At 36.1% G+C, this 128,263-nt stretch overlaps 9 protein-coding genes and 1 long non-coding RNA gene across 18 annotated transcripts; 4 read left to right on the forward strand and 6 right to left on the reverse strand.

Moving 5' to 3' along the window:
* Positions 1-10,398: 10,398 nt before the first annotated feature.
* On the reverse strand, positions 10,399-11,624 carry LOC138935979 (uncharacterized). The gene is made up of 3 exons (XM_070300987.1): positions 11,589-11,624; positions 11,030-11,097; positions 10,399-10,864 (listed from the first exon to the last, which is right to left on the reverse strand). Exons 1-3 carry the CDS (start codon positions 11,622-11,624, stop codon positions 10,399-10,401), a joined length of 570 nt encoding a protein of 189 aa, XP_070157088.1.
* Positions 11,625-19,191: 7,567 nt separating this feature from the next.
* On the forward strand, positions 19,192-23,288 carry LOC138936433 (uncharacterized). The gene is made up of 4 exons (XM_070301855.1): positions 19,192-19,203; positions 20,709-20,758; positions 21,744-22,049; positions 22,502-23,288. Exons 1-4 carry the CDS (start codon positions 19,192-19,194, stop codon positions 23,286-23,288), a joined length of 1,155 nt encoding a protein of 384 aa, XP_070157956.1.
* Positions 23,289-30,910: 7,622 nt separating this feature from the next.
* LOC138936434 (uncharacterized) lies at positions 30,911-33,873 on the forward strand. Its single transcript, XM_070301856.1, has 5 exons — positions 30,911-30,928; positions 31,330-31,391; positions 31,798-32,093; positions 32,783-33,584; positions 33,741-33,873. The coding sequence occupies exons 1-5, from the start codon at positions 30,911-30,913 to the stop codon at positions 33,871-33,873; spliced, it is 1,311 nt and encodes a 436-aa protein (XP_070157957.1).
* A 5,802-nt stretch (positions 33,874-39,675) lies between these two features.
* Positions 39,676-41,486, reverse strand: LOC138936435 (uncharacterized). The gene is made up of 4 exons (XM_070301857.1): positions 41,417-41,486; positions 40,648-40,709; positions 40,297-40,468; positions 39,676-39,693 (listed from the first exon to the last, which is right to left on the reverse strand). The coding sequence occupies exons 1-4, from the start codon at positions 41,435-41,437 to the stop codon at positions 39,676-39,678; spliced, it is 273 nt and encodes a 90-aa protein (XP_070157958.1). The 5' UTR covers positions 41,438-41,486.
* A 2,303-nt stretch (positions 41,487-43,789) lies between these two features.
* Positions 43,790-45,777, reverse strand: Spase12 (Signal peptidase complex subunit Spase12). The gene is made up of 3 exons (XM_070301183.1): positions 45,628-45,777; positions 45,260-45,319; positions 43,790-45,171 (listed from the first exon to the last, which is right to left on the reverse strand). The coding sequence occupies exons 1-3, from the start codon at positions 45,670-45,672 to the stop codon at positions 44,989-44,991; spliced, it is 288 nt and encodes a 95-aa protein (XP_070157284.1). The 5' UTR covers positions 45,673-45,777; the 3' UTR covers positions 43,790-44,988.
* A 2,113-nt stretch (positions 45,778-47,890) lies between these two features.
* Positions 47,891-96,161, forward strand: LOC138936021 (uncharacterized). 2 transcript variants are annotated; one of them, XR_011447323.1, is made up of 3 exons: positions 47,891-48,209; positions 49,121-49,287; positions 95,899-96,161. It is a non-coding gene; the product is annotated as an uncharacterized lncRNA (long non-coding RNA). The 2 variants fall into 2 exon arrangements; XR_011447322.1 differs by lacking the exon at positions 95,899-96,161 and adding an exon at positions 68,501-68,727.
* On the reverse strand, positions 53,603-66,955 carry LOC138936049 (prestin). Of its 4 annotated transcripts, none has more exons than XM_070301095.1 (15): positions 66,640-66,955; positions 65,910-65,937; positions 60,868-60,981; positions 60,140-60,301; positions 59,486-59,596; positions 59,094-59,269; positions 58,290-58,457; positions 57,045-57,149; positions 56,796-56,929; positions 56,427-56,589; positions 56,007-56,183; positions 55,611-55,883; positions 55,088-55,261; positions 54,814-54,940; positions 53,603-54,552 (listed from the first exon to the last, which is right to left on the reverse strand). In XM_070301095.1, the coding sequence occupies exons 1-15, from the start codon at positions 66,679-66,681 to the stop codon at positions 54,374-54,376; spliced, it is 2,133 nt and encodes a 710-aa protein (XP_070157196.1). In that variant the 5' UTR covers positions 66,682-66,955; the 3' UTR covers positions 53,603-54,373. The 4 variants fall into 4 exon arrangements, with proteins under 4 accessions (XP_070157196.1, XP_070157195.1, XP_070157198.1 ...); XM_070301094.1 differs by having other exon boundaries at positions 60,868-60,984; XM_070301097.1 differs by lacking the exons at positions 65,910-65,937; positions 66,640-66,955 and adding an exon at positions 63,377-63,715 and having other exon boundaries at positions 60,868-60,984.
* On the reverse strand, positions 88,560-98,067 carry Scrt (scratch). 3 transcript variants are annotated; one of them, XM_070301052.1, is made up of 5 exons: positions 96,654-98,067; positions 94,176-94,232; positions 89,797-90,580; positions 89,445-89,710; positions 89,074-89,380 (listed from the first exon to the last, which is right to left on the reverse strand). In XM_070301052.1, the coding sequence occupies exons 1-5, from the start codon at positions 96,991-96,993 to the stop codon at positions 89,169-89,171; spliced, it is 1,659 nt and encodes a 552-aa protein (XP_070157153.1). In that variant the 5' UTR covers positions 96,994-98,067; the 3' UTR covers positions 89,074-89,168. The 3 variants fall into 3 exon arrangements, with proteins under 3 accessions (XP_070157151.1, XP_070157152.1, XP_070157153.1); XM_070301050.1 differs by having other exon boundaries at positions 88,560-89,710; XM_070301051.1 differs by lacking the exon at positions 94,176-94,232 and having other exon boundaries at positions 88,560-89,710.
* A 13,932-nt stretch (positions 98,068-111,999) lies between these two features.
* On the reverse strand, positions 112,000-112,419 carry LOC138936436 (merozoite surface protein 2-like). Its single transcript, XM_070301859.1, has one exon. The coding sequence runs from the start codon at positions 112,417-112,419 to the stop codon at positions 112,000-112,002; it is 420 nt and encodes a 139-aa protein (XP_070157960.1).
* Positions 112,420-112,690: 271 nt separating this feature from the next.
* Positions 112,691-122,332, forward strand: LOC138936019 (uncharacterized). Of its 3 annotated transcripts, XM_070301048.1 has the most exons (5): positions 112,691-114,035; positions 114,359-115,113; positions 117,011-118,459; positions 119,019-119,511; positions 120,606-122,332. In XM_070301048.1, exons 2-4 carry the CDS (start codon positions 114,948-114,950, stop codon positions 119,459-119,461), a joined length of 2,058 nt encoding a protein of 685 aa, XP_070157149.1. In that variant the 5' UTR covers positions 112,691-114,035; positions 114,359-114,947; the 3' UTR covers positions 119,462-119,511; positions 120,606-122,332. The 3 variants fall into 3 exon arrangements, with proteins under 3 accessions (XP_070157149.1, XP_070157148.1, XP_070157147.1); XM_070301047.1 differs by having other exon boundaries at positions 112,691-115,113; positions 120,587-122,332; XM_070301046.1 differs by having other exon boundaries at positions 112,691-115,113.
* Positions 122,333-128,263: the final 5,931 nt, after the last annotated feature.

Genomic DNA, 128,263 nt, shown 5'->3' on the forward strand with positions numbered 1-128,263 from the left:
TAACCTAACCTAACCTAACCTAACCTAACCTAACCTAACCTAACCTAACCTAACCTAACCTAACCTAACCTAACCTAACCTAACCTAACCTAACCTAACCTAACCTAACCTAACCTAACCTAACCTAACCTAACCTAACCTAACCTAACCTAACCTAACCTAACCTAACCTAACCTAACCTAACCTAACCTAACCTAACCTAACCTAACCTAACCTAACCTAACCTAACCTAACCTAACCTAACCTAACCTAACCTAACCTAACCTAACCTAACCTAACCTAACCTAACCTAACCTAACCTAACCTAACCTAACCTAACCTAACCTAACCTAACCTAACCTAACCTAACCTAACCTAACCTAACCTAACCTAACCTAACCTAACCTAACCTAACCTAACCTAACCTAACCTAACCTAACCTAACCTAACCTAACCTAACCTAACCTAACCTAACCTAACCTAACCTAACCTAACCTAACCTAACCTAACCTAACCTAACCTAACCTAACCTAACCTAACCTAACCTAACCTAACCTAACCTAACCTAACCTAACCTAACCTAACCTAACCTAACCTAACCTAACCTAACCTAACCTAACCTAACCTAACCTAACCTAACCTAACCTAACCTAACCTAACCTAACCTAACCTAACCTAACCTAACCTAACCTAACCTAACCTAACCTAACCTAACCTAACCTAACCTAACCTAACCTAACCTAACCTAACCTAACCTAACCTAACCTAACCTAACCTAACCTAACCTAACCTAACCTAACCTAACCTAACCTAACCTAACCTAACCTAACCTAACCTAACCTAACCTAACCTAACCTAACCTAACCTAACCTAACCTAACCTAACCTAACCTAACCTAACCTAACCTAACCTAACCTAACCTAACCTAACCTAACCTAACCTAACCTAACCTAACCTAACCTAACCTAACCTAACCTAACCTAACCTAACCTAACCTAACCTAACCTAACCTAACCTAACCTAACCTAACCTAACCTAACCTAACCTAACCTAACCTAACCTAACCTAACCTAACCTAACCTAACCTAACCTAACCTAACCTAACCTAACCTAACCTAACCTAACCTAACCTAACCTAACCTAACCTAACCTAACCTAACCTAACCTAACCTAACCTAACCTAACCTAACCTAACCTAACCTAACCTAACCTAACCTAACCTAACCTAACCTAACCTAACCTAACCTAACCTAACCTAACCTAACCTAACCTAACCTAACCTAACCTAACCTAACCTAACCTAACCTAACCTAACCTAACCTAACCTAACCTAACCTAACCTAACCTAACCTAACCTAACCTAACCTAACCTAACCTAACCTAACCTAACCTAACCTAACCTAACCTAACCTAACCTAACCTAACCTAACCTAACCTAACCTAACCTAACCTAACCTAACCTAACCTAACCTAACCTAACCTAACCTAACCTAACCTAACCTAACCTAACCTAACCTAACCTAACCTAACCTAACCTAACCTAACCTAACCTAACCTAACCTAACCTAACCTAACCTAACCTAACCTAACCTAACCTAACCTAACCTAACCTAACCTAACCTAACCTAACCTAACCTAACCTAACCTAACCTAACCTAACCTAACCTAACCTAACCTAACCTAACCTAACCTAACCTAACCTAACCTAACCTAACCTAACCTAACCTAACCTAACCTAACCTAACCTAACCTAACCTAACCTAACCTAACCTAACCTAACCTAACCTAACCTAACCTAACCTAACCTAACCTAACCTAACCTAACCTAACCTAACCTAACCTAACCTAACCTAACCTAACCTAACCTAACCTAACCTAACCTAACCTAACCTAACCTAACCTAACCTAACCTAACCTAACCTAACCTAACCTAACCTAACCTAACCTAACCTAACCTAACCTAACCTAACCTAACCTAACCTAACCTAACCTAACCTAACCTAACCTAACCTAACCTAACCTAACCTAACCTAACCTAACCTAACCTAACCTAACCTAACCTAACCTAACCTAACCTAACCTAACCTAACCTAACCTAACCTAACCTAACCTAACCTAACCTAACCTAACCTAACCTAACCTAACCTAACCTAACCTAACCTAACCTAACCTAACCTAACCTAACCTAACCTAACCTAACCTAACCTAACCTAACCTAACCTAACCTAACCTAACCTAACCTAACCTAACCTAACCTAACCTAACCTAACCTAACCTAACCTAACCTAACCTAACCTAACCTAACCTAACCTAACCTAACCTAACCTAACCTAACCTAACCTAACCTAACCTAACCTAACCTAACCTAACCTAACCTAACCTAACCTAACCTAACCTAACCTAACCTAACCTAACCTAACCTAACCTAACCTAACCTAACCTAACCTAACCTAACCTAACCTAACCTAACCTAACCTAACCTAACCTAACCTAACCTAACCTAACCTAACCTAACCTAACCTAACCTAACCTAACCTAACCTAACCTAACCTAACCTAACCTAACCTAACCTAACCTAACCTAACCTAACCTAACCTAACCTAACCTAACCTAACCTAACCTAACCTAACCTAACCTAACCTAACCTAACCTAACCTAACCTAACCTAACCTAACCTAACCTAACCTAACCTAACCTAACCTAACCTAACCTAACCTAACCTAACCTAACCTAACCTAACCTAACCTAACCTAACCTAACCTAACCTAACCTAACCTAACCTAACCTAACCTAACCTAACCTAACCTAACCTAACCTAACCTAACCTAACCTAACCTAACCTAACCTAACCTAACCTAACCTAACCTAACCTAACCTAACCTAACCTAACCTAACCTAACCTAACCTAACCTAACCTAACCTAACCTAACCTAACCTAACCTAACCTAACCTAACCTAACCTAACCTAACCTAACCTAACCTAACCTAACCTAACCTAACCTAACCTAACCTAACCTAACCTAACCTAACCTAACCTAACCTAACCTAACCTAACCTAACCTAACCTAACCTAACCTAACCTAACCTAACCTAACCTAACCTAACCTAACCTAACCTAACCTAACCTAACCTAACCTAACCTAACCTAACCTAACCTAACCTAACCTAACCTAACCTAACCTAACCTAACCTAACCTAACCTAACCTAACCTAACCTAACCTAACCTAACCTAACCTAACCTAACCTAACCTAACCTAACCTAACCTAACCTAACCTAACCTAACCTAACCTAACCTAACCTAACCTAACCTAACCTAACCTAACCTAACCTAACCTAACCTAACCTAACCTAACCTAACCTAACCTAACCTAACCTAACCTAACCTAACCTAACCTAACCTAACCTAACCTAACCTAACCTAACCTAACCTAACCTAACCTAACCTAACCTAACCTAACCTAACCTAACCTAACCTAACCTAACCTAACCTAACCTAACCTAACCTAACCTAACCTAACCTAACCTAACCTAACCTAACCTAACCTAACCTAACCTAACCTAACCTAACCTAACCTAACCTAACCTAACCTAACCTAACCTAACCTAACCTAACCTAACCTAACCTAACCTAACCTAACCTAACCTAACCTAACCTAACCTAACCTAACCTAACCTAACCTAACCTAACCTAACCTAACCTAACCTAACCTAACCTAACCTAACCTAACCTAACCTAACCTAACCTAACCTAACCTAACCTAACCTAACCTAACCTAACCTAACCTAACCTAACCTAACCTAACCTAACCTAACCTAACCTAACCTAACCTAACCTAACCTAACCTAACCTAACCTAACCTAACCTAACCTAACCTAACCTAACCTAACCTAACCTAACCTAACCTAACCTAACCTAACCTAACCTAACCTAACCTAACCTAACCTAACCTAACCTAACCTAACCTAACCTAACCTAACCTAACCTAACCTAACCTAACCTAACCTAACCTAACCTAACCTAACCTAACCTAACCTAACCTAACCTAACCTAACCTAACCTAACCTAACCTAACCTAACCTAACCTAACCTAACCTAACCTAACCTAACCTAACCTAACCTAACCTAACCTAACCTAACCTAACCTAACCTAACCTAACCTAACCTAACCTAACCTAACCTAACCTAACCTAACCTAACCTAACCTAACCTAACCTAACCTAACCTAACCTAACCTAACCTAACCTAACCTAACCTAACCTAACCTAACCTAACCTAACCTAACCTAACCTAACCTAACCTAACCTAACCTAACCTAACCTAACCTAACCTAACCTAACCTAACCTAACCTAACCTAACCTAACCTAACCTAACCTAACCTAACCTAACCTAACCTAACCTAACCTAACCTAACCTAACCTAACCTAACCTAACCTAACCTAACCTAACCTAACCTAACCTAACCTAACCTAACCTAACCTAACCTAACCTAACCTAACCTAACCTAACCTAACCTAACCTAACCTAACCTAACCTAACCTAACCTAACCTAACCTAACCTAACCTAACCTAACCTAACCTAACCTAACCTAACCTAACCTAACCTAACCTAACCTAACCTAACCTAACCTAACCTAACCTAACCTAACCTAACCTAACCTAACCTAACCTAACCTAACCTAACCTAACCTAACCTAACCTAACCTAACCTAACCTAACCTAACCTAACCTAACCTAACCTAACCTAACCTAACCTAACCTAACCTAACCTAACCTAACCTAACCTAACCTAACCTAACCTAACCTAACCTAACCTAACCTAACCTAACCTAACCTAACCTAACCTAACCTAACCTAACCTAACCTAACCTAACCTAACCTAACCTAACCTAACCTAACCTAACCTAACCTAACCTAACCTAACCTAACCTAACCTAACCTAACCTAACCTAACCTAACCTAACCTAACCTAACCTAACCTAACCTAACCTAACCTAACCTAACCTAACCTAACCTAACCTAACCTAACCTAACCTAACCTAACCTAACCTAACCTAACCTAACCTAACCTAACCTAACCTAACCTAACCTAACCTAACCTAACCTAACCTAACCTAACCTAACCTAACCTAACCTAACCTAACCTAACCTAACCTAACCTAACCTAACCTAACCTAACCTAACCTAACCTAACCTAACCTAACCTAACCTAACCTAACCTAACCTAACCTAACCTAACCTAACCTAACCTAACCTAACCTAACCTAACCTAACCTAACCTAACCTAACCTAACCTAACCTAACCTAACCTAACCTAACCTAACCTAACCTAACCTAACCTAACCTAACCTAACCTAACCTAACCTAACCTAACCTAACCTAACCTAACCTAACCTAACCTAACCTAACCTAACCTAACCTAACCTAACCTAACCTAACCTAACCTAACCTAACCTAACCTAACCTAACCTAACCTAACCTAACCTAACCTAACCTAACCTAACCTAACCTAACCTAACCTAACCTAACCTAACCTAACCTAACCTAACCTAACCTAACCTAACCTAACCTAACCTAACCTAACCTAACCTAACCTAACCTAACCTAACCTAACCTAACCTAACCTAACCTAACCTAACCTAACCTAACCTAACCTAACCTAACCTAACCTAACCTAACCTAACCTAACCTAACCTAACCTAACCTAACCTAACCTAACCTAACCTAACCTAACCTAACCTAACCTAACCTAACCTAACCTAACCTAACCTAACCTAACCTAACCTAACCTAACCTAACCTAACCTAACCTAACCTAACCTAACCTAACCTAACCTAACCTAACCTAACCTAACCTAACCTAACCTAACCTAACCTAACCTAACCTAACCTAACCTAACCTAACCTAACCTAACCTAACCTAACCTAACCTAACCTAACCTAACCTAACCTAACCTAACCTAACCTAACCTAACCTAACCTAACCTAACCTAACCTAACCTAACCTAACCTAACCTAACCTAACCTAACCTAACCTAACCTAACCTAACCTAACCTAACCTAACCTAACCTAACCTAACCTAACCTAACCTAACCTAACCTAACCTAACCTAACCTAACCTAACCTAACCTAACCTAACCTAACCTAACCTAACCTAACCTAACCTAACCTAACCTAACCTAACCTAACCTAACCTAACCTAACCTAACCTAACCTAACCTAACCTAACCTAACCTAACCTAACCTAACCTAACCTAACCTAACCTAACCTAACCTAACCTAACCTAACCTAACCTAACCTAACCTAACCTAACCTAACCTAACCTAACCTAACCTAACCTAACCTAACCTAACCTAACCTAACCTAACCTAACCTAACCTAACCTAACCTAACCTAACCTAACCTAACCTAACCTAACCTAACCTAACCTAACCTAACCTAACCTAACCTAACCTAACCTAACCTAACCTAACCTAACCTAACCTAACCTAACCTAACCTAACCTAACCTAACCTAACCTAACCTAACCTAACCTAACCTAACCTAACCTAACCTAACCTAACCTAACCTAACCTAACCTAACCTAACCTAACCTAACCTAACCTAACCTAACCTAACCTAACCTAACCTAACCTAACCTAACCTAACCTAACCTAACCTAACCTAACCTAACCTAACCTAACCTAACCTAACCTAACCTAACCTAACCTAACCTAACCTAACCTAACCTAACCTAACCTAACCTAACCTAACCTAACCTAACCTAACCTAACCTAACCTAACCTAACCTAACCTAACCTAACCTAACCTAACCTAACCTAACCTAACCTAACCTAACCTAACCTAACCTAACCTAACCTAACCTAACCTAACCTAACCTAACCTAACCTAACCTAACCTAACCTAACCTAACCTAACCTAACCTAACCTAACCTAACCTAACCTAACCTAACCTAACCTAACCTAACCTAACCTAACCTAACCTAACCTAACCTAACCTAACCTAACCTAACCTAACCTAACCTAACCTAACCTAACCTAACCTAACCTAACCTAACCTAACCTAACCTAACCTAACCTAACCTAACCTAACCTAACCTAACCTAACCTAACCTAACCTAACCTAACCTAACCTAACCTAACCTAACCTAACCTAACCTAACCTAACCTAACCTAACCTAACCTAACCTAACCTAACCTAACCTAACCTAACCTAACCTAACCTAACCTAACCTAACCTAACCTAACCTAACCTAACCTAACCTAACCTAACCTAACCTAACCTAACCTAACCTAACCTAACCTAACCTAACCTAACCTAACCTAACCTAACCTAACCTAACCTAACCTAACCTAACCTAACCTAACCTAACCTAACCTAACCTAACCTAACCTAACCTAACCTAACCTAACCTAACCTAACCTAACCTAACCTAACCTAACCTAACCTAACCTAACCTAACCTAACCTAACCTAACCTAACCTAACCTAACCTAACCTAACCTAACCTAACCTAACCTAACCTAACCTAACCTAACCTAACCTAACCTAACCTAACCTAACCTAACCTAACCTAACCTAACCTAACCTAACCTAACCTAACCTAACCTAACCTAACCTAACCTAACCTAACCTAACCTAACCTAACCTAACCTAACCTAACCTAACCTAACCTAACCTAACCTAACCTAACCTAACCTAACCTAACCTAACCTAACCTAACCTAACCTAACCTAACCTAACCTAACCTAACCTAACCTAACCTAACCTAACCTAACCTAACCTAACCTAACCTAACCTAACCTAACCTAACCTAACCTAACCTAACCTAACCTAACCTAACCTAACCTAACCTAACCTAACCTAACCTAACCTAACCTAACCTAACCTAACCTAACCTAACCTAACCTAACCTAACCTAACCTAACCTAACCTAACCTAACCTAACCTAACCTAACCTAACCTAACCTAACCTAACCTAACCTAACCTAACCTAACCTAACCTAACCTAACCTAACCTAACCTAACCTAACCTAACCTAACCTAACCTAACCTAACCTAACCTAACCTAACCTAACCTAACCTAACCTAACCTAACCTAACCTAACCTAACCTAACCTAACCTAACCTAACCTAACCTAACCTAACCTAACCTAACCTAACCTAACCTAACCTAACCTAACCTAACCTAACCTAACCTAACCTAACCTAACCTAACCTAACCTAACCTAACCTAACCTAACCTAACCTAACCTAACCTAACCTAACCTAACCTAACCTAACCTAACCTAACCTAACCTAACCTAACCTAACCTAACCTAACCTAACCTAACCTAACCTAACCTAACCTAACCTAACCTAACCTAACCTAACCTAACCTAACCTAACCTAACCTAACCTAACCTAACCTAACCTAACCTAACCTCAGCCTAACCTCAGCCTAACCTCAGCCTAACCTCAGCCTAACCTCAGCCTAACCTCAGCCTAACCTCAGCCTAACCTCAGCCTAACCTCAGCCTAACCTCAGCCTAACCTCAGCCTAACCTCAGCCTAACCTCAGCCTAACCTCAGCCTAACCTCAGCCTAACCTCAGCCTAACCTCAGCCTAACCTCAGCCTAACCTCAGCCTAACCTCAGCCTAACCTCAGCCTAACCTCAGCCTAACCTCAGCCTAACCTCAGCCTAACCTCAGCCTAACCTCAGCCTAACCTCAGCCTAACCTCAGCCTAACCTCAGCCTAACCTCAGCCTAACCTCAGCCTAACCTCAGCCTAACCTCAGCCTAACCTCAGCCTAACCTCAGCCTAACCTCAGCCTAACCTCAGCCTAACCTCAGCCTAACCTCAGCCTAACCTCAGCCTAACCTCAGCCTAACCTCAGCCTAACCTCAGCCTAACCTCAGCCTAACCTCAGCCTAACCTCAGCCTAACCTCAGCCTAACCTCAGCCTAACCTCAGCCTAACCTCAGCCTAACCTCAGCCTAACCTCAGCCTAACCTCAGCCTAACCTCAGCCTAACCTCAGCCTAACCTCACCCGTCTTCACCCGATCAGACCAGACCAAACATACAATACGTAGCGTAACGTACACACACGCGTACATAACTTAAAAAAAAAAAAAAAAAAAAAAAAAAAAAAAAAATGCATTTTCGTTTCAATAAACCAGGAAATGCTTTGTCCTGAAAATTAAAAATTAAAATCAGATTATTCGGCAATTTTTTTTTTTTTTTTTTTTTTTTTTTTTTTTTTTACGGTAATAAAGATATTACATATGTATATAATCGAGTATTTATATTTTCGTATTTTCTAAATGTATGAATTTAGAGATAAGATTTATATAGATTATTTTCTGTTGTATTTTTTTTTTTTTTTTTTTTTTACATTATATAAATTGTTATAAAAGATAAATCGCCGCCTACGCATGTTGAAAGCCCTTAACGAACTGCGAGAAACAGGTGAAACACATTATTGACTAAGTATCCTTAAGTGTGTATACCTATCTCGTAAATGTAAACAAACACTTTTTCCACATCTGCTCTACACAAATATAATGTAAACAAGTTTTATTTTTCTTTATTTGATATAAGATACTTTATTTTTCTTTATTTGGTATAAGATATAGAAAGAATTAGTTATACGTATTTAATTTTTAAAATATTTTTGGAATATAAGATTTGCGCAATCAGGTACATATGCGATTAATTAAAATGAAAAATACGCGCCATAAAAACATATATAATTTATTTATTATGTTTAACAAAAAAAAACACTATAGATATAAAAACGATATTATAATAACATAATACAAAGATAACACAAGAAGTAATGATATTATAATATGTACAAATTATGCTGAAAGGATGTGTCGAAGATTTAACGAGAGTGACTCAGACTAGAGATATAAAAGAAGAAAAAATATTTGGATTTTTTTTTTTTTTTTTAAATCGGAAGCTTAATCAGCACTCAACGAAATTCCCGATTTTACATTATCATGAATACTTGCATTGTAAAAACATGAAATCAAATCATTACCGATACATGCAAGAATATCAAGCCTAAAAACGTATTAATTCCACGAAGTATTTTTCACGAATGTTAACTTTCCGCTCAAAGATTTGAAATTTCATTTCAAATCTTCTCATTGAAATGAAAGTGCGTCGCAAATACATCATAAATGTACAGTGTACGTTATAACGCCATTTTACATTATCGTTAACCTTATGTATCGATAATCAGGGGACATATCACTCTATATGTAACAGATTCGATATACAGCTCGTTATGTTATCAGGGAGATAACGAGCATATGTAGAACATTCCGTAAATTTCAAAGGATTATCATATCGATTACGTCAAATATAATTTTAGTTTTTTTTTTTTTTTTTTTTTTCAAAAGTAACAATAATATGAAAGAATCCTCTTAACGACTTGACCAGCCTTCATGACCTCCGCCTCCGAATCCACCGCCACCTCCGAAATCGTGACCGCCACCTCCTAAATCTTGTCCGATGCTTCCGATGCTACCGCTGAAATCGTGTCCTCCGCCGAAATCGTGGCCACCACCTCCAAAACCGCCGCCGCCGCCACCGCCTTCGTGACCTCCGCCGAAATCGTGGCCACCACCCCCGAAACCGCCGCCGCCGCCGCCGCCGCCACCACCTTCGTGACCTCCGCCGAAATCGTAGCCACCACCTCCGAAACCGCCGCCGCCGCCGCCACCGCCGCCTCCGCCTTCGTGACCCCCGAGCTCATTTGGATGACCCACAGTATATCCGAGTACTTCGTACTTGTCTTCTCCGCCACCGCCATGGTGTATGTGCTTCGTAATTGTATGCGTGTGCTTGATGGTCTTGATATGGTATGGTACGTGAATTATCACGTGCTTACTATAAATAGTAGGGAAAATATTGAAGATTCTAATTGTTCGAGAAGATATAGAAACTACGTGATTAGTTTACTCTTTACTCGTTGCGCGATGAAAGATTGTATATTTTTATTCATTCTATTTTTTGAGATTATTTTCACTGATATGAAGCTTAATTAATACTTACTGTCCGCCACCGTGTCCACCGGCATTGGTCAAATTAATTAGTGAAACGAGAACTAAGAGAAGATTCAACTGAAAATAATAAAGATCGTTAATAAAGCTATATACATTTAATCCATCCGTATTACTATTGACAAAAAAAAAAAAAAAAAAAAAACAGTCGTTTACAACGATCGATTGCAACAGTATGCAATGAAAATTATAGTATCTAGTGTCAAATAATATAACAATATTATAATAAAATATCTTGTATATCACGAGTAACCATAATTAGAAAATTTTCAGTTTGTATTAACAAAAAAAAAATGTTAAAACTGTTACATTTCATAAAAACATATTTTAAAATTTTTCCCAAATATGTATAATTTAGATATTGTTCAAAAATTAATTTATCTAAGATTTCTACTTTCGATATAGTCTCAATAGCATTTCTTTGATTCTATCAACATCGCAAGTTGCGAAACGAATAATCCAAATATCATTATTTTCTTTGATCAAGCGTGAAAATAAAATTACACGTCGCGTCCAATCGTAAATGCACTATAATCTATCGGAAATCTTACCAAGAGATACGGTACCATCTCGCGTTGTCTTCCCATTGTTCCGAAATAGAACCAAAGGGGAGAGAAGGATGTCACTTCCGCAGGGCTATAAAGAAGAAAAAACGGCGAGGACGAAAAGAACTGCGATGAGTAATCCAACGGGGAAACGAATCGTTCGCGTCCGCACAGTTTCAATCTGACGACTACCGTGAATACGCGTGCCGCTTTTATACACCTACGTGATAGTAGCTATGGATAAGAGAATGAAAGGGAGTCTTTTGCCACTTGCCACATGGTGCTCGTGAAAGGAGTCGCTTAATGGCCGCAAAGTCGGTGGCAAAAAGAGTCACCGCACCGCGGAAGGGAGAGCGTTAACGCGCCTTCCTCCCCCGCCGCTCGCTTCCTTTATGCACTTCCTCTCTTTCGATTAGATCCAGATTGTTCCTCCTCTTAATGAAAGACATACGTCCGGTGAACGGCCAAGATCAAGATCAACAATTATACCACGCGAATCGACAGGCTATACCATTAGTTTATTCATTTCAATAATACTTCGCGCCTTCGCACGAAAACAGGAAGAATCGCACGGCGTGTTCTTCCTGTTGACTTGAAATTGAAAAATTTGCATTTATATTATAGTTTTATCTTTTATTACTTTTATTAAAATCAATTTCTATTATATTAATTTTATCGTGAGACAAACGATCGAAGGAGATACGAGGAATCTAAATATCGTATTTATAATATAAGGAATATTAAATATTATATATTTGAATAATTTTAATATATGAAAATTCGGAGATATAATATATTTTTTATTTAAAGATAATTTACATATTTAAATTATCTAATAATTCTAATAATGATATTAAGTGAGAAAATTAATGAATTTAGAGAACCGAGGTGTGGTAATTAGAAATTAAATAATAAAAAAATTTGCGCTCTAATTATTGTATTTCGGCTCTTATTTGCCAATTTCTTCATTTACAGTTAGTATCGTTATTATTCTGAGCATATCTTTATTATTAATTCTAATAATTTTTGAATAATTCATTATTAAAATATTTAAATTATCGAATATTCGAGTATATTTAGAGATAATTAAGAAGTGAGAATTTCCATGTTCATAATGTAAAATCACGATGAAAAAATCAAGAATTATAATATCGAATGCTGATATGTTATTTGACAGTGCTTTTCTCCCTTTCCTTCTACTTCTGTATTTGAAATATAATAAATTTAAAATTTAAACGTTACTTTGACGTGGCTAATATTTATGAAGAGATAGATAAGATAGTACTCTGTTTATATGTCTGCTTCACTATGTTCTACTTGAAAGTTCAGTAATTGCTGCCATCTATCAACAAGCTGCTAACGAACACAACATTTATAACATGCATTATAATCATATACCAGAATTACATTTATCCCAATTTTTATATCAAAGTTACAATATTTTGTATCTCATACTTTATCCTTGAGAAAAAAATAGCGTTGTGTATTAGAACATATGATTTATGGCATAGAAATTTTAAAAATACAAGAGCGATTATTCTCGATAGCTATCACATAATAATTAAATAATTAATAAATAATTTAGATCAATAAATGTCATAAAACATGATTTATGATATGAAGGCGAGCATTTTTGTGTGCGAAACAGTTTTACATAGAGGAAATGTAACTGTATAGATTATTATCTCCATATATAATAATATTAATAATATTAATAATTTCACATCGAAAACCGAGTAATTAACTTGGATATGCTAAATTAAATATGATATATGAAATGTATCAGCGAAAGTTTTATATACAATATATGTTTTTAACATGAGCTTAATAAAAAATGCATTTTTAAATACATTTTTTCTCTTTCAATTTGTCAAATGAGAAATTAATTTTTCGCTCACTCTTGAATAATGCATAGTGCTCCAAAATTATTAATATTTTCTAGACAGATATCCTTTTTTAAGTCTGTCTCATTATTTAGAAAACGAGTTATCAAATGTTGAGTGCTATAGAATTTTTTTAAAATTATTAAATCTCCAAAAGTATAAATAGATAATAAAATTTTGTTTTTTAGACAATTTGGAATACTTTTTAACAGAATATATATGAGATTAAAATAATAATATTTAATTGCACAGATTTAAAATTTACAAAAATGACAAATCATATATTTATTAAAGGAATGGTAGCGTTAATATAAATGAAGGATATAAATCGAATTTTAGATTGTAAAGTCGCTTATTCTGTTTTATTCTTAGTAGCTTCTCTCCTGAATGCTAGGAAGTATTTAGATCCAATCACGGACTTTCTCTGGGGAACGCGGTTTCTTAATTTACTTTTTCACATTGTGTTCTCGCATTTTTATTAAATTGCTTCAAGAAATTGTCACAATGGCTTGTGGCAATGGAAAGAAATCTTCCTCAGCATACAATTATGTGTTACGAGAAGTATATCATTATTTTATAGTACATATGTATTTTGGCATAAGATGTGAATTTTAAATTATATTATAATGAAAAGTAGGAAGCAAATATTATAGAGTTCTAAAATACAGGATTAGAATTACAAAATTTTATTTCTTCAAATATGTGCAAGTTCCCTATATTGTTATTAAAATTGAAAACAGTAAATTATAAAATTAAAAATAATCATAAAGTTAAAAAAAAAATAAATAAATAAATATAATTCATATAAAAAATCTTAAACTCATAAAAACGTATTGTTAAAATATAGATGGTAAGAAGATATATTGTTAGAATACATGTGTATATATGCGAAAATCGCTATCGAAAATGTGCACTGTCTGATCATCGATAGATTGCGGAAGCGAGAGGAATTCGTTTCCCCTTCCTGAAGGAGCGATGCCGATAACGCGTAGACACAGAAACTACGAGGCGATGACCGGGTAGAACCGTTCACTTTCCGAGATTTGCACGAAACCTTCGAAAACGCGCTCGAGAGAAAGGGAAACTGATCCTGGCGTCGCGTCTCTGTCTCGTAAAAGAGTACAAATTATACGCCACACCGGTACTCAAGCGAAAACAAAAACGAATAACATATACGCAGTCTTATCCTTTTCCTTACCACGACTCTCTCGCGAGACCGTGACAGTGAATTCTCTATTGAAGGAATCCAACCCGGCCAGGGTCGCGGTGAATGTATATGGAGGGGTATGTATAGGAGGTATTACGTTTCCAGTCCATCAACAGCGTCCTGGGAAAATGCGAGACCTAAAATGTTTAGACGAATATATCGAATGGTGCCATTCGGAGTTGGATTGATTTCACCAAAGCATAGCATTGTATTATCTTTGATCGCAACTCAAGATAAAAGCAATTAAGAAGAAATGGAAAATCAATTAAAAATTGGTAAAGATAATTTCTTTTAACAGTGAAACTAGTACTGAATGTTTCAGTAATTATTCCTATAATTTTTGTATGAAATCATAATTATTGTCATAATTATCATAATTATTATATGTATATTATCATAATTATTATCATAAGACAATGATACAAAATATTGGAAATTGTCATTTTAATCGTTTGTATGATTCATTGAAAAATATTCAGCATTGTGAAATTAAATTTATTGTAAAATACATTTAATTGTAAAATCAGTTTTTGCCATATATTCTTGTATAACAATAACTCTGGATTCTTTTATAACGTATTCATTCGTCATGAAAATGCTAGACAATTTTTTTATACTTCTACACGCAAGAGTATAGTTATAATATTAATAATAAAAAACATTTGTTTAATAGAGTTTCAATGCGAGGTGATTAAAACATCACATTAAGGGAAAATATAAAGCCTAAAGTATACGATGTTTCGGATCATATACTCTCTCTTCATAGAGTATAGAGCATTTTACACGACCTCGTAATAGACCAATTTATCGATCGTTGTTTGCTGTAATTTTCTGCTTTAAAGTTTTGAAGACGGAAGATATTACGATTTTCTTATTCCGCAGTGAAATTTTTTCCGGCATATTAGATTTTATTCCGCCATTTATGTGAATTTTGATAGATTTTCTGTTCAATATATGTAATAGCGATTACTGATTATACAATATATCTTAGAAAATATTTCTTCTCCAGTCTATTTAAAGAAATTTATAGAATGTATATCAAAACCGTAAAAATTATCATAAAATTATCGGCGGATATATTTTTGTCCAAAGATAGCAAAAAGAATTCATTTAAGTATGATGAAAAGAAATTTTATACAGGGTGTCCCATTTTTAAAAAACGCACCTGGATAATATTCTTCAACGAAGCGTTTTCAGCAAAAAAATGTTTTAGACAAAAGTTGTATGGTTCAGAGAGGGACACATGATGGAAATATAAACTTGATCTTCAGCCAAGTCAATGTGATTGATATTTTCTTAAATGGAACCCCTCATTTTTATTGCATATTCTTGTAACTTATCTCGAGAGCTTTTCAAAATAGTATAATAAATTATTTTTTCATTAAGTACTTTTTGAGTTATTTTATATTTTAATCTGTATATTTTATTTTGATATAAAAAATAAAATATTTCATAAAATACTTAGTTTTCGATCATTTTACCGTAATACTTTTATGTAGAGAATAATGAGACACATCAATTAGTATAAAAAAAATAATTGTTTTTAAGAAAAAGTATGTAATTATTTATAATATATTTTTTTAAACGATTATTTGTTTTTTTCTTTACACTAATTGATTTAAGATATAAAATAATTCAAAAAGTAATTAATGAAAGAATACTTTATTATAATGTCTTGAGAAAACACTCGAGATAAGCTACAAGAATATGCAATAAAAAATGGGGGGGTTTCATTTAAGAAAACATCGATCACATTGACTTGGTCTTGAAAAGGTCACTCAAGATCAAGTCCATATTTTCATCATGTGTCCCCTTCTGAACCATACAACTTTTGTCTAAAACATTTTTGCTGAAAATGCTTCGTTGAAGAATTATCGAGGTGCGTTTTTTCAAAATAGGACAACCCTGTATATGCATAAAAATATAAAAATTTTATATATGTGTAAAAGATTATAATAAAAGATTATATATAAAAAAAGACCGTAATAAAAATACTTAAATACTCTATATCGACAAAAAAAAGTTGAAAGTATTTTGTACTCATATTTAAGAGATTGCAACGTTTCTAAGGAGTATGAAAAATGTAAGTCTTTAGATAATTACCAAATCGTTTAGTCGAAAGCGTGACTAAGAGCGGCTAAAAAAATAGCAAGCTATACATGGCTATTAATTTTCAAGCCCGCAAACGCACTGACTCGTAGAACTGTTGTGTATGAAGAATTGTAGTCACGAAATGTTGCACTTAATTGTAATCTCTCTCAACAATGTTGTATCTATTACGCAAAAATTCACACCATGCGTTATTCTGAAATTATTAGTGTTTGCGTTGTAACTAATTTTTGCGGAAATCCTTCTTGAGGAACCTGAGCCAAAGAATTTCCGCAAGTATTTATTACTACATCTTTCGCGTTTTCTCTTGCACCTTCTTTTAATGATTTTTCAGCAAATTTATTACAAGTTTAATCTGAACAAATTTGACTGTACTACGTATCTTTTTTTAGATTCGATAAAATATGCATATCTCATGTAGTGGTAAAAAATTGTTAATATTTTTAATTTATTATTTTTAAAGTAGAATTAAAATTCTCGTGTCATAATTAAGATAGAGATAGTACGCTGTTAAGGAACAGGATGCTATCTTTGTCCGTTGAAAAAGGCATGAGGTTAGAAACTCGACCTTGAATTCGATGCAAGAAAGTATATCGCGTGAATGAGCTAATTGACGCCATCGTCGGTATCCTGGTGGCGCGCCGAGAAAGAACTTGTACAATATATGTGGACCGTAACGGCAACAATATGAAAACGCGCGAAATATTTTTCTCAGTGAAATTTTTATGTCAAAATGATAAAAAAATATAGCGATAGAATTACGAGAATCGTTGTTATCGGGAGAGAAAATATCATTATGTATCCGTGATCTCATCTTTTTTCGAGATAGTTTGCGAAGAGACAGTTTGTGCCAAAGATAATCGCAAATTAATTTTAACTTTCGATCGCGTTCACAATTTGCAATTAAATCGTAATGATCTTCCCCTTCGTTCGTTGTTTGATATCATTCCGTGAGTAATTAGTCAGAAGAAAGTTTACTTATATATCGTATTATCGTATCAAGAGCTGATGATACAACTATTTACTATCAATAATACATAAAAGTTTTAATAAGTACTTTCTTCCTTCTTCACGACTTACTTAGATTGCTTATATAACATATAGTATTTTTACTTATATATACATATATTATATATGAACAACACGAATTTATTAAAATTTGTATCCGTATTATAAATATTATAATTTTATTATACAAAAGTTCATTTTATTTCAGTGTGAGGAAAAACGAAGGAATCGGATATGAAATCAAGCGGATCAATCGCAAGTATCTGCGGGAAATGTAGAACACTTTCCGTGCGATCGTATTGCCGGAGCACTTACATTCTCTTGTTATTCGCATTTTGGAAAGCAAACGTTGGGTGTGGCTTATAGATGCGTCAATACATTCTCGCGCGTTCGCGTAGGATAGTGACTAATAATAAGGAATAATTTAATTTGACCCAAGATTTGATTAATCCAGATTATTTTAGTTATCTTGCTGTATACATTCAACTTGATACATAATAATATGTAATTTTTACATAATTAATTAATAAGTATTAATTATAAAATTTATAATTTAATTTATCAGTTAAAATTAATTTATTGATGTATTTATTAATATTAATATATTTCTTAATTAAAATTAATACATTGGCCTTTATCAAAATTAATACGTTGTCCTTTATTTCGCACACATGCCTCCTTCTTCGTGCATTATTTTTTATTTCCTTTTTATTTCCTTTTCATTCAACTATGTAGTGATTAATTAATATAAAGGAAAGCTATCTGCTTTCTGTCGCCATAGCTGTTGGCTAACTTTCGTTGGATAGACTCATCCCGTCCAGCGTACACCATCTTTCTAATAGGTGTTTTGTATTCATTTCGAGAGAAAGAAAGAGAGAGAGACTTGATATGATAACGCCGCAAGATGCACCTGTCGGACCGGACTCTCAGGTCATCACTAGATCAGGAGAATACCGTGGCAATCGCGACTACACCCTTGTCTGTCTCACGAGGAAGAAAGCGTCGATTTCTCCCTGGGCAAAAATCTGCGACATGGCTTGCTTGGCCAGCCGGGCTTTAGCGGAGAGGAGACCGCGGAGACTGTCCGTTTTCCATTTCCATCTAGCGCGATCGGCGGAGCCGGTGCCGATGCACGCATTTTCACGGTGGGAGACGATCGCGCGGACGCTCGAGTCTATGCTCTTTTTATCTTGTATAAAAGAGAAGAGGCGTAGCGCGGGTAGCCGCAATACTATCTGGATCGTCCGCGGTGACGAACACGTCAAATCTCGGACCTGGGGCATCTTGATTCGGTTAAGACAGGTGCGGCGAGCTTCTTGGCAATCCGTATTCCATCCGCGACCGCGAAGCGGATAGAAGGGAATATCATATCAAGCGGCACGAGATTAATCCAAGGACCAGTATGCAATACTCGGTGAGTCCTAAAGTCTCTTACAAACTTTATGATTTAAAAGATTCACCATCGCTTTCCTCGGCATCGAGTTTTTTTTTTTTTTTCATAATTTTAGCTGATAAAAGGAGTTGGATAAACATCCAAAAAGAAAATTTTTTGAAATTAGATTATATGATATGGTAACATTTGTAAAGATAAATACATATATATAAAGAATAGATCTATGGAAATTATATTTATTTTTATTTGTTTATCTATTTTATGTGTTATTAATAAGATTAATAATTAGTAATAATAATTATTTAATTTATTTAATAATAATTTATCGGGCCTATATTTATTCAGAATAATGCATAATAGCGTGTTCAAAAGAAAAATTGATTTTTGGATAATAATTTAAATTAAATAAATAATTAATTAATAATTTTCTAGATAGATTAGTTTATATGCCTTTATGAAAATACACTTATTACATTTTATAATTATCGTGTATAAAGAAAAAAAACAAAACAAAGAAGTAGAAATTTATCTTGTAAAGTACTATCTAGTCTGCTAATTTAACCAACAAAATCACGTATAAATCGGAATAACGTATATTATACATTTCGTCGTTTTCAGATAAATTTTATATTTTTTATAGATAACCGTTATTTATACGCAATAATTCTGAATTTTACTTTGTTCATTTCTCAGTTTTTAATATATGCAAACAAGAATTATTTTATATATGTCTATAAGAATTAATACTTAAAATATATTGTTACTAATTCTGTTTTTATATTATTATTACACTATTGACAAATTTCATTCAATTATTTATTTATTTATTACAAAATTAGAAGCGTGAAATACGATACTCATTAACAAATAAATCGAAAGATATAATGTATAATTTGTTTTAATGTATATTTTGAATATTAATTCCTATAGACACAGACAGAGAGACAGAGAGAGAGAGACAGACAGAGAGAGAAAGAGAGAGACAGAGAGACAGAGAGAGAGAGAGAGAGAGAGAGAGAGAGAGAGAGAGAGAGAGAGAGAGAGAGAGTAATAATTTTTATTTGCATATATTCAAAAATAAGAAGCGGACAGAATATAACTCTGAATTATTGCATATAAATGATGATTATTTATAAAAAGCAGAAAATTTTTCGAGTTTTCAATTTAAATGGACTTTTAAGAATTGCAAAACTTATTGTTAGAAAAATTTGATTCTGCGATATTTATAGATTTTCATTGTGTAAAAATTTTAATCACGGTTATCAGTAAAACTGCAATAGAAGGATAAGGCCGACGAGTTTCAAGCTCTGCTCGGTTTTGATTTAATTCCACCATATACTAATGATAATTGCAGCGTAACGGGATTGCGTGTCTCGGTGTGCGTAACTCTCGCAGATGAAATTGCACACGCGGCTAAACATTTCTACGCATGTGAAAGTCTGTCAACTCGATAGGCAATCCGTGTACTTCGTCGTTCACGCTTGTTACCATTAAAACATGTATTAATCAGCAATTAATGTTTGCAGGTCCTCTGCATTCTGCTGCTGGCGATCAGCGAGCCCCTTCTCATTCACGCGTGAGTACCCATGTTGTACTTACTTAAGGCTACGTGTGAGTACATTAGTCTAGCACTGAAACGGTGGAAAGTTGATGATTATTTAAATCCTTATATAAAAAACGTTGTAAATTTAATAAAAAGTAGATTTTATGTGTTACAAGACTGTGGAAAGCTCGTAATTAGCTTATAATCAATACTTTTATAGAATCGAGACAATTTGTAAATACAAACCATTTTTGTAATTGTTTTTCGTAATATTAATTAAAAATTTATCAACATACATTTTATCGATGACAAAGTATCTAGTCACAATGATCAGTTCTAATGATTAATTTTAATTAGAAGAATAACAAAAAATCATAAGTAATAGAACCAAACAATAATGTTAAATAATGTAATGTGCAAAGAATCGCTTGTAAAATTGAAAAACAAGACTTTTCTTTCACTCGTTTATGACATCTACGATGGCTTTTTTCCCTTAAGCAACAGGATCTTTAAAGAAGAACACGAATCTGGATCATCTAGTTTTTGCAAAAATTTAAAATGTGTGAAAGTACGATCATTCCTTGCAACTCTTCAATAACTTTCGATTGCGAGAAATTTTATTTACAGGAATAGCCGTACCTATATTTTTCGAATTAATTTTAATTTTAATAGAAAGTGGAAATGTGCCATAGAAATGTAGATAGTGTATCAAAAATAATAATAACGAACGCTAGTCTTGAACTTTTTTGCACAATGAGCTTATATTTGTGTACATATATTTTATATATAATTAATATTTTATATATATACGCATTTATATATATATATATATATATATATATATAGTGTATATCTCAAAATTTTTTTATAACAATATTATTTTTAATAAGATTTTATTCTTTATATGCGATTTAACTCTGAAATAATTTTTTGGGAAATTTATTTTTCACATTTAGTAATTAAAATCTGTGGTATATGTACTGGGAGATTTAACCGTTTATTTCTCTTCTGATTTCAGAAAAGTGCTATTAGTCGTGCCCGTTCAGAAGACACGACGAAGTCCAGCTCCATGGCGACAACATTATAAAAAATCATCTAACGGGGATAACGATTCTCGTTACGCGCATTACGGTAATCGTTACTACAGCAAAAAACCTTTCCGCCGACCATATCCCTCGGGAAGCGATGACTTTGATCACGGTTACGAAGCTGAGAATCACGTGTATATACCGTCCGGCAAAGGCATCAGTCAAAGCATGTCTTTTGGCAAACCATACATTCCGTATAATGTCAAGGGCGGTAATTTACCTTTTGAGCATGAGAGGTAATCTTCTTTTCTTAATGACTTATATTTTAATTTAGTTATCTCTATATATCTCTTTTTCTAATTTTATTCTTTTTTCTTCTAACATAATGTCAGAGTGTAATAAGAGCATCTTTTTTTTCTCAGAACTGATATATTAGATTTTATCTCAAAACTGGTATATTAGATTTTATAAGAATGCATTCTCTGCGCTTTTAAATTTATATAAGAAAATAAATAATCTGAAATTTACGCGAGAAAAGATTTTATAAGCAAAATTTTTATTTTCAAAAAATAAATTAACGGTTCATATATATATATATATATATATATATATATATATATATATATATATATTGTATATGATGCGTCTATACTTAAAAAGATCAATTTGTATCTGGTAATCGATCGACCGATGCTATCTATCTTAATTTTCAAATTTCCCTAACACGCTTTCTTTCTTTTTCCATCAGATATACCGGTGCATACACGCGTCAACCGAGTTATTCGCCGACCGGTATCACGTCGGTAGGTCAGGAATATGCGGCGTCGGCTTCGGCACATTCCTATAGTCCACACATAGACTCATTTTACTCCGACATGGATGGTGCCGCCAGAGGCGGTGGATTGCATGACAGTTTAAAGGACAGCGCGAATAAGTACTACAACGTTCGTTCCATCGAAAAGGATCTCAGTCTGAGGAACCAGCAAGCCCTCAGTAGCATCGTAGAGAAAAATTCAATGACGAAGGGCACCGAGATGTTCAAGGATATTCCTTCGACCGCTTACACCCACGTGGCCACCTCTGCTGCTAATACGCAAGGTGCCATCGTATTGCCAGCCGGTATACCGTCAGCCACCATCGCCGGTAACAAGAACGGCATCGTGCTCCGGGACACCGTATCCCTGGACGAGTATCAGAAGAAGCTGGAGGAGCTCACCAAGACCTGGCCGAGCATATTATCCGATGCGATGCCCAGCTTCACGGCGGCCACCGCAATCCCGACGCATCATCAGCAGCTGCAGGCCGGCTACCCGACCGCCGGTCTGTCAGGTCCCGCGGGCTTCGGCGGACCAACAAATTGGTTCTCCAGCTTCGTTCAGCCAAAGCAAGGCTACGCGGTACGCGAGGATCATGGAGACTCCACGACCTATGACTTTAGAACGATGCCGATTCACAGCGCGTATCAACAGCTGCCGTTCGGCGCGAACACGGGTCTGCCGATTGGCGCGGGTATCACGCCGAGTCTTCACGGATAAACACGGATTCTACGCCATAGGGATTTGGAAATCGATATAATTTTGAGTTCATTTTTTTTCTCTAGATTCTCTAGATGATGAAATCTACCTTATATGTCATAAATGTACAAATGTCATTTTCGCGCGCCTCTCATCAGACGTCAAGAAACTTGAACTTGGTGAAATTATATTGGTTCCAGGAGAATTTCAATCCCTGCTCAATACGTATAAATACGTAGGTATAAATACGTAATTTTGAATCTTGCTAGGGGTTTTCTAATTGAAATCCTGTTTAGAGGATCCTGATGTCTTCAGAGATTAATTGTGGTCCAATCTTTCATGTTTTTTTTATTTGCATCGAGATATACGTGATCGATCGATCGATTAATACCGCGAATTGATCAAAAAGAAATTTCTATTCTAAAGCTTTTCCATCTCTGTTCAGAGAATATTTCGTATATTATGTAAAATAGAAATTGATAACGATAACGAAATCAAATAATCATCAAATTATTAAGTGTGAAAAAGTAATCGATGATCTATTACAATAATATTTTCTAATATTTCAGATTTTGTTTTCTGTTACAATAATATTTTCTAATCATTCAAATTCTGTTTTCTCTATTTTTAAAGTAAAATAAAAATGTGATGTGTTTCATTTGCTAAATATTATAGATGTCTAAAACAAGTTTTGTCGATTAGTTTGTCTATATGATATAATATATATTCTGGATTATTTATATCATCATATTTATAATACTATTTAAGGAGTTGATATAATAATATCAATTTACAACTTTTTACAGTTATTTAATGTCGACAGTTTGAAAGTTAGAATAAATAATAGTTTTTTTAAATATTTTTAATAAATGCCAATCTTCAATTAATTATGGGATATGCGATTAAAAAGATGTCTTGCATAAAAGTGGATGACATGGAGTATTGTTATAATTTCAAATATCTAAGATTTATGTACGTAATAGTATGATGATATATTCATCCCGAAGATTGCATGAAGAGATTAGAACTATTTCAGAGGCTCATACACAAAACAGGTTTATTATTCTTATAAAAGTTATTGATGCATATTTTATATAGGTATATACATAAATATCAATTATAAAACCAAGTCTTTAAAGATGTAAATAATGAAAAAAAATTATGAAAAAAATGATCAGTTTATATCGTTAAAGTATTTTAGTGCGATAAGGTTTTTACATGTTTTGTGTTGTATGCTAGTTAAAGATATTTTAATTATTTCAGAAAACGGAATAATCTTTAAATTATTTGTATGCATAAATTTGACTTGCTCTCTGTTAGGTAAAAGACGAGGAATATCCGTTCTGATATATCATTATAATATATATCGAGTATATATCTTATAATTTAAGTATGAAATATTATACACAAATATATTTGCAATGTTTAAAAAGATATATATGTGACGTATAATAAGTAAGCTTGTACATTTAAGTAATAATCGTTCTCAGAGAATTTTTATCTTTCCTGGATGAAATTTAATAAATAAGTTATACGATAAAATGGTTATTGCAATTTAATTATTCTGTAATTATTCAAATATAAATATAACACTTATTACATGAAGAAATCATTAAATAAAAAATCGGTTAAATGATTACATATTGCGATAATAAAAATCGGCAGAAACAATATCTTCTTTTAATTACCATCAATTTGATATTAAAAAGCACAATTTTCTTCGATAACGAATTATCGCCCCAATAATTTATCGTAATGTTTTTTTGTTTTTTTTTTGTGTAAAAATAACAACCGAAAAAATGCTTACGGGTAATCAATAAACGGGTTCACGACGGCTATTAAATCTGACTAGACGGAAATCGTGTACTGTTTCTACGGTCGAGCGGTCATGCAGGCGACTGTAAAAAAAATCAGTCGACTTGTCCGACAGTCGAAGAGAGTGCTAGGAGATTACAGTCACCCGCGAAGATCGCATCCTCTTTCGTTCTAGTTACTTTCACTGGAAGACCGATGACCGGTTGAACGTTTGAAAGTCGAGAAAGCAACGTCCTTAGCAACGAGACGCGATGGTCTCGTGTATACGATGTGTAGATGCCGCTCACGACTGTGTAATCCGCAAAAGAAGGGCATTGATTGAAGAAGAGAGAAAGTGAAAGAATCTTGTGGGAAAGGGCTTAAAGGAGGAACGACAATCAATGTCAACGATGAATGAAACAAATGGGTTTTTTATGACTTAATTGTTTGCTTAAGAATACGGTTTTTTATAATGTTCGCGTATTGTTACCGATATGATTACCAAATTTCGCGTGTACATCGATCAAAAAACTTTATTAACAATATATGATATCAAGAATCGAGTGATGGATTATTTTTTGTAGTTTTAAATTTTGTTATCAAATTAATTTGGAAATTTTGATATAAAAGTTTCTAATTTGTTTCGGATTCTTTCAGATTAACTGTTTGATATTTCTAAAAATATAGATTGTTAAAATTTTTTTCGGGAAGAAAGTTTATACGCGAATACTTTTTATCGCGTCAAAAAAATTACAGTTTAGGTATCTGATAATAAAAAAAAAATTAATCGATAAATTATAGCAAGATTTTTTTGAGGGGAAACGCTGAGAAAGGATGTAGTAGATGTTCACTTGAAGGCTTTTGAATATGTTACGTTTAATTATACCGTACGGCGGCGAAGCGTATAATACCGACCGCCGAAAGATTGATCTTGATCTTGACTGTAATGTAAGGTCGTTCGCTGCACCTTCGCTATGGTTTCTCGGAAGCAGGTGAAAGGAACGAGCGTCGTCGATCGGCTCGAATTGCCGAAGAACCGTACAGCTGTGCATCAATTGATGCATGCAAAAGGAGGCTTGCGATGCAGATAGAATCGTGTAATGTATGTAATATTTACGAGAGTATAAGCTTAGATGTAACAAGCAACATTTTGCGATGCGTTAATGGCAAACCTCGCGTCTGTACGGATGTAACGACAATGTAAGGGCACGAATTTATTAGCGAATATGTTTATTTCAATCGGACATAGGTGAGACATACATAATCATCGATTCTTATAAACGAAGAGAGTGATGTTTGATTATTGGTCGCATGACAATTCATTACTTTTTATGCATTACAATATCTTAATTATTTTTACACATTTCTATACATAAATTAGAATTTCAGATATGGATATTACGCGCGACTCCTGAATCTTGATATCATCAGAAACGAAAAAACTTTTCGCAATTACTTTGGTTCGCTCTACAAAGTCTATCTAATTAAAATGGTAGCTTCATTAAAATAAGAGAGAAAGAGAGAGAGAGAGAGAGAGAGAGAGAGAGAGAGAGAGAGAGAGAGAGAGAGAGAGAGAGAGAGAGAGAGAGCGGAGTTGAACGTGCTCTCGTTAGAAAAATTTCATGTCAGTTTCACAAAAGTATACATTTCGCGCATTAAACTGTCAAGTGATATAACGGAGATTACCGTGTCAATGCTAGACTGCTACGGGAATCAAGGCCAACATAGGCATTTTGCCGCAAAAGGAAGTCCGCATCGAGCGGCTGTTCCGTTGCGGAATTTATACTGTACAGGCTAAAACACACATGATAAAGGAAAAGAGTGAAAGGATAAGAAGCGGCACACACTATGTAGACCCCGGAGAGCCTTTCACGATTATCCGCCCCACGCGCTTTCGTCTCTTCCCGCTCTCCTCGCTCGCTCTCACCCTTTTATTTTCACTCACTCTCCCTTTCCTTGCGCCCTATCCTCCTATCTGCCTGCCACTCGTGTGTTCCTGACTACTTTCTATTTTGTTACTCGACGATATGTCTATGCGCGCGAGAAACGGTACATGTGTATGTGTGTACGAAATCCATTAATGTCCTATATATATAGAATAGGCAGATATACGCGGATGTAGAATCGCGTCACGGATTAAATAAAGTATCGCAGATCTTCTCATCTATAAATTTTTTTCCAGCGAAAATATCAATAAATATAATTATTGATTGTATTTGTTCTCAATGTTTAAGGCTGACTCTTAATAATCTGTGAATTGAAAACAAATTAATTATATAAAATAACATTTTATTACTTTTTTATTAAGATATTGTATCTATCAATTATATCTATCAAAAAATTTCTAACTTTGTGTTAAAATATAATATTTTTGTAAATATTTGTTTAAAATATCCTTAAAATTAATTAATTCAATAATATTATATTATTTATGGTAACATCAGATTAATATGCATTAAATATCTGCATAGTTTATCTTCAAATCTGCTTGAAGACTGCTTGAAATAGATTGAAAGATAAAGTTGATCTATCTATTTATATTATTGAAAATTTATTTTAATTTTCTTAATATAGATTATAATTTAAAAATTATTAATTTTCAATATTTTTGTCAAAAAAATCAACTTAATAACTAAATTAATAAAAAAAATTTCAGAGACAATATAGATTAATAACCTATATTTCTAAGACACTGTATAGAGAATCATTGACATGATTGAAAAGTATGCGGCAAATCGTCATTCAGTGCTTTCACATGGTTGCATCGACAAAGATTTCCCAGCGATTAAATCTAGCGAATTACTCAAGTGCTTGCTCTTTTTATTGTTTTACGTACGTGTGATTGTAATGGAATCTCTAAATTCGTATACACATATACCAGTAAGAAGCCATTCAGCTGCAATAAAATATAATGATTTGAGAAAGTAGAAGGTTGTATGTATTAGATCGAGATTCGTTGCTTTCATTGTTTTCACAAACTCTTACTAATCAATTTTTCGCGAATTCTTTTTTCAATGCATATTTTAGATCTAATTAATTGTTGATAGAGGAAAGTAGTTTTTTGAGAGATAGAGAGATTGTGATACTGATCATATAAATTTAAAAATTCATTGTTTACGTAAAATAAAATTCGATATTATTTTGCTTTTATAAAACTTAACTTTTATAACTAAATATAAAAATATCTTTGCAGAATATTTTATTATTTAATTGCCACTGAAGAAAGAGATACTTTTTTATGTTTATATTTATTTATCACGGATTACACATACGCAAAAATAATTAAACATTTTTTTTTTAAATGCAAGTTTCGAAATTTATTTGTGTAAAAATTATCAATTATGACTTTAACTTATTTCAGGTATTGATTTTGTAATATATTGCTAACATACAGAAAAGATATAAACTTTTTTCAATCAAAACAGACGTTTCAATTATCTCGTCCTACGAATTCGATCAAGAGAGAGAAGTTAAACATGTAAAGAAAGCTGTCTTGCGTTGCAAGAGAGGAATTTATATGAGAAAGGTGAGAGTAATGTAACGAATTTTTACAACTACTACTACTATATGGATATTTTATATAGAAAAATATTATTTATTCATTTCGCTATAATTCTTTAACCAGTGTAAGTTTCTAAACGAAATGTAACATTTATGTCATAAAAATCAAATTATAAGAAAATTTACAATAAACTTGACAAATACCATATACATAATGTTTCAATATTGCTGCACTTTCTTTCCGATATAAAACTTCCAATACACAAAATAAATAAACTCAACAATTATAAAACGATATTATTATTTATTTTAGGAAAATTATTTAATTCATCGATTTCATTCCTTTTTTTTTTTTTTGTTCTATTTAAATTATATCAACTTGTATTTTACATACTACGACATCATAAACATATATATTTGACATGCGTCATGAATATAATACTTGTCGTTCCTTTTACTCACAACATTTCTCACCTGAGACAATATTCCGTTAGAATTCTGCTAATTAGCGAGATTTATACGTTCATTAAATGAATTGTTCTTGTTTCGACTCTTTACACAATGTACTTTTCAGTAAGAAGACTTTTTCTTTTGAAGATCATGCATTTTTGATCAAAGAGATCAGAAATAATTAAGGATTTTTTAAATTAAAGAATAAAATTAAATAATTTGATGAAAATAATTAGTTAAATAAATTTTATATAAATTTCATAGGAATTTGTAAATCATTATACAAATCTGCCACATCACAACCCAAAAACAGCAGATTTGATAAAATTATAATAAATATGTCATATTGTGTCGTATACGAGTTTCAATTACATCAGAATATGCATTGCTTTCAGATCTACGATGTTTTTGCGTTATTTATTTATTATTCGTATGATCAAATCTATTTGTGCTAAATATCCGCAATCGATTATAACCCGTTTGATAGATTTAATCAACGGATTGCGATTAATCTCTCGCGCATATAACATTCTTCATGCATATTAACGCGTGCTAAGTAAGTATTACCATCGAATTAAATCATATCAGTGCCTGTATTAATATGGTTATATTAATACGTATATAAGCACAAATTATATTATTATAGATTAGAAATACTTTGCGAAGAAAAAGGGGTTTTTTTTTTTTTTTTTTTTTTTACAATGAAATTCTTAACATCACGAATTATGTATAATGTAAAAAAATATTACAGAATTATATTTTTATTTTTTATGTAATTTATATACTCTTTTATTATTTAAAATAACATTAATACACACACACACACACACACATATAAATATGTCTTGTCAAAGATATTAATGGGGATTGTTACGTATGATGATTATAAATTTGCGAATAAAGATCGATATATATTTTAAGCGATATATATTTTATATGTAATAAATGTATGTAAAATAGTATTTTCATATATGGCGTTATAAACGTACGTTTCTTTTATATTGGAAATATTGAAGCGGAAACCTCAAGAGTTATATCTTGCTGACGATATTTTCTAGTTCATTTTATTGTGGAAATCGGGGAAAATGTAGTATAATCGATAATAGCAATAATAATGCTGATATTTAGGTTTATTTATATTCGCGTATATGACGTGCTGTAAATTAAACCAACCTGTTAATACAATGCGCATATCACCGCTGCATATGTAGAATATCAATCCACGCACTGAGTTATCTTTAATAAAGACGTCAATTGATCTATTAATATCAAGATTTGTTAAAATAAAATTAAATTAATGAAAGAGAAAATCTATTCTCTTCTTATTGTTAATAATAACCTGTTTATTTTTAAAATTTTGTAGAATTTTCGTAGAAGTTTCGTTGATTGCAAAATATGCCCTTATCACCGAAAATATAGCTGGCAGCTATCAGGTTGCGATGTCAAATATCGATACGTATATCGTCTATATGCGTCGGCAGGATCGAGAAAGAAAGCTCAGACGCAAATTTCTCTAGGGTAAGAGCTGTGTGTGGGTCATGGCTATTCCCGTTCATGAGAAACGCGTTACATGCATCTACAATATACGTACATGGAACATCATCTGTCGAGTACATATGTATTCGGAGTACGCGGCCGCCGGGGGATATGCACCCACCAGGTTTCGCTATTCGGCTCCTTTCGGAGCGCTCTTCTGATGGTTACACGTCCGGTGGTACCCATGAACTTCTTCGTTTCATCCCCACCCTTTCCTTCCGGTACTTCCTCCCGGTATATATATAGGTAAGATCGTGGCCGCAAATATATGACAGTGTATGTCCGGTCGCCGTGGTGAGCTGTGCGTGAAATAAGAAGCAGGGAAAGGGATCCGGGTGACCGGCCGTGTCCTGGATACCAGCATGGGACCCAAATACACCGTAAGAAATTACAAACGGACGGAAATTATTTGTTACCGTTTGCCGAGAAATTAATAAAGGGGTAGAGATCTCGCGATACTTGGAGATGGTCTTCGTACAGCGGATTTTTTTTCTTTTTTTTTTTTTCTTCAAATCGCGGCTACGTAAACGACAGTTTCGTGATTATAGATTAAAATTCTCAATCATTTTTTATTGATGTTTATATGACAGTATTAAAGACTTGATAAGATGTGAAAGTTATGTACGCGATTGATCCGATTTTTTAAAGAATACTTATAAGTAATAGTTAAACGATTTATTTATAAATAATACAGGAAATCGAGAAAGCAAACAAACATGTTTTCTTGAATTAATATGTACATTTAAGATATAAATGATTAAGAAGACTTATTTAATTGCAGATAAAGGTTCTCATCCTTGCAAGTATCCTATCAGTAGGCTTTGCAACCTTCGGACATGAGCAGTGAGTTCCAATTATATAAGAATTTATTAGCAAGATTTTATATATATATATATATATATATAACATATATTATTAATATATATCGACGTGTTAATTGATAAAGGATGTAATGCTTCGTTGAAGTACTTAAAATAAAAAATTTTCTTTCTCTTTCTTTCGCGGCAAATATAATTATTCGTAATAAGCGCTATAGATTTTTATTACGCTATCGAATCGTACAATTATTCTGTTTAAAGACTCATATCGTGAATGATTAGTTTAACGTTGGGATATACATAATTAATCCATATAGAAACGTATGAAAGAAACAATATAAAGTTTTCTTGCGTCAGTAATTATCAACACCTTAAGAAAAGTATGTTAATTAAAAACGTTCCTCGATTTAAGCATACTTTTTATATTTCAGTGTACATATAAAGATACACTTGCCAGAAGTAGTGCAACATCACGATAAGCAAATTATAAAATACGAGGATCACGGCGGTCACGGAGGTGGAGGCGGTGGCGGAGGTCATGATCATCATCATATCGAGGTCAGCGGTCCTGGGTTCGACATAGGAGGCGGTTTCGGAGATGACCATGGCGGAGGTTTTGGTGGCGGTCACGGAGGAGGTTACGGAGGTGGCGGTGGCTTCGGAGGTGGCTTCGGAGGAGGTCACGGAGGAGGTCACGGTGGAGGTTTTGGAGGTGGCCATGGCGGAGGTATAAGACCGAATTATGTTAGACATATTTCAATATTATTTTTTCTTTATAAAATTTTCGATATTTCAATCTTCTTTTTTATAAAATAAATTTTTGACGCTAAAAATATTTTATTTGGCACAAAAAGGCGTTGCAAATATTGTCTAAAAAGCAACTGCGAACAATCGCCAAAAATTTTTAATTTTATAAAATTTTAATAAAATTAAAATGCGATGACGTTAGCAAATTGAACAGCAAATTTTTCAGCACACGGTAGATCGAGTTTTTGAGTATTGTCTATTCTCTCTTTTACAAGTACTAAGAAAGTTTTGCTTCCATATGTATAAAGAAGTTATTAAAAATGCCTCAAGTGACCGCATTATTTTAACAATTCAAAATTTAATGACGCAACAAACAGAAAGAACTTCGAGATTGTCTATTTTAATATTTAGAGAAAGAGAATGTATTCTCATGAATATTTATAAAAAAATCTTAGAAATTTTTGTTACTTTCGTTTTACATTGTTCCATATAAAGTATTGTTTCGTAAATTTAGTTAATTATAAATATAATTCTTGATAAAAAGCGCGCAATTATGATTTATTTTGTGCATATGTTAAATTAAATAAATTTACATCATATCTTTTTTAATGAAAACATTTATAATCAAAATTTCAAACAATAAAATGTTAAGATAATGATTTTTTTTAGGTGGGGATATTATCATAGACCACGGCGGCGGCCACGGCGGCGGCCACGGCGGCGGGGGTAGTTATGGCGGCGGGGGTGGTTATGGCGGCGGAGGCGCCTATGGAGGTGGTCACGGAAGCGGTGGTCATGGCGGTGGTGGCGGCGGTATAATTATAGAACATGATGGACATGGCGGCGGCGGTGGCGGACACGGAGGCGGTGGTTTTGACAGTGGACATGGAGGTGGCGGATATGGTGGCGGCAATGGGGGTGGTATTATTATAGAACACGGAGGACATGGCGGTGGTGGTGGTTTTGATAGTGGTCATGGAAACGGTGGTCATGGAGGCGGCGGTTTTGGAGGCGGCGGTTATGGAGGTGGCGGTGTTATCATCGAACATCATGGACATGGCGGCGGCGGCGGCGGCGGCGGCGGCGGCGGTTTCGGAGGTGGACATGGAAGCAGTTTTGGAGGCGGTCATGGCGACGGATTTGGGGGAAGTAGCGGATACGGCGGCGGCGGACATGGTGGCGGTTTTGGAGGTGGTCATGGAGGCGGCATTGGTGGTGGACATGGTGACAGTTTTGGAGGCGGTCATGGTGGCGGATTCGGGGGAGGATATAGCAGCGGACATGGTGGCGGTTTTGGAGGTGGCCATGGTGGCGGTAATGGAGGCGGTCATGGTGGCGGTCATGATGGCGGATACGGAGGTGGTGGATTTGGCGATTTTGGCGGTGGATTTGGGGGCGGACATGGTGGCGATGATCATCATATTAGCTCCAGCAGTTACGGCAACAGTATATCGTCTGGTTTTGGTAGCAGGTAAATATTTAAGCAATTTGCAAACGGCTGATTGTGATTGATGCAAAGAGATAATTAGAACGCGAATGCAAAAAAAATCTCAATTTTTTTATTCAAATTTATATAAGTATATACATCCGCATGTGTAATATTTTATATCAATATAAAATCTTTCAGCGGCCATGGCGGAAGCAGTTATAGTTCTGGCGGTAGCTTCGATTCGTATTCAAGTGGTCATGGCGGTGGCGGCGGCGATAGTTACAGTGGAGGTCATGGTGGTGGTTTTTCCGGTTACCACAAGAAAAAATAAGAGTGATTGCGCTATGACCAATATGTTGAGCAAAGAATGCATTGGAAAGATCTATTTCAATTGATCGATATAGATGCGAATATTCTTTAATAATAATCACAGTCTCATCACTTTGATTATGATGTAACAATCAAAAAGTATGATGTGCGATAATGTGTGATAATGTTTTCTTATAATAGTTTCTATATTTCGACGAAATGAACAGTCAATCGAGTAAAACTGATTGTTTTCATTGATGGAATCATTTTATGCTAAAAAATAATTTAAAATGTTTTTATTATTTTTCAACTTACAAACTTGCAAAATGTTTTTACAATTTCTTTTCATATTTCTATTAAATTTTCAGACATTCATTTTTATTAGTCCCATCTTTGACAGATAGTATATCAATGACAGAATATATATATCAAATGCAACAATATTTTACTGATTTTGCAGCAGATTTTTACAAGACACAGACGAAATGACGACAAAGTAACTGTAACTCAATAACGGCAAAAAAAACTGACGCATGCACGACTGAAATTTATATTCTTCCACAAAGCTATGAAACGCGAAAAAAAACTATAGATCATTATCAGAAATAGCTTTTTTAAACATCGAAACAAAATTGATGAAAAAATTTATTTGAAATTTTGAGATATTTTTTATATTATAGATTTCTCTATTACATTATGAATACAAATGGACGGAAAAACTTGACTCACACACACACGCATAACTGATACGTTTGACGTTATGATCACGTAAACCATTTTTTTCTTTATTGCTTATAGAAGAAAGAAAAGCAGTAAACTGCTAATTTTCAAGTTGACATTCACATTGATTTAACTTGACTAACTTACGATAAAGACAGATTTATGACATTCTACGAGAAACAATTACAGACGTAAACAATTTTATTTAAATATGATTTAAATATTCGAACTTATTTATGTCATATCATAAGTTTTATATTACGAGTCTTTATAATAATTATTATAATTGCAATTATCGATTTTACTGTTGATGACAATTCCAGAAATAATATCAGAGTATCAGGAATATTAACAATTTAAGTTCAAGTAATCGTTAAAAAAGATTACAAAGTACTTAAATAATATTTTGCGATAAAATATAGCTATCGAGCGTATATCGCCATAATTCATTATTACACGACCATATTTATAAATTTATATACCTCATAGTTAAACCCGGCAAGCATTTCAATTTTAGATCTTCACGTGCCTCTTCAGCACTTTGACGGTTAATATCACATATAAACGCAATTGCGATTCACCGACCGAGTGCATACTCGAAAGCAACATGTTGTGTTTGTACATATAATACATTTTGTAAATAGAGCATTTTGTGTGTGTTATATTTTTAATAAAGTTTTTTATATGTTTTTAATATATCATACTGTATCTTTTTTTCCCGTATCAATAGAATATTAATCATTTCCTCATAGTATTATAATTTTTTACAATTGTTTGATAAATGTATAATTTTATTTAATTTTATCTACGAATCGCAGAAAAATAAAAATCTTTTTGTTTAAATGGCAAAAATATTAGAAAGATCTAACGGATAAATATCACATGATAAAAATAAAAGTTTTGAATATAAATATATATTGATAAAATTTTGCATATTTTAAAAATAACTAACACTCGAATAATATTAAGTTAAAAGCAATTCTTCGGAAGGAAATTGCTTTTTGAGATAATATTGATAAAATAACTAGCATAAATAACTTTATGTTAGTGGTATATGTTATTTGAAAATGCTCATTGTAATTTATGTATATAGGTATGAAAATGTTCCGCTTTCACTCATATTTTTCAATTTTTTCTTCACTAATTCCTAATAATTACATTAATACTTGTCCATTCCGTTAATATTATTATGGTCATTAATCACGAGAAATGATATGAAAAACATTATAGGAAGCTTATGATTAGCTAGCACATAAATTATAGCATTTCGCGTATTCTCACTTATAATTAATGTCTTACAATATAAAAATATCAGCCGACATCATAACATTAATTATTTTGTTCGCAGAAAAATTATTGAATGCATTTATATAAACTAATACGTTTTATGCGTTTATATTAATGTCACAATAATAGGAGAAAAGAGAGAGAATGGATTTCATTTTTATATATTTTCTTTCCAAAAATATAATCCAAATTCTTCTATAATTTTTTTTTTAAGTGTATAACTTTAAAGATAAAAATCAAAGTGGAAAATTTTTTATAATGAATAAAATGGAACAATCTCTAATTGCTGTAATTATTAATATTTTAACAAAGATGATTTTTTTAGGAAAGTAAAGTTGCTAACTTCTAAGAATATGCAACCCGAAGTACTTGCTTGCATTTCTGGTGGCTAAATACGCGGTGTTTATACACTTACTAAAAACACCTTGCATCGATATCAATGAAGATTCATTGTAGTATCTTTTGAGACAAATAATATTGTTTGATCTCAATATTTTTTATTATTTTATTTTTGCAGAAATTTATTTTAACATTTAGATATATTATTATTATAAATATATTATTATTATATAACATTATACATATCCTGCTATTTTTTTAGTAAAACATTTAAATATAATTTTCACTTTCTGGTTGGTATTAATTTCACTTAATGATTCAATCATCGTCAGCTCTTAACCGTCATGATAAGGATCGTAAAGACACACGTTGATGTTGGATTAGTTCGAAATGGAAAGTAAGCGAACAGTAAAAGAACGAATCATATGATAAATAAGGCGCGATTTCACTCGTATGCGTACACATATCGTACATGCACTGCGAAGCAGCACTAAAGCGAATATAATAAGCTTCGCGTTAATTCGCAAAAAATTTTAAATAAATATAATTACTAATTGGAAAAGATCTCTTTATTAAGTACAATGAGAGGAACCGCGAGACAAAAATTAAACGAGTCAATGAAGATGCAACAAAATACATCCCGTAGAACGTCATCTAAAAAATATATTTGCTCATTTCCGTAAGCGATTAATAAAGATCAAATTTATATTAATAAGATTAGATTATTCAGTCTTAACAATTTATATATATATATATATATATATACATATATATATATAATTCCGTTTCATATTTGAACTTTTTTTTTTACTTTCTGATACTATTGTATTCTGATTCAGTTCTACGAGAACTAAAATCAATTAATTTACTTTAATTGAAGAATAATTCGTCGATTTCCATTCGAAGGAGAAATCTCGTCGGCTCTACATTTCCGACACAAATTTCCGGTTTAATATTTCTTTGTGTATAATTGGATAATACGAGGGTATAGATATCATGCTCGAGAAAGAGAGAAGGCGCAATCGGTATATCCACTAACTGATGCATGAAGTTGCAGGAAGTCCGCGAAAATTGCATTCGCAACAATGCGCGCGCAAATAATCGCACATAAGATTTTATGTAAAATTCGCTAAAGTGAGAGTGATTTGGGGCGGGGTAATTCAATCAGGAACTGTTTCCAGTGCACTGCTCATACACGGTTCATCGATTATGTTTCTGTTTATAAGGCTGATGCGAAAGACACTCTTATTAGTTATCGTACAGTTGCAGTCTCGGAGAAATTGAACGTCCATTCCGCGTTTATATCGTGTGAATATGGTCAAGCTCGGAACGCATGTGCGTGTCAATGAAATTATGGATGTGAATTTGTTGAGTGATCCGTTGGTTTGATCGCACGAGACGAAGCGATTCGCATGGATAGTTCGAAAAGTGACATTTTCTTATTTATTTCTGTCTCATTGTCAGATATAATTCTGAATACGCAAATGACGGTTAGCTTCAAAGAAGCTGACAAATTTATGCTTTTTTTAAACAATCCGCTTTAATTTTGCGTTTAATATAAAAATAATTCATCAAAATTTTATCAAATAAAAAAATTATTTTTCACATTAAAAATTTTGTTCTGTGTATATAGATACTTATTATATCTGAATTTTACCGTGTTTTTCTAAAGATTCAAAGATATATAAATATTTCAGAAAGATATCTGCGAATAGCAGTATTCTCATTTTTATCAAGTTATTAACTTTTAATTTAAAGATTAACTTTGCAATATTATTTCGCACAGTTGAAAAGAAAATAGTAATTTTGAATGGCGAGATAATTATAAGTGACGAATTGTGATTTCTCAAACAAAAACTATATTAAATATTGGATATTCATAATGTAATTATTATCTGAAAATTGATAAATTTTTATTATTTTTTAATAACAGATTTTTTGGTAAAAATTTTTTAATTTGATTTTTTCCAATCTTTATTTTAAAATTTAAATTAGCGAGAAAAAAATTGCAAAATTAAAAATAATACAATATAAATGAGATATTTTTTTCTATAGAAAAATAAAATTATTTCGAATAGCTTCGATAACATGCACGCACGCGATGATCAATTTATTAGCCGCGCATAGTTTCACCTAATAACTGTAGTTTTACGTCTGCTTCGATCACTACCGCTTCCGAATTGATTTCCTAACGAGTCTAGTATACGATCGAAACGTACTTTCTCCGATCACATTACCGTGAAAGACAAGATTTACGATCTACTTCTAATCTGACCAAAAATTAAAAAAAAAATCGTTAATATTTCTCTATTAATGTTAAGTGCATGAAGAGAAGACGGCAATCTTTCTTCGAATTCTCCAAAGCAAAATCTTTTATGATACATTTTACGTAATATTTTTCTTTGTTTTAGGTTTTACTTTCGCTGATCGTCGCAGTGGCATTGGTATCAACGGCGCCGCATCCCGGTGGCCATGGTCACGAACAGTAATTCTCTTTCCCATTAAAATTTTGTTGATGTTTCTATATTTTTTCAGAGAAATATTATATAGCTTAAATCTTTTGATATATTGTAGATATAACATTGATATAATAAGAATATTCAGGAAAAAAAAAATACAAAATTGTTTTTAGCACTCACTTCATCATCCATATGCCACATCATATCCACAAGCATTATCACAAGCACGAGAAGAAGATTTACATACCGGTAAAAAAATCCGAAGATCATCATAAGGATCATGAACATCATGATTACGAATAATGAGCGGTCATTTTGTTCCATGATTAAAAAACTTATCACGGTAGAGTTATTTAGTCATGATTATGTTACTTGATACTTTGTTTGTTATTATTGTTTTACGTTGTTAATTTTGCAAAATAAATTAATATATATGATATATATATATACATATATTTATATAGAAAGTAATATTTAGCCCATAATTCTCTTGTGTGGAACATATATTTCTAAAAATAAGCGTATGATTATTATTTCTTTCCTCTCTTTCTCTCTCCTTTTCTAACATGTTCCGAAGAAATGATATGCATGATTTTAAGAAATTACTAAAACAAATATATCCATAATTTAATAAAAAAAAAATGATAATGATTAGATATTAATGGTATTTACAAGATGGTATTTAAAACATGAAATTTTTAAAAGTACATTTAATTGATAAAAGCAGAGAACACAGATATATCAAGTACAGGATATTCTTTTTTATCACATGTTTATTATATAAAATAATGACAATGTAAAAATATGTACAAGTATCTTTGTGAGTATACACGCGTGTATATAGAGTATTTGGTTCTTACCCTAAGTTTTTAAATGCTATACAGGCGGTTCGAGTAATTTTGTACTGCTCGGTTTCTCATTTATATTTCGATGAGAAAACTTCTTATCAATAGATCCGTATCAAGAAGAATGAATTTTATAAAACTTTTATTTACTCAGATTCCACCTTATATATATACTTATATATACATGATAACCTGAAAATATCAATCGTTTATGAACCGTAGAATCAACTTGTATAATATTATACTCTTATAATCAAAATAAAAATTCATTAAAAAATCAAATAAGATAAGATAGAAATAAGATATAAAAAAAAAGATAGACCAATTAGAATCTAGACACAATAAGTGAGACGAAATAAAATAGCATTTTATTTCGTATAATAAATAATTTAGAATACGACATTTATTTATTGTTCCATGAAATAAAATACTATTTTATTACGCACTATACTTACTGCATCTATAGGCTCTAATTAATCTTTCTTTTTCAATATTTAATTTATATCATTCGAGCTTTGTTTATATTAACTTTTATCATTTAAAAGTGTTAACAAGAGATTACTGTGCATATATTTTTTTCTAATTTTATCTTCTGGTTTTACTATATCAATTATCGTAATTTCGTTCAAGTTGAAAATAAATAGTACAAACCCCTAAGATGATTAAAGCCAAAGATTAAACGCTGTTGGCTTTCTAAAGCCAACCCCCATGTAGCTTCTCCTCATGCACAGGTATATGTACGGGTACTTGAACAGGTATGGGAACCTTTTCTACAACCGGGTAAGGTACGGGTACCTTCTCGACGTGATGCACAGGTACTGGGACAGGTACCTTCTCGACATGATGCACCGGATACGGAACGGGAACGGATACCTTCTCGACGTGATGTACCGGTACGTGCACTTTCTTTACATGATGGTGATGAATCGTGTGCACCTTGTAAGGTACATGGATCACGAAATGTTCACTGAAGCGAGTGCAATTATTGTTGTACATAATGTCATATATGTCCATTTTCATTATTCAAATTATAGTTTTATTATATTATATATGTTATAATTTTTTAAGAAGCAGTAAAAGATATTAGTAAGAAATTTGATTTAACAGTAAATATGGATAAAATCTTTTGAGAAGAACTGCACTTACTGATGATGGCCCCCCGGTAACGGCGACGCCAAAGCCACGGCCATTATTCCGAACACGAGCAACTGTAACACGAGAGGGAATTGTGGTTTGCTTGTAATGTCGAAAGTGCATCGCGCCGAGAGGTCATTTAAATGCACAGTATTTTTTCTTTTCTTTTTTTTTTACCCACGTTTTACCCACCATTCTTGCCGTTTCTTTCATATTATTTTGCATAACGGTGATGCAAAAGCACGATGCTTCTAATTCAAACGGTGACGGACATTCATTTAGATTTTAGATTTTTAGATTCAAGAGTTTCTCGCGATCTGTTTTTTATTTTCTTTCTCTTTTAAGGATTTTAATGTTACAGGCAAAGTTTATGTGATCTTATTAACGTAAGAAAAAATACTGTTTAAGAAAAATACATTTAAAAATACTATGTGATTTTACAGAATATTTGGAAGCGACTACAAATCCAATAATAGTCAATTGAGATTATCTCTACATTAACATAAGAAATCTACTTTTGAAAAAATGGTTGTTGTTTATTTGCCTTATTTCAAGTATCAAATATCCGAATTAGCGCGCAATTTATTATAATTACATGAGATCACGGTTTGAATATTTTCGTAGAATCTGAAGATAATTTCTCGAAAGCGATCTCCTAATCACAGAATTCGCGCACAAAATTAACGCTATGCGCACTCACCACAAAACCAACGAAGAACTTCTAAAGCCGAAAATCTAAACGCGACGAAACAATACGTGTATATTATAAATAATCACTCACAGCGATTGCGTGGGAGCGCATCTTGGATTCGGTCTGTCTTAATCTCGATCAAGTTACTTTGGAAAAAAATTCACGACGACGACTGGTGCGTGCTGTGCGTTGCAAACTGCGTTGTTTGTCGATACGATTCTGCGTTTTGTCCGTCGGGGATGTCCGCTTATAAAGGACAGACACGGCCGATGGCCAAAACCACCCGGTGAAATTGTAACGGGTGGGAGACACAGAGCGGTGCGAGACGGGATCGCAAAGTTACGTAAAAGCAAGGAAACGCGCGAAGCTCGCGTTACGTTCGTTTCGAAGCTGCGTAACTCACCGAGCGGTGCGTACGATGGGTGTCGTGTAAACCGCGCCTCTTGAATGATGCGTGCGAATCCTCGTGATCGGACGTACGTAACGCGACGTAATTCAAGCAATCTCGTTCAAATTGTACGGCGAATCCGATGATTCGGAAAATATATCGAAAGAATTTGGGAATCTCTCTGCGGGATAATCGTGTAACTTTCGTCGTGATGTAACCGACTAACAAAATTGTTTATCCGGTGATTTTGATAGATACATTGCAGAATTATCTCTTTTTGAATATGTAAAAGATTTATTATTTATCGCAATATGCTGCACAGTGTAGATTGGAAAGAAGATATTATTCGGTTTTGCATTAATACGTTATAAATAATCTATTACAATATATTTGGCATTATATTTTTTTTGTCTGTATAAATAATATACAATACTACAATTTCGTGGTTTTGTTATGATATAATAAAAATACATTCGCGCGTACGCGGGAGAGAAATGCTTCCGCGAGAGTGAAAAAATAAGTGAGAGTGCGCACAGAGACCTGAAAACATAAATTTGTAGATTATACTGAAGTACTTATACCGACATTACATTGTAAAAAAATTGTAGCAAATTTACATTACAGCATGCGAACCGAAGCGAATTAATCTGTGCAGAATATTTTCGTTGATGTATTGCACTTTTCATTAATGCTTAATTAATACGGAAAGTAATCGATTAGTTCTTTAAACGAAAGTTCTTTATATATATATATATATATATATATATATATATATATATATATATATATATATTCAACAATGCAAAACTTTTCTTTAAATTCATATGAAAGTTTTCAGATCTTCATAAATTATACTAATTTCATTCGTAGCGCATATATGCTGCTGCTGCTACGCTGAAATAACTTCTGATGGTTTCAGAGAGAAATTTGAGTTTCGATTGATTCTCATATAAGAGGTCAGAGTTCTATGTGAAATGCAAATTCGTTATTTGTCACGAATGACATAACGTGCGATTAAATACATGTCCGCAATTTCGAAAAAAATCGTTTCATCTTCTACTATCTACTTGATTGCGTCCAATCGTTAATGCGATACGATGTTAGACGAGCGAAAGTTTGCACAAATACGAATGATGAATATTTTTATTTATCTAATGCGTGCGTAAACGATGGGTTACACACACATAATTGCATATTGCATCGGATTTATTTCCTCGTAAGAATAATTTCTTTCCGCGCGCGTAACAAATTTATATATCGAATACGTATTTTAATACATTTATCGAAATAGATTTCAGAGATTATATAAGAAAAAAAAAAGAATTATAAATTGAAATATCTCGAAACAAGTAAATACAATAGTAAACACGACTCGTTCTGAAGTCTTCGATTCTCCTTGCGATAGATATCAGTTACGTATAGGTTTTTAACTGACCTTGCCATGGTTTTTCCTATTTTCAGGCCAATTATAAAGTTTCCTAAACGAACGAGTCTCAGTGTTAAGACCAAGGTAATGATCGAGACCCTGTCATACATTGCACGCTTAATAATATTATAATTATCTCTTCCTCTTCCCCCTCTTTTTCCGATCGCGAATCGATGGGACTATCGGCGTTACATAGGAAGTAGTGCAAGTTGCATACTTAAAATATCCATCATACAGGGAGAAAGCGTTTCGTAACTCTTTCACACACACATATACCATATTACAACCTTGCATTAATATATATTATAGGGCAGGTAGAAGCACAATCGAAAAAAAAAGTGAAAAAGAAGAGATCGAAATAAAAAGTGATTCAGGAGAGACCATATTCCCATCGAATTCGCTAGTATCCGGTATTTCGATTATATAAGATATTCCGTAAACCTGCTTCCTGCCGAATGACTTTTACCTCATCGCCATATAAGGTCGTTAATGTGTGAGTTGCATATCTTGTTGTTTATGGTAAATAATGCCTTTAATACACTTTGAGGAAAAGTATATAATTCAATAAATTATTATTATTATTATTATTATTTATTTATTTTTATGTAAATACATATGAGATATCGTATTATATGATACGTATAATACATTATTTAATTTTATTACTTGAATATATTTCTCTATCATTTTTCTTCAGTTAAATTCGAAAGTATACAAAATATAATTTGCAATTTTTTTTTTTTTTTTTTTTAATAAAAAAGAAAAAGGAAGTAGCCTTCATATGCTGTTATTTAAATGTTAGCTTACGCGATTATAGGTCTAAATGTAATCTTTTACATCGAGCATCTTAATAATTAGCATCTCTGATCGAACTGCGTGAAAGTCAATTGGCGCGATTCTGATGGAAATGATGATCTGATCAGTTCGTAATTGGAGAAAATGGATGGCGTGATCGATGAAAGTCAAATGTTGGAGCAGGTCCAACGGGTCTCCGATCGGGACGACGGTATGCCGTAATCGCGAAGAACGTTTTAATTGACCGACAATTTTCGAGCCGGAAAGGCGATGTCGGATCAGAGTTGCTGCTATGTTATACTGTATTACGTTTTCTGGTGTACGATTATATAAGAGGCGGTTCCGTTGCGGAAGGGAAACGCCGCTGCGAAATTGTTGTAGATATAACGATTACACTTCTCTTTTTCATTCCCTTTTTATGTAACCGCTCATAAAGCGAAGTCGAAGCGATATAATATCGCTTCGGTAATTATTTGTTTATATATCTAAGCTTATATATATTTTTTATATTTATATTATATAGGAAAGTAATTACTACAAGAATATTCTACGTATAAATGAAGTAATATGTGATTAAATAGATCATTTGAGAGGATTGATAATTTTTTTGAATTTGTGAATCATTAAATTTAAAAGTATCTATCAATTTTATTTCCTTTTTATGTATCATATATATCGCTTTTCTCTTTTTATTTTAAATTATATTAAATTAATTATAAGAATTTATTTCTTCTATATTTTAATTATAATAATAATATTTAAATAAAGTTCTAATATACACAATAAATGTCCAAATTTTACTTTAATATACATAAAAAGACATCTAAAAAGAAATCTTACCAAAAAAATGTAAAGTCTCTCACACTTGTTCCGATATACACTCGCATTCGTGCATTAAAATATCTTTATATCTCATAATTGCATAACGACAAATGCTTAGTGGTACGTATAGATCTCCATTTTCAGCAACCAAATTTACATTATTGTAAACAAGATTGCACAATGCTTGGTTATATTAAACTTTGCTTAAAATATCACATAAATATTCTGCGATTACTTCTTCTTTTTGAGTTTAGTGGTAACTTCAGACTGCGACTTTTGCCATTCCAATGGTTTGCGGCGATACATAGGCCACGGAGGTACAGTGATTAATGCCGCCATAACAAAACCAGCACCCAAAATATAAATTGTCTGTGAGAACTGTTGAATAACATAACCCCAGATTAAGCCAACCACCTGTAAACAAGGCAATACAAAGTTCATGTATTAAAATTATCAACATTTATATGTTATTTGCATTTTTTTTTTTTTTATTGTATCTTACACCAAATAACGTTATTATAACTCGCGACAATTTTTCTGCTCTGGCTTGGCCATCATAATCCTGAAACAAATAATGGGATACATAAACATAATACAAAGTTTCACTAAAGATATTCGAAGAATATGGATTCGCGTAAAAATTTAAATATAAATATTAAAGTAATGCCGACAAATATACTTATTTACAATGCAAATTATTGTACAGAGTCTATCAAAATTTACAATTACGTTAACATACGGGACTCGATAACCTAACCTAACCTAACTTCGCGTAATGAATTAACGTTATCTTGGACTAATCATGGAGGATAGAATATTTTATATTAATTATTTAATATAATCATTTAATATAAACATTTTGCTACTTACCATATGCGTTGGGATGGATTTAAAGTACTGCACCCACGCGTTCATTGTGAATATAAGAACGTGGCGGCGAGAAACTGACACGTACACATACAACGATAAGGAGACGCTCGACGCTCGGTTCTTTCGATTTTCACGGACGCGTACATACAACATACAACACGCGTGTCGCGTGTCGCGTATCGTACCAATCGTGCACGTTATCGAGCGCGCAGACGCGAAAGTCGGCTTCCCGCACACGTGCCAGCTGCCAGATGCGGCGCAAATTTTAAAGCCGACTTCAAATAGATCTCTACACTCGTTTAAATGCGTAATGCGCGCTCTCTTTTATGTTCGTGCGCGTGTCGCGCAAACTTCAATGCGTTTAGAGATGTAATACATCGATATATTGCGCGTGCAGCTATGTGCAGAATCGCTTAATAAAATTTTTACGGATATTTATCGATACACAGAGTCTCTGTTTTTTATTCTATTTCTCATACAATATGCGTTGAATCATCCTGATATATGAGTTATGAGCTTTAAATCATATAGATCAAATTTATTCGCTTTGTTTATTATATATTTTTTATCCTCTACAAAGTTTTTAAGCAGAGAATTAATTATATCTCTGTTAATCTTTGACACGTAAATAGGCGTCATTTAAATTTTGAATTTTGCGCCATTTAAAAAAAGTAGGTCCTTTTTATACAAATACACATAATAAGTATGTGAAATGAATTCACTCACCGATTGTTACGCCTTCGCTGCCATCCTGCCAGTTCCTTGCTCTGTCGACGACGAATTCATCCGGGTTTCACAAGGCACTCGCTTGAAAAAATATTAATTTTCAAAATTCCAATCGCATGTCCATTATTGAACGCCCGGTATTCGATTCGGCACTACATCATAGTCATTTGCAAGTGATATTTACTCGCGATAACTTGGAAATAACAAAACGATAATATCATACTGTATTATAATTAATCACAGCGATTAATTGTTTCCGTTCCTTCGACACTCACGATTGCTCACGATGCTCGATCGCGATTATATCTGCACTAGCGTCCCGACGCCATAATCAATCACTGTGAATATAGCATAGATGAACGCGGAAATCACACAACGATCCACTTCCGATTCCATTAGGGCGTTGTTGCAAAATAATCCGAGCGCTAGTTTCTATTGAATACACTGGCTAATATGCATTGGCTAGTGAATTCGATTGGATCATAGATTTGTACAGATAAATCGCGCGCTCCCATTGAACAAGAAGATAGTAAGAGATAGAGAGTCATAGTTTCTTGTCTATTTTTTTCCCTATCGGGCAAGATTCTCTATTATTCTTTTATATTAATGCCTTTAATAGAAGTGCGCGGTCTATTGACATAACACGAGTCTACGGCCAACGGCGTTACGTGTTAAAAAAACGTATGTATAAATCCATATTAAAGTAAAAGTTTGAAAAATATATGTATAATATATAGGAAATATAAAATAATTTCGTCATTATCTATCGATAAAAACGTTGCGATATTTATTAGATAATTGATTTACCACTTTCGATAGAATGCGTGAATAAGGTAAAAAGAATTTTCATAACATGATACAAGCGAGAATTCTTTTTCTCTCTCTCTCTCTCTCTCTCTCTCTCTCTCTCTCTCTCTCTCTCTCTCTCTCTCTCGCATGCATTGCATTCTTTGCATTGTATACGGCATTTTTCCTGACAATTTCACTTATTATTAGTATTATCTCGACTGTCATCGCGATGATTAGTTCGAACTTTTCGATTTTCAGTTTTATGATATACACACATATTACCAACAAAAACACACACACAAACACACATGTTCTTTCTCTTTCTATTTCTCTCTCGAATAATCAATTATATTATTAAAAATGATAGATCATTATAAATATTTAATTATCTAGGGAATCAATTATCTAAAGAAAATTTTATATGTTTGTTAAAAATTAATAACAAAGGATGCAAGAAAATAATAGACACTGTGTGTCATGCGATTAATTATTTTTGTTTTTTATTCACTAACCGATCGCGCGTGACGTCATATCTGCGTTTTTTACTGAAAGGCTAATATATCGCTATAGCGAATTCGATTGGCTACACTTAATGCGCCCTCATTCAGTTTTCTTTATTTGGTTGGTACTAAAAAACTCTGGTACCAAAAACTAAAAAAGACGATAGAGTGCGTTAGTGCGTCCTTAGTACATTTAAGGCAATTCGACAATAGGAATTAGCGTTTGAATAATTCGCGTCAACCGTATTTGATTTGCAGATGGTACATACAGTCTCGTTAATGTTGAATGCATAGTAGTGTTGCAGTGGAATTTGGAATCGGAAATAGACGATTACCGATTTGTGTGCTTTACGATGTATTAGAGGCGCGATCAATTATCGATATCGGGGGCATTCGCGGATATAATCGTGATCGAGCTTCGTAAGTGTCGAAGAAACGGATCTCGGAGTCGATCGCCGTAATTTAATGCCGTGATAGTTATTGTTGAACAAGTTATTAGCTATATTCGCGTCACAGTATTCTTCGACCAATATGGCCGAGCTCGTTTCTCAGAATCTCTCACGCAAGGTACGTATCATGTTCTTTGAAACAGTTTCTTCTCGATATATATACCATATCCTTCGTAATAATTTCGCTTATTGTTATTATTATCTTGACTATTTTCAATTCTTATTCGTATTATATATACAAATATTCCAGGTTGGGAACGTTACTTTGTAAAAGTAACGCGTTACCGTTACCGTTATCTTTTTGTAAAAAGTAACACGTTACCGTTACAAACAGAAAAAAGTAACGATCGTTACCGAAAAAAAGTAACTGTAACGGTAACGACGTTACAAGTAACGTCGTTACTTCCCAACTCTGCAAATATAACAGATATGTTACACACACATTTTCTTTCTCTCTCTTTGTCTCATCTATTATATACTCTATTAAAAGTGATAAATCAATTGTCTAAAAATGTTTATTTAATAAATCAATTGTCTAATAAAATTCAACGTGTTTATTAATAATTAAAGATAAAAAATGCTTTCTTGAAAGAAAACACAAAGAGATACTACGGTCTTAAAAATATCATTTGTCTCGGCAAATTCGAGTTATGACTTTAAATTACTGCAAATAAATATTGCTTGTAAATAACTATATAATAGTAGTGGTGCGGAGAAAAGTATCGAGCAATGCATAAAAATGTATATCAGGAGTGTCGAAAAAAGTATCGAGCAATTGTTATATTATGCGTAAATATGGTATATAGCTGAAATTAATTTCGCGCGACTATAGTTCCAAGTATTATGTATGAATAAAATTACCGAGAAATTTAATATCCCAGAATAAATATTAGCTGCAATTAAATGAGCATATATTTCATTAAAAACGAATACAAATCTTAATTTGATTCCTTAAATTATTATAGAAAATATTTAGCAAAATTTCCATTTTAATATATGATATTAAATATGTTTTAATTTAATATTTAGGAACAAATAGCAAAGTAGCAGCAGAAATGTAACGGTAGCGGAATGGCAATCAGCAGCAATACTTTGGCAACGATATTTACAGCGGCAATGCAACGACGAATCACAATGACAATGTAGCAACAATACTATGGCAGTTCAATAGTAATATTACAGTAGCGCAACGGTCGGTGAGTCGATTAACTATTTATATTTGTTTGACAAATTATTGTTTCTTTATTAATCATAATTGTAGTTTAATAAAACTGTTCTTGTCGAATCAAGAGATGTCAAAATCTATTATCTTCTTATTAAAAAATATACGTGTTGAAAATTTATTCCATGCTATTGCGCACGTGTAAATTTATATATGTGCATTATTAGAATAATTAAAATGTTTGATTAGACGGTGTGCAAATAATCGCGGAAAATTAAATATTTATATAATTGTAATATATGTATAATGCATATCATTTGTGCAGCGTTCTGTTTTTTTTTCTCCTCTAGTAACCAAACTGCAACAGTATTAATTATCGCAGATTTAATGAGTCATTTTCACGTGCAAATTTTATTAGCACTCGGCTCGGTAGACAGAATATACGGACAAAATAGACGGATACACGATTAATCTCGCTGTTCGCGGCGCGTGACTTGGCACGAGGTCCGTATCTTTTGATTTAAGTGACAGCAAGACACACGACTTTCGAAAGCACCCGCTATCAAAATCTCGGCAGTACGAATAATCAACGCCGATTAGCGTACGAGTGTGCTATGTCGAAAAGAAAAAAAGAACGCCGCCAAATTTCTACGTTTGGTATACGTTTTTATTACGTTAGAAGTAAAGAACCTCATAGAGATTCCCTCGTTGTCGCGGCGTTCAATGCCGCTATCCGATAACGATGCGTCGTGTATCTCTGACGCGACTTCTTTCGCGCACGTGCTGCATCCGTAACGAATCCGCAAGGGAAATGCGTTTAATACGCGCGAAAATAACGATTGTCACGTCGCACATGTAATTACAAGATAGGAGAACTCGGCGTATTCTCGCTTTTGATTCTCAGATTTTTGGAATTAGCTATTCAGTTTGTGAAGTATTTAATATTATCTCTCTGCGATTATGACTCAATTTTTTATAGAGAAATGGAAGATATTTTTCTTCTAAAAGTTTTATTAATTATTTCCAATAATATTTTGGCCAACTTGGCCAATTTAACTATACTGAATCTCTTTTTTGTATGATAAAAATTCTTCCTGATTTTTTATATGATTTTTGAAATTATCTAACAAATTATATCAAATTAAGTAAATATCAAGTTTTTATCGCAAAATTTAATTTATCTCAGAGATTTGATCGTTTATCTTTAATATAATCTTGAATATATATAACTTTGTTAGCTGTATATAAAAGCATTTGTATATTATAACTTTGATACTTTTGGAATTTGTGTTAATATTACAATTTGAGCGCTCAACTATTGTGCTGCTCATTATAATCGTATGATTGTACACGAGTATGATGCCAAGTAAACAAACTTCCATTTAAGTTATTTGAGTAAACGCATTTTGGCGTGATTTACGAAATTCTTGCGAAAACCGAACACGGCTGTCGATGTATAAAATTATTAAAATTAGTAATTTTGTAATTTTTTTTTTTTTTTTTTTTTTTTTTTTTAAATATCTATTGGTATCCATTTTAGATTATATTATCTAAGAACTTGAACTAAATGTTTCAAAATGTATCTTGCATATATTTATTTTTACAAGCAAGTTGACAATTCTGTATTTAAATTTTTAAAGATTTTTTAATTAAAAATATTTTGACAAAAATTTTTTAACTTTTGAATATATGGCACCATCATAAAGTTCATGAAAACGAATAATTATTACAGAATAATAATTAAAAGTTTCTCAAAATTGTAGGATTATTTAAACAGATGTTAAAAAACTAAGAAATTTTGAATATAGGCTTGAATGGGGTAGATTACACTAGAAAAATGCGAAATGAAAATAATAAAGAACCTTACGATAAAATCTATATTATTAAAAAATATTAGATTGATAATTAAAAATTTTATAAGTATATTTATTATTATAGAAACATGACTAACATTTTGAATATACACAAATTATCTTAAATCTCTATTCATTAAATTTATACCGCACTTTTAATTTTTATCACAGCTTATGTTACCACAATTTGCTATATACGTTTGTGTTTATCAAATTGTGAAATATAATATTTTACATATAGTTGAGAAGCTCTATTGTATTTTTAATTATACAAACCACCAGAGAACCAAGTTTGAAAACTCGTTCTTTTGCTACTTTTAAGCTTCTTTTGCTTATTTTTAAAACTGCATAAAAGATAACACAACACCCATTTTATTATCACTTAAACATGTCGTAGGGGAGGTTCTAAGTAATTCCCCGCAAGAAATTTGTGGGGTACGGTATTAATTTAGGATATATAACGAATTAAAGTTTAATAGTTTTAATGTTTTTTCTATTATAAAATAAGGAAAAATGAAGTTTGTTTACGTTGTAGAGCAGACATGGAACAGACGTGGAAAAAGTGTTTGTTTACATTTACGGGATAAGTATGGGGACTCGTGGATACTTTGTCAATAATGTGTTTTATCTATTTCTCGCAGTTCGTTAAAAGCTTTCAACGTGCGACTATACGAATTTCTAAATCTTGTTAAAGGTAAGAATAAGTTAATGGTAAATTTTAATTTTAAATCAAAAATAGATTTGGGTTATATCTTCCGGAAATGGAGTCCTCCCCCCGTAGGGGGAGGGGGGGACCCACTGCGTCCACGCAGACACACTTTTCCATCCACATAACAATTGTGGAGTGAACCTCGCTTCGCGTTGTAAAGTATGCGTGGACACAATGGGTTCCTCCCCCCTCTCCCCCTACGGAGGGGCATCACTTCCGGAAGATCAATATAACCTAATCCAACCCATTTTTAGTTTCAAAAGTAAAGTCGGGTTGGGAAAAAAAAAATTTATCAGGATGTGGGTGCAAGGGGAGGGGCTCCGCCCCTCCGCCATTCGCGTATTGAATAAATAATATTTTTGAAGACATGACTCAGAAATTCATGTAGTCAGCATGTTGAAAGCTGTTGACGAACTGCGAGAAATAAGTGAAACACATTATTAACAAAATATCTATGACTATGTACCTATCCCGTAAATGTAAACAAACACTTTTTCGTCTGCTCTACAATAAATACAACGTGTACTTAAACTTTATTTTTCCTTATTTTATAATAGAAAAAGCATTAAAATTATGAAACTTTAATTCGTTATGTCTTCTAAACTAATACCGTACCCCACAAATTTCTTATGGGGAATTACTTATTGTTAGAACCTTTCCTACAACATATTTAAATAATAATAAAATCAGAGATATGTTACCTTTTATGCAGTTTTATCACTTTTAAACGATACATTCCTCAAGGAATCATATCGCTTATCGTTAATAACGAGCAAAGAAGACTTAAATAGATTGTTTCATAAAAAGAAAGAATTATATTTACTAAATGCAAATAATAATTTTCAGTCATAATAAAAACTCCCCGTCTCTCTCTCTCTCTATTAACGTAGTAAAATAGATTAATTTAAGGACACTATTTTATTAATTAGAATCTCTTGAAATTTGCGATTAGATAATTTTACGAATGCAACAAAATATAAAGAAATTAATTTTTTATAGTTGAAAATAATAAAAATTTTGTTAATAAATGTACAAGAGTGTTTAATATATTTTGACATAGGCGACAGCGCATGCAAACTCGCGGAAGTACTTTCGGCTTTTTGCCCAGAAATGGTTACTTTTCCGCTACCGCCGAAATTAGTTATGTTTCGTTATGTTCACTTGAAGGCTGCGTCCTGGTTTTATTAATTCCTAGTTATTACTCGTCGTGTCCGTATGGCGCGTAGCCAAAAATCCAACAGCATAATAAGGCTGTATAAGCTAATTTTTTTTAAAAACTGCTTTGCCTTAAATACTCTTCTTCTCTTTCGCGGTTCAATCTTTTAATCTCATCTCGTTCGCGCGATATAACTTTAATTTTTTCTCGTCTTTATTTTCTCACGATATATTTTTCTAAAGAAGTTTTAATTTTTTGCATTTTACTGTAACCTTTTTTTTATCTTTCACTGACGTGAAGTATATTATATAACTGTACATTCAGGCGGTAATTAATGATAACGACGATGATGTTGCTTTCCATGAAATAATAGGCAACGAAAAAAGATTGGTTGCTACATTTATTGTTGAAAGAATCGCCATGATTTCATAAGATATTAGTTTTGTTGGACGAGCTCAGGACAGAGATTAAAAATAGCTAAATTTTAAAATGCTCTTTATAGCGTACATATAGACACACACTCACACACACACACACACATATATATATATATATATATATATAATATTATTTAATGCATTTTATCATTTAAAAATTTTTCTTTATTATTAATTTTGCTATTGAGAAATACTGTTACAAAACTTTTTTATATTTATATTATTTATTAATTCGCAAATGACTAACAATGACTTTACTCGTTTACTCGTGTTATATGAACTCTTCAACTTATATTATTCTATTTCTCGATGATAAATTTAATTACAGTATATGATATTTCGATGAGACATCAAACTTTGACATTTCATCTTTGTACGAAAAGCTGCTCGTGCGTTATCTTATAAATTCTTCTTATATAACATTCTATTTCTTGATAATGAATTTAATTATATGTAATGTTTCGATGAGACATCAAACGTTGATATTTCATCTTTGTTTGTACGAAAAGCTGCTCGTGCATTATCTTATAAATTTTCATATAAAGTTTTATGAATTGAAATTTTGTTAATGTAACGAGTCGCTATATAACTATTATTAATCAATAACTTTTATTTATTTAATTTTATTATTATATTCTGTTGGCGTTACGAGTTTAACTTGTACCTATTTTTCATCTACTGTGTCATAAATAATTTGCTGTCATACATTTAAGGATTCGCGACATTTTTTTTTTTTTTTTCGAGAAATTTAGTGTTAGTCAAGATTCATCAAAAATATATAAAACTGTCCGCGCACGATTGAACAGTCAATATTGCAGTCAAATACTTATATTAGCATCTACATTAAATAAGCTGCATCGCGTGCTTCAATTTTCGTGATAATGCTTATAAATATTCGCAACAATAAGGGGAAACGACTACTCGTTCTTTTTTTTTGTTATTGCGTTACAAATGTTTTACGAGTCTCATAGTCTGCTAATACAGTTCTCATCCTGTATTCGGGTATTCAACGCAGGTATCATCGGCACCTCGCTGTGAGAATGTGCGAAATGCACCGCGTCAGCAACGGTGGGAAACATGGCGAAAAAATGATTGTCGTTGTGCTCGGTCAGGCTGCATTTCTTCATCGTTTCATAAACTGGACCTGCACAATCGCAATATCGAATTTTTATTTTTAATAGAAATTAATTCCAAATATCAAAGCTAATATGTAATTTCGATGAATTTGAATTTTTATGCTGTACTAAATACGATCCTTCCTCGTATCTAAGTTGCATCACGATATTAATTGAGAGAATTGAGAAGAGGAAACGATAGAAAATGTCATGTATGATAAATAACATTGACTAAATTTTGCAAACAAATGTGGATTTCATGTCAAAGATTGATTTATAAATATACTTACCAGAACAACCCGTTATATAAACAGACACTCCTATGTCAGAATATTCATTAACGATGTTTCGCATCGCATTCGCACCTGCCAGATCGACGTGCGACAATGCGGTGAAGTCCAATATGAGAATGCGTAGCTGCATAAATTAAGAATCGAGCACAGAGCCAGAATACAACAAAGATAGATATTTATCTCATATGAATATAAAATTATACGTCGAACAATTTAATTTTTTTTTCAATGCGAGCTTTTCAAAATTTCTTTAAATTGAATATATATTTACCTTTTTAATTTCCTCTGCCGCGGTGCCGTAACACGAGACTTTCAGACGTCTGTTTAGTTCTTTTCGAGGCATTAGCTCCGCAATCTTATATACTTCCTCGCGAAAATATTGCCTGGATGCAAAGTTCAGGCTGCCGGAATAATGGAAGATTTTTATACCAGGAATTTCTACGGTCTGAAAACATTTGTTTTTTCAAATATTTATTTTCCGATCGATCTTCGTTAATTTGATATTAAAACAATTTATCAAATTTAATAAATCGTAGAATACCGTAAAATCGTTCTTAGCAGTAGAAAGATTTAAATTATTAAATAATTCCACAGGCTTTACAATCTTCTTTGAACGTTAAACTGAAAGTTCAAACAGTTGATCCTGAATTATAAAATTTATTTTTTTTTTTTTTTTTTTTTTTTTTACAAATTTACATTAGAATGAATATGCCCATCATAAAAGAGAGAGAGAGAGAGAGAGAGATAAAATAATTTCGAGGAAAAAATTAAATTAAACTACAAGCTCTCCATACTCCTTTGTATCTCCTGGCATCCAGATAGAGCTCGGTACCGGGTGCTAGAGCGAGCTTGCATGTATAAGGGCGCACCGCAAGGACGAGTAATCGCGCGATGCAAAGAAGTATGCCGACCAATAAACCATACTCTACATCAAAAAGAATTACTATGACAAAGGTGACGGCCCAAATACCGGCATCCATCTTGTCCAATTTCCAAAATCTCACGAATTCGGTGACCTTTATCAGCATCCCTTTCAACGCCACCACGATTATGCTCGCTAGAACACACTGTATGTTCGACGAATATCATAATTGTTGTTAAATTTATTTGGTTCTTAAATGTTTCTTAACATGTTCTAAATGTGTAAGTTAAATTAGAAATATCGAATAACCGATAAAAGGAATAATTACGCGTGGCAAAGGTTGAAAGAATGGACCGATCCATAGCAATACGCTGACCAGGATTGCGCATGATATTAAGCTTGCCAGCTGTGTGTGTCCGCCCACAGTTTGCTGAATCAACGTTCTGGATAATGAAGCCGTGATAGGCATGCAGGAAAAGAAAGAGCCTACAAGATTACCTAGTCCCTGCAAACATTCCGCTTTTTTGAGATATATATTGTATATACTTATTCATTCATTTATTCTTCGCACACATAAAAATATATTAGGGCAACACCAGCGTTTATCATACATATAGTGGAAGAAAAAAATCTAATAGATAATGATAATTGAGATAAAAATAATTTTTTTTAAAATACATTTTGATATTTATTTTTAATATACTAAAAAAGCTAAAATACTAAATATTGCGACATTTTCAATGCTTACCTGCGCTACCAATTCTTGATTGGAATCAATCTCATAACCCATCTTTTGCGCAAAAATCAATCCCATAGACATTGATATTGTATAAGCGACCATGGTAATCACGAAACTGTCCACTAAGATGTTAGGTATGAGCGATAACGGTGGCATCGACGGGACTGGCAATCTAAAAATCTTGACATTATTACAATTCGAAGTTTATTTTAGCAGATTACTTTCACAGCTTGCTTATGCGTAATGTATTTTCTAAAAAATATATACCTTTTCGATGAAAATTTATGAAACGTTTGAGAAATTATATTTGATATTAAAGATAACATTTTTGCAACAGACCGCAATTTGAATATTCAAAGATTGAAAAAGTACATTTACCCCACCGGTATATCGCCAACAGTTATCACGCTATAAGTATCCGCCAGATTCATTTGCATCGATACCAGAGTACCGACTACTACCGCAAGCATTTCTATAGGAATCGGGAAGGGACATAACTTTGAGACTCTTGGCTGAAATCCAAATTATTTCTTCTTAAAAGGCAAAAAAAATTTGTGTGTATCTTTTTAGTACATAAGAACACATTCAACATTTGTCTGTCAAAGTATAGTTATGTATCTTACTAACCTTAAGAACTTCGTTGTTGAAGATAAGTGATAAAATAGTGATGCAAGATAATATTACCGCGGTTATATTGACGTCGTTCAAACTATTGAAAATGTCTGCATAGGTCTGAAAAAAATCAATAAGCCGAACATAAATTTATATAACATAAATTTAAAAAAGTACACAAAGAAATCTATATTTTATAGAAAAAAGATTTTTAAGAAACTTCGTACAATTTTATTGTCTTTTACTTTGAAGAGAGTAACAAAAAATTTTAATATAAAGAAAATTAGGTAAATAAAATTAGATTAATCATTCGTATTATATTAAATCAATTTTTTTTTTTACCGAAACAAAAATTTATTTCGGTGAAATCGCGATACTTAATGGAAATCATACAAAATTTATAAAAAGTAACAAATACAATGAATATATTTGGAATAAACGGAAATAGAAGTGTCGTTAAAACATGTTATCTATTATTTTGCGTTTCTACAGGTGTGCGATACAAATATACAATATATACATAACAGAAAATTATTTGTGTAGAAATCTCATGCATCTTCTAATAAAAATTTTTTTTTTTTTAAGTCGAAATAAACTAATAAAGGCTTTTATGAACATATCGTACAAAGGAGACAAAATCAAGAGTCAGCCTTTTGTCTCCTGTGTAAAAAAGAAATATATATTTTGACGCTTTGGGATTTTTTTCTCAAGAATATTAATGCAATTGACGAAATAAAAAGTGTACATTTCCTTTTGTGCCATTTCAGTTTTTTTACAATAGAACATTCTCTCGTTATATATATATATATAGCAATTGCATTATCAATCGCTATTAAAACAATTATTTGAAATCCTTGGTATAATTATATCTTTATTGAATTTTGTTTTTGTGCATTGTCAAAAATAATTTTTATTCCTAATTCTGTTAATGAGATATTATATATCGCGACCGCTCTCTAAATGCTAACCTTTTAGCAGTTTCGTTTAATTTTCACATACGTGTCACGTAATATTCAGCGTTTAAATTACAACTTGATTACACGGGAATATCTACATACAGGAAGCGTTCACCACGATTGCTTAAATGTTTGACGAGTGCAAACCTTATATGTTTGACGATGGAAAGACAAAAGAAAAAAAGAAAGGAGAAACGTAAGAGCAGAATGTATTGTATCAGTAGCGGTGTGCGTGTCCCAGTTAGAGAGAAGATTCGACTAATGTTTGCATTACCAAACAAAACTTAGCTGTTATTGTACTCACGAGAATAAGCTTGAACGCACCCCTGCGCCGTGGCAGGTCGCTCAGCCCGAAGAGATCCCTTATTTGCGATGTAAACACGTGCATCGCCGCTGCAGTCGTGAAACCACTCACGAGGCTGTCCGCGAGGAGAGACGAGATTATGCCCAAACGCAGCACGTACATTCCTAACTAGACGAAATATTTTGAGTAATGCCCGCGAGAGGTCAAGGGAGCGAAGTGCATGAATATACCAGCAATGAAGTAATTAAAATGAGCCCACCAAAACAAAGTTTTAAATAGTTTCTTAAATTGGATTCTTTGAAGAGATAAAAAATTTTAAATTTAAATTAATTTTGAATTAACATTGAGTTTCTTATTTTTAATTAAAAATTTAAAAATGGCAGGATTGTTAAAAAAAATTAGTTAATTTTTAAACAAGCAAGTGCGGATAATGTATTATATTATATAACACGAGAGCTTGCGAAAATTTCAATGCGTTTCAATATATTAGAGAGAGAGAGAGAGAGAGAGAGAGAGAGAGAGAGAGAGAGAGAAATATATTCTTCACTAAAATTTAAAAGGGGGAGGATTTTAAAAATATTTTTTAAATATTATTTATTATCTTTTTATTTTAATTAAATTAAATTTGATATAAAAATTATTAATCTACGCTTGTTGAGATTAAATACTTTAAAGTAGATAACTTAAAATGACATAATCGAAAAGAAAGATGTAGCAAAGAAAAAATTAGAAACAGAGATAATCGTAATCTTTGTAGAAAATATAAACAGCATTAAATTTAGAATATATATAAAACGCATTTACCTGTATAACGGCGACCATAAATGTGACTGCGGTTGCAACCTCCACCGGCGAATATTGATGGCTTATGTCGGAAATTAAGGTACCGTTCTCGACTGACGTGCTATTTACAGAAATTGCACTGGTACTGTATGTGGTAACGACTTTTCCAGTCATCATGCAGACGAGCGCGAACGTACCTTAATTAACATAGAAGCGGCAATCCTACTTAATTACGGGGCACTCTGAATTAAGCAGCAGCCAAACGTAATTTCTGAATAAACATTGACTCGAAGATTTGCCTTAATTTAAATAATTTGTTGGCCTCTGAATTAAATCATTTTAATGCGAACAATATTTGTTTATATATACTGCGGTCTTTAGTTTTTTTTTTAATAAAATCTGCAACAACCTACCCATGGAGTTGTGTCTGGATGTGCCGAGAAAAAAATACACCAAGACCGGGAAAAAAGCCATGTATATACCAACAATCGGCGGAACGTTGCCCAGAATAGCATATGCCATACCTATAAGAATAATATCGACAATAGTGCGTGAAATATACAGATCGCCGGATCGAAGAATTTAGATAATGGGAAGAGCCGTTATGATAGTCGATTCGTTTATTAATAATATAATCAATCAGAAGTGCGAGAAACAGAATTCGATATGAAACTATCTATATTTAAAGAGTTAAATATTTTACATAAATATAATATACGAAGACGGCAAAACAAATTAATTAGCATGCGGCTTTGATCGCATCTGTTTACATTGCGCGTATGTGTAGCATTAATGTGATGAAACTCGAGATGATGTAGTGAGACTATCTACTTTCTTTTGTAGTTTCACGAAACGCGATTATTCTTTATAAACGCACAATCAGCGATTATCAGCCCGTACGATTAATTAACTTCACGATTGAAAATTCGTAATAAAATATAATGGAACGAGCCTTATAAGCGTTGAAAGACTGTTTGGTTACTTAATTTTCCCTTCAGGCTAAACCTTCCAGCTCTCTCACCAATTTATTATACATTATCGTTTTGGAATCATTTAATGCGACATACCTTGTGGAATATGCATCACAGCAACAGTAATTCCGGCAATAATATCTCCCAAAATATTGTTCTTCCAATCATACGAAGAAAGCCAGTCGATTAGAGGTATCGATTTTTTTAAAAATTTAATTGGCTTGATACTTTTGCATCGTCTTGACATTTCATTGCTAACTGAAAAAAGCAAAAATTTTTATGATTAATTAAGCTAAATAATAATTTAAAAAATTGAATATTTTAATTATTTTATATATATATATATATATATATATATACATATTATAATATGTCATACAAAGTGTTCAATAATGTAGAAACAGAGAGAAGGAATTTGTTAGTAACTTATAAAACAAACTTTTAAAATATTTTTCTTTATATTTTTTTAATATAATTGAGGTATTATTGAAAAATATATGTAGTTTACAACAATTATACGGAACATTTTCATCAAACTTGTGATACTTCAATTTTTTCTTGTAAAAATATAACGTTGTCTAATTTTTAGAGAAGACAGTGACTTTTCTTTGAGAATTTTATTGCGTTCTCTGTCAATCGCGATTTAACAATTTAAACCGGTTTTACTAATAACATAGCGGTTAATGTTTCAAGCAGATTGTCACATCGAGAAGTGATTTCTCGAGAAAATACACGCGAGTCAAAGTAAAAGGCAAGAGAACGGTAAAAGAAAAAAAAAAAGGAAAGCTATCTCTATCTGCGCTCGAGTAGATTGTGACACTTACGGATTCTCTTGGGCTTCACGTATTTACACAAGTGATTAAGCTCGTCCTGCTGGTAGACCGGCCGTCTCACTGTCAATTCTGGAGCAGTCGTCGACATATCGTCGCTCCAGTGTTCTTCTACGAACGAGTAACAATTGAATGAAATTAAAAATTTTATAGAAACTATTCTCAGAATGTGAAAAAATTATCGAATTCTTTTCTCGCGTGGTTTTGGACATGCAAGTTAATTAATTGATTAAACAGAATATTTTCATTGTTATTTTCGTTGTCAAATGATTTATGTGAAGAATTTTTGACATAATTTATATAGTGTTTGAAACGTAGACATTGAATTTAAATCAAACATAAAACTTTGATTATAATTTAATATTCGAAATTATGATGAAGAGTTACAGACTTTGCAGAAAAATTAATTTATCAATAATATAAATAATTTAAACAGCTGACAGTAGAACTGTGATATGAGAAAGATTGAAATATGATTTATTTTACGTACATACTTAGCAGATTACAGATTAAGTGAGGATATATCTGTGTCTATATACATGTGCATATGTTTTGTCACGCGCTTTTTACGCTTAATAACGCGTATTTTATTAAAGTGACGGTTTAATCATACGACATAATCGCCAAAAGTATTTAGGTAAACGGCGAGCGCAATCTATCAAACTTGCAAGCTTGCAAACTTTCTATTAGACTAAGATTAACATAAGCAAATTTTGTTTGTTCGATGTAAACCGAAAGGAGTATTATGAGGGAATTAGTTTTTCATTGTCGAAAGAAATTGATTATGTAATCGATAACATGCGATCGAGTGGATATGATAGGATTGTTTGATTTGACAAGTTATATTGGTAAATGTTTATAGTCATTATTTCAAAAAAATTTGAATTGCAATCACAAACATGAACGAGATTCGATATATAATAAATATATATAATTATTTCAGAAAATTTATTTTACTAAAAATCTATCATTCTTTTTAAAATTTCGAGTAAAGCTGTTGAAACGTGAAACAAAAAAAGGGATAAATTTTAATATAAATTAAAGTTCGTAAACTCAAATAAGCCAATAATCTTTTAAGGATTAATAAAGATTATGCAAAAAGTTTAACGCGATTGAAAATAGATGAACTAAGATGTGTGAGTGTTAGATTACGTTTGCGTTTTCACGATTTATTCGATAGTGCGGTTAATTGATTACATTTATTATCGCAACGGCATCAATACAATTATTAGTATTTTAATTATAAGCTACCTGTTGACATTATGAAAATGTATCTTGAAGTGTCTCGGAATTCGTTTATTCGCAGTGCTATCTACTCGTGGTAGGATAACTGAACTTTCACGGGCTAAGCAGATCTGATAACTAAACGTGCATTTGCACGCGCCATTGGTCGGTACTATCCAGTTTTACTGTCGTGCAATTGGCCGATATAGCGATTCAATATTTTCAATGGAGATAATTTTCAATGGAGATAATATACGCGAGTCTATCACCTAATACATAGGTATATCGTAGGCTTTACATTACTTACTGGGTTTAGCCAAACGCCGCTAACAATAACAGATAAGTGGTCTTTGAGATAAGTAAATCATGATCGCGAAACAAGACAATTAGTGTCAAATATCTTTCTACAGACATTGATATAAAGATATAAAGATATTGTACGTAATTTTTCTTATTGTCACTGTGTGACAATAAGAAAAATGATTTTAAGAAACATAACATGTGTACGTTGAATGAGAAAAAAACACAATTTATATACATGCCACACTTTTAATTTATTACATTGGCTGAATTTCAAAAGATTAGTAAAATTTTGAATTCTTATTAATATTTAGACAATATGAATATTTTGTTGGAATAGAGGGAGGGAGAGAGGAGAGAGAGAGAGAGAGAGAGAGAGAGAGAGAGAGAGAGAGAGAGAGAGAGAGAGAGAGAGAGAGAGAGAGAGAGAGAAGAATAACACGAGTTCACATATTTTTATATATTTTCTGAATTAAAAATTTTTTATGCGCGTGTTGATAATTCTATTTTTTTTTCTATATTGTTTTTTTAAGATTTAGTTATTGCAATATTACAATAGTAATATTTCAAAAACTATACGAGACCGCAAAATAAAATAAAGTAAATATTAATCAGCAACCTCACCTTTACAACATATACGAAGGTCAAGATCATTGGCAAGATATTTGTTAATGTAAATAATTATCACAATTATTATACTTTTTATCATTTTCTCTTAAAAAATGATTTTCTCATAGGAGTCGCTAAAATTCTTTTCAGGGGCTTTTATTTTAACCTGAAAGGAAGCTTTTCAAAAAGTTTCATCGAAATCGGAGCCGGACCCTTTTCAGAATTCCACCCAATGTAATAAACAAAGTATGTCGTTAATTTTGAAATGTTATAAAATGCAGATATATTCAGGATTAAAATTGAAAAATTAAGACACATATGGCAATTTCTTATAAAATAAAACAGATCGCATTTGATTAAAAATTAATACCTTTTTTTTTTAGGACATAGATGCTGTTAAAGGATTATTACGAATTTGCATTGTCACGCCGATTTAATAATCGTTGGTTGTCGCAAACTTGTCATAACAAACATGCAATTAATATATATATCACTCACTATAATAATTACTGAATAAAAACAGCACGAAATAACTAGCATATCCTTCGCGGGGAATGGGTGTGACATTGGTCAAGAATTAGAGAAATCCGATTAACTGAACTCGATTTTACTCGCGCGTCAATCACCATCGATTCGATAATTAATTAAACGCTCGCGCGGTTTCGCGGATCGCAAGTGCACGCGGCGATAAACGAACGCATAATGCAACACGCGGCTCACTATCCGTCATAGCGCACACGTGCGCTATATAACGAATTTAAAAGGATTCACAATCGCGCCGTGGCCTATACCATTCTCTCTGAAGCAATATATCATCATACACCGCATATTGCGAGAGAGCAAATCACGCGGAAACAACATACGCGCACTGTTTGTCAGTCTCTTGCACTAACGCAATCCGGTCACGTTGGTGTCGATGATAACGTACGAGTTTAGTATGTCTCTGAATTCATCTGCTGTCAAATTATGAACGTATATTTATATGAAATGAAGTGGCAAGGATCGATTGAGATATTTCGTCGAATCATTGTTCGTCGCCAATTCTCCTCAATCATCGTGTTGTCATAAATCAATGCGCGTGCGTGAAAAATTAACACTCCTCATATAATTTTGGAGCAAAACATTTGCAAACAACAAGTAATTTTGAATATATATACATACCCACGAATATTAAAAATATCTTTATAAGTGGGCTCTTTAATTGGTTATAGAGGGTGTCCCCAATTTAAATGGAAAAATTTCAGGAGCGTGTAGGGGACCGAAAAGCTAAGACAGAAAGTCCTTTAGAGGTTTGCTCGTTTTTGCTCCATTTTGAAGAAAATCACAGAAAAAGAAACAAAACAAGTTTTCGTTTTTTTACTTATTTAGTTACATTTCATTTATGTTATCATCTATTTAACGCAGCTATTATTCAAAACGTTGCCCTCTTGCAGCAATGCAAGCGTTACGTACTAGCACTGACCTCATTAATTGCAGCTAGACATTGTTCTAGTGATATTTGGTGCACCGCATCTATGATTCGGTCTCTTAATTGTTCTCTTGAATTGATTGGCACCGTAAAGGTTAACATCAAGTGTTTACATATATATATAAGGAACCTTTAAGCAGAAAGTTTATTCATTGCCAATCGACTCGACAAGAGAGCAACTGACAATGAGAGATTAAATTTTTGCAATTTTCTCTAAAATGGTGCAAAAACCTGTGAGCAAACCTCTAAAAGACTTGTTGTCTTAGTTTTTCGGTTCCCTACACGCTCTTGAAGTTTTGCCATTTAAATTGAGAACACCCTGTATAATAGCACACAATTTATTTCAATTAATCTATTTAACATTGAAAGCTCTTTATTGTATTGATTATCACCGTATATATATATATAAAGAAAATTAAAATTAGTTTTCCTTCGTACCTATATATTTTTACAACAAAAACAAACGTTTTCTTCTTATCCGATTCTAAAGAGAAAGTGTCAGAATCAAAAGTATCGTTGCGCGATAAATCGAAGGAAGGAAAGAAAATAAGAAAACGTGCGTATCGATAATAGAATCTCTCATTGTTGCCCGAAGAGAAATTTGTTTTCGTGTAAATCGCGGTTTACCGGCGTGCTCGTTTCTGTTTCGATTACGCACTGACGAGTCGATCTTAGACGATAGGCACTGCCGGTCTCGTCGCCTGTCAAAATTCTACTCCCGTGGAATCTCGAGGGAACTCATCTGATCACGTCAGCGAGAGTTTACCGTTGGGTTTATTGGCTCTAATCAGTAACGGAGGCGTTTCTGCGAGAAACAATAAATATCGGTCAGATTTCTCTTGATCTTAGGAAATCACGAGGACAAACGTACCGGTATGCGACGAGAAGCGCGCACATGTTTTTTTCATCGCCGCGAAATCGCTACGCGGCACCTCAAGGTGCATTAGACATCGTAAATATCTTAACGCATATTGAATGCACCATTTCGGAGTACATTTGCGACGGTGTCACTTCTAAAGTATGTATGTAAAGTAATGACTACTTATTCATTATTTCTTTTTTACTTTTTCTACATCTCATCATTCGGTTTTCGGAGATGTCAATGTTCTTACATTTTTCCAATGGTACCACATGCTTTATGTTGATAATAATAAAGAGGAATACACACAATGTAACGTTCAAATAATTACCAAATAAACTATCAAATTTTTATATCCAAGCGTTGACCAATATTCAAACATTGGCTTAAAAAATTTACATATGATGAACATATTTAGAAACGAAAAGCGGAGGCATTTATAAGTATCTAACGAAAAGAAATTTTTTCTTTCTTTTACGCGCATTACTCTCGCGATATATTACGGCAATTAATCAACGAGTAAATATTCTTAATATAATATCTATGTCATGGCAAAACGTATCAAGCAAAACGTACCTTCTCCGTTTATCAAGTTGGATCTCAGCTGAAAAAGAAAAATATGATTTTGATAATACGAGGGCGCTATCGATCATAACGCAAATACAAATTAGTTAATACGATGAATTTAAAGGAAATTTAATTTTTTCAATATTTAAGAAAGAGCATAAAAATCACGGATAAAGTTCCACAGGTTTGAGGATACATGCTATCAATTTTCAACCCGCGTGTGTGGGCGTGAACTTGTTATGTTAAACTCGTACAGTTCGCGTGTACTTGAACTGAATTTCGTTCTCTGATATCAGATTTGGGAAGAGCAAACGATCAGTTTGATAGTTGTACTGTTGATGTTGAAATAATGCAAACGACGATTGCAAACGTTCCGCATGTTTGATCGCTCTCTATTGCACATGGAATCTAAATCTATATATGCTAGGCTCGCATTCACATTCCAGATTTAGGGCTGTATGCGCGCGTATAATTCTTAGCTTGCGTAATCATATCAAACACGTTCTTCGTAATCGATAAATACGGCTTAAAAGCAGAAGGTCATATTCATCGCTGTCGGAAATATTTGAATTCCTCTAATTTCTCGATTGTGCGTATTCGCACGTATGTATGTATGTATGTACATAATTACGTTATTTGTGAGAAATATAACAATCATAAATGTATTTTTTTTTTTTAGGGGGAAGGGGAGTTCTCCTTTTACATCAAAGTTTCGCTCTCTCTTTTGAGTATTACGTACCAGATTTTCCGCGCTGATTGATTTGTTCCTGGAAATTCCCATTGTGCCGCAGTCGCATCGTCCGTAGATGTTAACTGTATTATTTATAGCGACTTGTAGTCTTGTGGTAATCTCTTTCGTTACTGTTCCTCACGATAATACTGCTGTATCACTTTAGGGCGTTAGCGATAAAACTAGTGCTCGGAATCCTCTCTTTTCTATCTTAATCTGTCGGACGCGAGTGTTATTTACGAGTGTGATTGTCGGTGAATGGCACCGACTTTACTTTACACGCTTCTTCTCCGCAGCAATATAAATTCTTCTCGTCAATTTGCCTCTTTGCACAGACTACGAATGATCGGAATGCATTCGGCGCATGATATTTAATAAAAGAGATAATTTCAAGAGACATAAAACACACGCGCATAAGCGATTGTGCTTGACCTCTTATTTAACGAACGAACGTTTCTCTCGATCCATTTAAGAGTTTATTCATTTGATGCTTCTTGTTTCGATTTTTAGATACAATCGCGTAAAGGCGAAGAAACATACAACTTGATAGATTATCAAACTAATAAAGGCTCTTACGAATATATATACAATACGAAAGAGAGAGATAAAAGGCAATCAAGAACCAGCGCGGTAATTTGTGCGCATGTTTTATTACAATCAAATTACATTGATATTTTAATTACGTGATGGACAAAACCACAAAAAGTATACCCTTTTTTTGGTCCAGCGCAATTACAAAGGATATAAAATATATTATATAAAAAATATGACAGTAATAATACGCAGAACAAGAGTGAGTCATCCATGTTGTCAAATGGTTGTAATAAAACATATACGCACAAATTACCTAACTCTTGATTGTCTTTTATCTCCTTCTCTCGTTAGATTATTTTATACTAATCTACATCCGCTTGAGATAATTTCATATTTAATCAAATATTTGTCTTTTAATAAATTTCCATTTTAAATTATAAGAAAGTTACATGTATTCAATAAATAGAAATATAAAAAAATGAAAATATGAATTAAACTTGTGTTAGATATCGTCTTGTAGCATTTTAAAATGCGGCAATCTGCAATTTGCGCAACACATATTTTTAATATTTTAAATAATCGGCTGTTACTTAAAATGGTTCATTTGCACCATTGTGTCGTACTGTATGTGGTAGTTCTTTATCGCTTTTGTGTACATAATTACAAGCGGCGCCGCCTCGATTCATCAACAATACGATTTATTTACATTTACTTATTTGCTGTTTTTATCAGCCGTGATAAATTTCGTGACCTTTCCTGATGTAAATGTGTCACTTGTTTCCGCGCGTTGTTCAGAACGAGTAACATATATGCAAGATCGACAGATTCTCTTATCTCAAAATATTATTTAACATGCAACTTGATGCAAAATTGCATGTTATTTTAAACATGATAATATTATATATTATATAAATATATTCTCCATACAAATTTGGTTTTAAAACTTTTAACAAAAATTTTATAAAAAAATTACAAATGTGTAATACTACCAGATATATGTTTATATTTAAAATTTTAGATTAAATCAAAATTTAATAATTGAGATATTTAATAAGGAAAATAAAATGGAAATTCTTGCGAGCAATAAAATTTTTGAGAAATTTTTATTCAAAAGCAACATGGTTACATGTTTTCACAAGAATCTACAAATAAAAACGATTTTGCAATTCTTTGTACCAATAACCAATAAATATTTATGCATTGCATCGTAATATCGTCAATCGAAATTGCGACTGAAGTAATCAGAATTTAATAAAAATTTTCAGTTATTGTCGCGCGTAGCGACAATGTAACAGGCTGTAAAGAGCGGTGTGCAAATGCGCGGAATTTGTTCCAGATCGAGAGGAAAGCCGAACAGAGCTCAACACGTCCGCGTACTTACTCTTGTGCTAGTCATCGTGAAAGGGTATGGAAGCTTTATAATGAAAGAGCTGATACGTGACCGCTTCTATAGATTTCGCGGAGCCACTCGAGCTTGAGCCAATAATACGTGCCTGAATATCGAGTGATACGTGCCTGAACATCAAGCTCAATACATGTGTTCTAACTATTGTAGAATACGTTGCTCTGGTTCCATTTCTTTAAAGCTTTCCTTCGACTTTTGCTTGAACGAAATACAATTCGCGGATAGATAATGGATATATGTTCTAGAATCTGTCAGTGATATAATCCATTTCCATTTTCTTATATATTTGCTTTTTAAATATTAAAATATTGAAGAAAAGTGCGCAAAGTCTCTAATCAAATCGTTGAATAATTTCGATATGTGATTGCAAAAATTTTGTTCATTTATAACTAATTATCGATTAATTGTCGCTCTTCTATAAAAAAAAAAAAAAAGTTATTCTTGCATAAGAGATAAAATATACTTTAATTTGCTTAATCGTAAAATAAAACAATTTTCATGAAAAGATTTTTAGAATTAATTCATAGGAAAATCGAATAAGCGTTTTCTTTCTTCTTACTACTAAATTCAAAAATCTAAATTATACATATTTTTTTAAATCTGCCGAAATAGGTACATTCAAATAGTTGGAAAAATATGCCAAAATTCGAATATTAACGTCGCTATCCATGTTCCATATTTTTTTTCCTTTTACAAATGAAAGCCGCAGTCTTCGCGAAAAACATTATTCGACCTTTCGGCACATATTGAAAATATAGCCTGTTCTTCTCCGCGTTGTTGTGTGCGTTCACCTCGAAATCGATCGTAATTCCTCGTAACAGGTCTTCCTAACTCGCTCGTGTTTCCCGTTATTTTTTCATGCTACGATCAAGAGATTATTCATTTTTTGACAGTTTATATCATGCGCTAAATATAATAAAATAAAAGTATAGATAGAAGTAAATAACATAGTGCGATAATATATTCTAAGCCAGATTATTCTCCCCAGATATTATTCTTGCTTTTCTAATTTAATTAATTAAAGTTCAAAAATTGCATAATTTAATAAATATAAGTAAGTTTTATAATTTTGTAAATATATAATTAATATTTAGCCTAAAAATTAAACTCTTATTAAATTATATTCAATTCGTGTATAATTACAAATTTAGATTTTACTTTAGAACTTTACTAAAATGAAAAGAGTTGCAATTTTCTGTTATTCAGTATAATTAATCATTTTTTGATAAATATATTGAGATAAATTAATTTTCTATTTTATTATAAAATTCTCAAACTTCTCGGATCGATTGTTAAAATAAACGCAAGCATTATGTATTTAATAATACAATATTTTTTTATAAGAGATATAATTAAAAAAAAAGTAAGGATTTGGAGCGATAGAAGGGTGTCAAGTGAGAAATGACACGAGTGTGGTTAATACGTCTTTTTCTACGTTTCTATTTATTATGAAAATATAATACAAAACATCCTATGTTGTATTACATAGATAACAATGCTCAATTAACGTTTTCTTTTCCTTTTGTCTTGTAACGTTACCATCCAACACTATGAGAAGCATGTCGGGATAGGTAAGGTCTTGTTCTCGTCTCTTCCTCTTTTTCTTTTTATTTATTCTTTTTCCTTTTTCAATCGAAGAAAAGGCCCGATATACAGAGAGATATATAGACGAAACGTTATAGAGCAAGATTACAGAGATCTCGGAACGAAGAAATCAAACTATTTTTACAAAAAAAAGAGCGCCCGTTACAGCACGAGCTAGACGATAAAGAACGGGGTTTACAGAGAGTTGGGGTAAGGGGGGAGGGAAAGTAGAGGAAAATGATAGAGGAGGATTGATGAGGAGAGCGGGAGAAGGGCGGGATGGATCTTTAGATCTTGTGTCGCGTCTTGTCGATGCACAATTGGAGTTTTGTATTAGCGCTAGTTTACAAATAATACAAATGTATGTAAATATTCGTTATAATAATAGATTCTCTCTTAGCGAGAAAGAAGCTTAAAGCTAATTCATCTAGCGTCAACTATCATTTTTTTTTTCCACACCATGCTAATACTACGTGTTCCAGCTGGTACCCATGAACAGCTTGGTCAATCGACAAAGATCCTCGATATATATACATATATATATATATTGTATTTATATACGTCTCGAGCGATTCTATTTAATGCGCATAAATAATCGCTCCATAAAAATAACGATTCACGATTCGTATCCTACATTTAGCATTAAATGTAATTGTTTGCGATACAGTATCGCGATCTTCGTGCGAATAGAAGCCAAAATGAGCTAGATACGTTTAACGCGTAATTATAGGATACGAATCGACGATGCTGTTGAGTATTGAACAAAAATATCGCTTGGACGAAGATCGGATTCATAACGGAGCTTAAATATTGACATCACGAATAATTCATAATCTGATATTTTTGTTCATTTGCACTTTTGATGAGCGATCGAAGAACTATCGCTTAATCAGAGGAGCGTGCAATTAAAGAGTAGACACGTAAGTGAAATCTTAAAACGACTAAATAATCTCGAACTTCATTATCTAAGCCTCAGCTCGAGATGAACTTTTATCGGATATTATCGATTTACTGTCCATTCGCGGTAATTGAATTACAGCTACGAGAGATCGAGGTTAATGTCGATCGTACATTCAAAGTTACAAGGACCGCAAGAATTCTTATTCATCCTTGTATATACAATACTTTACATCACTTCATTAAATCTGCAATCGCAACAATAACGTATGTCTGATTAAATTGATATTTTCATACTTTCCTTTAGAAAAGAATAAAAAATGCTCTTCTATTGTACCATATGTCGATTGAATTTAATTCAATGCAGCAATTGCGACATTTAAGAATCGAGTGAGTGATTTATTTAAAGTTTTGCACGAGAGAATTTGAGCGAGACAGCGCAAGTTTGCTGTGTTTTTTCTTCCTTTCTTTCAACTCTTTTAATTTTAATGAAAACGATCGAAATCCTTGATAAGCATAAATAGCGATTCCAGCTGTCACAGGCACCTAGTGAAATACATTAGCAATCTACGATAACTCTATATCACTACCTCGGAGGCGAAATACAATCGTCTGGAATGTTTATTATCGTCGCTTTCTACGCGCTAAACGCGCCGACGTGTTATTCCCGTCGAAAATAGTCTCGATCGGCAATAATTAATGCCAGCCAGGCTGGTCGATCTCTAGGCAATTAGTGTCATCTACGTAAATGCTAAGTACAATTAGCACTACGGTCAGAATAAGTTAAGGGCCATATATAATGTCTGTGTTATGCGTATATATGTATATGTATGTTTCTATGTACGTACGTACGTATGTATGTATGTATGTATGTATGTATGTATGTATGTATGTATGTATGTATGTATGGTATATCGGATTGTATAAATACCGCGTGTGTATACCTATATATGTGTGTGTGTGTGTGTGTGTGTATGTGTGTATATATATGTGTCTTTCTCCGTGTGCGCCGAGTATATATGTCGCATGCACAGTGTAGACAATATGTGTGTATGTATTATCTACGAATTATTTTTTTTTTTTTTTTTTTTGCATTATTGGTATAATATAATTTACCTTTAGTACCTTTTTACGCCGTTAATTACGCTCGCTTTAACTCTATATTGCTCTTTGTATTGCTTCGGCGGCAGTATAGCCCTACGTAATCATGCAAGGTATATTTTATTGGTAGTTTTTTCTCGTTACTAAGTAATATAAGTAATCATAATAGAGTGGGAATAGAGTGTGATAATAATAATAATCGTAATAATCGTAATCATAATTTCGTTATTCGCCGTTATCATTCTATATAATGATAACCCTATATAATGGTCGTAATTTTCAATCCACGATTTTCTGTCGAACGCATTATACAATAGCGATTGAAGTACATACATTTTTTTCTCTCTCTCGCTCTCTTATTCGCTCACACGTGCGTACGTGCGCACGCGCGATTAATCGTGATTAACTTGATGACGCTGTTCTATTAATTAATTAAATTTAATTAATTTCGTCGATAATGTAACCGCGCGTTAACGTATTTTTATAAATATAGTTAACTTTATGTGTTTTGCGTGTGTGTACTGCACTCTTATAAGTAAAAACTACAAAATATAGATACCTGTGTGCGGCGCGCACACACACACACACACACACACACACGCATACATGTGTGGCGCATTCATTCTTTCATATACATGCACTAGCAAACATTTCGTCTCTTTTTTTTCTTTCTTTCTTTCTCGTACGATTTCTCCTTTGATCTTTCATTTTTATCTCGCACGTGTCTCTGATGAAACGTGTGCGTCTCGCGGGTGCATCGTATTTTTATCATTCTTCGCGAAATCAAAAGAACACACTTTTTTCACGCGACGCTACTTTTAATTCTATTTTTTTTCCCCCTTAATTCTCATTCTACTAATCTCATGCCTTCTCTCTAAGTTTTCTTTAGCATTTACAAGCGTTGCTTAATTCGTTCTGCTTTCTTACGCGATTTATTTTACGTTCGTTATTACGTCATTTCACACACGTCCCGTTAATTCGATCGTTTATAGCGTGTGTACGTAATAAAGAATCGTGATCGGTTACGTTACGTCATCGCATAGACAAACTATTGCGAATTAAAAATTCATCGATCTATTTCTCATTCTCTCGTTCTCTCATTCTCTTACCATTTTCTCTGTCCCTTTCTCTCTTTTTCTTTAATTAATAATTATATTATATGTCGGACGCGCGCACCTCATCGAGGACGCGAGACCGTCTACGAAGTTATTGCTTTTGAATACCCCGGCTTCCTTGGGAGCATCCAATTGGAACAATATCCTGTAAATATCAGTCGTACTCGGGATGGGGAGGGGTGGAGAGGGATGTAGGATCGCTCAGAACGAGAAAAATTCTCGTTTCTTTTTTCTTTTCTTCTTTTTTTTTTTACTTTTTTTATGCGTTTATATACGGACAATTGGCTCTATCACAATACGTACAGTATCAATATCTATATATATGCGTTATAGGTAAGGTAAAAGGTTCACCTCATATCACATACATCCTGAAAGTGTCGCGGCCGTTTTTGTTCGCTATCGTCAACGAGGATGATCTCCCGCTGAGAATCTGGATCAATTTACGTCAGGATTTCTTTAATGTATATAATATGTTTACTGATAATAATTCTTGTAATATATATACTTGCGTAATCAGGCGTAAGACGCGCAGATACGAGAAAGTAAACGAAGATGAGACGGTGGTAATATTTTCAATCGACAGTTTTCTATGATCTCAAGTTACGTAAATTTTAATTTATACATATGCAAAGAATAATTTTACATATCAGAAATCTGGAATTTTTTTTGCATTATTATAAGTTATGGTTGATATTACTAAATATTTGCGTTACGAAATCAAATTTTGAGGAAGTATGATAAAAGAATGGTTTATTGAGCGGATCTCACTTTTGTTAAACCGCGCGTTAAGCGCTCAGGGATCATCCTCGTTGCTTTGTAAATTTTTTTTGTTCATGCCGTTCGACAAGCAGTAATTATTGGTTTCGCCGTCGATAACAAAGGGACAATGATAACCGTAATTGGGAATTGCATTACCGTAACCGTTGATGAGATTTGCCGTATTATTACATTAGGGAGCCGTGTTATTGCTTTTGTCTCAACATTGTCATTCAGTTCCTTCAAACCTGTAATTGACACTGCCCGTACTCTGGCATGAAACGCATTAAACACGCTAAACAATAATTTACTGGCGTATAGGCACTTTTTCTCTGTTTCTCTTCTCTTCTCTATCATTTTATCATTCTTTCATTCTCACTTTCTCTCTTTTTCTCTCTTTTTCATTCTCTCTCTCTCTCTCTCTCTCTCTCTCTCTCACACTCACTCACTCACTCACTCACTCACTCACTCACTCACACACACACACACACACACACACACACACACACACACACACACACACACACACACACACACACACACACACACGCACACACACACACACATACTCTTTTATCCCCTCTACACGGGGAACAATCTCACTCTGTAGAATTTGTTGCTTTTATTTTATCGTTGTATCTCCTTCTCGTTTCTTATCACTAACAACGATTTAAAATCACGTTTAATTGGATTAACATGGACTTTGAGCTTCCAGCGTAATACAGGAAAAGAGCGTCGAGAAGATGAAAAAGGGAAGAAAAGGCTCGCGTCGACAAAGTTATATTGCAATAGATAGAGAAAGTTTTTTGCCCGGTTCCACGCATTCGAAATATATTCGTCTTCCATTTGCGATTGTTTATTGCCGAGTTTATTGCTATACCGTCTAGCGAAAATGATAATAATGACTTTTATAAGGAATATTTCGAATATCGAAATTAAACTGAATTGTCGAAAAAATGTAAGTTAATCAATATTTGCTAAAAAGTAGCGAGTTGGTCGAATTTGACGTTAAAAAATTTTAAGGGTCGATTAATTCTCTCTGCAAATCCGCTTCGATACGGTTGCGGAACCGGACTTCAATAGTAGGACACGAATTCTGATCGCGTCTCACGCGAGGTAACTCAATTACAAGTATATTGTAATTCTCTTTGATGTACACGCATACACAATTAGACTATCGATTCGGTCGTTTATTTATTCTATCCGTTTGATGGTCATTTTCAAAGTGAATTGAAAGGCCGTTCATTATCGATCGTAAGTGTGTTACCTTGCATACGAACGCGTATAATTTCAACGACAGGCAAATCGTCCTTTTAATTATGCGCTTTCCGGACAACCGACAGCCGTTATTTAGCACACACACACGCGCACAGACACACACATACGCAACGAAGACACGCGTGTATAGCATTAACAGACAAAGTGGATAGCACAGTAAACGACGACAGGTGTAGAAGACATTTCCACGACACGAAGTACGAAAAGTGATCGTCTCACAATTTCCAAGGAACCGGCCTTTTATTAACCGCTTAACTTACAACATTAACGTCCCGATCATCCCCGGACACTTTCGAAACCGAGCTCGAATTTCGGCTTTCGCTTTAAGGCATCCCGAAAGCACGCGGCGCGCCGGTATGACGCGCTTTTCGTTTTATTTATTTATTTATTCCCTTCTCTCCTTTCCCTTATATCAGGTTAGACGGGCGCGCGGCGAATCGATCGAGCACTCGCGAGATCGGAAGTTACTTCGGAGCTGGTTAGTTTGAGCGAATCGTTCACGCTATTATCGCTCCCTTTGTACTTAATATCACTATTGTAATCGATAGAGATTTTACATCGCTTACTAAGATTTTATTGACTCGGTATTGACTCGCGTTTACATTCTTGAGCGATTTTGCTTTTCTCTTGCTCGTCTCTCGATCTCGATCTCCTCGATCGTATTCGCCACGTTTTTTATGAAAACAATGAAAAATTCGCATGTTTCGTAATTACACAATTCATTCCACGGCGCGTCGTTTTTTTTTTTTTTTTTTTTTTCCCCATCAAATTGATTCCTTGCTTATATTAAATGTTATTAAATAATATTTTTCCGATGCTTATCTTAGCTTCGTAAGCGCTATTGGATACTAGTAAATATACTAGTAAAAGTCATCGAGGATATTTCACGATTTATTTTTCATAAATTGTAAAAGATTTTTCTCTCTTAATTATTTCTTTTATCACATGTACGCATGTAAACATATTAAATGTTTTTATGATGTTATTATATTATTTCGCGAGTTTGATATTCTTGGATGTATCGATCCATTTTTCAACGATTGCGCACGAACAATTTCTACTCTCCTCGCACCGTCGAATTAATTGTGAATCATCATGAATATCGCGCGAAAGTAATCCGAGATAGCTGAACATCGAAAATCCGCGCTTGGATTGGCTCAAATATTTGTACATTCGCTTGGACATTACACGTAAAATTATGCTAGATGGAGTATTGCTTTGCCCTGATTCTTAAGCGCGATCGTTAACGATCGCTCCCCTCTACTAGAGATACGAGATGAATCGTTAAGTTTCTCAATTACTCGCTCGCGCGCGTTCTAAAATATCAAAAGAGTATTCTGCATTTCTCATCGGCATGATTCATTGGGAAGGAGATTCGAAAAAACAGCCGAGACATTATCAAATATTTATTTATTATTGACCTGGCACTATACCCGCTATCAACAAGTATAGCCGCGACGCGAAGTATATCCCACCGCTATTTTCGACTAATTATAATTCCATCGATTTCGTTATTGCTCTTGTATTGAGTTAAGACGCGATTCTCGCTCGGTATGGTGTGTGTTTTATCCGTCGCTTTTATTAATTTTAAAACTTTCGCGATAAATAAAAACTTCTCTCGATCCATCCGGATGAAAGTTTATTTAGTGTTGGTCGTTGCGTTTGCATTGGAAATTATGCACACGGCAAACTTTGTCGTACAATCGCCGTAATTAAAACAATCGAAACGTTCGGGAGAATATAGGAAAATATATATTCTTTACTCTTTTTTTATTTTTTTTTTTTAACTAAAATAAAGAACTTGGAAAACTTTCGTAAATACTTCACACAGTTTCCGGCTGTACAAAACTTGGATCGGCTTAAGCGTCCATTATCTACTTAAAGTTTCTCTCGATACGGAGTGCTGGATTTAACGAATGCGCTTTCGGTGAGCTTAACCCACCGTAAAAGACGTTTCCATTTTCTACGTGTTTTAACATTTCGCATACGTTCCGACAAAACTTTATATGGCATTTATCGATTAATTGCTTTCCATGTTCGCGCATAACCTTTCCCAGTTTCTAAAATTTTTTGAAAAATTCAACTGTATCAAAATATTGAAATATTAGATTAATTTAAAGTTTTTTAAATCACGGCTTATTTATATTAATGACCTCAGCATATATAATATTACCTGTGAAATTCGCGTTCAACTTGTCGATATTCAATCAAACTTCGAACATCGACATAACAATGATATTCCATTTATTCTTTATCGAATGCTACTACATGTCTGAAATATAGCTGCAATTTTCCTTAACGTTATATATCGCGATACCTTGAATGTCGATACATTACAGATTACAATATTGTACAATGTACAATGCCTATCCAATCGCGTTGTTATGGATACATTTTTAATGCTCTGATCCATTTTTATCATTCTAGCAAGAAAAATTAGATATAAATAAAAAATATAACAGAGAAACAGAGAAATTTATTTCTTATTAAGACTTACGCGAATGTAAAATATTAAATTTGTCTAACAAAGTAATAAACTTTTTTATCATGATTTTGAGATTGATAAAACATTTATACAATTTTTTTGAGTGATTAATAAATGAAAATTTATCGCGCGCGATGAAAGGAAAGCCTGTAGCAAGAAATTCAATAAAAGAATTGTTTTTACATTTTACATGCACGTTACGTGCAAAATATCGTGCAAGTAATAGCAATCGCACATACGATCAATGAACGAAACTCGGAAAGGTTTAAGCACGGAACAAGAGCTGTTTTGACATTTGCGACACGTCTACATAGGAATAAAACGAATGAAGTATGTAGAAACGGACGCCGGCCGCTTGATCATATAAATATACGATGTATGTCGTATCTATCGAAGAAAAAGTGAATTTGATTGAGACCTTCACGCCGATATTTATCGAATATTGGCCCGACTGGGGACCCAACTCTCGCCAGTATAACATTATTTATAATATTTTACTTCATTCTGCTGCGCTTATACAATATGCTTTAAGAGTGCTGGTTTCGTTTAAATATTCCTTTATATCCGCTACGTTCTAGTACTCCGTGACACTGTTGTGTGTATCGCTTATATATATATATATATATATATATATATATTTATATATTTATATACATATCCTTTATGGTAGAAAGAAAACGTGAGACGCGAGACTAAAACCGATGCTAATAACGATATTAATATAACGATATTATTTTATAATTGAGAGAGAGTTGTCTTAATATATGTATATGTGTATGTACGGTATGTAATTGCATGATGTATATTGAGTGCGTGTATGTGATTTTCGTATTGTGTGTATGTATATATACGTAAGTATTGTAATATACTTACTATTGTAGATTATCATGTATCGCGTGTCGTGAAACGCATCCTCTTGTAGTAAAGTCTCAGTGTGCGATACAAATGTTTCTCGCTTTGTATTCGTTTGGTGTACAAAAGTGGTGATTAATCAACAGGCTTAATTATCGCGCTTCTCGACTTTCGATTTTTCCCGGCGCTTTGCACGCTTTCACTTCCCGCGTGAAAAAATGATCGAATCTTCTCCCTCGATATTTCTCCGCTTTGTAACGCGTCGCATACCGGAAGTGTCATAACGAGCATATAATCAGCAGAGTAGCTTGCGCAATCGTGACAAGAATATTCTGTTCTGACGTGTAATCATTCATATATGTATATATATGATAACAGTTTACAGTCTTACATGACACATCTGTATAATCCGGTACAATTTCTTCCTTTGTACTCATAAATGAGAGACATGTCGCTTCTATCGGGAATTTATTATTGAACTACGTGATATCTATCGACGACGTTCATCGTGAGTTATTTCCGCAGAAGCGTATTTTCGCGCGCCGGACAATTAATTGACGCGAATTGCTGAATAACAAAAGCTGACAATGAGTAAGAGTTCGATTTTTCTATTTTTACCAAGCACTCTTGAGCTTTTTCGAAAAACTGATTTGTCAAAATAACAATTTAATTTATTTATACGCGTACACACACAGAATTTTCACCGCAACGTTCGCTATGATTTTTGAGCCACTTCCAGATATAGTTTGACAATTTACATAAAGTGTAATCACGTGGGGATCGATAAGGATGACTAGTTATTGACTCGTTTTTTACTCTATCAGTAAAAGAGTCCGGTATATTTGGTGTGTATTTAACGTTATAACTAGGTTTTGAACACATCGATCTCTAAGTGTCGTGCTGTTAAGCGCATCTTATTATTGGAGAAGAATCTAAGGTATCTTCGGGATTTTTTAAAACTCGATATACAACGCGAAACTGATACCACATTTGTTTAAGGATGCTTACGATACTCTGACAGTATATCATCGCTTTAATATTGAGTATTTGTGTTAGATAATTGTTATTACACTTTGAAACATATAAAAGAAAAATATAAAGACCTGCGTAAACTTCAATTCTTGAATATTCAATATCATTTTTTAATAATATTACGTATAATAGCTAATAAAATGTTACGTGTAATAGTTAATTATTCTATGCATTAATTTTTACATTATATCAATTTTCACGTTAATGCCATTTTATTGCAAATTTTTATTATCACAAATGATATTATATCGCCAAGTATTGAAGAAAGCACGTTAATAGTATTTTGATATCGTATTAATGTAAGCATCCCTATCACGAATTATAAATTGGACCTCGATGTTAGCATATTTTGCCAAAATCGTCATATCTATATCTATCCCTCGCTATTCGATACTGTCCGATCTTGTGAAATGTCAGCGTAAATGATAATCATATTATAATGGCACTGATAGACGATAGTGTTATTACGATGTAAATTATATATTAATATGTATTAATACTTAAATATATCCCAATACGGCAGCAAAATTTTTGCAAATAATCGTGAAATGATTAACATATTGAATGCATTGGAATGCTTATCCTACGCTTTTGTTACAGGAATATAATTAATGATTTAATGCAATGCTGGTTTGTGCTCCAAATATATCATATATTTGAAGAAAAAATTGAAGAGAATTTTTGCAATACGAATCCGATCTATAACTCGAATTTGCATGCTTTAAATCGTAGTTTAATCGCCGTAGCTATAATATCTGTGCTATTCGTATGAAATATTTGATTTCTCCTTTAAGGAGCTCGATCACACATCTCTGGTTTGGATTACGTTTTGGATTACATGCAAATTTCAACATAAGCTGAGTCTCCCTTGAAAGTTAGTTTTATTAATAATCTTCGATGTAGACGATTCTTTTTTTTTTTTTTTATAATCATAGATCACTATGATAATGAAATGGAGTTCATTTTTAACCAAGCGATTGACGCCAGCACAACCGAGTCTTTTTATAATTAACGACTTCGGTCTTTTCGCGTAGCAAGTCGAACACCGACCGGGAGTCCAACAATTAGACTCGTTTACGTTTTTGGTCGATTTACGATATCGCAAAAACTGCAATCTGTCGCAATGCTGATAGTCGAGACTGCAGAATAGCACGTAATTTCAGGCTCGAGAGATCATTTTTTTATACTACCTCTCCGTTCTGTTTTCTTTCTTAATCTTTTTTTTTTTTTTTCATTCTTTTCTTTTCACTTATGCCTAAAGCAACTAGCAAACGGTTTAAAAAATTGTCAAGGCTTTTGCTGGAAGGAATTACGAAATGCTTGGCGCATCGTTTATCTGGTCTGTATCTAACACAGTTTATCTTATCCGAGAGGAGAATCTTGTCGCGTCGCGCGCGCCGAGATTGAAATTCGAAATCCACAGAAGAATCTCGGCCAGTTATGGAAAAAGTAGAGTTGGCGTTTTGCGTCGCGTATATCGTAAAAATTTTCGCGACTTCGACGAATTTTTCTATCCGCGGATCCGGACGAATGTGATCGAGCACTCTTCGCGATACGTAACGAAGAGCGCCATTCTATCGCTCGTAAAGCCTTCCTTTTCAGCCTAATCGCACACATCGCGAGTTGCGCAGCATACGAAAGTATCGATTTACCAGCGACTCGCCGAAAACCATTTGATTCGAGTCACCGACAAGCCAATTGTGTTCATCGTTTAGCGCGATCTCCCGTGAACAGTCGACGGGTGTGCGTGTATTATGCGTGTGTCGCGTATCTTGGGAAAATTACGCAAGCCGTCACCGCCAATTAACGCGGATTGTATTTGGACGCGTATATCGGCGTATCGATCAATGACGATGCAGTCGCCACGAATGCAGCAGGCAAATCGAATCGACCTATACGCGAACTGCATATTCTTTTTTCTGGATTGAAAACCCGCCCGCATCTGACGTTAGCGATTCTCCGAGAAGAGGCAAAGAATTTTTCATTACATAATCCGATTTGCCCTCGCATTCTTCACATAATCGGCTATTACGCGATAGGCGTGATCCGTCGTGTGCGATTTTGCAGCTTTGGATGCAAATTCTAATTCAATTTCTGTGCGTTTTTCGCACGCGTGAAAACGCGCCGTTATATGCAACGAGGTGATAAAAGGAATTTGGACGCCGCTTGCGAATTAAAATGAAATAACGGGCACGGACGGAAATCACAATTAAATCAAAAATAAATTGAAATATAAAACGACGGTCAAGCGTGCGCGGCTCGGTCGGATATTGCAATTAAATCAAAGATAAATTGGAGCGAAATGACGGTCGACCTGTATGTGCGGGCTAAATTAAAGTTAAATCAAAGGTAGATTAAAATAAAATGACACGGGCGCGAATTCGCCTCACGTGGAAGTGAATTAAAAACAACGTTGAGTTTTACAGGCCGGCGGTCAGATTTGCTTTAATTCATATTATACGGCGAAATTAAACGGCGGTTTGATATCAGTTTGATAAAAAATACAGCGATTTCCATCGTCGGATTCAGAGACGCGCGTAATTAAACACATCGGGACCCGCAGATCGAGACGTGCCAAAGTGAATAAATAGCCATTTCCACGGTGAACTTGTTGATTAAAATATACGACGATACAACCGAAATTTTTTCAATCTGACCTTAAAACCACAGTGGAGCAAGATAGAGCATCCGAAATAGTAGGATAGAAGAACTTTTAGTAGTTTTTGTAGCGAGAGGATTACTATGTATGTATATATATTGGTATATGTGTGTGTGTGTGTGTGTGCGCGTGTGTGTGTGTGTGTGCGCGCGCGCGCGTGTACGTGTATGTATGCTGCGTCATTACGCGTATACGTTTGCATGCATAATATGCGTACATGCGTAGAAGAATTCCCGCGTTGACAACGTTAATCGCGCAAAAGTACCCGCTCACACGCACCTCATAGTCTTGTTAGTAGAAGCTGTTTATCGCGTGTCACGAAGAGTGTGCATTTCGACGTTGATTCTGAGCTCGTCTCGTTGTCAAGCACGCCACGTGAGAGAGCTTTCTTTAGAAGCTGAGTTTCCAAGATCGAAGCGGAAAATACGAAAGGGGAGAATTTTCAAGTTTCGATCGCGGGAAGAGCTTTCCATCCGTTTTTTATTTCTTGCCCGGCTATTATTTCGTAACAATGCCCTAATTATTAAAGATGATATCAGGCGATTAGATTAATTAGTACGTGGACTGCTAATACGTTATCGTTACGTTTTATTAAAATGTACATTTTATTATAATGCGTAATATATATATATATATATATATATATATATATATATATATATATATATAGTATATAAATATAACTTTAGGTGGTCTCTCGTGTTATGCAACGATGCCTGCGATTTTCATGCATTACTCGTATCACACCGTGACGATAGCGATAAGAATGTTTGAGCTTTTGCGCGCGATCGTCATTGACAAATAAATCTGATTAATGAAATGACGAAACTTTAGTCAAGAAAAATTTAATCTTATCCAAATGAATAAGATATCTTTTATACATAACGTTAATAATAATAATAATAATAATGAGAGAAATAAATTTCAGCGCATAGAAAATTTTGGAAACCAAAATTATCTTGTATTATATAAACCGATAAATATTATCTACTTTATTTTGGCCGAAAAATAAGAGTATCATGTATTCGCGCGTATCAATGGTGCGCTTTTAAGAGGAGGGGGCTCTTCCCACGATCAATCGTGCATGTATATGTCTCGATATATAGTATAGTACAGCAGTATAGAAGAGAGCTTACGCTTACGTGTATCACTATAATCCTGCGATTAAGGAGTGCAAGAGTAAGATTGGGATTATGTACATGCAGCATCGGCTACGAGAGACGCAATTTATTTTCCTCTTCTACGCCCGATATAAAGAGTCCCTAATGCGCTAAATATGTACGCCTCTCTCTCTCTCGTTATCAATAAATATACCGTCCCATTTAATGCGGTTTATCTATATTCTTCTGTCGTTTTGTACACACTTCTTTGAGCACCTCTAAGTAACATCGATTTTACGATAATATGGTTGAGCTTGAATCGAGAAGGGTTCCTCGACTCTAAACGCTATCGGCGAGGCTCGAGAAATTCGCTATAGGAGTAGACGCCCTGTTGCTGGCATTTAAGGCAATGACACGTATTCCCGAAAGGAAAGATACGCAAAGTATGACGATTCTTTTGGAATGTTATATCTTGCGAAAGATGATAGTTTGAGATCGTAGAAAGATTTGGTATTCTAACTTAATATGTTTATGTTCAAAAATTTAAAGATCGTGTGAATATAAATATAATAACGAATATCTAATACCGTGCAAAATTTAATGACAATAAGAGAAAGATTTTGTGATTGGAATTGATCGAGGGGGGAAAACTTTCTTTTTTCCTCTTTCCTATAATTATAGATTTAAATTATGCAACGTTCATTACACATCGCGTTGTCTTGTTTGAAAAGGGCAAAGAGGGAAGATATTTGTAATTTTAATAAATTCTTTAATTGTCTCTCTTTTCTCTCTCTCTCTCTACAAATTTCACATTTTTCTATAGTCATATATAATTGCTATTCTTAAAATGGGTTAAAAAAATAAATCGTCGGGAATAAGCTTTCCCGGCTGCGGGCGTGACTCTGCTTCTTTTATCGAGTAACAATCATTCGTGTAACGAGGAAAGAAATTGACTAGATGACTGTCTAACGAACAAGCGCAATTCCCACAACGAACCCTCGCCCGTCCGCTAATCACGACTATAGTCACCGACTTGGTCTTTTCTAATCGGCGTTTTACGGCTGTTCGATTTCTACGCGCGAATCGTGCGAAAACAAGTGGATATGCTCCCTTTCGATCGTAGCTCCCTTTTAAAGCTTTCCGGTTTCTTTTTTTATAACGGCATTTAAGTCTGACGTGCACTCTGTCTCTATACACGCTCGAGCTATGAATTATGACTATATACAGGATGTCCCACGACCGGCGGTTTATTATTTCAAACTGTTCGAATTCAATTCAATATATAAATTAATTAATTGGGATTAGTTGGATAGTGCATAATTTATAAAACATAAAAATTTTTATAACTGCGAAATGCCACGAATTATGGCGTGATTCCTTATATGCTCGTAATAATTGCATTATTGAAAGAGGTAATAAAATTGATAAAAAAGAATAATAAATTTTAAAATAATTAAAAATAGACAAACACACATATAATGAGAAATTTCTGTAGAATGAATAAGGTGGCCATTTTAGATATTGCTTGAATCAGCTGCCTTATATTTCTCTTTTCTTTTTAGTAAAGAAAGTCAAGAATTGCTCCAAAATTTGCCTCCAGCGAGAGGACGTTCTGTGTTTATGTATTATAATATATATTTATATAAATATATGCTATATGCATATATATATATATATATATATATATATATATATATATATATATATATATTACCGCGATTCGGAAGTTTAAGTGTAGTGACTAGCGATTATACACGCGAAACACTACCTTAAGTAAAGTAGCTTATCGCACAAAATGCTGGCGTTTTCCGCTTACAAACCAGAATGGAAATTGCACATGTTTTAGCTTTTTATGCTTGTAACATATGGATATCGATCGTTGTATCGAATCGTTGTACTAGCATAATAATAATAATAATAATAATAATAATAATAATAATAATAATAATAATAATAATAATAATAATACTAATAATGCTAATAATAATAATAATAATAATAATAATAATAATAATAATAATAATAATAATGCTAATATAATAAATAATTATAAGTAATAATAATAAGATAATAATAAAATAATATTTGTAATATATGACAGCTTGTCAAGATATTATATATGTATGTGATGTAAAAGCATTACAACAAAATGGCTCACAATTCTGAGATAATGCAAAATACTTAAAAACTGGCAACTTTTTGCACATCTCTGGGAATTGTGTATATTTTTTATATATATTATATTCTCATACATTTCAATATCTTGACATAATCTGTCAATAATAAATACAAATACTTACGCTTGCATCGACTAAGAATAATATAGTGACTATATTGAATAGTAACGATAGTTTCGATATACAAGAAAATAAAAGCGCAGAGTGAAGAATACGATATAAACAAATAATAAGTATAATGATGAAACGCTGCAAGAAGGTACAAATGAAACAACGAAGGGACGTTATACGAGATATACATATGAGTCAAGCGCGCGATTGGCGCGCAATATTGCGGATTTTCGTTGTGTGCGCTACGCGAATATTATTGCTTAATCGTTTATTGCTCTAGAGCCGTATATTATTTATATGTATATACGCATTATTAGCAGCATGGCGCGTATTAATCAATGACTAGTGCCGCGCGAGATAGAAATAAATGAAAGAAAAAAATAATCGGACCAAGCTCCGTTGCGCGTCAAGCATTGCTGGCCGATCCTAAGAATCGAGAACGTGCTACGCGAAAAATATTGTTCATTCTGTTCTCCTTGCGACTTCCTTTAGCGACGAGATTCTCTCTACTGTACATACGAAATAGGTTATCGCGTTTTTTTTTCGCAATACAATCGATGCAAAGAAAAGAAAGGAGAATCGGGCGGATCGCCCGCATGCTCGTCGGCCGTTATAAAAAAAAATTGTTTTTTTATTGTTTAGTTATTATTTCTTTTAGAGAGCTGCGGCTGCGACTTTAAAGCGCGGATCCACACCCCGCCGATCGTACGTTTATCACGTTCTTTCTCTCATTGGACAAAAATTATTTTACATTCGTGTATTAAATATGCCGCAATTCGCTCTATCAATTTTACTTTAAAATGTAGAAAATTGAGAAATTAGTAATTATTATTTTATACGATTTATATAGTCGATCTAATTATGAAGCGAATAAATTTATTCCGATCACACAACTCGATACATTGATCTGCATCTAATGTATTTTATATTCATCAGCAGACGTGATTAAGGATTTTTTCGCGATTAAATAATGAGCGCGACACAATTTATGCAGAATGCATCGCGTGGAATTAATTAATTTTATCTGAATATTGTGATTTAATGTCATTAAAAGAAATTCATATTATTATGTACAACGCGAATGCAGGAATGTTTGAATTTACATAAATATAATAAAATTAAATACGTATAATAGAAGATATATTATAATAAAAAATCAAATATAGTTTTTCAGAGAAACTCTCTATCGACTTAAAAAATAACAATCTTACAAAATGAACATTGCGATTTTAATAAAATGGCGATTCGACTCTAAGATTTTCATTATCAAAATCGATTAATACGAAAGATACTTCAGAGGCGAGGGGGTGTGGATCGGGCGATCGTTCTCCATCATGCGTATAAGCATATCATCGGTTCTTGCTCGAAACTTGATTAAACTTCGATGTGTTTGCCTCTATATATATATAATTATATAATTCGTTGTGTCGAAACATTGCTTTGACCGTACTTGTCGCGTCATATTTATTTATTTATTTATTTATTTATTTTTTCTTATATTGCCTCTATAAAATATGTGTTGTATAACAATGTGTTACACGCATCTATTACTCGAATTTGCTCTAAGTACGTGCGTACGTTATGAGGATCCGTTTTATAATGCGATGTCGTATCTACGCGTATTCGCGTCCACTCGCATCAATCGATCGCAAGATACATCGCGTATTTTCCGCTATTGTAATCCCGCTTCAGCCACGCATGATTTTCCGTCGCCGATTTGACGATATCTCGTGATAGTCGCTCTTCGCTTCGTAGCTGAAACGAGCGCGTCGATAAATCGCATAATCGTACGAGATACGCAGGTGTCGACGCGACTTTAACTCCATATAAAAAGAAAATAGAAAAAGAGGATTTTACGAAGCATAAAGTTTTCAGTTTAATGCGTACCCTCAGAATCTCCAAAGACGCTTTGTGTCCGGCCTTTATCTTCACGCGTCAGTTGAAGGCGACGTGTCGTAACTCCGACCGGGTGCAATCGCTGTGCGGTTATCGTGCTTATCGATTAGCCGTAGCTTTCGTCGTTCTATCCCAACGGATTAAACTTGAGGAAATTTTTAAAGGAGCGCATCCACTGAACGACCCGATTAATCCTTTCTCTACTTCTATAATAGCTTCGAGTAACTTCAAACAACCATAATTTTAATATCGCGTCATATTAATTACATTATAATTATTTAAATAGTATAGTTAATACTCTCGTGGAAATGTTCGTAGACTCCAAATAACAGCTGTTTAAAATTGCACTTGCTTGAAGATATTGACAGCAGCGGAGACGGGTTAATTTTTAATGTGTGATTTTTGTACCGCTGGAAATATACGCGATATTATTTTGAGAAGGCTCTATTTCTCTCTCTCTCTCTCTTTCTTCTTGTGAAATGAGAATCAGCGAATTACTGCTACGAGAAAGTCGTCGATCGCACCTGCGCGTCACAGTGTTACGGCGATCCGGCAGCCTCGATCATTGATCGCGAAGCGCATGAGAAAGATCGAGAATACGTCGCGATCCAGATTCGATGGGCGCGCGAATCGCAAATTTACGGATCCTGTAAATCTGTTTCGGCTTATTCTTCGTTTTTCTTTTTTTTTTTTAAATTTAGGCAGCTAAGTATTAATAAATAATGTCTTCGTAACGAGTTCGCGGACTATCGTACGCGCTAGTAAATATATATATATGTATATATATATGTATATGTATATGTATATATATATGTATATATATATGTATATATATATGTATATGTATATGTATATATATATGTATATATATATGTATATATATATGTATATATATATGTATATATATATGTATATATATATGTATATATATATATATAGATATATAGATATAGATATAGATATATACTATAATATATATATATAATAATATAATATCATAATGTAATAGGTATATAATCGACTAGAGTGACTAGACTCTGCAGTGTGGACGTCATCGTTCGACGTGTTTTTTTTTTCTTTACGACTTAACATTACTGGACGTTTTTATTAATGTTAGACATTATTAATAAACTCACGCTCTCCCTCTCTCTTGCTCCCTTTCGTTCCAATCTAACTCTCTGCTCACGTCATCCTTCCTTTTTCTTGCTTTCTCTCTCTCTCTCTCTCTCTCTCTCTCTCTCTCTCTCTCTCTCTCTCTCTCTTTCTAATTCTCATTTCTGTCTCTACTGGCACTTTTCTACTTAAAATCTACGGCAAACCTTATATCTCCTCCCTTGCTCTTCGTATCCTCGTGCCTCTTCGCGATCAAGCGGCGATCACGGGGCACCGCTAGCTTTTTCTCGATTCCTCGATCCTCGTGGCGTCGTTGTTCCCCTTCTCGAAGCGCTGCTACAAGCCTCGATTGGTGTTCTGCTGATGCTGCGTGGCACTGTTACCGGCATGCTGCTGTTGCTGCATCTCCTCGTCGCGCAGGCACGCCGACTCCAGATGCTTGTTTAGATAGGACTTGAGGGCAAAGGTCTTGTGGCACCTCGAGCACTCGTAGTTTTTGTCAGCCGAGTGGGTCTGCATGTGCGCCCGCAGATTCGAGCGGTCGGCGAACGCCTTGCCGCAGTGGGCGCATCCGTACGGCTTCTCGCCGGTGTGGCTGCGCAGATGACCCTGCAGCAGCCAGGGCCGCGAGAACATCTTGCCGCATACGCCGCAGCTGTGGGCGAGCTTGTGCGTGAGCACGTGCATCGCCAGGGCGGGCATGCTGACATAAGCCTTACCGCAGTGGATGCACTTCTTGGCCGACTGCGAGTCGAGGCTGCGATGCGTCTGCTTGTGCCGCGACAGGTTCGACGACGTGGCGTACTGCTTGCCGCACTCGGTGCACGTGAACTTGGGCCTGTCCGGCTGGGCCGCCTCCTTGTCGGGCACGGCGGCGCCGTTGCTACCGCCGCTGCTGGCACCGCCGCCGCGACGTTTCGACCGGCCATCGGACACGAAGAAGGCCTCGTAGGTGTAGGCGACAGTCTTGCTGCCGCTGATGGTGCTGTTGGACAGATATTGCGTGACAATTCAAATTCGAAAACTTTAACGTAAAGAACTCGGATGGAGATCTAAACGTTATAGACTCACCTATCCCTGCCGACGTTGCAGGTTCCGCCAGTAGCCTCCGCGGTTGCTGGCGACTGCGGCTGCGGTGGTGTCTGCTCCTGTTGGCGCAGCTGGTTGGTCTGCGAACTTGGCACCGGTACCAGCACAGAGACCGGTATAGATTGTTGCGTGCCCCCTGTCGATGCCGGTTGCAGCTGTTGCTGTTGTTGCTGTTGTTGCTGCTGCTGCTGCTGCTGCTGCTGTTGCTGTTGCTGCTGTTGCTGTTGCACAGTCGCGGTCGCGTTTGGCGCGACGACGTTTGCGGCCGCGGGCGGCGGCGGCAGCGGCGGCGGCGGTGGTGGCGGTGGTGGAGGCGGAGGTGACAGGGTGTGAATAAAAACGGAGTGCGTGGGCGCGGCGGGCGACGCGCTGAGATCCAGGATGGCCTGCGCGGCCGACAGGTCTTCCTCGGCGGACGTGCGTATCTCCGAGATCGGTTGCAGGCTGTAAGGACGATAGATGTCCTTCTTCTTGGGCGGTAAGGATAACGCCGTGCCGGTGCTGGTGAAGGACATCGAGAGGCTCTTGCGCGGCGGCAGACATAGCGGCGCGACGGACGACGATGACGATGACGATGGATTTGTCGTGGTTTGATGCGACGGTGCTTGATGCAAGCTCGGCCCGGTCAATACCGGAACCGGTAGTTCCTGCTGCGCAGCCGGGGGTGGCGGTGACGGAGCTACCGGACGCGCCAATTCCGCCGCTGAGCGCAGCGTCGCGTACTTGGGTGGCTCCTCGTGGTTGATCCATGCCTCGTGCGTGTAGCCTAGAAATGAGTAACGAGTAGATTAATTCACAGAGATAGGCGGTTGTAGCTTTATTTGATTAGGTCGTGCTCTTGAGGGGTCTTATGTTCCATTTGTTTAAAGGCGAAAGTTGTTACTCTACTGCTCGTACGTCGTACGAGATACAGTCGGAATCGTAAAAGGATTCTGTTTATGTTTGGTCATTTTATTTTATGTCTCTCGCAATAAATAAATTAGGTAATTTCTGTTATTGTGCTACTCTGTATCTGGTTTTACTAAGTTTACTAAATCATCGATATAATCTTGGGGAACATATTTTTATTTATTGTTTCGTCTACTACATATGTATCTGTTATTACGCAATTTATTGGTGAAATATTTAAAGTTCTATTCGTTCTCAGTTATATAGATCGCCTTCATGAGATATACACCGGTCAAGCGTGTGATATTAAATATTAAAAGATGTATCGAAATGTCCTAATGGAAACTGATATAACGACTGCTATTTAATTTATAATAATTACTCGAGAGTTTCTTCTCAAATGAAGAACACCCTTTCGTAATACAACGACGGAAGGGTAGCGAAGGCGAGGCGTGTGCACGCACGGTATAACATCTCATTCGTCTCTGGGCGGTATGAATATTTGAATTCGTGAATCACTCACGAGTTGCGTGGCGTTTCATTTCCTGTGCGCCAGCTGTTTCCACGGTATACGATCATTAACGGGTATAAAGGGGGATGGAGGAAAAAAAGTCGGTTGTGTGCAGCGGGTGGTAGTGTTTGGTAGCGGCGCGGCACGTGAACGCGGGGGTGTATAATAACGCGATGTTGTATCTGTTGCGCGCCGCTGTTGCACAGGGGCGGTTCCGGAGAAGGGAAAAGGGGACGAAGAGCAAAACTCGCGCCGCTGCTGTTGCTGGGAAGGACCGCGAAAGATTCATGCGAAATGTGTGCGCAAACAGCACCTCGTGTATATAACAGCGTATTTTTCCGAGCGCTCTCATTTCCAGCGCTCGTTATATACGTGAAAAAGAGAGAAAAACATATATTATTAAATTCTATTTCAATTAAAATACCAGCTTGCCAAACTATTGTACTCTGGATGTCTAAAGTTTTTTTTGCGCGAAGATTTATTTAGTAGATTTATTTAAGTGACAATATTATAAGAAATTGAATAATATTTCAATAGTTCCTCGTACACACGATTTTATTTTAGATAAATATTTCTGGATAATTTCAGTTGAATAGTACAAATTATCATGTTATATTATGGATTGATCGAAATTTTAATAATTTGATATTATGATACGATTGGATGAAACTCGCTAGAAATATTAATAAATAATTTTGACATAATAAAAACTTGTGTGCGCGCATATTAAGATACCGAATCGCAGTCCGTTTTTACTATTAACTTTTACTATTAACTTTTAATAACAACGTTACAAAATAAAAATAGGTAAATGATATAACATAAAAATACAAAATTATTCTGGCTATTATCTGCATAAATTTAGAATAGCGATACGAGACTCGTATATATTTGAGATTCGCAGATCTCGAAAACAATTTTGAATCGACTCGCATCTGTCGCGTGGCTTAAAATCGTTGCTACTCGCAATTCGAATGTTACCTCGTTACTAGTTATCGATGCCGTCTAAACCTCGTTTGTGTTTCTTTTATTGCTCCCGACAATGTAGACAAGGCACGCAACGGACGACTTTCGCCGTTGAAATCGATACGCGTACCGTTCAGCTGGTTACGTAACACGAAAGTCTATGCCGTAAGCAGCGAACACACTATATTATATGTAGGGAGTAATTAACGAGCGTTTCTATCTCTAATTTAAACGTCTCGACAATTCGAATCATTCGTTATTGCGAAAAGGATACTTTTTTTTTTTTTTTTTTTTTTTTTTTTTCCAGAAGAGAGTATTGCTTTTGAAAATATATATTAGTAGCTAAGGGTAATATATATTCTATTTGTTCATGTCTCCGACTATACCACTGTATTATGAGGATAAAAATGGAATTAGTAATTAACAACAGGTTTTTACCAAACCAAATATTTAATAATCAAGACTTGTGAAATTTTTTTTTTTTTTATTATTGAAAAGAAATTTCTATGGTCTTTTTAGCAATAATCCATTATTATTTTTACATCAATTACTTAATTTTATTAATATAATGTTCGATTATATTTATGATAAACGAAACAATATTTTTTTGTTGAAAACTACTACAAATTTTTTTTATTAAAATTTAATTCGGCGTCATATCTTTTCGCATTTGTAGATGTAATATCAGGCAAATACTATATCTTAGTAACTATGCTTCTTTTCTCTTTAAATTCAAATCTGTTAAAAATTCGCCGAGAAGCAAGATTATTATAGCTAGAACGTAATTGACAAAAATATTTTCGTTTTAAATCAGTCAGGTTTGAAAAACTGATTCGTGTCCTGACTTTTTCCAAGGATGAATTGCTTAAGTTTTCGATAGAATGTACCGTCACGTGCGTCAAATGTGTTTCTTACCGAATGTCCTATTCCAACCGACGCTACTTTTCCCCTAAATAGACGAGGGGGTCCTAGGGGATGGCGGGAAACTGGAAAGCGAATAAATCAGAAAAGTGTGCTGCTCGCGTGCGATCGATCAGCTGGCGCGTATCTATTATTGGCTGAAATAAAGGGAAGTCAACACAGAGGTAAAGGAGAATGGCCATGTCTGCAAGTGCATTTCATCAACGGCAAAAGGAGCGCAGCAATTGCGGAGCGAGAAGGGTGGAGGGGTTGCAAGAGGGTCGTATAGGGCGGAGGGGGGAATCAATAACAGCGAATGAACGCTCCCACGCGCTCCCACGAGTCCGTTGATTCTAGGCTCTTTTAAAGACCGATAAAAATCTCCGTTGCGATTAATGTTAACGTCAAGTTTTTCTCTCTTCCTTCGTTTTGTCCCTTCTCTATCGAGAATTGTAGAATAGCGGAAACGCGGATGCGATTTTAAAAAGATCGTAGAACTTAATGGATTATATTGTTGTTATTTATTAATTAATTTACATATTTTGTCGCTGTGTGGCAGTCATTGACCGCACGCAATTTATCGCAAAATGCATAAGTGGATATAAAAGAGATAGCCTCTATAAACGACATAACGAAGAGAGGAAAGGAAACGTGACTTGTAAGGTTTCATTCTTATACTTTATTATCGTATCGTAGTATTTACTTATCGATGTGATATAATTTGATTTAAATGATACCTGTTTTAATCTGTTTATGGTTTCTCTCGATTAATGAGAAGTTCACATACGAAGAACTATACAGATAAAGGTTTACTATTTTCGTGATGTTATATTGGTAATAAAAGTAAGAGAAATTTGCTTTTATTATAACGAAAAGAGTTTTATTCAAAGTATCCGGTTAAATCACAGTTTTATCGATTGATGTGATGTAATTACTGTCTTTATCTGATTTAACCTCTTATACTTAGGAAATAATAAAATCATCATATAGAGCGGTGTAAAGTGACATGAATTATCTATGAATTCTAGGTGGATTCTCTATATCTACGTCATCTATCACAGATCACAGATATAGCCCATAAAGCATATTTATATACCTTGAATGAACATTCCGTACATTCCTGTAGATTTATCGCCTCTGATCTTTATCGACCCTGTGAGTGCAAAACAAATAGCAAGTATAAATTATACTTGATCTATCAAATCATTTATAATGAAATAAAAATTTTTATTTTTGCGTCGTCAAATTATTTGCGATAGTAAATAGCAAAATAAAATATTGATCATAAATATGTATCATATTTTGATATCTAAATGAACATAAAACATAAAAATTAAAATTAAAATATTAGCTATAATAAAATTTTATCGATGAAATTAAGATGAGCTAAGATTTTTTTTTATTATATTACATTTTTCACAATATGAGAGTTATTTAAGAATTAATGTAGTAATTTTTCTTCCGAGATATTTTTCACTGTAAGAAATATCATTAACTGTCCTCAAATATTTTATCTCATGAATGATGAGAGAAATGGCGGGACCTTATCTTATAATATATATATATATATATATATATATATACATATATTACCTTATCAAGTGAGTAAAAACCAATCGTTAATCGTACAACAAGAAAGTGAAGGACAAAGAAACCTGTTAGAGAACGTATATTCTTATATTTTTCTTACGTGACTGTAATCCTGTTGAAAATTTAATCTCCGTGATGATAGATAAACTTTCGTACGACTTGCTTTTCCTTCTTGTAATTCTGTTGTATAGTGTGTTTGTTTAATATACGTATGATAAACGTAAATCTAAATAAGAATTCACACAATGAATCATGCACAGAACTTTCTGTTGCGTGAATCTAGAGAGAGAGAGAGAGAGAGAGAGAGAGAGAGAGAGAGAGAGAGATCTTTGTTACATAAAATATTCTTTACAGATTAGAAAGCTTTATAGTCAATTATAAAATTATATAATGTTAATTATAAAAACAATCATCTTTAGATATTTATTGAAATAACAGATTATAATATATTATTTGTCTGGAAGAATATTACGATATAGTGAAATCTTAAATTTTAATTTGCAAAAGTTAATTGGCAGAACGATTGTAGTTAAATCGTGGCGTAGCGGTAAAGAGAACACTTGTTACATAACGTCATTTGCATCATTGCGTGAACACGTGCGCAATCTATTGTCTATAAGTAGCATAAATGAGATAAAAGGAAGTTGTTACTTTGTATACTTTTGGCTTTCAAGAATACCTATGAACGATTAAAGCATCGGCGATTTATTCACATGCACGCAAAATTTCAATACGCTCAATTTTTATAGAGTAGTTTCGTGCAAGAGCCTCGCATTTGATAAATATATAACAAATATCTAAATATGTTTAATAATTCTATCTAATAATATTTACTGTTAAAAAATGATGACATTTTTCAATTAATAGAAAAAAATTTTATTTATTCTTTAAAGTCTCTTCCACGAGCTTACACACAAAAGTGTGATAATGCATTAATATGGATGTAATACAGGTCTCAAATGAAAAATTTAAATTGGCAAATATAAATTCAAACTTTTCCATTTTTTACTACTATTGTTTTAAAAAATTTTCGTTGTGGTGAAAACAACTTTTAAAAAATTGGTAACAAATTAAAATTCAGAATTTCTTTTTGCTTACGTAATATGTAATTCGTGTAAAATTTGTACAAAGTTATTATATACAAAGTAAATATTTTATAATAATAAAACAGGTTTCACCGCGCGTGAATACTCAACAAACAGTTCACTTGACATAATTCGATATCGTAGGCGTACTCATCTACGTCATAAAAGCGATTTGACCAGATAACTGTTCTGAATAACTGCGGTTACACAACAAACAACGATGTCAAAACAGCGGTCAGTTTCCTCCGTGTCTGATCGAGAGCTCGATAAATGCGATGGACGAAATAGCCCTTGACTACAATAGCTTACAATGACGTATCGGGATCATGACTCAACGTAAGGGTGCCAAACGTGATCGTCGACGTGATCGACGATCTACAGACGGGTGTGTCGCCATGTACGTACATACATATATACATATATATATATACATATGCGAACATATGGACGATTTCGCGAACGGTTTTCCACGGGAAAACGTGGAAACGCTCGTTGTGCCGTCGTGGTCGTTGACAAACTTATCTCTCCGCATTTTCGACGATCGTATAATGGTACGGCGCGTTTAAGCAACTACCGCATTATCTGTCTATAGCGCACGCCAACGTCCGTAATAGGCGGGTGTGTCACCCTGCGTGCTTGACGCATGGCCAGACTGCACCGGATGCCGAAGCTGGCGAGAAGCCTTTACAACAAAAAAGAGAGAAAGAAAAAAGGGAAAGGAAAGAATAATAGCTGAGAAAGCTCTTTCCTCGCGCGAATCAAACAAGAAAAGTCCGTGGGTCTTGGGCGTGGCGCGTCTAATCTACACTCGCGTTACATCATGTAAAAGGGAGCATTTGGCGCGACCGCGTCATGCTGCCGCAGTGAGGAAACCCTCAGAGGAGAACCAACCTACTCACCGTGATAGTATAGAGCGCCGGAAGCGTTGAGGGGCGGCGGACTGGGGGCCGTAGTTCCCGCCGTGGGACTGTGCGGCCCCCAACAGGTCTGCTGATGGTCAACCTGATGGTTATCGACGTCCCCGACCACGTCGATTTCCTCGTCCTCGATCGGCTCATGCCTGTGCGACCGCTTCTCCATAGCGTCCGCGGTCTGGTGCAGCAGATGATGTTGCGCCTGCTGCTCCTGCTGGCTCGCGGCCCCGGATGGCGTCGCTTCCTTCTGCTCGTTCGCCTGATCGTCCACGCGGGCCTGCCACTGATTCCACTTCCACTTTTTCGCCATGAGACAGCGTGGCATAATGGTGACGCGGATCGCGTCGACCGACGATGGCACGAGGAACCGGCAATGGCAATGGCCGTCGTCGTCCGGTCACCAGGGACGACGACTCGGACAAGCCCGATGAAACGGAACACCTACGCGAGACACCACCGACACCGACACGTTCAACACCAACAACCGCAGCACCAACCGCAGCACCACCGATGTCGTCGCGATCGACGATAACCGCGGCTAGGGCGCGTTCTCCGTCGCCGTCGCGTCTGCTGGCTGCCCCGCCTCTTCCGCGGACGTCGCCGTGGTGGCCGACGTTACCGCGACGCCGACGTCTACGTCGCGCCCGTCCGTCGCCCGGCCCGGTCGTCTGTGTCTGCGGCCCGTCTTCAAACCGGTGGACGTCGGAATCACCTCGACTAGGTGGCCGTTCGCTGGCCGGCTTCGCCTTCGTCCTACTTGGTACGCGCTGGTGTGGGACCTGCAGCCTCGTCATCGGCGCGGCGAGGGCGGCTCCTTAAACGGATGCACCACCACCGCCACCATGCCAGCCACCGACGCGCAGCCTGCGTTTCTTGCGAGCTATGCTTGAATTTGATTTTCTTCGTCCGCTCGAGGGGATGATCGTCAAGATACTCCTACCTGGACCGTTCCTTTCGCGATTTGCGGTCTGTATACGAGTAAATGTGTATGTGTGTATGCACGCGCGCGCGCGCGCGCCTGTGTATGTATACGTTCGCGTGACTGTGTGTGTGTATGTGTTGTGTGCGTGTGCGTGAGTCTAGGGGTGGCTTTCCTCTGCGCCCCGAGACTTTAACCGAGAGGACCGACTGACTGACTGACTGACTGACTGACTGACTCAAGACCGTTCGTCCGTTTGTCCGTCCGTCCGTCCGTCCGTCCGTCCGCCCGCCCGTCCGTTACTCTTTCGGTCGCTCCCTGTCGCGGCTCTCGCCAGTGACAGGGGGTGGCCTCGAATACGACGGCGACGACGGGGTGCGACTGTTTAAGTCGGTGGCGCTGCCGCTCCGCGTTACCGTCCTCCCGATCCCTTACCCCTTCTCTGCGACAATCACCATCTCCGTCGCGCATACGGGGTTGTTCTTGTCGCTCCGCTGCGAACTCGACCAGTCAGCAGCACCCCCGGCGTCCCTCCGTTGCGGCTCCCCTACGGATGGAATTGAAGGGTGGCGCTGCTGTTGCTGCTACTGCTGCTGCTGCTGCTGCTGCTGCTGCTGCTGTTGCTGCTGCTGCTGCTGCTGCTGCTGCTGCTGCTGCTGCTGCTGCTGCTGCTGCTGCTGCTGCTGCTGCTGATAGTGATGGTGATGGTCTGTCTGTGCGAGGGGTTGCACAGCTACCCCTCGAGAGTGCTGATGTCGGTTCTCGATTCCTGCAGGTCGCTCGTTGTGGTCGTGCATGCGTGACACGCGCGCGTGGCACGAGGGCGAGCGATGTGTTGACGATGTCAATGGCGTAGGGCGCGAATTGTTTGCGCAGTATCGCCGCCGTTAATCGTTGTACTTTTATAAGAAACGAGAATATCTTTTGGAGAAAAGAAACGTTTGTACAAAAAAATGACCTCTGTTATATGTAATTAAATAATCTTTTCAATTAGAGATGAATAATTTACTAATAAAAATGAAGTTATCAAAATAATTTTCGAGATATAAGCGATTAAGTAAGTGAAAGATTTTTCGCACATAAAATTTGTAAGGGAAATATTTATTTAAATGTACAATAAAATTGCATTTATTAGATAGAATTTTTTGAACTAAATTTTGCAAGAAAGTCGCGATAAAAGATTCTCTCGATACTTTTACTAACAATAAAAAAAGAGCGATTGATGATTGGCTAATTTATTAGCAAAAGGTAGAATTGTATATGTAACATTATTGGCAAACTAAAAATTAAAGTTTATTTAAATTAGAGAAACACATACACAAAGATAAATTTTTTTATTTTTTGAAAATAGCGATATATTGTAAGCAGTGTATTGTAAACGCAATATTTCGTTTTGCCCTTATAAACGATGATTTTGTATTCTTACTACGTACACCCGTGCTTTGCGTAAAGTTGAATTTATGTTATACAACGTTTTTTTTTTTTTTTTTTTTTTTTTTTTTTTTTTTTTTTTTTAAGGTCGCTACGTAGACTGAGTCGCGTAGCCTGATTTAAAAAGGAGATTGGAAAAATGTAAAGCGAGGAAGCTGTGCCGTAACGTTTGCATTTATTTGCAATAAGAGCTGTAAACTATTCTTACAATTTTAGTCATTTTTTGAATAAATTTGCTCGTTAATAATATCTATATTTTTTATATCTTAATAATTATCTAATATAAATTTAAAAAATTCCAAGTTTTTTTCTCAGAAAATCGGTAATATTCTCTTCTTATTTCGTAACTTTCTCTATATTTTTTTATATTTTTAGCATTTACTTTAGTTTCCTATAATTGCGAACAAGAATTAGTATCCCAAATGGAAGTGCGTTTACGTCAACGGCGATACGTGCTTTCCCGGGGAGTTAATCGAGACGAGATTTCCGATCGACCAACAGCAAAGACTCTCGATCCCCGGTCATCGACCTCTTACGCTACGTAACGCACACTAAGCTATCTGTAAATCTCTTCCTCGCAAACTCTCCGCCGTTGTTTATCGCACCGTATCGCTTCCGACAGCGCCGCGTGTACACGCACATGCACACGCACATAAACACATGCCGAGGCTCCCGCAAAAATCGAAGGGGGAACAGCAGCTGGTCGGGGTGCTATGTTCCCGAGCCTCGTTCCTGGCGTTACGACGAGCGTATAAGAACTCTTTTGCTCTCCCTGTTTCAAGAGAAAGAGAGAGGGAGAGAAAGGACCCCGACGGTAATTTCTACAGAAGATTGGCTGCATAGTGACGATGCGATATACGTCGTCTACTTGTTGTCGCCGACTGTGATGGTAGTGGTGGTGGTGCAAGGGTGGCGCACACGTCGGGGCGCGATACTACGGCAGGGGTGTATCTCCCCTCGTGCAAAAAGGAGAAGAAACGAGGGTGGTGTGCGCGGCACGAGAGTAGAAAGGTAGAGAGGGCGAGAGAGCGACACGTAGAGAGCACGGTAAAAGAGAGAAGGGAAATACCAGAGACAAGAGGGATGAAGAGGGTGGACGGAGGAAGGAAAGGGAGGACGAGGGGAACGATCGCACATGCGCCTGCGTTCGGCATCGACCCGATGTCTAGGCAACACCTGGTAGCGCCCCACGTGCCACGTTAGGGTGGCACCGGAGAGCCATCCCTCCCCGCGCGTTTCACGATCCATGCCACCGGAATATCGAATATCCCGCCGGTCTTTCCATCCCCTCCTGTCTCTTCCCTCGGGCGTCACTTGTCTACTGACCCACGCCAACGCGAGTAGCGTCGAGAGACGAGAGAGAGAGAGAGAGAGAGAGAGAGAGAGAGAGAGAGGGAAAGAGAGGGAGAGGGAGAGAGACAGACATCTTTCGTCCCTCGCTTTCCAAATTCCTGATGCGCCTGATACACGCGCGCGCCGCGGATACCCGGCTCAACGCGACGACGATGGAATTCCGGGTTCTTTCCCTGGGGTGGGGCACGCGCGGCCGGAATCTCGATACCCGCGAGCTCGCGCGGGGGTGGCTTCCGCGTCGACCGCTCGCGCCGCGTCCAACGATTCGGATTCGGGGAGGCTCCGTGTTACATTACACGCGTCGTAAGACTATCTTGGTGAGCGCGCGCTAGTTACGGGGACCGTCTGAGGGAGGATTCTTCGCGAGATTTTGTCGCGGAATATTTTACAAGAAATTCTATCCCTTTATCCCCGTATATCAAATTTGCTGTGTGACAAACGCGTGCGTTCAATCAAACTTAATGCGTTGTAAACGCATCGCGGCGCCTCTCAATTTATCGCCTTCTCGATTTCGCGAAAAATATTCTTCGCTCACGCAGAGACGCGCATGTATGCGGAAATTTGCGCGGATGATAACGCAGGAGAAATTTAAATGAGAAAGAGAGAGAGAGAGAGAGAACTGGGGGAAAAAACGAGACGAAAAATGCGACGCGTTCTTTTTATCTCGTGTACGATTCGTACATCGCGATCTATTTTCTATCGTGGAATTTAGTTATTTTCTGTATCCTCGTTTCTCGACGCTACTCCATCAACACAGTTAAACGCGAGGAAACCTCCATCTTTGAATTCGATAAAGAGAATTGAAAATTTCTGCCGCGGATAATATTTGCTAATTGGAATCTTCTCAGTAATAGAATAATATTACGTAGGGAATGACCTAGAATTCTCGTTCTTGCTCCAGGCCTTTGAACTACTTTGATTTCATTTTCTCGCCTCAAGTTCGAAAATGGCAAGAGACGTCTCGAGATATTTGAAGAATAGTATATCAAATTATATATTTTAAATTAATTAGGGCAAATTGTGAGATGCGCACAAGTTGTATGATTTGTATGGACGTTATATCTTTTAGACAAAGATTTAACGTGCAATTTTTGACTACAATAATCTTTGCGCTGAACTTTATCTTAAACGACAGAGAATTAAACGCGATGTGAACTTCTGCATTAACGCAAAGAAATTATTTCCACTTTGCAGATTTATCGCGCGATCCCATTATCTTTCGCGTAATCCCGCGCGACAGCCTCTCGTCCGGTTTTATCCGATATTATTCCGCTAAAATCTTGCTTCGAGAAGAGCTCCGCGCGAACGGAATACAGGGATGGGGAGTGTGCCATCAACGATAATCTATTACCAAACGCGGTGCGGCCACAAAGGGCCGATAAGCCCTCTGTACAGCCGCGCCTCTCACCTCGCGACACATGGGTTACGCGAAATCGTTATTAATTAGTCCGGCTTATCGTAAAGTATCGAGGCCACGCCGAGGTGCCTCTGAATTATTTCTACGGACGCGAGTTCGCTCGGTCACGTAGGGTATTTATCCTGAATCCCCTCCTTACAGTGAAGCGCGTTCACGACGATTGTCCGTATAACATTTACCCCCCCGGTATTATTATAGTGAACCACTTTACAAAAGAACACAGTAATTCTCTGTTCAATTATGCACGTTGATACTGCTCCGCATTTGGCATATTTTAGGTTTCTAAGAGAGAAGAGTGGAGAAATAATTGTCTAATTGCCTGTATACAATTTTAGAGAGTACAATTGTACAATATTTTGCGCGTTTTTTGTGGATTGCGCAAAAAAAAACGATAGATTACCATTAAAGTAGTAGAAAATGCCAATTATGGGCAGACATTATGTCGAGAGTTACATTTACGTTAAAAACGAGAAGATGAAACCCTCTTCTCTCCTCTCTCTTGTTTATTCTTAGTTAACGGCGAATAGGAATAATTTACGAGGCACTGTACGCCTCGATTTAGATCCTGATTCAGGCGCTGTCGGGGGTACGCGAATACGAGGGCGAGATTACGCGAAATCAGTCCATCCGCATAGGCGATAGGAATCGCGCGCTCCAACGACACGCCACTCGCTCTCGTATCCCGCAATCTCTCCCGAGATACCTGAAAGGTCGTCGATGTGGAAGACCGAACCGCCCCGGGTGTTATAAAGAGAGCGCCCGCTAACGAGATATTTTGCTGCTCGTGTGGTATGTGTGTGCCTCGATCGGGGCTACGCAAATATTTTGATTTCGAACCGGCGCGCGACGTTCGTCGGAAATTTCTCCACGTCGAGTTGGACGGTTTGGTGACGTGTTTTCCTTCTCCGTCGTCGACAAATATCAACGCGCTTTTTCCAATTACGATTACTTTTCGAAGTCGTTGAATTGGATATGAAGGGACGCATTATGTATCGAAATTTCGTATCGCTACTTTATGCCCGATATTAATTTTCATTCTGATCTTTTGCAATTATCTATCCATTTGCAATTATTATCCATTCCATTTATATTGTAAAATGCGATATAGCATTGTCATAGTTACTATAATAAATTTCTACGTTTCATCTAAATTTAATATATTGTAATATCCGTAAATATTGCTTCTAAAGAAAAGAGAGTAATTGCTAATATATTATATACGCTTGCTCGAATTTTTCCGATATAGCGAGGCGCGACGCGATTCTACGCGGAATCGAACCAGAAGCGAATCAAAACCCCGATTGTGCAGCCGATTGTCGGTCACATTGCCGCTGTATAAGTCGCTTAACTCGCATCCACAGGTAGTTGATTTCGTTGCCCGGATTTTGCTGGCTTCACGACCATGTTGGATTGCACTCCCACGTTTGAATACAAGAATGGCAAAGAAGGGGGAAAGAGGAGGGAGAGGATTTTGAGTTTTGGCTCATCACGAGTTGCCAAGCGTATTTTATTCTGGAGAGTGCTTTGTAAACTTTCAGGCAGTTGCGATCGCATTCTTATGCACGGTGGATCTTTTGTAGACGGCAAATTGATGGCAAACCATGAAAGAAAAAAAAAAAAAATGAAAAATTATAATTTTTTTCATATTAATTACATTAATTTTTTTACATTAATTATAAACCCGATCCAGATGATTTTTCCTCCAAATCGAAGAGAGAGAGAGAGAGTGAAATTTATTTTCTAAATTCTTTCTGGAATAGCAAAAAAATCTCGGTAATTATACAGTTTCTCATAATTATTAATTATACTCGACAATTATTTAATCGAATCGTTTATATCTAAACTCGACACTTTTGGGAGAAGCCTTGGAGCGTTCAAGGTTGCTTCGGCTGCTGAGTGAACCGAACTTCGGATATTAGATATAACTATGTGAAAGATCGATCGGTCGTGTGCTCGTCGCTCGTATGCGCGTTGTGTAACAGGCGCCCTTGCACGGTTCGCGTGATTTCAATCGTGAAATACTTTGATGTGCATTCCGAGATGCAGCGTGGAAAGGATGAAAAAGCCTGATGGTTTATGCGGCCTTGCGTATAGTTCGACGATTGACTCTATTCCGACGTTCTTTCCCGCTTTTCTTGACGTCGCTTTTCACTCGGCGCGAACGAAGAACAGTAAAAGGTCCGAAAATTCTTGCGCGCAACGATCTTTTGACAGTTTGAGGTCATGCCTTGGAACGCCAGACGAGTTTCGGAGACGAGAGATCGGCGAGAGAGGATACTTAAGTTAAGCGTCTTAAGTTTCTTGCAGTCTTAGATCGTGACAGTGTAGTAAACGATAGAATTATCGACAAAAATACACTACTTGTGATGTTACAAAGATTTCACGAATCATTTGATTAATTATACGTGAAATACGCAATCATATATCTTTAATTACGTAAAATAATTATATATTTTATATTGCGCGATATAATATATAGTAATGTTAATTTGTCATTATTAAGTTTTAATTGCGCGTTTTATTTATTATGTCATAACTGTTTATTGAAATGACGGAAATTTATCGCAAAAATAATTATACTAATTTTTCGTATATATATATATATACAATATATATAAAATACATTAGAAGAGAGAGAAGAGAGAGAGAGAGAAAGAGAGTTAATTTATTTATTAATTCGCGTCAATAAATTATCTTTTTCTTAACAAAAGCACAACGAAATGGCAATATTTTTTGAACAATAAGCGAGTTAAAATGCGCTCGTGGAAGCTAAAGGACCTTCGAAAGACAACATTTCCCTTTCAGAGTATTACATTGAATATGACATCTCTCTTCCGGAAAATCTTTCGTTTCTCTCTCCTTTTGCTTCATTATGCATTATTTATCTTACTGAGTTTGCCACTGCATTGCGTCATCTCGTAATCTACTTATCTATAAAAGTGGAACGCGGACCCTTTCGCATCGTGAAAAGTGCGGCTGTTTGAAGTATTAACTTGTTGTTATTCTGAGAACAAGTCGTCTCGAAGCTCGTATTCTTATACACGAACAGTGAGTAACGTCCGTCATTAGGATCGATACCGTGACAATGTCTGGAATTATCGATCAGCATACATTAATGGCTTCTTCTCGCATCGTGAAAATCAAGGACAACGAGGGGGAATCCAGGAGTACGTGAACTTTTATACGAGGGACGATATTATATGAGGGACACACAATGGTAGTGTTTTGAAAATGACACGAGGAAGAAAATTAATAAGGAAACTTTTTTTTACATTTCTCTCTTTATGTAATTTATAAATTATAAAAATATTCTCTCACGCGCTTCATTAACTTGTTCTATCGAATTCGAACAAAATTAACAAAATAGTATCACGAACGAGGAACTAAATATTTTGCCGCGCATACACATATACAGGGTGTCCCCGATTTAAATAACAAAATTTCAAGAGCATATAAGGGACCGAAAAACTAAGACAAGAGGTCCTTTAGAGGTTTGCTCGTTTTTGCTCCATTTTAGAGAAAATTGCAAAAATTTAATCTCTCATTGTCAGTTGCTCTCTTGAGTCGATTGGCACTTGTAATCTCTCTCTCTCTCTCTCTCTCTCTCTCTCTCTCTCTCTCTCTCTCTCTGTATGTTTCACGCAATGTATAATTAAAAATGATAAATTATTAAAATTATTAAATCATTAAAGATAATAAATCAATTATCTAATAAATATTTTTTTTTTCTAATGTTGATTGCATAGAGGACACGCGAGAATTATTCGCGTTGTTGTCCGACATTGTTTTTTAGTATGTTAATTCGAGATATCTGTCGAAGATATTGAAAGAGTCTTGCGGGGATTGAAAGAGCAGCTTTGTCGCAATGTGCTTATGCCATCCCATCGTCACCCCATGTGTATATCCTACCTATTCCACGTATCCACGTATGTGAGCGCACTGCCAACTGTTATAGGCGTTCTAAAACAATACAAGCGCAAGATGCATCTAACAATAAGCACTTTATCGCGCGATATAAACTCGACGGATTTACGATCTACAAACTTGGAACGAACGGGAACAGGGATCGTACGATTCCATCGTCTCTTATGGGTCTCTTATATCCATCTGTTTCGTCTCGTAATGTTTTTAAAGTCAACTTTATACGTACGTTACACTCGTAATTTGGACTGTCGAGAATGACGCAGATCATCGTAACAAAACTGATCTAATATGATATTTGTACCGAAACACTCACTATCTATCAAACTTCTATTACCAGAATTAAATATTTAAAATTGCGATATAAGAATGATGAAAAAATCCTCACATAATTTATGTTAAAATTAATAATTTATGTTAAAATTTGAGACGAAGCTATCGTGTGTGAGATATGAAATTTCAAGTTGTAAAAGTTTTATATAAATATTCTGCATTTCTGGCAACGTCGCTTCGACTATCCCTCTTTCGAGCACCCTTCCGCAATTCTAGGGTGAATCATTCCCCTTCCTCGTCTTCGAGCTTCGACGATAATGCGACTCCCCGCGCACTTTATATCGTCGAAGGAGGTCAGGTCTTTGTGTCGGATGATATAAATTTATGCGTAAGGAGAAGAGGGCCGAACCGTGAGATATATAACGATAACGGAGAAAAATATCATGCGATGACGAAGAGGTAAGCGATCGGACGGATTTAGAAGGACGAGCGAGGAGACATGCGAAATGCTGGAGTTTATCGTATGGAGATACGTATGTGAATGTTACATTATCGTTTTTTTTTTTTTTTTTTCTCTCTGAAATATATGACTTATCCAAGAAACATGGCGCGAATTAAATTTTTCGCGTATGAACGAGAAAGATATTAATTAAAAGACACAAAAATGTGTGAGAAAAAATCGATAATTTGTAAGGTTTTTCTTAAATACAAAATTCGTATGTAAAATAGAGATCTTACATAAATTACCTCGGCTTTACTTACTCGTTCGTGTACTAAACGCTCTCTGATTCCGATCCGCATTTCAGATTAATCCTATGGATTATTTAAATTTATTGTTATCCAAAATTACATTTATATCACTTTTAAAATAAAGCTTACACGAAAATAAGAGAAATATAGAAGATAGAATATAGAAGATAGGTGTTTGAACATTTGCGTGGATGTAAGAATATTGAAAGTATCGTTCGTATCGCTTCTGACGTCATAATCCGAGATAGCTGACCCCTGATATCAAGGACCTTTAAAGACTCGTTGTTTTACATGGATTTGCAAGATATTGATTTTGTACACTTTCAAACGCGTGGTTCATTGTACTCGAGTGATTTGTCAAAAAAGATATATTATATATCCCTTATTCCGTCTTCTTTCAAGCAGCATTTTAGTTACATTCTTTATCGAGAGATTCTAACTTTTCGCCAATCTCGATATGAATATTTTAGGAACAGCAAAGTTATTAACTCGAGCGAATTTAATTCCTAATGCCGTTAATTTATCGTAATATCTCCAGCGACTTACCACTCTAATTCGCGAATAGGTTGCATAATCGTGGCCGAATTTTATAGCGCGGTAAAACGAGGAATTTTCATATATTTTTTCATATATTTTGGCGTAAAAAAAAAGGGGACAAATAATCACATTCAGCATTACAAAATTCATTATTTTTCACAAAGTTTATTATTTTTTGTATACATCGAAAACGGTACAAATGATACATATCTTTATATCGTAATTCTTTCTAATTACAATAGAAGAGATATTAAATATTAACTTCTGTAGTAAGATACAAAAGTTATTCAATATTGTTTAATATTCTTCGAAATTTACAGAAAACGCACGAGAAAAATCTCTCTCTTGCTTCATGTATATTTATATCGAATAGATTTTTCTTTCAAATATATCAAAACGAAATAAGAGAAGAATAAAAAAATACATTAAGAAAATGAAGACCCATTAAAGAGAAAAAGATTAATTTGAAGCAGCCGGTATTCTCGATTCGCCGGCCGGTCATCATCGTGCCCGTATTATCGTATTTTAAACGAAGTTTCAAATTTTACGGTTCAACTTTAAAGTCTCAAGTTTCCACGGTGAGCCATTATCTAACGTAATTTACAGTTTCGGGGTAAATCATCTCTGTGATACGACGCTACTTTTACTTCGTCTTGGGGGAAAAAGCGATGAGAGAAAAAAAGAACCGAGAGACGTCAGAGAAAGAATGGAATTGTAAGTCTCGCGAGCACGAACGTCGTTTTATCAACGTCATCTATTACTCATTTCATTAATTGCTTTTCCTGTTAACGTTTATATGTGTACTTATATGCGTTCATTCTAGTCTTAGGTTGAAAAATAAAGGGAACTGCATTAAAGGCAGTTTCACATCGGGCGTAATTTATATTGATATATCTATAGCTCGCTTAAAACTCGTTTGGGTACGTCACAAGATATAATGGGCCAAGTTAATAATTACATTATATAGAGCGTAAATGGATCATTACTGCTGCGAGCATTCACTGAAGGAAGGGCCATTTTTAATCTCTATTTCTTCTAAAACTTTTGATAAAGTTTCGTATATAATAAATGGGGGTAAAGTCGATATTAAATAGATATAAAATAAGATATAAGTCGATATAAAATAATTAATCGACCCTGATATTTTTTTTTATTTTTTTTTATTTATTTCAACGTCCATAGTGACTGAAATAAAGGGATTCTGAAGACAAATCGCGATGGCCTCGCGTCGCAAGGAGACGAATCCATATCATCCACGTGTTACGTGACTTATTCGACTTTTATCCTTTACGGCTCACATGTTGTTTCCAAAGATAACACTTATACAGATGAGAATGAAACATCCTGTACGCGCGAAGCGCTTGGGCGCGCGCGCGCGAGACAACGTAATATATATTATATTTATGTATGTACGTGTCGTTTCCCTCGTGCGGAACGACAACCCGAAAAATCACCCCTCGCTTAATGGAACTCCCCTTTAACAAAATGGCGACCACTCGAGCGAAATTGGAATGTATCGTACGTTATTGTTCCTCGCGATCTCCCGAGTGCGCCCAGGCTTATTTCGCATGTTTGCGCGCTTCGCAGGACCGACTTTAAGCGAGACGACGCCCCTGATTTACTTCGATCCTTCTTTATACGCGTGTGCGAATCGATATATTATTTTATCGAATCGCGGGAATATCGGAAAAGAAGGGATTAAAAATTCTTCTATTAATATTTGAAAATATCAAATATATACGAAAACATCGAGTATTTCTATCTAGGAAATTAGAAATATTGTATATGTACGAACGTCTTTCTCAGCGTAACGGAAATTAAATTTCCAATTGCGTGTGTATCTCTTATAAAAAATTTGCAGAAATTTAAAAAATCCAACGCGACGATTCTCTGCGAAGGAAAAGAAAGAAAAAAAAGCCGTTCTCGATCGCGCTTTCAATTGAGCGGCGCCTCTTGTGCTTTACGGGCCTGCGGCTAAATTCGGGAATGGCCGGCCGTTTCGTTATTATTCGTTTCTCCCGCTCTCCATTCGACTCGAGCACATCGCTTCGCCGACCATCATCCGTTGCTCGGCAACCTCTGACTCGCGACGTGTCGTTATATGATGGCGGCGGGGGTGGATAACCGGTGTGGTAGCTCAGTCTTTCTCTCTCTTTCGCCCTCTCCTTTTCTCCTTTATTCTCTCTCTCTCTCTCTCTCTCTCTCTCTCTCTCTCTCTCTCTCTCTTTATATCTCGACTGGTAAAGGTGTCGAGCGACACTCGTTGACCAAACGGTTATATTACGTCAAATGTTAGTTACACCTTGACGACGCCGCGTTAGACGCTCCGCGAGCCAACTAGCGCAAATCGGTAGGGTGTATATAGGGTGAAGCGCCGTAACCATCTTTAGCGACTAGCACTGTTGGGCATCTGTCAACCTGATGCAACTGCAGCTACGGGATTACGCTTGTACGTGTTCGATATGACTTTTGATCGAGAGAATGTATGTATGATCGATGAGGTGAAACAAGATAAATAGAATATGAAATTATCCATACATGTGTACGCGTATACCGGCACAGTAACAGGCGAAAGAATAACATTTTATTCCAACAGATTAAAATGAAAGAACAAAGCTTTTAAATCGATAACGTTAAATTGATTTACGTTAAATCATTACGTCAAATTACTTTGCAATCATTTGAATGTTAATTGAATAATCTTATATTATATTTATAAACTTGTAAATAAAAAATTGGAAATAAATTGGAACTAAAGGATTTTAAAAGATGTTTTAAAATGATTATTATTTGTAATGAGGAATTTTCTCTTTAAATTAATAACGTGAAAAATTTAACGTATAGCTTTATTCACCAGATGGCCGTGTCTGGTCTCACAGTCTTTCATTCGTGTTTTTTAAAATTTTTACAATCGTCCGTTGTAATGCATAGATTAAGATGTAATTCGTCAAGGATCTGTATCCATTTATTATTCGCGACTCCGTTATAATCTCCCGCGCAATCTCGCATTCCGAGATGATTAGCAGCCACGTGTCTGTAAATTTCAGGTGAACCTGCCGCGAATTTATCATCTCTTTTAGCGATACCAATGTGCGTTGGATCGAAACATCGACGATATCGGCAAATATCTTCTGGGACAGAAAAGTCTTATTAAAAATATTATAGGAAAGATAAGGAGAAAAAAAAAATTCATTCACTAATGATATTGGTAGATACATTACTTTCTACAACAGAAAAATATCGATATAGCGAGACATGACCTAAGACGAATTACATACTTTACATTAGTCGTAATAACTACAAGTTGCAGTTGCAGTATTTCGTCATCTTAATTCTAAGTAAGAAATTATGCTATTTACTCTGTAATTGTAAGTAGTAAAATATAAAGTAAGGAATGAAACAGCGAGCGGGAGAACGAAGAGACGAAACGAAGAATCGATATTTGTTAGCTTTTATATGGAACACACGTGTAGTCAATTCCATTTTACATTTCGAGCTTACAACGCGAGCCTCCCTCGAGAAAGTTAAAGCCACGTACCATCGACAACTTCTAAGAAAATAATCCGAGCTAATTCCATCCGGAGTTACATCCCGGGCCAACTTGTTAGCGCTAATTCCGGGAGTCAGCCGCGGAAAGAGAATAGACGTAGCGCCGTACGCGATAAATAAATCCAATATATACGAAACGCGCGAGAGAGGAGAGCGAAATGGAGGAGAAAGCGCGGATCCCGGCCCCGATCTAACCGGCCGACGAAGAAGACGCCGACAAAGGTTGGCAGACGGGAACCCGAGGCGTGGAATAGCGCGAGGGTGAAAGAGAGGGACGAACAGGGAAGAAACGCTCTCGCGCACGAGAGCGAGATGCAATGAGAATGAGACGGGGATGATGGGAGGGGGAGAAGGGAGAAAGAGGATAGCGCGCGCGAGTTGGATGGCGCGCTATCGCAAACCCCGCCGACGAACGCGGCAGGATGCCGAGGTCGACGCTATCGATTGGCGTCGGTGTTTCCTCGTCTCGTATCTAGCGGCCGATGGCTGCTCTCTCCCTTTCTCCACCTTCTCCTCCTCCTCCTCCTCCTCCTCTCTCTCTCTCTCTCTCTCTCTCTCTCTCTCTCTTTCTCTCTCTCTCAACCGCGAAAGGGATTCACTTCTCTTCCCTCGTTCCATCTCGCACGCTCTTCCATCCTTCCCTCTCGCCCATCCACCGGCGGTAACAGGTGTTGGTCTGGCCCCAAACTCGTACAAAATCGATGGACGAGAGCCGGATCGGCGTCGCGAGGGGTTTCCCCGCCGATCCACCCTCTACCACCGGCCTTTCTCTACCCCTCGCGGTAACTCTCCTCGATCGAGTAGTACGAGGAGAGAGAGAGGGTGGGCGCGTAAGAACGAGGAGCGCGAGAACGAGAGAACGCTGCGGGAGGATGGCGCCGCAACCGACGTGTGGCGGGAGGGGGAGCTCCCCCTCTCCCCCTCTCCCCCTCCCACCCCCCTCCCGACCCGAGGAAAGGGGGTTTGGGAACGCGAGTTCCCCGCGGACGGGCGGGGGATAGAGGGACGGGGGTGAAACGCTGCACACGAGCGCGGCGGCGAGGACGCAGGCGCCCGGGACGCGGGGCGACGCTCGTCGGCGACGCTGCATTGGCAGTTGCACCCCAGCCACACCCGGTACGAGCCATGTAGTCGGGCTACCCTCCACCGCGATACACGGCGGACAATTGTTGCTTCTGCGCCTACAGGTGGTACATCTTCGTCTTCGATCTTCGCGAAGCTCGGTCGGTGCTCGTCGTGTCCGCTGTCGTTGTCGTCGTCATCGTCATCGTCGTCGTCCTTCTCGTCGTCGTCGCCGTCGTTATCGTCGTCTTCGTCTTCATCGTCGTGGTCGTTATCGTCATCGTCGTCGTCGTCGTCGTCGTCGTCGTCGTCCTTGTTCGACTCGTCGTTGGCTTTCGTTCCACGTCACCACCGCCACCACCACCGCCACCACCGCCACCACCACCACCGCCGCCGCCACCCCTGCCGCCGTCGTCGCCGTCGTCGCCGTCGTCGCCGTCGTCGCCGTCGTCGCGGTGCTCGTTGTCGTGGTTACGCCTCGTGTATATCCGTCCGCCGAGCGAGCGAGACCCACCGGTAGTCCGCGTGGACTCTCGCATCGTCGACACCACGTTACTGAAGCGTTCATCGTTCGCACCAGGCCCTCGGCTTTCGCCGAGAAAACATCGCCGAGAGTCGGCGACACCAAGGTGGCACGGACGTGCAAAGTGAGAGGGAAGAAGTAGCGCACCAGCAACTTTGGCCTCGTAGCGCTACGTCAGCCAAGTCGCCTCCAACTGCGTGTGTGCATCGCCGAAGGGTGCGAGAGCGCGCGCGAGCTGGGGAGGGTGGGTGGAGGAGTATGGGGTTGTGAGGGGCTGCGCGCGGGATTTCCGGGGTCGCGGTGAGAGGACTAGAGGGAGCTATCGACCACACACGTAAGGCGGCGGCGGCAGCGCTCGCACACACCGGCGCACACGGATACGCAACATCGCGGACCTGTTGTCCAACTTGTTGCTCGTCCCTGCAAAGGCACACACCCGCCCATCTCCGGAGTCGAAGGTGAGGAGACTTGTTTTCGAAAAAGGAGGAGGAGAAGGAGGAGGAAGCGGGTGCGATCGGTGGAGGATCGTCGGGACTGCAGCCGCATATCGGAGCACCGCGCTCCGACGACCGAGCATCTACCCCGGAAACGGCGGACGTGAGGTAGACGTGAGGGAGAGGATCGAAACCCAGAGGGAAACGTTTTCGCGACGCAAATTTCTCAAGCGAGAGAAGAAATAAAGGGGTGTACAACTTTCGATCGTCAGTTTTTAATACAGTGTTTCTTCAATCGGAAACTATATCGGATCGTATCTTTTTGTAAGGAGAATGGGATTCGTTCTATACGTCGCAAGATTTCCGCTCTCTATATCGAATCGAGCGAAGACGCATTGAGGGAGACGAACGGCGTTAGAAGAAAAACTCTTCTTTCATCTTCAGCATAGAATATCCGTTTCCTACGATTCGAAGGAAACTGCGCTGATTAATTCAGAGGACCAACTCCTTATAGAAAACTATTCGCGTATCGAATAGAAGTCGTTACGTTTATCAAACTATAAAGGGAGCAACAGCGGATCATTGACCGGAGAAAATTCATCTTGAAATTTCGTCGTAAGCGGAAAAAGTCCAATTTTATCGACGAAATAAACGAAGAATCGCCTTTTAACCGCGTCACAATTTCGAAAGTCAATTCGAAGAATCCCTTTCACTTAGAATTCATACGTCGTTCTTAATCAATTTACGAAATTATTCAACGTTCGTCGTCGCAAGGGGATCTAGATTCTCACGATGAGAATCTTATCGTCGAAATACGCGCCTCCCAGGGTAGCGACATCATTGGGAATCGGCGAGACGAGATATCACCTGGAGCAACCGGGCGAGTGAAACGTTCGATTCCCCTAGAGCGACGGAAACCTCGGCGCACGACCGTTTCCGGCGACGCATGCACTGCCGGAGGAAACGTGGGATAACGAAGTCGCGGTGGTGAAGCGTAGGAGAGAGAGAGAGAGAGAGAGAGAGAGAGAGAGAGAGAGAGAGAGAGAGAGAGAGAGAGAGATAAACCAGATATGGACGGAACGCGCGCATAGACCGATATACGCCAACGACGAGACACGCAGACAGACATGAGACCGGCGTAGAGAATGTAAATCGTCCACCCGTGAATATATACAACGAAAGCAATACTACAAACAAGGTAATCTCGAGGAACAAAGCAAAGGCAAGCCGCGCACACGCTTCTCGCCACCAACCACTTATATAATCTCGCACCCCCGATCGACCTGAGAAGACCGCGCGTAGAAACCCACATCGCGTACATACGACGTTTCACTCCCCGTTTGCGCGGACTCGATCGGGAGCTCCTCTCATTGTCAGCTTTGCTTCACTTGAGAGATATTTTAATACGAATGCATATATACGCGTATGAAAAGACACCGGTGATCGTACGTACGCTCGCGCGCACATTCATCCTTATATATAATTATACAAACATATATATGTATATATACGTTTACACAGGAGTCCTATTGAGAATAATCGTGCAACGACGTCTAGGATTAAATAGCGATATATCGCCGGGCGAATTATCCGTCAAGCTGAACCGTTTTATTTTCCCTAAGGGAACAACGTCGTTCTCTCGCTCCTCCTTGCTACAGGAATTTCGTATAAAAGTTACAATCCGATCTGTCGCCGAGACGATCATGTCGCGTCTCGGGAGATCCGAGAGAAAACGCGCGGATGGAACGGACAGTTGGAGCATCGATTGAGGGATCGATCGACGTCCGGTGGAAGATAAAATCCAGCGTTTCCGCGAGGACGATTATACTTAACGGTATATCGAAGGAAATATTGCGCGTCGAGGCGGTAAGGAGGCGGCGCAATCCGTTTCGAGGGGGAAACGCGATACTTTGCGATTGATACTTCGCAAATCATCACGGGAACACGTATATATTCGCAATAAAGTACTCGCTTTCGCGGTACGAAGAAACGACGAGGGAAAAGATACTCGAGAGAGGATTGTTCACTTAACGGTTGTTTGGTGATCTTAGAACGATACACCGCGATATTAATCCCGGCGGTGAGAAGCGAACGACGATCAGAGGCCAAGATGCCGCGTTGTTACATGGTGAAGAAGGCCCTGTGCAACAAGTATATAAGCAGCGTTGCCAGAGGATTTGAGAGCTGGGGTCGCGGAAGAAGCACGCCGTCGCCAACCACCATGCAGCTGCTCGTCTCGCCCACCGAGGGGCACGTCGCACCCCCTATTGCGCAAGGTACGTTTTGTCATATTTCACCCGAAGATTGCAATCGGTTGCCATTGCGACAATTTTTTTCGCAAGATATTTTTTTTCTTTTTTTGCCGCTTCTTTTTTAATTTCGATCGATTCTCATCCTAAACTTGAACAAGAAAGGTGATGTATCATAATATGCGAATAATAGAAGAAAAGATATTTTTTAAAACTATAAAAAACTCCTCGTGCAATTCCGCGACATGTATTTATTAATATATATTTATCCTGCGTACTATAATAATTTCTCTCTCTCTCTCTCTCTCTCTCTCTCTCTCTCTGTTTGGAAGATATTTTTAAAAAGGCGATAGTTATTTTTCTCGTTCATTCTCTCGCGATTGTTTTAGCACTTTGGCGGTACTTTGTGAAATTCACTTGGACGCATATAAACGCGCCGGCCCGTTTGTATCGAATTATCAAGCGATAATGGCACAAGCCGCTGCTGGCACCGCGTAATTCTCGACAATGCGCGTTGCCTGGTGGCAACGAAACGACCTTAATTGTCCGTGAAATTCCCCGTGGCGTATTACTACTTGTACGGCGCATCCGTAAACTCTCCTCGTGCGAAAATGGCATGCGAAACTTGCCGAGACGGTAAATGCACTTACAAAGGCGACGCTCGGAATCATCGTAATGGCAATGCGCGTGTTATAGCACATTGTCGTCACGAAAGAGACGAGAGAGTTTCGGAATTAGCTGAAATCGTTTGCGGAAACGTTCAAAGTGCAGCGTTGTCCTTTATTGAAATTTTGCCGAACGTATCAAAGGTAGAGTAATTAAAGAAATTAATCGCGGTGAGATGTTTTATCGTATATTATTAGTATTAAAAAATATATGATATCTAAAATTACATCAAGGACCATAAAAATGTATATTGATTTTTGCAAGTAATAAAATTATCGAATTCAGATCAAGCGCTTTCTGCCTTTTTTTTTTTTTTTTTTTTTTTTTTACTCGGAATGAATAAAATTTATTTGCGAACTTTAATTTAACCATTTTTCTACGTCTCAAATTAATATAAATGATCTTATTAATATAAAGATGTATGTACATAAAAAAATGTAAATGTCTCTCTTTACAGTAGAATATCGATATCTACGAAACTTTTACAACTTTTATCCTAAGTTGATACATGATACGGAGGAACGGTATTATGCGAGAGGGGCAGGCGCATCCACGATACATTCGCATAATAATTCATAGCGACGTCGATTCGTTGGCGAACTCTCTTCGTGATCGCGATAGAAACTTATCTCGCCCGCATGCAGCAGCAAACAACGACGCAGAAATATTAAAACGGATCGACCTGCCGACGGTGGCGTAAGAAAGTCGATTGCTCTTAAAAAACGTTACGTGCTCTTTCGTAATAGAGTTATCGTGAAATTTTATATCCGCTTAATCCGCGCGACCTTCTTGGCTCTCCGCTGCTAAACCCTTTGACCTCGTTTCTAACATATTTGCCGTCATAATCCCTCGCTACCTTTCTTCCAACTTCTCTTCCCTCCCCCTCTTCAACCACCTCTGCAACGCACATTTTCGTTCCCCTCTTCTACCCCCGTCATCGTCTATCGGCTGCATTTCCTGCTGCTATCATCAAGATTCAAGGCTCTTTGCTATCGCGCCGGTAACGAGAATCGGATACTCTTCTTATCCTATTTAAAAGCCCATGGCGTCGTTAAATCTCGATTAAAAAGTCAAACGGAAGCGAAGAAAGCGATATTATACCCCCGCGGGAAACATAGATGTCTCGCAATAATACGAATCGATCAGCCTTACATACGTATACATATATAGTGTTTTTCTCTCCGACACGTCTCTCTTACACGCGGTAACTGGAATTATCACGAATGCTCAAACTTGATCAACTTTATGATTCCCGCAGAATGTCTCGACACGCAACCGATGACTTCCGTCGTGCCCGATGCTAAGTCCTCGAAGGAAGAAGCATCGAGCGACGTGGTCGCGAGTACCGCGTCAACGACGACGACATCGTCATCGTCGTCGTCGTCGTCGTCGTCGTCGTCGTCGTCGTCGTCGTCGTCGTCGTCGTCGTCGTCGCCGTCGCCGTCGTCGTCGTCGTCGTCATCGATGCCATCATCGTTATCCGTTATCTCCACGGATGCAATATCCGCAACGGATTGCTCGATGACAATGCGAATGGAGACGACCACTGTGATCACTGTGACGCCATGCACCCCGACGACGTCACCGACGTCTCCATCGCCGACAGAATCGATCGTCTCTCTCGCGGAGAAAACGACAACGACGGCAACGGTCGTTCCATCCTTACCTCCACCGAGCGTCGTGCGAACGGCTTCCGGGAGACCCGAGAGCGCGATGGCGACAACATCCATCGCGATGCTGTACCATCCAACATCCATCGGAGAATCGTCTTCCGCCGTCTCCTCGACGTCGTCGATGACGTCCCATCACCTGGAAGATTCTCCGGAGCACTCGAGGACAGCCAACGATTTCAGGATACGACTCGCTCCCGCGGCGTCCTGCGGCGTGCTAATGCCCAGCCACGTGTCGTCCATGTTCAAGGATCGCTCCGCGGCGGAGACGGAGGCGGCGCACGATCTTCTCGAGTTGTCACGGTCGCTGCCACCATTGCCGCCGCCAAGCGTAGCTATCGGTCCTCAGAGCGTGATCGAGGCGCCGGCGAGCGACGTCCAGGAGATGACGGTCTACCAACCGGCCGAGCAGCCGATTTATCAGGTGAATACGATCGACCTGGCCGGCTCGACCATTTACGGCCATCATCATCATCATCAGCAGCAGCAGCAACAACAACAGCAGCAGCAGCAGCAGCAGCAGCAACCCGCCACGGCCGCCGGCATCATTTACGAGCCTAGCGCGACCATTGTACCACCCTCGGGAAGCGTCTTCATACCTTTGTCGCCGGTACAGGAGATTCTACTCACGTACAGCACGTCCACTATACCGTGCACGTCGATCGTCGCTCAGCAGTCACAGCATCAGCCCCCACCGCCGCCGCCGCAGCAGCAACAACAACAACAACAATCGCAGCAGCAACCGTTGCAGCAAATCGAGACGACCCCACCGTTGACGCCACCGACTTCCGAGTGTAGTAGTGACATCGAGAACAGCAACCCGAACTCGCAGCCGTCGCAGAGGGACAAGGAGGTGCAGACCATTACCGAACAAACGGAGGGGGTGAAACCGGCCAGTTACACGTACGACACGTTGCTTGTCTCGGACGGCAGATCGAAGAACAAGAAGGCACTTCCTGTACAAAAGAATCAGGAGACCGAACCGATCGAAACACCCGAGACCTCCAAGACTGGTCGTTATGTGTGTTGCGAGTGCGGTGAGTAGAATGTAGATGTAAAATGAAGATAAATTAAATTAATCCTACAATATATTCGTCCGATCGATATCTTTCTTCATTTGATTTCTCTTTAGAGTTAATTGATTTTATCTAGTTTTTCGTTGTTTCGTTCATGGATATTTTTTTTTAATTTATTTTAAATAAATATTTTTTAACGCCTATTTGTGTAATATATAAATTTATCCATCTAGTATGGTTTCATATTTTTTGAATTATATTTTAAATATACTCTATCTCATACACGAAATTTATATGAATAAAAAACAGAAGAGAGGATATTTTGTACAATATTCTTTTTGCGAATAAAATATATTGAAAATATATATATATATTTTTAAAGTTGATATAATATATTAGAGATTACGAGTATACTTTATATTATATGTAATATACATATAATTTATAATACTGAATTACCAAGTTTTGAGTTGACAAATATCGTACATATGTTGAACCCAGAGATATATATTGTAATTTAACGGATATTGTGAATATTCTCTCCGGTCAACCCGCACCTTTTCTTCTTTTTATTCATCAGGCAAACAGTACGCGACCTCGTCGAATCTGTCGCGGCACAAGCAGACGCATCGCAGCATCGACTCGCAATCGGCCAAGAAGTGCATTCATTGCGGCAAGGCGTATGTCAGCATGCCCGCCCTGGCCATGCACGTGCTCACGCACAAGCTCACGCATAGCTGCGGCGTATGCGGCAAGATGTTCTCGCGACCCTGGCTGCTGCAGGGTCATCTGCGCAGTCACACCGGCGAGAAGCCGTACGGATGCGCTCATTGTGGCAAGGCGTTCGCCGATCGTTCGAATCTGCGGGCGCACATGCAGACCCACTCGGCCGACAAAAACTACGAGTGCCCCAAGTGTCACAAGTCGTTCGCGCTCAAGTCTTACTTGAACAAGCACCTGGAGTCGGCGTGTCAGCGCGAGAACGAGAGCGATAGTGGCTACGACGTCGACGCGCCGTCATAAGACGTAACCGGGATGCCGACGACGCGATCGCCGGACGGCGGCGATTACAGGTAAATTAGATTCTCCGCGGAATCAATTCTTTATCGTGATTTCTCTTTCGTTGAAAATTAACGTTGGATTTCTTTATCGTTTCTCGTTTCGAAGATTCTTAGCTCGCGCGTGTCGCGAGCAACTTTGCCTTTTCATACCTATTCGTGATAGTACGGGCACTTTTAATTTGCCGCGACAGTCCCGCGATCGATCATGACCATTGTTCTCGTATCTAGACCTAATAGCGCGCTCGTGCCAACCGATCAATCCGCAATTTGCAGCCGGTCGTGCACGACGTAAACGTAGAAGATTGCAGTGACGTTATCCGGCGTTGACCGGTGATGTAGAAATACAATACATAGTATGCTGCGCAGATACGCGTCTTCGTATCCATTCATAAACCAAAAGGATAGAAAGGGAAGACGACACAGTACACGTACATATCCGCATACACATATAAACACACGGGAAATGGCTGCAGGCCTCTCATTGTCGTGCGAATGCGCGATTGGTTTCGATTGTTTTGCACGGAATTCGAGTCAGCGGTCAAGTCTATTTTATTGCGCTCGATAACAAGTCCTCGTGTTTCCTTTATTATCTTCGAGCTTAAAAAAAATTTCGCCTTTGCGCAAGAAGATTCAATATCGGGGCTTACCGGCATCTATGATAAATTATAGCCTTCTTTTTTCACTATCGGCATCTTTGTTTAAATTATTTTTCATTAAATATTTCTTCATCGTGTCTCAAATATTTTAATTCGATGCACTGACAATGAGTAAAAAATCTCGGATACATCTAAATCTTATTTTTATTTGTCGATTTATCAAATTTTTTTTTTCTTTCTCTTTCTCTTTCTCCCTTTTGAGTGAAATTTTCCACTTTTTTCTCTCTCTCTCGAAAGGATATTAGCGCGATTAAACGCGTTCTCGAGATCCGAGCGTCTCGGAATTTGTCGTAACGAGAATTCTGCTCTCCGTTAAGTCCGAAAAGATTGGATTGCTTCGAATTGGAGAATATGTGAGATGGTAAACGAGAGAGAGAGAGAGAAAGAGAGAAGAAAAAAGAGAAAGAGATACCTTCCAATTAATCGATAAGATTTTACTCAAAATTGCAGAACGGGCTAATGACTTGCTGTCACTGTCGAGAAGAGCTTCGCTCTTTGTGCACATCGCAGACGACGATCGGACGTCGAATCTCCGGTAACATCCAATTTCAACGGGTATCTCTCGGTAAGCGCAAAGTAATTCGATTTACTCGTCGGCTTTAAACGTCGCGGATGGGCGGAGGGCGACAAAAATCTCGGCGGCTGCTACTGGGAACGAGGACGAGAAGGTAATTGACATATCGGCGTCTCTAGATCTCGCGCTCGTCTCCTCCAGCTCGTGGAAAGAAGTTTCTCTGAATATTTCACCGCATCGCGCTTCTCTCGTATTTCGCTCGGTTCTACAATATTTTTAGGATCGTTTTCCCGATTCTCTCTTTCTCCTTGATACCGGAAGATCGCGAGAAGAGAGCTTGGCGCGCGTATTTCCGACAAATAAATACTTTTACTAACGAAAATCGATGAAATCGGCAATTAATTTCTTCAATCGTTGCCGACTATCAATATTTTCCGATCAAGTTCCGCCTATAATAAATTTCAATTTTTCCATTCGAAACCTCTGTGGTTGATTTCTCCAATTGGTTGTTCCCCGAATAAAGTATTAGCGTAACGAAAAGAAAAAGGAAAAAGAAAAAACTGGCCGATCATTGAGATCTCTCTCTTCGATGCATAGAGAAACTTCTTTTCCATCAGCGAGAGGATCTATATTTTGACTCGCTAGTTATTTTTAGGCAAGTCTGACGCGTAAGGATGTTCCGACATATAAAGCGATATCAATATTTCAATATGTTTGGGCATTCTTTCGCGTCGAAGATCGATATGATAGCATAGCGGATACACCATCTCATTTCGTGAATTCGCAAGAACGACGAATCGAGATGCTCTCTGCTGAATGAGCAGCGATAAAGTCCATGGCGGAAAATAGTGCAATAAATTTCTTAATATTAGTTTAAAGAAGCACTTTTTTCATCCATTTTTGCTCGATGATAAAGATTTACACCGGTTGTGTTTTTTTTTTTTTTTTTTTTTTTTCCCCGAAAAGGAGAAAACTTTTAATTTTCTTCAACGAAAAAAATATCTCTATTAATTTTATTTATTAAAAAGATGATCTCAAAACGTGCAATTAGAATTAAAATTTGACGATGTACCGATGAAACTATCGCAAATTTAATTATCGCTATAAGTTATTTTATATATTATACTTTTTTTTACAAAAGTATTTCGAGTATAACAACTGGCACACCTGAGGGCGGATAATGTAAAGTCGTTTGCGCATTTAATGGTACACTCTTGCAGGGTTTTTGCCGGGATCCTTAACGTAACGCACGCGCAAGTACTCGTGGAAAGTTTTCATCAACATTTCACGTAAACTGGACCACCTGTTGAACGCAGAAATGACCATTCGGTGGCAAAAGGGTCGGTCGTACCGCTACCCTGAATTATGGAACACATCATTTCCTTGGTTGTTAAAAGCGCGAGCAATTGTAACGTTTCGTTCAAGTTTATCGATATTTTTTTTTTACATCCGCGAAAGAGATACATTTCGAATTTCGCGGATTTCTCTTCGATATTTATCGATGATATTATTTGGATATTCCATTTTATGGGATATTGAAATTACGTATCTTTTGTTTAAAATTTTTAATATTTGACGTGACGAAGAACTATGAGATTACCTTTTAACCAATGCTCTTTTCTCATCTACGTTTGCATTATTACCAGAGTTCTTATGGACAAAGTCTTTGATGTACAATATTATCAATTTATTTTTATTATATATATCTTGTTATTATATACACATTATTTATAAATATATATATAGAATTTTAAGAAATCGAGTAACACTTTACATTCTTAGTATTAATAGAAATTGTTGCTCAATTTATTTGTTTTAATTTATAAAATCTCGAGATTCGCTGTATCTAGTCATATGATTACTTTTACGAATACGCGATTCCTATATTTTAGCAATATAATAAAAATTCGCGCTTAGTAGCATACGATAGATTGAAACTGAATATACTGATAAAAATAAAATTATATTATTTGAGAGATATTTTTATGCTTCGAGCAAGAAGAATGAAAAGAGTGAATCGCTTATATATGAGTGCGTTTTGTAGACGATGCAATTCGCAACGCTATACTAAAGATATGACCAAAAAGAAGAAAGGAGGAGCAGGGGAGGATGGAATTATAAGGAGAGGAGAAAAAGTACTTACGATCTAGTCAACAAATTGCGCTTGAATTACATCCCTTTTATCTTACAATTAGTTGCCTAAGGCGATCGCGTGTATAAGCGAGAAGGAAAAGTAACGCTAATTTTCTCTCGTCGCTATATTTTAAAGCCTTACATATTTTCTCCCCCGTATCCGCGCGCACGTCCCTGAAGCGTTTTTAATATAACTTAGACATATTTTGGTACGAAAAACTTTACGAGCGATTGTATGATAGCGGGAGGGATTGATCGAACTTAATTAATTAAACGTACAGTGGTACAGGTTCACGGAACGGCGTACACGCTTATCGTTAACGAGATTAGCACTGAGCAGTGAGCAAGAGAAAGAGAGATTTAGCGATTTTAGTTAGTACAAAAATATCGACGCCAAGTGAGGGGACTTCGATCGTTCTTTTCGCCGTAGAAATGCAGCGATGAACGGGAAGAGGAGACGCCGTTTTTTCGGACGTCTTCTACCTACGCATTCATTTTCCCTTCCTCTCGAGAACGCGACGGGCGGGTAACGTCGAGATGCACTGAAATGTAAAAATAAGATATGAGAGATATATACGTGGAATAAAATTTTCACAACATTACTCGTGCAATAATAACTGAAGGAAGCAACGAAATTAATATGCGGATGTGATAAAAGCATAAAATAAAATTGACCTGAAAGGCGATTATCCGTTCTTAATATGCCTATCGATATACTATTGATATATCTATTGCGAGTTGAATCTTTTTCCTGCATACAATGATGAAATAATGATAGAGGTTTTACAGAAATTAAAATTTCTTTTAAGCCAACTTTTAATTCATCTCTTTTCTGCAAGACTCATTCGTCGACGTTGCTCGTATTTTGTTCTTATATTTCGTATCTCGACTCGTATAAAGTCATCTCGCAAGAAAGTAGATGTAGTAGTCTTACGAAACGCACGTAATTCTGCAACTTGGCCACGTTTTTTCGTAATATTTGAGATTACCTATAAATACTCGTCTCTCTTGTACCGTATTACAATACTCGACAGTCAATCGAATCTATAATTAATAGAGTAACTCGTAACGGTAGTCAATAATAGGAGAAAGATGTAACGTAAAGGAGGATGAGCATGATCCACCGAGACCGTATCAAGTTGAGTCCCAAGTGAGCTCCATCGAGGGTACGCGAACATCGTGTGGCACGGTTTACAGTAGTTTTAGTATCGCAAGCGAGAAGGGTGACAAAAAGTGAAACGATATTTCGTGGCACGATTTCGTGTACCATATACACGCATTTGTGCTGGTAACGAAACAATTTTTTAAATTTAAAATTTGTCGATAATACCTAGAAGATAATTAACACTAACAAAAATATTAAAAATTTTTATTATCTTTCTATTACAATATAAAAATAATTACTATAAAAAATAATCTATTAATAAAAATATTTATATTCATTATCCGATTTATTTTTTCTGTTTATCAATTTAATGAAGTTAAAACACGCAGAGAAGACGACGTCCATGAAATCTTGCCATGAAATCGATATTTATCGACGCGAAAATATTCAATGAGAAAATTAGGAGCAAGAAAAGAACATCCCTATTGTAATAGAAGGCCAATTGTCGAGAGGATGAGATCGCAAACGTCACAGAATTGATACTCGTAAGCGCGAGATAGATATGGACACAGCTATTAATATTTAAAAAAAGCAAGAAAGAAAGATGATTTAAGCCAGGCTCCAGGACGATCATGCCTCATACGTTTCTCACGTCTGGGCAAAGTCTTCTTCGTCCGTATAGCGCATATTGAATGAAACAACAGTAACCTCGCAAATTGGGCGCATTCGTCTTGGAACTTTTTCGTTTTATAAGACAAATAATATGAAGACGTCAAAGAGAAGAGAAGAGAGAGAGAGAGAGAGAGAGAGAGAGAGAGAGAGAGAGAGAGAGACGAATTTTAATCCTTATCCGAGCAATCTAAAATAATAAAAAAAACCATTTATACACATAAAAATTTAATATTGTATAAAATAAAAATATATTTTCTTAATTTTATATATATCTATATAAAATATTTCACACATCTCTCTTCATAAATATATTTTTTTCCAATGATTAAAAATAATTTAGAATTTTATAAAGTTGGAAATTTGTTTTACAGAGGGAATGAACAGAGTTTTTGTGAATTTGATAAATCGACGTTGCCCAGATAAGGATTGATATTCGCGAATATGAGTACATTTTTTTTATCTTACTATATATCATATTAGTACGAAGCGAGAGCAATTATTCGTGTCGCATTTGTATCGATTTAATCCTTTACAGTCGAAACTTTTTATGATATAAGGCGATTTACATATATATATATATATATATATATATATATATATATATATATATATATCTCAAGTCGAATGTAAAAAGAGGAACAACATGCAAGCAACAATAATGTACGAATGAGAAAGAAGGAACCGAACACGGTCGAGCATTAATATTAAAAACTCCCAATTAAAGAGGACCAAGTTACTAAACCGTTTCTATGCCACGCGCGTGTGCGAGTTTAACAGTCATCGTAGTATACATACATATATCGTCTTCGAGGTGATAAGAATCGTCAATATAAGCGATAAGAAAAATAACTCACTCAACTAACTGAATGTTAATTTATCGAGCGTAAAAAAAGAACAACGAAAATGTGACAAGCATTGTACACGTAATATAAAAATTATACTTATTGTTAGATACACATGGGGGGAGGGGGGAGGGGAGAGGGGGGGGGCAAATGCATCCATTATATATATTTATATATTTATAATATATAAATATATAATATTATATATATGTAGATCTATGTATACATGTACATGTTAATCGACGGAACTACACTGAAATTCGAGAATTTTTATTCATTTTCAATCTGATGACAGCCATTTTATACGTCCGATTAGATTAGATTAATATTATATTTGTTGAATTTCGATGAGAGAAATAAGATAATGTATCTCTTGTGCAATATTCTCGATAACAAATGTGGCAAGATCTTCAACTTTTATTGACTTAGCCGCGAAACGCTATAATTTATTTTTTTATGAAAATTGTTTCTACGTTTTTATTCGTTTAAAATTTCCGAATAATGCTAATGGACGAAATAAGACGAAAAAAATTTCAAGTATGATTCCGTCAATTAATATATTTCCGGAATTATGGCAATTGTTTCTAACAAAGAGCGAAGCGAAGAAATGTATCACGATAGTCAATGTGTTAAGAGGATACATACGAAATAGCGCGTTTCGCCCGCACATCCATGCATACATATGCACACGAATTTGCGGAGAAGCAGGCATGATCACCGCTAAACCTGGCTTTTCGAGAAACGGGCGGAAAGAGGAAAAGATAGAGAGAAAAAACGTATATAAGGAAACATAGGGTTTAGATTAGTGTGATACAAGGTACGACAAAGCAATAATTTAGTGATTGTACGATATACTTGATTAGCGAGCGAATTAGTGCTAAGTTAACGATACTTTCGAAATCTATAAATATTTACTCGATATAAATCGTATAGTTTTGTAGAAACGCTGGAAAGATTGCCATTTCAGAGTAAAACTGTCTTGGGATCAAAAGTTTAGGAAAAAAAGAAAAAAAAAGAAAAAAATTGGTAGTTTAAAAGCGAATGGGCAGAGATAGAGAGCCGCAATATATATAAACTCTGATCACATAAATCTGCAAGGATCTTTTTCTTTCGTATCGGCAAGAGAGACAAACTTTTCTTGAATAATTGAAAAAAAATGAAAAAACGAACAATCGACTAATCTTGTTTCGAAAAGGTTGTTTGCGTCTTTTCGTAACCGAATGAACTTTAAATAATTGTACTCATTTGATTATATCGGAAAAAAAAACAAGATAGATATACGTCGCCTTTAAATTCCGTGATGCAATGCTTCATCATAAGAAGGCAGGAGTTGTTTTATACGGTGCCAAATTTATATGCCGAAAGAAAAAGACTTGCGAAAAGAAGAAGAAAAAAAAAACTGATTCACACCCGAATATGAATAATCCGTATCGCAGAGCTTGTATCGCTTACGGTCAACAATTTGACATTCGCTTATCCTCACGTATTGCTGATAATACACCATATATAATGAAAATCCTCACTTAAAGGAGATGAGACTGAAAGCGAAATGAATACATTATACGTCTTTTTTCGTAATTTCTTAAAATTATTCTTCCAAAAGAACCGTTCGGCACAATTATTGACTACTACAGTATATAATATCTAGGACAATTTTTTATTTTTGTGACAATATTATCGTGGTAAGATGAAAAATTTGCATTTTACAAAAATGAGATCGCGTTGGCAGTAAGTTTACTCTGATCTGTCTGAATATCAAGTTTTTAACGAGGAATGAAAGGAACGCAAGAAATTTATTGCTATCGGAAACTTGTAACCGTATAAATTTGTAGCGTAAATAAAAAGTGAATTGGTAGAGAAATTCACTTCTTTCAACACATCCCGGAGCAACTTTATATAGAATTTTTAGAAAATATACACACAAGCGCGCAATTTGTTAGCAAACGACTCGATACTTATATCGCGAGGCTTACTTTTCATCATACATAGGTATCAATTTCTTCGACGTCATTAAATATAATATATAAGACACATTTGTGCATCGCAATAAGAAACATTGTCTACAGTCCATTGAAATAAATACGCGCAACATGGGAAATGACAGTCGTTTTAGAAATTTTTATTTTTCTTTCTTGATGAAATACGCGGAAATTTATATGGAATCTATTTTGTGCGGTTCATTATTTGCGTAAAGCTAATAATCTGATAATTGAACCGGAATACCGTTGTAATATCAAAATTGATTCATTATGCTATATAATTTTTTCTCACACTGCAGACTACAATTATAAGAACTTGCATGTACGAACGGTGATAAAGGTGAATATGCCAACTTTGGAACAATGTAACACCAAACTTCAACTAGAAATATGTACACATTGCGCGTACTTTTTAATGTCAAACCAGACTTTATTAGTCATTTATAACGTCATGTCGTTGCATCTGTACACCTACACCCGTTGATATAGAATTATCCCCTTATCCCCTTATCCCCTTTTCAAGGGGATAAAGAGACACTGTGCTTAACGTCTCCGCAGATTTAGTACGTGTCACGAGGACAAGATCGATTTTAGTAAGATACTAAAATCTCCACGAAAAGAATAATCGCGCACGATCTTATCTCAGATAACAAAAGTATTTAAAAAAACATTCTATTCTTTCAAATAATCTTGACACATTTTTAAAATGTTCCAGATTTCGTGTTGTTTATCCGTGTATCATGGCAATTATTTTTCATTAAAATTCTTAAACTAATCGTCAGGTCTGGTCAGGTCGGATTTCGCGTGTCAGGTGCTAAATCGAGCGTAATTGACAAGAGTACTCTGCGTTGATACCACTGCTT

This window comes from Polyergus mexicanus, unplaced genomic scaffold (genome assembly GCF_030449975.1).
Source record: "Polyergus mexicanus isolate NDT 795.1 unplaced genomic scaffold, iyPolMexi1.0 SCAF_9, whole genome shotgun sequence".
NCBI lineage: Eukaryota > Metazoa > Arthropoda > Insecta > Hymenoptera > Formicidae > Polyergus > Polyergus mexicanus.

Bases quoted from the DNA above. Each gene is read 5' to 3' on its own strand.
- LOC138936436 (XM_070301859.1), bottom strand. From the start codon at position 112,419: ATGCGAGAGTCCACGCGGACTACCGGTGGGTCTCGCTCGCTCGGCGGA.
- LOC138936049 (XM_070301094.1), bottom strand. From the start codon at position 66,681: ATGGGAATTTCCAGGAACAAATCAATCAGCGCGGAAAATCTG. The intron at 59,270-59,485 runs GTAGGTTGTTGC...ATGTTAATTAAG, and splicing joins ATCCAGACACAACTCCATGG to GTACGTTCGCGCTCGTCTGC. The intron at 58,458-59,093 runs GTAAATGCGTTT...TATTTCGTCTAG, and splicing joins TTATGGTCGCCGTTATACAG to TTAGGAATGTACGTGCTGCG.
- LOC138935979 (XM_070300987.1), bottom strand. From the start codon at position 11,624: ATGGGAAGACAACGCGAGATGGTACCGTATCTCTTG. The intron at 11,098-11,588 runs GTAAGATTTCCG...TATTATTTTCAG, and splicing joins AGATGGTACCGTATCTCTTG to TTGAATCTTCTCTTAGTTCT. The intron at 10,865-11,029 runs GTAAGTATTAAT...TACTATTTATAG, and splicing joins GGTGGACACGGTGGCGGACA to TAAGCACGTGATAATTCACG.
- LOC138936019 (XM_070301047.1), top strand. From the start codon at position 114,948: ATGCCGCGTTGTTACATGGTGAAGAAGGCCCTGTGCAACAAGTATATA. The intron at 115,114-117,010 runs GTACGTTTTGTC...TGATTCCCGCAG, and splicing joins CGCACCCCCTATTGCGCAAG to AATGTCTCGACACGCAACCG. The intron at 118,460-119,018 runs GTGAGTAGAATG...TTTATTCATCAG, and splicing joins TTATGTGTGTTGCGAGTGCG to GCAAACAGTACGCGACCTCG.
- LOC138936435 (XM_070301857.1), bottom strand. From the start codon at position 41,437: ATGCGCTCCCACGCAATCGCT. The intron at 40,710-41,416 runs GTGAGTGATTAT...CTCGTGTTACAG, and splicing joins TGCGCTCCCACGCAATCGCT to TTGCTCGTGTTCGGAATAAT. The intron at 40,469-40,647 runs GTAAGTGCAGTT...CACTCGCTTCAG, and splicing joins TTACCGGGGGGCCATCATCA to TGAACATTTCGTGATCCATG.
- LOC138936434 (XM_070301856.1), top strand. The intron at 31,392-31,797 runs GTGAGTTCCAAT...TTTATATTTCAG, and splicing joins GCAACCTTCGGACATGAGCA to TGTACATATAAAGATACACT. The intron at 32,094-32,782 runs GTATAAGACCGA...GATTTTTTTTAG, and splicing joins TGGAGGTGGCCATGGCGGAG to GTGGGGATATTATCATAGAC.
- LOC138936433 (XM_070301855.1), top strand. The intron at 20,759-21,743 runs GTGAGTACCCAT...TTCTGATTTCAG, and splicing joins GAGCCCCTTCTCATTCACGC to AAAAGTGCTATTAGTCGTGC. The intron at 22,050-22,501 runs GTAATCTTCTTT...TTTTTCCATCAG, and splicing joins TTACCTTTTGAGCATGAGAG to ATATACCGGTGCATACACGC.
- Spase12 (XM_070301183.1), bottom strand. From the start codon at position 45,672: ATGAACGCGTGGGTGCAGTACTTTAAATCCATCCCAACGCATATG. The intron at 45,320-45,627 runs GTAAGTAGCAAA...TATTTGTTTCAG, and splicing joins AATCCATCCCAACGCATATG to GATTATGATGGCCAAGCCAG. The intron at 45,172-45,259 runs GTAAGATACAAT...CCTTGTTTACAG, and splicing joins TTATAATAACGTTATTTGGT to GTGGTTGGCTTAATCTGGGG.
- Scrt (XM_070301050.1), bottom strand. From the start codon at position 96,993: ATGCCACGCTGTCTCATGGCGAAAAAGTGGAAGTGGAATCAGTGGCAG. The intron at 90,581-94,175 runs GTATATAAATAT...ACTCATTTCTAG, and splicing joins GTACGGAATGTTCATTCAAG to GCTACACGCACGAGGCATGG. The intron at 89,711-89,796 runs GTGAGTCTATAA...TCTGTCCAACAG, and splicing joins TGCAACGTCGGCAGGGATAG to CACCATCAGCGGCAGCAAGA.